Source organism: Diospyros lotus, chromosome 1, assembly GCF_014633365.1.
Source record: "Diospyros lotus cultivar Yz01 chromosome 1, ASM1463336v1, whole genome shotgun sequence".
Lineage (NCBI taxonomy): Eukaryota > Viridiplantae > Streptophyta > Magnoliopsida > Ericales > Ebenaceae > Diospyros > Diospyros lotus.
In genome coordinates, this window is record NC_068338.1 from 17,425,412 (window position 1) to 17,569,590 (window position 144,179).

Consider the following 144,179-nt stretch of genomic DNA (forward strand, 5'->3'; position numbering starts at 1 on the left):
TATATGTAGATTTTGAGTATTCCCATTGGAACCCAAAGGCCTAGATCCTAGTGTACCCCTACCTAATCCGAATGACCTTTCAATACTGGATTGTTTATGGTGTCGGTGGAAACAGGAGTTTGCTTCTGGATGGGGAGGCGGGCAAGACGAAGAGGAGTACCTAGTGAGTTATATATATCGACTTGATGAGTTGTTCCAAGAGACGATCCACGAGACCTTTTGGGGATTGTCAGAGAGACAAGTCATGTTCGCCCTTGAGCACATGAATGACGTGTGGAGGCGACTGACTGAAGTAATAATGAATGATGTGAGCATTCGTTCCCATTATGATAATTTTGCCAAGGCCGTGAGGCACCAAGTTTGGGAGCCTTACCAAGGGCTAGTATAGGATGTGCCCAGGATTGGAACACTACCTGGCACCCAGTCAGTCCAAGCCACCGTGAAGGTACTGTCACAACCACCAGAGAGACCTGTTGGACCCAACCCCAGCATAGCTAGCGTTGAGGACTTAGCTTACCTAGCAAATTAAGCTATCTCAGTTGCTAGGGGTGATGTTTATTAGGGCGTTGTAATGCAAATGTATGATTGTAAATTATGAGTTTTGTAAAGATGAGAAGTGTGTGAGAAACATCACGAATAATGTGTGAATGTATTATAAAATAAGATGTATTTAGTAAACTTATGAACCTAGCAAGTCATAGATTTGACCTGCAATGGACATTTGGATCGGACACCTGACTGGTGGTGGACTTGTTGGGTCCCTAACTAGTCTCTATCGGATTAGAGATAACACGTACCTCGTCTCAGGGAAGTGAATTAAGGGAACTTTTAAAGCTCCATTTAGGGTGCATGTTGTTCATGATAAGGGCATGTACGACTAGATTCCTTTCCCGATTGTGAATGAGCGCGAGATACCCTTGCCTTCTTGAAGATCTACCAAGGAAGTTGTCTTAGTAAGGGATTGACCTTATAATTGAACCAGGCAGCCTTAGGGCATAAATGTCCTTTCTCCCGAGTAAATGATTTGTCAGGCTAATTTCGAGGTGTTTTCTAATGATTGCTCGTCGTACTCGTACAACCTCTATAAGTTCATGGTCATGTCATTAGGGTTGGCTGACGTCTTCGTAGTCTTTATGGATTGGTCAGGACCGACGATAGGGATAGAGGTATGGAGTTTCCTTAGTCTCGGCAGGCGTCGCTGACGCCCTATAAAGTCTTGCGTCAATTTCATGAGAGATGAGGTCGTGATAGAATGTGAGCTGGAGGTCCATGATTGGATTTTTTCAGGAGTGGTACGGAAAGGTCCCACATGATGGAAATGTGCTATAGGAGCCCGATGGTTAATGGTAGATCTATAGGTACTGAGATGTGTGCCTGGTGTAAATGTATTTATGATAAGCCTAGGGTCGAGCTTATCCTAAGCAAGATCTGTGATGGGAATTCACTAAAGCCATTTGAATGTGAGCTCTCCATCTCTCTCTACCCATGTATATATACATATACGCTGATAGTGCAGCTGCTCAGATAAACCTCCTATACAAACCTCTCTTAATCGCTGCCATCATCCGAATAAACCTCCTGTTTCGGATAGTCCCTCACCGTTTTGAGATTCCCTCATACATATAAACACATATATATTTATATATATATATACATACCTGAATCGGACTAGTGTATAGGCACCCTCTATTTTTAAGTAGTTTATATACATAAATAAATATGTAGACCCACTATTTGAATCAGCCGCATAAACACATACACCCAACTTTAATGCGCCCCTGTACATATTTGGGAGCCCATATATATATACATATATATACATATGTAATTACCTATACCCAGTTCGGTTGCCCCTGTACATATTTGGAAGCCCATATATTATATATATATATAATTACCTATACCCAGTTCGCAAGGCCCCTGTGCATATTTGAACCACCCACATATGTACATATATATATATATATATGTGTGTGTGAGCATAGTGCACATCAGGGGCGGATCCAGGAATTTAGGTTGGGGGCTGAAATTTAAAAAATTAATATAATAAAATTTGTATGTAATCAAAAAGTCAGTACAACATTAAACTTGTGCTCAATGAGGTTTTAAAACAAAAAATTCATTAAACTTATGTTAAATTGATTTTGCTCACTATAAATTGAAATATTTTTACTAGTGTGATCATCTCTTTTTTTGAAAAAAGATAATAATATTTTTCCTTTCTTATTGTTTCATTCTAAATTTTAAGGATACACAAACAAAAAATAACACAATTTAATAATCTAACAATTAAAATATTTAATTCAAAATTTGAGGCAAATGAAAGTCCAATACAACAACTGTATTTCTAGAGTTTAAACAAGAGAAGGCAAAAGTATGGTCGATTCAAATATTCAATAACAGATTCACAATAACAAATTTTAGGCTCCCAATAACAAATTTCAGATTTCTAGCCAAGTCAATTTCTAAGATCCTAACTAAATGTAGTAGTCAAATAGGTAAGCAGACACAAAATTAGCAGAAAATTACTTACTTAAAAATTGAAAAAAGGCAGTGATTTCAACAACAAATCAAGCATAAACAAGAAAAAAAAATGGGCGAAAAATAAAAAAACTATCTACATTTAGCTATCAATCGAGAGAATCTAACAACTGAAAGAATAGAAAACATACTTGGGCACCTGGGCTCGAATGAAGCAAATCTGGAAGCTTGGGGGGGTAAAACGAAGACCTGAATCAGAGGCAGGGCAGCGAGCCGACTGGGGGAAGCCGATTGGCCGAGCGAGCATGGGGGCGAGGGCGAGCGAAAGCAAGAGAGAGGCAATCAGGTAAAGAGCGAGGGCGAGAGGCAGTGAGGGCGAGTGAGAGCGAGAGCGAGAGAAAGGCAGCGAGAGCCGGAGGGCGAGCGAGAGAAAAAAAGGCAGAGAGCGAGGGCGAGAGGCAGCGAGGGCGAGCGAGAGCAAAAGAAAGACAGCGAGAGCCGGAGGGTGAGCGAGAGCAAAAGAGGTAGAGAGCAAGGGCGAAAGGCAGTGAGTGAGGGCGAGCGACAGCAAGAGAGGCGGAGAGCGAGGGTGAGCGAGAGCAAGAGAGAGGCAGAGAGTGAGGGCAAGCACGAGCGGACGAACAAGAGAAAAGGAGGCAGAGAACGAGAGGCAGCGAGGGTGAGCCGTGAGCGAGAGCGAGGTCGAGAGAGGAAGGAGAAGAGAGGTCGAGCGAGGCATGGCTTGCAGGCAAGTGGGTGGGCTGGGCTGATTTTGGGCTGGGCTAATACTAAATAATTAAAAAATTTACTCTACAAATTTTATTTTGGTTGTGGGCTGCCCTGGGCTAAAGCCCAGGGTAGCTCACACATAGATCCGCCCCTGGTGCGCATGCCCTTCTGCATATTTGAACCACCCACATATATATATATATATATAAGCAAGTACGCATGCTCATATAAACTATTGCAGTGCATTTATATATACATATTCATTGCCCACTTATATAAATATTCAAGCCCACTCTTATAATTATTAAAGGCCCATTTATATATATATATATATATTTAAAGCCATTTAAATATATTCATAGCCCATTTGAACGCCCTTGCTTTGCACCTCATTCTTGCCCCCATATTCATATATATATATATATATAATTATAATAAAAAATATCTTATATGATCGATGATGTCCTAAATTTTAATAACTCAAAGTATATGTATAAATATATATATATGCATATATATATAAATACTTGTTACGCACCCAACAAATTGTAAATCTTAGTAATTGATTTAATTAATTATTGAATAAATTATTGTAGCGTGTGCATATTTAATGTGAGTGAAAAGCTACTTAGTATTATGGGATGGGCAGAAATTATTTGTATAAGCATGGCAATAATTTGTGAAATGAAATTTCGTGATATCTATATATATATATATATGGAAAGGAATGCATGATATGTTCCATACACGTTCAACATGTGCATGTTATGATACTTTACATTATTTATCTTTGCACACCTATTATTTTGTGTAGAGGAAAAAAATATACCCTAAAGCACCTAATGCGGGACGAGATGGCCATAGCCCAGCAAATTGACTCCATATTGAATGTAAGTTTTTATTCTCTTGATGCATTTTGGCATATGTTGTTTGATGGCCTACGAGCCTACAAGATTTGATTTTGACACTTAATTTTATATGCATATTTGCATGGTGGTATGATACATTTAACTTGAGATTGATCAAATCATAAATCACGAATCTTGTATAAAACTGTCGAGTTCTTGATTGCTCTTGTAACATCCCGCTTTTTCTTACCGAGCATGTCACTATGTTGGGCCCAAAATATACATAAATTATTATTATTTTTTTTTTCTTAAATACGATACATAACTTAAACCTCAAGTATCGAATTCAAAACAAACCCCCAACATATCATTTACAATTGCGAAAGCAATAATCAAAACCCGATTACAAAATTGAAATTCACTATAGGCATAACATAGAAATCTGTATCATTTTACATTTTCAAATATTTAAATACATGGAGATTCATCATCAAGAGATATCAACTAAATACCTCAATTATACATGATCATTAATATAATATAAACTTCTAAACATGACTAAAAACATCCTAAATTCTCATGAAAAAGCAATACCAAAACAACTCGCCAAACCCATCGGCCACGTCATCATGTGCCGGCACGTCTCAACCATCTGCTTTCCATATTTGCAAGTCCTAATTGGAACGTTTGAATGTTTCAGGAGCATAATCCAATTAGAAGATGAACCTTCTAGTGAGCATTTTAAAAACAGTTACATAAATGTATGATGTAAATACATGAACAAACATTTGCCCTAGTGTAACTCCCCACGCCCAACTCGGCACAGAACCCTAGGTAGAATCCTGACACATTCGATAGAATAATTCTAACGTTATTCCATCAATTGCCCTTGGGGAATTACGGCTACACTATCGAGGGGACATTCCATTCCCATGCACAAGTACAATATGGCAATAATATCATGTCATGTGAAAATCACGTCTTTTGATGCAACAGTATATGTGTAACATCCCGTTCGAGCGATAGGAAGAACCGGAACAACTTACCCTGATGGGCCTACACGAACTTCCCAGGGGGGTCACCCATCATTGGATTACCCCAGGTCAAGCACGCTTAACTTGGGAGTTCTTTGCCAACATTCAGCCCAAAAGGTATCCAGCTGGTGTTGTTTCCTTTCTTACACTATCCTCGATATATTCTAACTTCTCTGGGCTCTCGGGGTATTACATTCTCCCCCCTTGAGCACATGACGTCCTCGTCATGCGACCTTACAACTGGTCCCAGACCTTCTCCCCTTGGGGGCTGCCATCCTAGAAGCCTGCCAGAAGCCGCTCCTTGTACAGGCCCTCAAGCCCCGGCGCCACTCCCCGCCCTCATCGGACCGCCTTCACCAAGGGTCGGCTCTGATACCACCTGTAACATCCCGTTCGAGCGATAGGAAGAACCGGAACAACTTACCCTGATGGGCCTACACGAACTTCCCAGGGGGGTCACCCATCATTGGATTACCCCAGGTCAAGCACGCTTAACTTGGGAGTTCTTTGCCAACATTCAGCCCAAAAGGTATCCAGCTGGTGTTGTTTCCTTTCTTACACTATCCTCGATATATTCTAACTTCTCTGGGCTCTCGGGGTATTACAATATGAACAAGTATGACAAAACGATCATAACTTTGATAAATAACATGCATAACATAAGCAATCGTTTTTGGAAAAAACCACTCACAAAACCAGGTTTAGGGTAAAACTACTCACTTGATGCCCGAATTTAGAACACCTCGAAAACATGCATCGCCTCGATTTACATGTCGAACCTCAAAATTTGCACAAATCACTTAACCTCGAGTATAACAATCCTATAAATCATAGTTATTCTAAAAATCATCAAAACCTATTTTTCCATAATTTCCTTGCATTATTCTCTATTTTTCTCCCATTTTCCTCACAAATATTCTAAAATAAATATCTACTTAAATATTCCATCAAATATTTCTCCATAGAAATCCATAAAATATTTACCTAAGAATATTAAAAATTATAAAACTCACCTAGGCTTAGCTTTTAAAGCCTCCTTGATATGCGTGCATTGACCTCGAAATGCGTACAAATCCTCTATTCTTGCGCATCACCTCGATTTTCATGCACAACCTTGATTCTCGCACACAACCTTGATTCTCGTGCACTATCACAATTTTTCGTGCACCTTCTCAATTTTGGTGCACCGTCTCGATTTTCGTGCCGACCTCAAAATGCATGTCCGGACCATTTTTCTCTCCAAAATCTCCAGAATATTATTAAATATCTAAATCCTATTTTTCCATAATTTTTCTCACATTTTTCCTATTTTCTTTCCCATTTTTCCTTTTCTTTTTCTTTTCTTTCTTATTTTCTTTTCCTCCTCCTCTTCTTCTTCTTCTTCTTCTTCTTTTTCTTCTTCTTCTTTTCCTTCTCTGCAACTGACTTGCGCGCACAGCAACACCACCACCCACTGCCATTTTAGCTCCTCCATGGGCTGTCGCCACCACCAGCCAACACCGCTGGCCGTTGCACCGCCTCCGGCCTTGCCTGTACGCACCGCCGCGAGTTGTGAATCCTAATTAAGCTAACATTTTTTCAAAGTCGGGTCATATGACCAAACTCCTTGGGGTTAGTCCCACCTTATCCATATTACAAGTTAAATCTAACCCAACTCGCTATATTAATGAACCTGATTTTTTTAAAAAAAAAAAATCAACAAAAAATAAGTTAATTTTCAAAAATTAAATGTTTACATTCTAACAAAAAGAGCTTAAATGAAAAGGACTATACTATTCGTACTCCATGAATTACACCATGAGTTATAAAATGCATCATAAATAACAAAAATATCCTTCACACTTCACTGCCCCGTGTCGCCTCACCGTCTTAGGTGTGGAATATTTTAGTTATGTGTCTCACTGTCTCAGTTCATCACCTTAGATGGGGAGTATTTTAAATATTTTAACTATATTATGTAATCCATAATATATCAATAACATTTTCCAAATGAAAATGGCATAACCAGCATGCACATGGACAAAAGGGAGGCCTACCTATCAAAATGGAATAAAGCAGTAAACAAGTTCTAATGGCACTCAAACAAGGCCCCAGAACTTCTCAAAATGTTCAAAGATAAAAGAGATCATAGGTAATAGAAGATTTTAAACTAGTAACAATCCTATGTAAGTACGATCACAAGAGGAATAGTGATAAGCAAGAATCTACCACAACCCATCAGAATTAAGTTATCTTTATCAAAAAGAGGTTGGCCTCATCATCAGGGATAGCTATTTGCCAACTTTACTAGTTATCCATCTTCAGTTGTAAAAAGTAATACGTAACTTTCTAAGCATGTTGTGTTCTTGGGATTTACCACTCTTGCATAGTCTTTTGGGGCTTTTACTCTCGATTTTGGCAGAGAAGGTAAAACATAGGTCGAGGTTTTGCCTTACTGCGCAAGGGCAAAGAGTCGAACTCACGATCTACTGGTGCGAATCTCAACTTATCGCGATCTAACCACTTGATATGTGCCTTGGGGGCAAGCATGGTGTGTTCTTGCATGTATGTTTTGTTGCTTATTGGACTCATTCAGTCTTTTACTCGAGCATTAAATAATAGATCATACATGGAATTAATCACCAATATATTTGTTTAGAAATATGAGAATTAACTTAGATAATTGGCAACATTGAAACTAAATAAATAGATTCAGTAAAAAAAAGAATCATAATAATAGATTCGAGATTTGTAGGAAAACCATTCCAAATTAGTCATAAAACAAAAGAAAAGTGAATGGAATAGTTCTCATTAGAACTGTTTACCTTAAAGAAGAGTTCCTCCCTGTAAGCAACCCCGCCCAGATATCTCAACCAACTGGACTACTCGAATGGGAGCACTTACGGAAAGAGAAAAAATGAAACACAAGACAGGAACTACCCTAGCATGCATACACAATAATTAAAACAACGGAAGCGAGGCTATATACATGCATGCACTACGGGAACACCGCTAACACAACAGTCACAAGATAAATAAATGAATACAGACTCCTATGTCGACATACACGAGACTCGAGAAATGACCTGGCACAGTAAAAATAATAGAGTAAATCCTACCCAACCATCAAAGTTGACAGGGACTGACAGGAGTGCCTGTACACCATATCGACTCTGTCGCTAGAAGCTGACTCCCTTGCCCATGGCCTACGCTGCCACTACCTGGAATGATGGAAAACAAAGTAAGTCGATAGACTTAACAAGCATAAAGAAATAAAGGCTGAAGGCTAAACATATCCAATAAACTCTCTCCAGAACACCAGCCTCCAAGTACACATAAGCCATGAGATGCACAACACAGTATAAAAGCGTAAACAAAGCACGTATCGATCCTTGGGGCCCACACAAGACACACGACACCCAAGTCTCATACCAACATGCTGTTGTTCTGAAAGGTAACATATATCTCCAACAAACCTGTGCGCATTATCCCGGGTCAGTGCTCCCGTCACCCGAATGCTCATGTCAGTTCTCCTAACACCCGAGCCTCTGAATAACTGAGCCATAGTCTCCCTCAAAACGGTCCTCCCGTTCGAGAACTATATACAACCAGTAACCATGTAATGAACATAAAATGCAATGGCGTAATAAGCATGAACGTGATACACTGGCGCCCATACATCCAGGCATCAGGCCATGCTCCGCCCACATAGTAAATCACATGCGATGCATATGCCCGTGCCAAATGCAATCTAACCATGCTAGAATGTCTGTGTCCAAGCATACTCAATAAATGAATATCCCAACATGCAACTCGTACCCATGTGTATATCAAACCATGAACGGTATTACAACATAACGAATCATGCAGTAAAACACATAATGATAGAGCTAATCAGTAGTGTCCGGCACTGGTCAATGGTCAGTGACTAGGAGTGTCCGCCTGACGATCCACTCAGGGTCGCACAATAGTCTACTCCAACGTCACCAACCAGCCGACCCCTGCCCCACTGCTCGATAGCCCTAGCCGACCCACAACCGAGAAATTCATAAATAAACCCGTACCTCTAAAAATCTAGTCCCCAAGTTGGGTTCAACATCATTCCCAAGAGGAGTGAGGGCGGTACAAACTCCCGTAGGCTCATAATAAATAAAGTTCTAGAAGTTTCAGATTTAATTTAAATCATACTAAATGAATAATAACTCAATAAATAATACTAGGCGCCGATTTAGAGTAAGGGATGGAATAAAATACAATAAACCACGAAGACTTATACAGAAAATAAAAAACATGAGGAGAGGGTTAAGAGCTTGCCTTTTTAATAGCAGATTCCCACCTCATTGCTCTATTGCTGCACAAATTAGTAATTTTACTAATCACTCCAAGCTTCGATACAAGGCCTATATGTGCATCTCCAATAATCCGATTAAATCGATATAAAATCGAGACTATTACGGGTATAAGAGATCACTAAAAATTAGAAAGTGAAGAAGACTTACCTTATTTCGTAGATTTTTTGCCCTAAATATCCACGCACTGCAAAATAATAGTAGACTAAAATAAGTTAAAATATAACCTAAAAATAAGATTTAATCCGTAAAAAATATTTAATACAAGCTGATTAATTTACCTCATCCTTTAGATCTTCAATTACACAGAGCAAAATCAATTTTTCTGAATTTTTCCTCTATTTTTCTCCCTTCTTCACGCTATCTTCTTGCCTGCTTCTTCTCCACAATTTTCCTTCTGTTTTCATTGACTGCACACCCTTTTATATTACAAATTGAAGGAAAGATGAAGCTTGGCGGCTAGGCTTTTCAAGCCTTCGATGGGTGACACGTGGCCGCCAGTTAGAAGCCAATTGACTTTCCATTTGGCGCCTGAAACGTCACTTTGATGCCCAAATATTGCTGGAAAAAGTCCAGCTTATTCTTTCTCCATTCCATAAAATATATATTATAGTATCTATATTATATATGTAACTTTATATAACTTTATAATTACTCAACATACATATTTCATATATAAATATACCTATGCATGGCTACACTCGTCCAGCTGCCATTTCCCTTTCCTTCTTTATTATTAATATAATATTTAATATGTTACCATTATAATGTATCATGTATAGATATACACACAATTACGCACAACCACCCCATTCCAAATTGTTGTCACTTTCTTATTTTATTATTATTTATTTTTAAAATATATCCCATATAAAGCATCAACTATTCAATCCCAATAAATCAAAAATTATCCCAATTGTAGGATTAAATAATTATTAACTCTTCCCAAATAAAATAATTAATTACTTTATTTACCCATTTTCTCAAAATAATATAAATAAATATTTTTCCTTAATTCCTCAAATATTTCATAATGACTTCAAACACCAAAATTAATAATCATTATTTATCTCTCAAATTTCCAGATGCTACACTCCCTCTGCTACAATTTGGTCTCGGTCATTGTTATTAATTAAGCTAGGCTAAATTTGAGAAGATTTTTCTTTATCACGAATAATTATCTGTAATTCTCTATATTTTAAGGTAGCGTTTATTAAAATAAGTAGGATAAACTTGTATTAAGATGAAGTTTGAATACTTTATGGACCAAAATATGATATATAATCAAGATAAGACTGTAAAGTATTTCAAAATTTTTATCAAACTGTTTATTAATTTTTTTAAAATACACTGGAGGACATATGATTCATTTTTTTATTTTATCTATAAAGGCTAAGATGTTCTTATTTTGAAAGGGAGATATAAGTATATCTAAAAAATATCATATAAGAAATCACGTAATATCTTTTTTAAAGTTTGCCAGATCAGTTTAATAAACACACTAAAAATAATAAAAGTTCAAATTATTTTTTATATTTTGTCTTTTTTAATTTATATATTAATTAACAAATATTATTTTAAAAAAATATTAGCTTTGAGATAAAAAAGATGAATCTTGAGGAAGTATGGTCTTGTCATAAATAAATCATTTAAGGACTTTACTAATTAATAAGGCCAAATGAACCGTCCTGTACGGAAAAGCATGAACGGTAGGTTGTCTTCCCACTCCATGACTTATAATCAATACTATTCAAGTCAACACTTTAATTTGTAGTTAGAAAATTTCTACAATCATATTGTTTTTGGATTTCTTTGTAAAAAGAGTATATTGGAATTTAATTTTCCTAAATAAACCCTTATCCACTAAATTATCTTTGCAAATTCTTATATTAAAGCATCGTATTTTACCTAAAATTTGTGATATTATCAAGATACGATAATAAATTTATAATTGTGAGAGACTGTTTATCTTAAGTCTCTAGTATTTGAGAGATTTATAAAACAAAAGATAGTCAAGGGTACAAGGTGTCACTTGTGCGAACCCTCTAATAATTAAGTCATACTCACTCAAAAAATAAAAAAGTATTCAAATAATTTGTGTAGAAGTATTTACATACCTCAATCAGAAGAATTACTTTTTATTTATAGAGATTAAGACTATTAAACGACAGGAGAAAGGGGCATCCGAGTTTTTTCAAATTGTCTGTTATGGATTTACATGCGAAAATTTCAAAAATTATTTAATGCATTGTTGTGTAATATCATGAACCCGCGATAGACTTTGGGAGGGTCTCTTGGGTGGTATCTAAGAAAGACCCTCAATTGAGCCTCTAGGAGGGTCTTGGAGGGTGCTTGAGAGAGACTCCCAAGAGAATCTCTTAAAAGACTACTTTGTTAAGAAAATTTTCTAAGTCTCTCTTTAGCTTTCTTCTTATTGAGTCTATCATAGAGTTGAACTCACTTTTCTAGACACAAAAGTTTTAACCCACAATAAATCAAATTAAATGATAAGAAGTGGTACACCTGTCAATTGATTAATTCCCATAATAATTTTAGGACTTGTTTAATTACAAAAGTAATTTTTAATTTTCTAGCTTCAATGTTCTCAATTAATGTAGAAACCATTTTTTTTTTAAAATGGTTATGTAAAATATGTTTTTACTTAACGAGCAAAAAAACAAAAAAAAGAGATCAAATGTGTTTATAATAATAATATTATTATTATTCAAACTTAATACCATCAATGCAATATTTGTAGCACTGAGATGAATGGTCCCATTAACGAGATAACTTTTAGCTTTTGTATTCTATTTAACCTTGGCTCAATAAAAGAAGAGAGGGTGGAGAGGGTGGTCATCTATAGATTCCAAGTCAAACTAATTTTATTTAGATTTAAACTACTCAATTCGATTAAAATTTCTTCAAATTTATTAATGATAATTATTCTTAGTCACTATTTAACAAAGATATCTAATTCTAAGTAAATGAGTATTTTTAAATTACTTTAAATAGAAGAAAATCTCTCTTAATTACAATCTCTGCATTGTTGTTCTATTTTTACTCTTTATTCTACATCTAATTTAGATATCGAAATGATTTTCTTAATTACAATCTCTTTTAGACAACCTTTACTATCCTTGTTTTATATGTTCATTAATCTGAAGTTTTACCAGTCTTGGCTAGCTCTCATACTTTTCCAACGCTCAATTTTTTGCATCATTTTTATATAGAACTCAAATAGGCATATAAAGAATTATATATAAAATTTCAATTCACTAAGAAATAATTAAAAAATTCTAAGAAATCTCACAGAGAAGAAATCAATAAATTAAAAAAAAAATAAAGAACTTAAAAAGAAAAATCACAAGAGTTGAAGATAGAAAATGAAAGGTAAATGATCAATTAATCAAACTTCAAGAAGAAAACAAATTTCTAGGAACTCAAAACAATAAATTATCACTAGAAAAGATTGCCATTGAAAAAACCTTAGCCACATTAATTTCAAAGAAAAATTCTAGACCGAAACTAAAGTATAAGACAAAATGGAAACAACTTAGATGGAAATCCCAAACTAGGAAGGTTTACTTCTAACGGCCTCGCCTTTCTACCTAAACTTTTATATTCAATCTAGTTTATCAAGACGAGATTTTTGTGTATGTACTCATTTTTGCAAATCAAACCTAGTTTAATGCATAACTCATATTAAGAAGTTGAAATATACAATTCATTACAAAATACCAAGGTTTAAAAAAAAAAAGACCTTTGGACTTTTCGACCAAAGGTCTTTAGAAACCCTAAGAATAAATTTTTAAATCACTATGATTGAAAATATAAATGTAAAAAAGTTATTTATTTTTGTCAAAACTAAATTCGTACAACAGGTTTAGCATGTTTAATATATTTGATATCAGTAAAGTAAAACCTACACATACTTCTAGTGCGTTACATAAAATCACGTATAACATCTACAAAACGTGTCATGTTATACAATTTCAAATTTGTGCTTATTTCAAAAGAATTATCTTATAAGAATGATGTCATTTTTTATAAGTAGAGTGATAAATAAGTCAATCTATATATATTTTGTCTTGTGAGTTAAAATTGTCAATATATTTTAAAAAGAGTTAAAAAAAGACATTGTATTTTAGATTTAGAGACATTAATTTTATATAGTCTAATAATATTTTAATATTATTAACAATGTTAACGTTATCCTTAATCAAACCCAAATTCAAAAATTAAACTGAAAATCAAAGTCCAAATGACCAAATAGTTTGTGATCACCATCTGGAATTCTTGCATTACGAGGCAACTGTGACACCATGAGGTTCTTCAAAGCTCAATTTAAGATTCAATTTGACTGTTTGCGGCTTTGTGACATTCTTTGAATCTTGAATTTGGAATTCGATTATGAGATTTGTGAGTTTTGATTGAAAATGGAAATATTTTAAAAATCCTACGCTACTTTGTTCTCTATTTGGATCATTTCAAACACAAGCATTCGAATCATTTTTTAATAATTTCTTTTTAATTTTTTATTTTAATAATTTCGAAATCCACTTTTGGTAAAAAAAAATTTAAAATCGAAAGAAGTATATTTTTTTATTCCTTTTTAAAATTGTAGAACTAAATGGTCTTTCTTCAAATTCAATTGATTATGAAACTTAAATCAATGATAGCCTGAGAAGTGTCAAAGCTGTGTCGTGGGACAAGAGATTATTTAATGGAGAGGGAGAGACGTAAAAAAGTAAAGAGTCAAAACAACATTCAAGACTTTGATTTGTGTCCACTGGAGGATTGAGTCAAAACGTCTAATTGAAGCACCCAAAAAGTGGGTTTGAATGGGGAGACTAGTAGTGTCGCCGTTGAGGATAATTTTATTGAATATGAAATTGGTTAAATGCAGCAAGATGGCCACTTTTCGTCACTCTTCAAGAGGTGAAATCTTTCATCTTTAAAGTCCATTTCTATTAGGTTCACATATAGAGAAAGGAGATTAATCACGGAACTCAGCGATCAAGGATTGAACATGAAATTTCTCACCAGCTATATTGCGACTACAGTCCACCCATCTTCAAGACGTGCTCGTCCTTAATCGCTGGGCTATGTCCGTAGGGACACCTATTTTCGTCACTCTTCCTTGAACCATGATTTGCAAAAGGAGAAAACAGATTGAGAAGGGGAAAAAAGTGTGGTCTTAGCTTAATCTCGGTATAATAGGGATGCAATGCCTATTGTTGTGATCAAATTACAACAATATATTTATAAGGTAGAAAAAAAGATCTTAACATTCACGTGTAAGAATTGTCGGGAGTTCAAAAATAATCAAGTGGTTGAAAAATGATAGGGGGCCTGAGGGATAATGATTTGTTGATGTTGATGAATATGAGCTTGAAATAACTAACTGGCCTGAAATAACTGACTAGCCTAGAGAATTGACTAGCTTGGAGAACTAATTGACCTTGGAAAATGAACAAACAGTGAAAAGCGCGGAAGACCTCCCTGCGCAAACCCTCCAATACTTAAGTTAGTCTAAGCTCGAGAGAAAAATGGAGTTATAACAGATGAGTGAGCGTACATGAGCGAGGAGGCAAGCTTGCTATTTATAGAAAGGGGAGAGGGGGACACGTGGTAGCCATCTCGGATTTTTTGGATGGCATATTCTGGGTATATTCTTGGCATATTTCGCAGTGTATTCAGTCGAGGGTTAAAGAAACATAGAATCCAAGGATCAAGATGTTCTTGATGGTGATCATTCGACGGTGACTATGGCATGAACCAAGAGGCTCTCCATTAGAAACCAAGAGGCTCTTGGTGGTGGCCTAGGCATGGCCATAGCTTTCGATGGGGGGGCTTGAACCGAGAGCCTCTTGATGGTGGATCTTGAATCGAGTGCCTCTAGTTGAACTAAGTGGGGCTCTCTCGGCCTCCACTTGCTTCTTTTACTTTGCTCCTTTAGGTAATTTTGTTGGGTGTATTTAACCCATATTAATAAATTGGACCCCTGTCTGTTTTTTGATATTTGTTGGGTATATCAATTGCTCCCTAGTCTTTAGGCCGGGTGCCCTAGGCGAAAGAGTATTATGCCTTGAAATTCAGCGAACTCCTCTGATCCAATTTTTCGACTTCATTGGTATCGCATTTTTGGATTTTTTGTGATTGTGCACGTTCTTTCGTGCTTTTATATTCTCTCACACCCTTATAAATAAAGGATCTTGGAGTTCATTTTTAACATTCAACTTTAACATCTTCTCTTTGCAAGTTTTTTCCCCATTAATTTCTTATGGCTGACTCACTTTAGGGGCCACTCGGTACAACCGAATAGCCACTCAATTTTAAGGGGCCACTTGGTTGTGTGGAGTGGCCTTGTTCTTTTCTACTCGATCATTTGCCACATGTTGGTCCATGCGTCGTTAGCCAAATCAAGTGGCCTTTTTAGGCCAAATCGTGTGGCAGCCACTTAATTCCATCGAGTGAGGGGCCACTCGGTTCAATCGAGTGGTAATCTATAATGCCCCAGAATTTTAGAAATAAATAATAATTATTAATTTTGATATTGGAGGTAGCTATTGAATATCTGGGGGTTTAAGAGAAAATATTAATTTATATTATCTTGGGAAATAGGAAAAATATTTAGTAAATTTGGATATAAGTGAAATTAGTAATCTGGAGTGTATTACCCGATGCACGTTTGCCTAATGCAGACAAACTCAAAGGAGGGCGTGAGCCCTGTATACCTTCCTACATGCTTGCGTCGGGTAACATACGTAAGCAACAGATCAAAGCCCCCACAACCCATCAAAATTAAGTTATCTTTATAGCTATTTGCCAACCTTACTTGTTATCCATCTTCAGTTGCAAAAAGTAACATACATGACAACCACACAAGGTATGCAACTTTCTAAGCATATATGGTGTGTTCTTTCATGTATATTTTGTTTCTTCATGAACTCATTCGATTCTTAACTCGAGCATTAAATAATAGATCATACATGGGATTGATCGCCAATATATTTGTTAAGAAGCATGATAATTAACTTAGATCATTGGCAACCTAGAAACTAAATAAATAGATTTGGCTAAATTTGTAATCTAGGCTAAATTTGAGAAGATTTTTCTTTATCATGAATAGTTATATGTAATTCCCTATGTTTTAAGGTAATACTTGTTAAAATGAGTAATATAAAATTTGAATGATTTCTCAATTAAGATATGAAATATGATCAGGATAAAGTTGGAAAGTATTTTAAAATTTTTATCAAACTGTTTATTAAATTTATTAGAATGGATTAGAGGACATATGTTTTATTTTTTTTATTTATAAAGTTTAAGATATATTTATTTTAAGAGGAGAAATATAAGCATATATAAAAAATGTTAAATAAGAAATCACGTGATATCTTTTTTAAAGATTGTTAAGTAAGCTTAATAAATGTATTGAAATGATAAAAATTTAAAATATTTTTTATATCATATTTTTTAATTTATATTTTAATTAATAAATTCTATGTAAGAAAAAATATTAGCTGCGAGACCCAAAGGATGAATCATGAAGAAGTATGATCTCTTCATCAGTAAATCAGTCAAGGACTTTACTAATTAATAAGACCAAATGAACCATCCAGTACGAAAAAATACCAATGGTAGGCGGTCTTCCCACCCCCCATGACACTTAGAGCATCTTCAACGAATGCGACAATTATTAAGTAAATAAAATGGTGTTGAGTATAATTTTTAATAACTAAATTTAGTGTTGAGTAAATAGTATAATACCAAATTTGGTATTATACTATTCACCAACACCAAATTTTCTTTTCCACAATCAATGCTATTCAGTCAACGCTTTATTGTAGTTAGAAAATTTCTATGATCATATTGTTTTTGAATTTCTTTGTAAAAATAGTACATTGGAATTTAATTTTACTATATAAACCCTAATCTAACTAAATTATCTTTGCAAATTCTTATATTAAAGTATCGTATTCTACTTAATGTTTGTGGTGTTGTTAAAATATGATAATAAATTTATAACTGCGAGATAATTTTTATCTTAAGTCTTTAGTGTTCAAGAGACTTATAAAATAAAAGATAATCAGGGGCACAAGGTATCACTCGCATGAGCTTTCTAATAATTAAGTCAAACTCACTCAAAAATAAAAAAATATTCAAGTAATTTGTGTAAAAATATTTATGTATCTCAATCAAAAGAATTATTCTTTATTTATAAAGATTGAGACTATTAAATGGCTGGAGAGCAAATTAGAAAGAATTATTCGTTTGTGGTGTTGTTATGAATTTACATGCAAAAATTTTAAAAATTATTTAATGCATTCTGATTGTGTAATATCATGATTCACTTGATAGACTTTGGGAGGGTCTTTTGGGTTGTATCCAGAAAAGAGCCTCTAGAAGGGTGATTGAGATAGGCTTCCACGTGATAGACTTTGGGAGTGTCTCTTGGGTTGTATCCTGGAAAGAGCCTCCAGATGGGTAATTGAGATGGACTTCCTAAGTTGTATCCAGGAAAGAGCCTCCAGAAGGGTACTTGAGATAGACTTCCAAGAGAATCTCCTAAAGACTACTTTGTTAAGAAAATTTCCTGAGTCTCTCTTTAGCCTTCTACCTTCAATGTTCTCAATTAATGTAGAAACCATTTTTTTTTAAATGGTTATGTAAAATATGTTTTTACTTAATGAGCAAAAAAAAAAAAAAAATCAATTGTGTTTATAATAATAATATTATTATTATTATTTTTAAATTACGCTCTATCACTCGCGCCTTCGTTGTTCGGCCCCATGATTCCAACAAGAAAAATAAATCAGGGGATCTAATAGACAAATTTCGAACTTTAGCATAACCATAAATGTGAGAACGACAAGTATTTTTTTATTTTCAAGATCGTTTCTTATTTATTGAACTATCTCTTGATCAGGTCTCAAACACAAAATATGAGGCCCAAAAAATAACATCCCAATAAATTTTTCCCTTGTCACTCACGAGGACATAATAATATTATTATTCAAACTTAATACCATCAATGCAATATTTGTAGCACTGAGATGAATGGTCCCATTAACGAGATAACTTTTAGCTTTTGTATTCTATTTAGCCTTGGCTCAATAAAAGAAGAGAAGAGAGGGTGGAGGGTGGTCATCTATAGATTCCAAGTCAAACTAATTTTATTTAGATTTAAATTACTCAATTCGATTAAAATTTCTTCAAATTAATTGATGATAATTATTCTTAGTCACTATTTAACAAAGATATCTAATTCTAAGTAAATGATTATTTTTAAATTACTTTAAATAGAAGAAAATCTCTCTTTTAGAGAAAGCATTCTTAATTACAGTCTCTGCATTGTTGTTCTATTTTTACTCTTTATTCTACATCTAATTTAGATATCGAAATGATTTTTCTTAATTACAATCTCTTTTAGACAACCTTTACTATCCTTGTTTTATATGTTGGTTAATCTGAAGTTTTACCATTCTTGGCTTGCTGGCTGGCTACCTCTCATACTTTTCCAACGCTCAATTTTTTGCATCATTTTTATATATATATGTGTGTGTACACACACACACACACACAAAATGACAATAGGAACAACACAGACTTACAATATATACAAAACCTCAATCAAATGGACGGGACTGACTTTAATGGCCACCAACTTACTTTTTAGAAATAAATTTCTATAGGGACAGAGACAGCACTGACTTTTCTGTAGAGAGAGAGAGTTGACGGTCAATTCTTCGGGTGTGAGATGTTTCTATTTATTCCTCGAAGAGCTTGCCAAAACTTCCATGGCTGCTCCAACCTTCATCTTTCTCATTGTCTCTGCTATATGGAACGTAGCAGCGGCTCAAACAAGAGGAGCAGGAGGAGGAGCTCGCAATATAACAAGAGGATCTTCTCTCACGCCCACTGGCAACTCCTCGTGGATCTCCCCCTCCGGTCACTATGCCTTCGGATTCTACCCCCAAGGCAACGGCGGCTATGCCGTCGGAGTCTTTGTGGCCGGAATTCCTGACAAGACGGTGGTGTGGACTGCAAACAGGGATAATCCGCCACCGGCTACCACCACCAATCTCACCCTTCAGCTCACTGCTGATGGCAGGCTCATACTGCAGTCCCCGCAAGAGGAGAGCAGCCCCATTGATAACGCTTTGCAGAACATTTCTGCGGCTTCCATGCTCGACACCGGCAATTTTGTGCTCTATAACTCCGATCAGGAGAAAGTCTGGGAGAGTTTTGAACACCCAACTGACACAATTCTACCCGGTCAGACCCTCTCAGTAACCCGAGAGCTGGTCTCCGCCGCTTCGGAAACTGATCACGCGTCGGGGATTTTCAGGCTCAAGATGCAAAGTGACAGGAATCTTGTCCAGTACCCAGTGAATACTCCAGACACGGCCCCATTCGCATACTGGTCATCGGGGATATATGGAACAGGGGATCAGGTCACTCTGAATCTCGACAATAGTGGCCGCCTCTATTTGTTCAACTCAAGTATCGTCCTAAGAAACATAACCCAAGGAGAACCTTCAAAGGAACATACGATTATCATGATGAGACTTGATTCAGATGGCATCTTCCGACTGTATTCACACAGCTTGGAGGGGAACGGCATCTGGTCAGTTCTGTGGCAATCTACAACTGATAAGTGTGATCCGAAGGGTATCTGCGGTTTAAATGGATTTTGTGTCCTAAATGACGGCAAAGCCACCTGTAGCTGCCTCCCAGGATTCGATTTTGTTGACCCGAGCAATAGCACTTCTGGGTGTGTGAGGAATTTCATTGCGCAAAGTTGCAAAGACGAGCATCGGAGCACTGAGAATGATATGAAGGATGTGGAGAATGTCGGGTGGGGAGGTGAAGATAATTCCTACTTGGAGCTATCGTCAGTGACAAAGGAAGAGTGTAAAGAAGCCTGCCTCAAGGACTGTAACTGCGAAGCCACCGTGTTTGAGAACGGCAAGTGCAGAAAGCTAAGGCTTCCTTTGAAGTACGGGAGAATGTTGTTGGGAGAGGGCTACACTGCTACTACTTACGTCAAGGTGGGCACATCTGATCGACCAGTGATCCCCATGAAAGATCCTGAGAAAGAAATCAAGAAGGAGACGAGAGTGGGCATTCTAATCACTGGTGTTTCGCTTGCTGGGCTTGCCTTGGTGGTTGTGATAATTTCTGGACTTGTCATTTACAGAAACCGCATTTGGGTGTACAGAATGATCTCTGAGAAAGCGAATTATGAATTGGGTGAAGATGTGTGTCTACGGGCTTTTACTTTCTTTGAAATGGAGCAGATTACGAATGGATTCAAGCATGAGCTGGGTAGAGGATCTTCAGCAACGGTTTTCAAAGGGATCATTCCGTACACCCAAAAGGTTGTGGCTGTGAAGAGACTAGAGAAAATGCTAACGGAGAGTGAACAAGAATTTCATACGGAGGTCAAGGTGATTGGAAGAACTCATCACCGGAACCTTGTTCGTCTGATTGGTTATTGCATTGAAGGAGCAAATAGGCTTCTTGTGTATGACTATATGATCAATGGATCACTTGCAAATCTTCTCTTCACGGCTAGAAACCAGCTAAATTGGGACGAAAGGATTGGGATTGCTCTTGACATTGCTAGAGGCATCCTCTACCTCCACGAAGAGTGCGAGACACAAATAATTCATTGTGACATAAAGCCTCATAACATACTCATGGACGAGAACATGATCGCTAGAATCAGTGACTTTGGATTGGCAAAGCTTTTGAAGCCAGACCAAACTAAAACCTTTACGGGGATAAGAGGGACAAAGGGGTATGTGGCACCAGAGTGGCACCGAAAACTCCCCGTGACAGTCAAAGCGGATGTCTATAGCTTCGGAGTTGTGTTGTTAGAGATCATATGTTGTCGAAGTTGCTTAGATTGGAGCCTCCCGGAGGAAGAGGCGGTGCTTGAGGAATGGGTGTACGATTGTTTTGAGGCCGGGGAGTTGGGAAAACTGATTGGTGACGAAGGGATTGACAAGAGAAAACTGGAGAGAATGGTCAAAGTAGGGCTTTGGTGCATACAGGATGAACCGTCACTGCGTCCTTCAATGAAGAAAGTTGTGTTAATGCTTGAAGGGACTGTGGACATCCCTACACCTCCAAGTCCTACTTCCTTCTTGAGTACCATCTAATATGAACTCCAATTACCACTATATTACCATCTAGTATTAATTGTAATGTTCCTTGTCGTACTAGAGGAAATAAATTGGTCAATGATTGTTTACAAGGTTTAAGGTAGATTGTATTTGTTCATGAATTAATTAATTGTTTTGAGATTGGGGTGAGAATGGTATTGAAATACCTGGACTATCATGCAAAATATGTGATGTAGGGGAAAGTCGTGGATTAATAAAGGCTTGTCACGGGATTAAAATGATATGTCTGAAAAGTTCATGTGGGTTTGATGAGTAATATAGTTTGGGTGAAATCCTTGATAGAAGAACACCTTGGAGTACAAATGTAATATTTGAAAATTTTAAGAATTTTTGGATATTATTTTTTTTTAAATTGATTGAAATTAGACCTAAAAAGTGGTTTAGTGATAATTTTCTAAATAAGACCAAGTATAATTTATTAAAATTGCATAAATCGACCATTTTTAGTGAGGGAACCATCTTTGAGCACAAAATTCTATCCAAACTAAATCAAATTAATTAGGTGAAACTCTATACATATTAGACTTTGTAGATAAGATTAAGATGAAGTCGTGGAGCCCAACTTCAATGAAAAATGTTGAGTGGATTGAAAGTTATTCAAACTCGAAATTAATTGAAACACATAGTTAATCAATTTTAATAAATTGATTAAAATTAGACCTAAAAGGAGGTTTAGTGATAATTTTACTAAATAGGACCGAAGCATAATATTTTAAAATTGCATAAATAAACTTCTTGTTGCAGAGATGTAACAATTAAATTTATTTGTTCGAGAACCTCAACAAATAGTCGATAGGGCTTGGCAAGAAAGAGGAGAAAGGAACCACCAAAGGAGATCAGTAACCAGAGGCTCGACCTGTTGTTTGAGGGAGCAGAAGGATTGAGCATCAAAGAAACATGATGAATGAGCACTAAAGAGGTGGGGGTGCCTCGGATGGGTTTTTGGAGGTGCCTGCAAAGTCCACGAATTAATCTTCCTTAAGGCTTCCAAGATAGAAGACAATCAGAAGACACGCGTGAATTTCTCCCATGTGGGCCCTTCAATACCTAAGTTAGTATAAGTCATGAAAAAATAAAGATGTAGTGTAATGTAGTATACTTGAGTGTATCACATGGATAAGTTTCACGAGTGCACTATGAGGAGGTGCACGGGTGAGCGGTATGAGTGAACTATGTAGGTGGACTTTTCGTGTGAGTGATATAGAAAGGTAGAAAGAGAGATTATTTGGTTGGAATGTCTTGCCTAAAGCCAAGAGCTACAGGTATTTATAAAGGTTAGCCATGATTGGGACACATGGTTAGCACATAACATAAGGATGCAATGACACTACAAAAAAATTGGCATTTAGCGGCGGTTTTGAAAACCGCCGCTGAACCAGCCGTCGTGGAGCATTTAGCGGCGGTTTTGACCAACCGCTGGAATAACCGCCGCTAAATCACTGATTTTGCGGCGGTTTTAAAACCGCAGCAAAATCAGTGATTTAGCGGCGATTTTTTTAATTTTAGCGGCGGTTTTAAAAATCGCCGCTAAAATTAAAAAAAATTAAAATTTTTTATTTTAGCGGCGGTTTTTCAACCGCCGCAAAAATTAAAAAAATTAAAATTTAAAAAAAATAAAAAATTAAAAAAAAATTAAAATTTAAAATTTTAGCGGCGGTTTTAGAAACCGCCGCTAAAATTAAAAAAAATTAAAAATTTTTAATTTTAGCGGCGGTTTTTAAAACCGCCGCTAAAATTAAAATAAAATTAAAAATTTTACTCTCTCACCCGTCCGCGCCCACACGGTTGCCCACCCGCCCAGCCACGTGGCCGCATATCCGCGCGCCACGTGGCGAGGCCCCCATTCCCCAGTTTCGAACCCACAACCTCCCATATGCCATTGCATGCTTGAAACCGCCTGATCTACCAACTTCCCTTGTTATATAATTACATATATAAATTATATACCACTATTTTTCAGAATTATATTTTATATTTTTTAATATAGAAAGAAAAATATTAATTAATTTATCATTTTTTAAAAGAATAAAGGAATAAATTAAAAATAAATTAATTGAATTAAATTAATTTATTAAAAATAAAAAAATTATATATATTTTAAAATTATTAAAATTTTGTTAAATTTATTTTTATTTTTATTTTTTTAAATTAAATTTTTAACTAGTGGTGAACCCGCGTGATATGTGGGAGAGTTTAATTTAAAAATAAAAAAATAAATTTATTATTTTAAATAATTTTAATTAAATTGATAATTATAATTTTTTTAATCTTTAATCATATTGAAAAAATTTAAGTTTACTTAATTATTCACTATTCAATATGCTAATGGAGAACACTTTTAATTCAATATACTTATAATTTTTTTTTATTATATTATATTTATTTATAAATAAATATTATAAAATCTATAATATTTTCACTTAAAGACGTTCGTTATTTTCTATTTATTATATTATAATTATAAATATAAATTAAAACTCTTAAATATGAGTAAGAATAAGTTTTTTCAATAATAACAAAATTTAAAAAAAATGAATTTTGATTTCTTCCATAGTCTTAAAAATGTGATACCTTAAATATTAATTAGTATTGAAAAACTCTAATACTTGACAACCCTACTAATTGACATTTGGAAAAATACTTTATTTCACTATCATATTTTATTATTATATAAATATACATAGAATAAAGATATAAAAATAATATATTAAATAAATAGATACTTTTCTATGACTTAATTAATAGTTTAAGTTGTCTATTAATATTTCTCATAAAATTCATGCAAATTTAATAGAAAACAATTATCATTGAAAAACTTGTATATTTAAAATTTATTATTAATTTTACATAATTAGTATATATTATTTCGAAACAATTGAATGATTTAAATTATTAATGCAAATTACAAAATGTAAATTATTAATGTAATAAGTATTAAATGCAAGTTTTGGGGAAAAATTTTATTACTAGTTATCATTTCAAAGCAATTGAAAGATTTAAATTATTAATGCAAATTACAAAATGCAAATTATTAATTCAATCAGTATTAATTTTAAATCATTAATGCAAGTTTTGGAGGAAAATTTCTTTTTTGAAGACTATCCTATTTTTATATATGTAAAGATGCAAATTACAAAATGTAAATTATTAATGCAATAAGTACTAAACGCAAATCATTAATTTGGGGGAAAATTTTATTACTATTTATTATTTCAAAACAATTGAAAATTTTAAATTATTAATGCATATTACAAAATTCAAATTATTAATGCAATAAGTATTACTTGTAAATCATTAATGCAAGTTTTGGGGGAAAATTTCTTTTTTGAAAACTATCCTTCTTTTATATATATAAAGATGCAAATTACAAAATGTAAATTATTAATACAATAAGTATTATTTGTAAATTATTAATGCAAGTTTTGGGGGGGAAAATTCTTTTTTGAAGACTATCCTACTTTTATATATATAAAGATGCAAATTACAAAATGTAAATTATTAATGCAATAAGTACTAAATGCAAATCATTAATTTGGGAGAAAATTTTATTACTATTTATTATTTCAAAACAATTGAAAATTTTAAATTATTAATGCAAATTACAAAATACAAATTATTAATGCAATAAGTATTATTTGTAAATCATTAATGCAAGTTTTGGAGGAAAATTTCTTTTTTGAAAACTATCCTTCTTTTATATATATAAAGATGCAAATTACAAAATGTAAATTATTAATGCAATAAATATTAAATGTAAATCATTAATGCAAATTTTGGGGGGAAATTTCTTTTTTGAAGACTATCCTACTTTTATATATATAAAGATGCAAATTACAAAATGTAAATTATTAATGCAATAAGTACTAAAGGCAAATCATTAATTTGGGAGAAAATTTTATTACTATTTATTATTTCAAAACAATTGAAAATTTTAAATTATTAATGCAAATTACAAAATACAAATTATTAATGCAATAAGTATTATTTGTAAATCATTAATGCAAGTTTTGGGGGGAAATTTCTTTTTTGAAAACTATCCTTCTTTTATATATATAAAGATGCAAATTATAAAATGTAAATTATTAATGCAATAAGTATTAAATGTAAATCATTAATGCAAATTTTGGGGGGAAATTTCTTTTTTGAAGACTATCCTACTTTTATATATATAAAGATGCAAATTACAAAATGTAAATTATTAATGCAATAAGTACTAAATGCAAATCATTAATTTGGGAGAAAATTTTATTACTATTTATTATTTCAAAACAATTGAAAATTTTAAATTATTAATGCAAATTACAAAATACAAATTATTAATGCAATAAGTATTATTTGTAAATCATTAATGCAAGTTTTGGGGGGAAATTTCTTTTTTGAAAACTATCCTTCTTTTATATATATAAAGATGTAAATTACAAAATGTAAATTATTAATGCAATAAGTATTAAATGTAAATCATTAATGCAAATTTTGGGGGGAAATTTCTTTTTTGAAGACTATCCTACTTTTATATATATAAAGATGCAAATTACAAAATGTAAATTATCAATGCAATAAGTACTAAATGCAAATCATTAATTTGGGAGAAAATTTTATTACTATTTATTATTTCAAAACAATTGAAAATTTTAAATTATTAATGCAAATTACAAAATACAAATTATTAATGCAATAAGTATTATTTGTAAATCATTAATGCAAGTTTTGGGGGGAAATTTCTTTTTTGAAAACTATCATTCTTTTATATATATAAAGATGCAAATTATAAAATGTAAATTATTAATGCAATAAGTATTAAATGTAAATCATTAATGCAAATTTTGGGGGGAAATTTCTTTTTTGAAGACTATCCTACTTTTATATATATAAAGATGCAAATTACAAAATGTAAATTATTAATGCAATAAGTACTAAATGCAAATCATTAATTTGGGAGAAAATTTTATTACTATTTATTATTTCAAAACAATTGAAAATTTTAAATTATTAATGCAAATTACAAAATACAAATTATTAATGCAATAAGTATTATTTGTAAATCATTAATGCAAGTTTTGGGGGGAAATTTCTTTTTTGAAAACTATCCTTCTTTTATATATATAAAGATGTAAATTACAAAATGTAAATTATTAATGCAATAAGTATTAAATGTAAATCATTAATGCAAATTTTGGGGGGAAATTTCTTTTTTGAAGACTATCCTACTTTTATATATATAAAGATGCAAATTACAAAATGTAAATTAACAATGCAATAAGTACTAAATGCAAATCATTAATTTGGGAGAAAATTTTATTACTATTTATTATTTCAAAACAATTGAAAATTTTAAATTATTAATGCAAATTACAAAATACAAATTATTAATGCAATAAGTATTATTTGTAAATCATTAATGCAAGTTTTGGGGGGAAATTTCTTTTTCGAAAACTATCATTCTTTTATATATATAAAGATGCAAATTACAAAATGTAAATTATTAATGCAATAAGTATTAAATGTAAATCATTAATGCAAATTTTGGGGAAAAATTTTATTACTACTTATTATTTCAAAGCAATTGAAAATTTTAAATTATTAATGTAAATTATAAAATATAAATTATTAATACAATAAGTATTAATTGTAAATTATTAATGCAAGTTTTGGGGGGAAATTTCTTTTTTAAAAACTAAATTAAATATTTTAATGAATTTTGCGACGGTTTTGAAAAATCGCCGCAAATATTAATTTAATTTTAATTATAAATTATTTAATTATTTTTAAATTTAGCGGCGGTTTTTCAGAAACCGCCGGTTTTTCAGAAACCGCCGCTAAATTAATTTTTTTAATGAATTTTGCGGCGGTTTTGAAAATCGCCGCAAATATTAATTTAATTTTAATTTTAAATTATTTAATAATTTTTGAATTTAGCGGCGGTTTTTCAGAAACCGCCGCAAAATTAATTTTTTTTAATGAATTTTGCGGCGGTTTTGAAAACCGCCGCAAATATTAATTTAATTTTAATTTTAAATTATTTAATAATTTTTGAATTTAGCGGCGGTTTTTCAGAAACCGCCGCTAAATTTAATTTTTTAATGAATTTTGCGGCGGTTTTGAAAACCGCCGCAAATATTAATTTAATTTTAATTTTAAATTATTTAATAATTTTTGAATTTAGCGGCGGTTTTTCAGAAACCGCCGCTAAATTAAATTTTATTTTTTAATTATTTAATTATTTTCTAAATTTAGTGGCGGTTTTTTGAAAACCGCCGCAAAATGTAAAAAAAACCGCCGCTAAAATAGTATTTTGCGGCGGTTTGCAAACCGCCGCAAAATTTCATTTTTTGCGGCGGTTTTAGAAACCGCCGCTAAAAAACCGCCGCTAAAAATCAAATTTTTTGTAGTGGGATTACATGACTCTCTCGTTACATTCAGTAGTCTTAGGATTAGGCATGCATGGAGAACTTAGGTGAGAAACCCCTTTGAGAGGGGTCCTAGAAGGAAGGAGAGCCTTCGTAGAATGGCCTTATCACTATAAGGCAACAAGGGTTGAGATCTTGGGGGTCTTCAGGTGACCTAGGAACTCACCGAAGACTTGATCAAGTGCTTACGCGGATGCCAGAGAGGGTTATCTACAGGTACTTTGAAGGAAGAGCTAATGGCACGGTGCCGAGTGTGATGAGGCATACAGTATATGGTGTGAGAAGGCACACGAGTGTGTTGGCCGAAAGGTGTGCAACAGATGTGCCAATTCATAATCGATCAATCAGAGTCTCTATTTGAATAATCTAAAAACTAGGAACATTTTAGAAATCCTATTACCAAATAATCTTGTCACATATTTTTAACGTCTTAAGAATAGGAATCTCAAACAAGAAATCTAGGGATTCATTCATAAAATAAACTGGAGAGTAATAAATGATGAAAAATTATATTTATAAAGATATATAAAGATACATCAAATGCATTTATACACACGCTAGATGTTCATCTAAATCTAGCATTAGGGCACATCACTAGTAGATACATGTAACATCCTTGACCTTGGGAAAAATAATAATAAATGATTTGGTGTGTTGAAAGTGATTTATTAATGAATTATGGGATATTTGTGGAGGAAATTAATGAAAAATATTAAATTTAATGTATTTTTTGAATGATAGAAGTAAATTAGAAATTGAAGGTTGATTTTGGTAGAAAAGAAGCTGGAATTTTGCAGCAAAATTAGGCACCAAAATGGTGCCGTTTAAGCCTCAAATTGAAGGGTTAATGGCTACCACAAAGCAGCCACGTGTGAGCAGCAAAAACTGCCCCTGCCAACTGCCAAACTCTCCATTTTGCTATTTGCAAATTCAACTCCTATCCCTTCGTTGTTTAGTCGATTTTTAACCACGTAATGAGAGGGAAACTAATACCATCATTTAACATTGGGCCTTGAAGCTTAAACCATGGATTTGGGGGGGGGGGGGGGGGAACAAGAGGCGACCAAGCCTATAAATAGGCAAGCATGACTATGGAAGATGAAGCATGAAGTGGAGAAGAACTTTGGTCCATGAGTTTGAAGAGGAAGAACTCGGCAGTGAGGTAACAAAATTAATTTCAAAATGTAGTTTACTTGAATGGATGGATAGTTAGCTTAATTAGTTAATTTATTAAGTTAATTAAAGTAGTTAGTTTAATTAATAAATTAAATTGGTAGATAATGTTTGGAATTAGTTAAATTAATAAATTTAATCTATGATTATCTAATGGATTACTTAGCCTTATGGATATATATAATTGTGATAAGGGAATTGCAGGTGCTCTACTGGTTTGTTCAACGAAACATAGTTATTTATCGAGCGATAAACAATTTAAGGTAAGGGTTTAATATGCTTTGTGTATAAATTACTTTTGTCATTCCCTGCATAAGATGTTAAGGAAGTGCCTAGGCATGGGGTGGTGAATTTCTGACTATGAGAGTCTTAAGACAGGATCTTAGAGGAAACCACTAGGGGCCATATAAAGTCTGAGATAGGTGCGGTGGATGAACTTTCATACACACTACACTTCATTTTTATCTATGATGTCATGATCATTAATTTACTGCATTGGATATTGCCTTTACTGAGTCCCCGGACTCACCCCTTTACCCCCATTAACCCAACAGATGGTTCAGGGTTTGAGAAAGGAAAAGTGGTATTGGTGGAAGAGTCGCTAGTTAACAATGATTGTAGAAGATGAGATTGTGGGTCATGTTTCCATGTCGTTTATATAATATATATGTGCTTTGTATTTAACTATGTGAGACGACTTCAGTTTAAATAAAATTTGATTAAGATCAAATTAAGGTTCTCGCTATGAGTAACTCAGTGTGTGTGTTTGTTGGGTGTTTGAATCAGTCAGTTGCGGTCGTGATTGTAAAATATGCTTCACTATTGGAGTATTTTATTGAGCATGCTAGGATTCATTTTTATTTACTTACGAAAATTGGATTTATATTTTAAAGGCTTAATCGAGCATTAGAATCAGGCGAATTTTTGCTGCCTATGTATTTTAAACCAGAATTCTCGACAGTCGAAGGCGGCGAAGTCTGGACCCCACCTAGGATGCCCATATTATTTTAATATTTTTTGTTGGCAAGGCATAGCTATCTTTCGAGATAGGCTAGGCTCATAACCGTGGGTTATAGTAACACCCGGTAGTAGGGCCGAGACATCACAATGCAATTCCTCTTCCAATACTTGGGGATCAACTAGATGCCCCCAAGTCATTCCTTCACTAGTTTTCACCCCTCCAGTGGTTTCAAGTTAGCCAGCCATTCCATTCGTCCCAAGCAATTCAAGTCATCATAACCCAACAAACATGTATGATGATGAGTTCTATAATAACCGTTGATTATTAGATATTGTTGTGTAATATGAATACTTGTGATAATATTTTATTTAATTGATAACTATGTGATTTTGTAGTAATTTGTGTAATTATTGGTGTGATTGGAGTTTGGTATTGTGGATACTTTATTTAACTAGTTAACAGGTTTTGAATCGAATATTTTTGGGTCATTTTTGGGCCCCTTTTGACAAATCTGGGAATCAGAGATGGAAATGGAATTTGTTTCTAAATTCCAGTAAGAGTTTAGAGACGGATTTATTTTTGTCTCTGTAATATTAGTGATGAAACAAAATTCCATCGCTAAAATTAAAGATGGAATTTTGTTTGGTCTCTAAGTTATCTTAGAGTTAGAGACGAAACAAAATTCTATCTCAACTAATAGTAATAGAATTTTGTTCTGTTACTAAAATTAGAGATGAAAATTTTCCATTGTTAGTTTTAACTTAGTGACAGAATTATTTTACGTCGAAAGTGCAATCCATCGCTATATATAGCGATAGGAAATTTTCATCTCTAAAATAAATTTTTTTGCCTCTAAAATCAAAATACGACTGATTTTGTGATCGTTTTACTGACAAAATTTTATGTTTTTGTGAAGGAATTTGAATTTCATCTCTAACTATTTAGCGACACCTTCTAAAGTGACAGATGAAAATTTGTCAATAAGTTTATCACTAAATAATTAGTGACAAAATTATATAGTTTTAGAAATAGATTTTTTTCGTCGCTAAAAACCATTTTTTGTAGTGTTAGTTTATTAAAAGTTTTTAGAAGCTAAGCAACCCTTAGGTAAGATTGTGTGTGTAATAACCCGTCAGTGGGTCTAGATGTTATTGGTAATTTATTTTGGGTATTTGAGTTTTGCTTTAATTAATTGTTGGAAATAATTTATGTGTTGATAAGAGGAAATTAATGAAAATAATAATTTTGTGGGATGATAAATGTAAATGAAATTAAAATCTATAAGCCCAGATAAATGGGGTTTAAAATGTGTGGAAGAGTCCAAAGTTATGGGCTAAATGGGCTTGGGCCCAATATAAGTGGACACTTGATTTGGGCTTAGGGCCATGTGGGTATTAATGTGGGTTGATTAAAGAAATAGGAAAAGAAATGAGAAGTAGTGAGAAATGTCCATAAGGGGCATGGATATTTCAAGTGTGTGTGTGTGTAGTGAAGGGCAAATTGGGAAGAGAAAAAGAAAGGGGTGATCGGAGTTGGATGGCAGCTTACTCCCTGTGACGACCCAAAAATTTTCTCAACTTTTAAATTACAACCAGCTAATATCCCAAATATATGGGCTGGGGTTCTACCCCAAAATAATACAACAACGGAAGCCAAAGTGAACATGGAACAATCACTCAAAGGGTCAATCATACATGGAAATATCACATGAAAATATCACAATTAGACAAATCAAACAGCTATAATATCTGATCCCCTGATCACATCTTGTACCTCACAGATCTTTTAGTCGGGATTGCCCTATACACACATCCACCCAATACTAACACGCCAAATGGTCTAGCCATTGCGTCAGCTTCCACACCTGGAATGATGGTAAAACAAGGTCAGTCATAAGACTCAGCAAGCATAACAAAAGAATACAGGTAAAGCTGAGCATAGATCTCCCACACTAGAGTGCATTCCATTAAAAATAGGTAAGACAAACCAAAACCAAAAATAACCATACTTCAAATATGCCTCACTAGACAAAGTTAATCTAGAAATAAACCACAATCGAGTACACCTAGTAACATAACAATAACAAAGCTGAGAGTACACCTGCACAAAGTGCCATGCTGCATATGAAAATGCTATGTTATACTGTGTAATAGAATAACCACTGCTCAGCATAAATATAACAAAGCACATAACGGTTTTTGGGGCCCACATAAGAAATGCACATCCTAGCACCCAAGTCCCAGCATACAAACCTGCCACAGCCATGAACTGGCTGGCATAAAGCCCATGAGCTTAAGGCTCCCACAACATGATCCACACGAGCCCAAGGCTCCTATCATAATCATATGCTGGAGTTCCTGAGTCATAGCTATCTGGAGCCCAGTTCACACTCATAGCTATTGAGGGTCAACTCCGTACCACAGTCCATATCAAACGGTAACCATGCAATGCAGCAGATAATAAATGCATTGGCTCTTGCAGCATTAACATGATGTCAAAGCCCCCATAAGCCAAGCATCAGGCCATGCTACGCCCACATAAGAACCCATAGAGGCAAAATGCTCTAAATGCACGTGCTCACCTATCGTACCCAATTCGGCACTCAACAGGCCAACTAGGTTATGTCAATGTGCACACTTTCCCATACATACAAAGCATGACCCCCAATAAATGTAAGCCCAATCCCATGCATTGTAATGTCATGCAATATGCCATATAATGGCAGAGCCGATCAATAGTGACCAGGTACCGGTCGACAATCCATGACTAGGAACAACCAATTGACAACCATCTCCAGCTCGACGACGATTCGTCCCAGTGTCACTAAATAGTCAACATGTTACCTTACCGGACGACAGCTCACGTCGCCTGTTATTACCACTCACACCCACATGGAACCACAATCACATCATGACATGTACAACACCAATAGTGGGTGTCTAGCGATACTAGCTTGCCCGACCAGTCCATAATCTATTGTAATAGTTGATAATCGACGCCCATACATCCAGCCATCAACTGCCACGATCCAACGATCGACACTCAGTAGCTTTGTATCCCACACCCTACAACTCACACAAACAAATCCCAAGACTCTCGATTACAACAACTCACCCTAGAGGGTACCCACAACCTCAATTGACTCACTAAGAACCTAGCCCAAACCAGGTTCAACATCATTCCTAAGGAAGTAGGGGCAATACAATACCTCGTAAACACTTATCAAATTAAACCCTGGAAGTCTCCGATTTAATTTAATTTAATTTAATAAAATTCGTGCAATCAACATCCATAATGTATATAAATAATTTCTAGAACCAAATTGGATGAAGGGAAGGAAATGAAATTCATAAATCAAAGAAGACCCACAAGGGAATACAGAGCTTTCCTTAAATTAACTAATTTTGGCATTTTTCTGCCCACACACTGCTAAATTAGTACATGCTGCAAAATAAAATATAATCTCCTAAAATTAACGAAATCGCACCCAAAATTAAATTCCAACCGTACAAATTTATTCACATAAATTACTTAACTTACCTGTATATTCAAACTTTAATTTAACTACATTTTTCCTATTTTTCTTTGAATTTTCCTCTCAATTTCCATGGTTGTGCTAGCTGCTGCTTCTTTAATTTTTTTCCCTTCACTGCTTGTTAAAATTGGCCAATTTCACACCAAAATAGAGTTAAAAAAGAAGCAGGAGAGGGGCCGCTAGAAGCGACCGCATGGCAGCTCAATTTTGCCCACCGCCTTGCCCAAAATGACGTCATTTTGGGCAAGGAATGGCTAGAAAATTCCAGCCAGAATTCTTCCTTGTGCACGCATACCCGCAGGCTTGATCCCGCGACCTCACCTAGCACACATACACTCGCAACCGCCTGAGATAGACATCACCTTCAACCTATAAGCGCACCAATTAAATTTAAAGTAACCTCACCACAATTTCTAGAAATTACATTTAAACCCCACAACTTCCAAGAACTTCCACATACACCTTACTTAATAATAACTCTCATACCCTTAGATTTCCAATAATTAGTTACCCACTTCCTGAACACAAAATAATTTAATATTTTTTTCAAACTCGCGAATAATCAATAATCACCATGAATACAATAATTAATATTTATTAACCGTTCCTAATTTAAATTAATAATTATCAACTGTTCTCGATTAAATTAATAGTTATTCATTATTCCCGAATTACCAGGATGTTACACTCCCACCCCATTATCTCTTGCTTCCTTTACAATCTTCTTTCTTCTCTCTCCTTATTCTCTATTGCTTCCTTTACAATCTTCTTTCTTCTCTCTCCCCATTCTCTCTTGCTCTCCTTCTCGTTCATCTCTTCTTCTTCTTCTTCTTCTTCATTTCATTTCTTGGTTGGAGCTTCAAGTAGAGAATTGTAAATTTTGGGGTGTTCTTCATCATTTTGGAGTAACACCATTTAAGGCAAGTTTCCTTACACTTTCTTTTAATGGTTGTGCAAGCATTTCCTTCCTTTCTTCTCCATTTCATTTCAAAGAGCTTCCATTATAAATTTTGAAAGATTTCCATGAAAATGTATGATTGTTTTCATTATTGTATCTTAGTGGGTCTTTTTGTAGGCATGAAATTGCGTCTTGTTGGTGTTTCGTTGGGGTTTATTTACCCCATTTTTACCTCAAGGAATGACTTTGGTGGGTTAGGAAGCTAATGGTGGTTGTTTTGGGGTATTTTGGGGGTCATTTCGTGCTTTCTGTGTGCTTCGACTCGACTAATCTTGGGGTTTAGTTTACTCAACAGAGGCCTGTTTTCTCATATTTTAGTGCCAACCCTCAGCCCAGTCAACTCATCAATTTGATCAGTTGACTAAGCTTTAATCGACTATTGCTTCCATTAGTCAACTATTCCCTTCTATTAGTTGACTATTCTATTTTTTTCAACATTGCGCATGTTGCACTATTTTGACCGTAACTTTTGATGTAGAAGTTAAAATTGAGATCCATTTGAAGCTTCATAAACTAGAATTCGAGAACTTCAATTTGATATATAATATCATATATTTTGGTGTAGAACTTTTAAACAAATTGAAAACGGTATGTAAAATACTTAGATCGCAGTGGAATAATTGAATATGATTTGTTTAACGACCTCCGTGGAAGAAAACTATAAAAGCTTTCTTATACGTCCACCCCTTGTCTACCCAAGGCTCGAATGGTGATGCCGAAAATAGTATATGAGCCATTAGAAACTGATTCTAACTGTTGTATTATTTTCATTGGATCCTATGCCTATTTATAGGTATCACATAGAATCTAATTCAAATTCCAATTACTTATCCCATTATATTGTTAAAATTCAAATGCTAATGAATTTGAAACAAATTCAAATTCATAACATTTATTTTATCATTAGGGAACTGATCCCAATATAACCGCAATTCTAATAATCTCCCACTCGGGTACGTGGGATAATGCTCAACTCATCTCCTCATACAGGATGTCAAGGGGTGCGACCTTGATAACAATGATAAGAGTACTATATCAAACAATCACCAATGCCAACATAGTACTGCTACAGAAAGAAATAAACGAGGACAATGTCATATATGCCTTAGATAATAAATAACACATCAATTAAATGCTTCCAATCTCTCAAGACTAACTTTGAACAACATTTGATCATCAATCAAAGTTCTTGCACTCATGATCATCACACAAATGATTGTTTGGACTATGAGTTGCAAAACTTACATGATGTGGTATAAATTATCTTTCCCCAAATTTGAATCAATCCATCACTTGGTTCAACCACTTGACCAGTCATGGCCCACCTAGCTGCTTTCTTGCTGGCCAATTAGATGACATGCTAAATTAGTGTAATGGAACCTCAACTTCATGAAACAATTTTAGGTTAGAAGGCATATGTGAATAGGGTAAAATGCAGTGACAGAGAGAGAACAATCTTGTCATTTCCCTATAACGATCGTACAAGCACATGCTGTATGATGTGCATGCTACGGTGGAGCTCTCACTAATCAAGGATGTCACACTCAAAACACCGTACATATGTCTAGCTAGTCACCACATAGGTATTAGCCCGAGTCAATCAACTCATGAGTACTCACATCCTGCTATTCTTAGACTTAATATGGAATTCATAATATATCCATATTTGACTTCTTCAAATAAGTCTCATCTTAGCCATACTAAGGTGATAATAACAACCTTGAATACCCCTCATGTATCAAGGCACTTACACTGACCACATAAGTCCAAGAGTAAGTTGTCTCATCCTACACACCACACAGGTGTCAAGGCGATCGTCCGTATGAGTGGACTAATCCAAGCCTGGTGATATTCATGAACATGTGCAATTATTTCCATGTTTTTCATATTAACAACACAATGTCATATAATGAAAATAAAAAGAAGATAACAAATATCCATTACATAAGATAACAAATATCCATCAGCATAAATCAATATAAATGTTATAACAGTGATCAAATATAGAACTCAAATTCTACGTTATCCCATACACCTCACATGGGATTCAAATACATTCCTACTTAATGGCTTTGTTAATGGGTCAACCAACATTTCAACACTAGGAATATAACTCAAAATCACTTTCTTATCCTTGATCAATCCTCTAATGTAGTGATATCTTCTTCTTATGTGCTTTCCTCTATCATGGAATTTGGGGTCATGTGCGAACTGCATCGCAACCGTGTTGTCAATACGAATTTCGACAGGTTTATCAGCCTAAATTGTTACCTCGAGCTCTAAAAGGAAAGCACTAAGCCAGGATGCATGTCTTCCAGCTTCTGAGTTAGCCACATACTCTACTTCCATAGTCGACTGAACAACACAATCTTACTTCTTGCTTCGCTAAGAAATAGAGACTCCACTAAGAATAAAAACATATGCTGATGTGGAGACACTATCATCTATATCTCTACCAAAATCAGAATCAGTGTAACCACTTACTTTCATATCTTCACCTTGGAAAGCCAGGATATAATCATAAGTACCACGTAGATACCTCATGATTCTCTTGACAACTTTTTAGTGTTTCTCACCTATATTACTTTGGTACCTATTTACTAGCCCAACAATGAAGAAGATATCAAGACGAGTACACTTCATTAGGTACATGAGACTCCCAACAGCACTGGCGTATGGTTTCTTTTTCATTAGTTTCCTTTCTTCCTCTATTTTAGGGCATTGACTAGTACTCAAGTTGTAACCCTTATCAACTGGAGTATCAACAGACTTTGAGTTATTCATATTAAATCATTCAAGGATCTTACGGAGGTAAGTCTCTTGAGACAAACTCAAAAGCCTCCTTGAGCGATCCCCTAAGATCTTAACTCCGAGGATATAACTCGCTTCCCCTAAATCCTTCATCTCAAAGACAGAGGATTGCCATTCCTTAATGGTGTCGATCATCTCCAAGTTGTTTCTAAGCAATAAGATGTCATTTACATATAAGGACAAAATCAAGAACCCATATCTTGTCCATTGGACATACACACAATGGTCTTCCTCCATCATGGTTAAATAATGGAGATGACGGCCTATAAAGCATGGAAACGGCTCAAAGACATTGTTTCGGCATTTTCGAACTGTTTCCCATTTTAAAAATGGGAAAAATGGCCCAATTTTTTTGGGTCGTTTGTGTAATTTTTAAAAAATTATGGGTCATTTCAACATTCTACAAAATTTGTTGGAAACGCGTTTCTAGCCAGAAACGCATTTCTGCCGCTTGAAGAATCCCTAAACTCCTTTATTTTCCCTTTCTTCTTCTTCTTCTTCTTCAATCGCCTTCGCCCTTGCCGCAATCTGCTTCTAGTTCGATTGCTTCATCTCTCTCATCGTCGTCTGGTTCTTTGCACTCGCTACCGTTTGCTTCCAAAGCCTCTCGTTTTGGTGCTCCTCGCCGTCTGCTTCCAACACCTCTTGCTTTGTCACCTTCGTCGTCATCTGCTTCGTCACCCTCGTCGTCGCCTACTTTGTCGCCCTCGTTGCCGTCTACTCTAGTGTTCCCTGGCCGGTTCCCTTTTATAAGTAACTTTCCAGCTTCATTTGTAAAATTTTGTATGTGCTTCTTTGTGGCTGTTGTGTTTTTTGTGCTTCTCAACATGATGTGCTTTTTATCATGATGTATAGTGTTGAATGCAACTTTTCTATTTGGATGAATTAAATAAACAAGATGTTTACAGAATTATAGTGTTGGGGAAATCCTATTCTGTATATTTAATTGAGTTTTGTATGTAATTTTGATGTATGCAGTTAAGAATTGGACCATTTGTTATATGTTGTGAATTTTTGTATGTTAAGAATTGGACCATTTTTATATGTTAATAGCCCATCCTTACAGGAGAAATAGAGTACCTTAAGTAACTCTATAAATGATCATACTCAGTAGTACTAGCAACAGTAGTAGTAGTAGTAGTTGTTGTTGTAGCAGCAGCAGTAGTAGTAGTAGTAGGCAAACAGTTCAAAGACCAAACTCTGCTTGATTTTTGAGAAAGCTAAGGAAAGAAAGGAGCAAAAGACTAAAAACTGGAAGTGCTTTTCAATCTTGTCTTATATTATTCTATTTTCCACTCAAATCATAAACTCAACCAAACCAACTCACAACATTTCATTTTGTTATATGTCCAATTAGAATCCATAATTGTCAGACAACTAATTTAGTTCCTTCCACTTCAATTTCATATCATAGCAAGGAAACAAATCATTAGAACTTTGTATGCTCCTAATGAGAACAACACCTGAAAATCATCCCCCCACATGTTTCAAAACTTTAGCTTCCAGCCTTCTCTACAATCCTCTTTGTTGAAATTTAAAAATTCAAACACAAACTGAAATGTCAGCCAACTAATCCTCTTAAAATGGATAAAAGTAAGGAAAAAAAATAGCAATACATTCTCCAAGGAGAGCTGAGATTAAATTGCCTTGAGACTTTTGTTAAAAATATAAGTCTCTATGAGCAAATGCCTTTTTGATTGAGGTGTCTCATCAAATATTTGAGGCATACATTTCTACGGCCTAAATAATTGGGTTTATATCTAGTGGAGCACCTGCAGTTTAATAGTTCATTGGTGTTTCATATTTAATATAGTTGGTTGATGCTTTAATTAGAAACCTTATAGTAAGAGAAAAAGAATTATAACACCACAATAACATGATTTCAGTGCTTTGAGAGAGATAATTATTTAAATTCTGAAAAATTGATTAGAGATAATGATTATTAGCCAATTTTTGTAGAAAATTTCACTAGGTAAAAATTTGGTAATATAGATGATAAAACATTGTGGATGTGGGAATCAAATTTTGGGTTTTCTCCGAGTTTATAAATGTTAGTTTTGGTAGATAATAAAGATTGGTAATATGTGTATTTTCCTCTATTTGCTTTCTTTTTGGTTAATCTATTTGGTATTTTCTATCTCTAATTCCCTATTTTTCCATGTATAATATGATTTATTATAACAAAGTTTGCTTATTACATGGATTATAAATTTGGTGAAATTTGATCTTATATTATGAACCCTATATTTGATCATCTATTGATTTATTAATTTAACTCATAGGTCATATGGCTTATTCAACTTCAAGTTCAAGATCTAGTAGTGGTATTTCATCAAACAATAAGGATGAGGAAAACAGTCTGTTATGGAAATATGTGACTAGAACGGAGAAAATGGGGAAATGAGGGGGTAGTTGGAAATGGACTTGCAACTTTTGTGGTTTGCAAAAATTTGGGACATACACAAGAGTTAGGGCTCATCTATTAAATATCAGTGGAAAAGGGATTGCTTGTTGTAAAAAGGTAAGTCTTGAAATTATAGTTGAGATGAAAAAAGTTGAAAGAAAAGTTGTAGAAAAAATCTCAAATTTACAACATAAGCAAGTGCCATTACCGACTAGAACTAGTAGTGTTTCTATGGGACCTTCTTTATCTTTACATGAACCAAGAGTTCTAGAACATTTAAAGGAAAGAAAATCCATGGATTCACCTATTACTAGAGCTTTTGACATGCAAACTAAAGCACAATTAGATGTTGAGATTCCTAGAATGTTCTACATTGGAGGTTTGCCTTTTAATCTTGTTAGAAACTCATATTATCTGAGTTCTTATTCATTTGCTGCTAATAATCCACTGGGTGGTTATGTGCGTCCGAGTTATAATAAGTTGAGGACCACATTACTTCAGCTAGGAAAGGCAAATGTTGAAAAATTGTTGGAACCTATTAAAAGCACTTGGTTGGGAAAATGTGTTAGCATTGTTACTGATGGTTGGAGTGACTCACAAAGAAGATCCTTGATTAATTTTTTGGTTGTTTATGAAAATGGTCTAATGTTTATCATATCTATGAATTGTTCAAGTGAAGTAAAGGATAAACATTTTATTCCTAATTTCACTACAAGAAAATCATAATTTAGTGATTGATTTGTGACGGAAATCCGTCACAAAAATATTTTAGCGGCGGCTTACCTGTCACAAAATTTAGTAATGGAATTAGTGACGGAACAGTCTGTCACAGACTCTCAATGATGGAATTTTCGTCACTAATCAGTGACAGGCCTACCATGTCTGTCGTTGATTAGTGACGAGTGTGCCGTGCCCGTTGCTGATCAGTGACGGGACTATCATGCCCATCGCTGATTAGTGACGAGCGTGTCGTGCTCGTCACTGATTAGCGACGGGACTGCCATGCCCGTCACTGATTTAAGTTTAAAACCCTCCATCTCAAATGACCATTCTCCCCCTTCCCATTCTCTAGTTCTCACGCCTTCTCGCCCCCTCTCCTCCTGTTCTCACGCCATTTCTCTATTCCCCCTTTGGTTCTCATGATTTTCTGCGGCTGTTGTCTCCCACCGGTATTGTAACTGTTCCGGTGCCATTGCCGTTACTCTTTCAATCACCGAGGTAATTATTTTGTATTGTTTAGTTTTAATTTTAGTTATTTTGTGTTAGTTTAGTTTAATGGTTATTTTGTGTTAGTTTAGTTGTAGTTATTTTGTTTTAGTTTAGTTATAATTATTTTGTGTTAGTTTAATTTAATGGTTATTTATTTTTTTTATTTTTAATTGAAAATAATTTACTTTTAATAAAAATGTAATATTGTAATTTTAAATAAAATACATAGGAAATATTGATGTAATACTGTAATTTTTAATTAAAAAATATAATATTATAATTTCAAATATAAAGCAGTTTACTTTAATTGTTATAAAATAAAATATACACATTAAAAAATACAAAAAATTCTATTTAACATAAAACATTAAAAATAATAAATAAAATTTCAATTCAAATATTTAAAACTAACATATGAAATAAATTAGATAATTATTTTAATTCAAATATGTAGGTAATTAAATACTAAAAATTTAAATAGTATTTAAGAAAAAATATTATTTTATTTTTATAAAATATGTAGAGCACACTAATAGATTTTAAGATTTTTATCTAAAATAAAACACTAAAAGTAAGAAATAAAATTTTCATTCAAATATTTAGAAGTAACATTATAAATTATATAAATATTTATTTTATTTTTTATTATTTATTATTTAAAATGATTTGTGACGAGTACTCCCGTTGCAAATCACCCATCGCAAATCTGCAACGGGAAAGATACCCCGTCACAAATCTGTGATGGGGTACACTACCTAGTCACAAATATGCGACGAGAGAGTTGTCCGTCACAGATCTGCGATAGGATTGTTTAACCCCGTCACTAAAAATTTAGTGATAGATTTTCTATTTTTAGTGATGAATTTTTTCGTCACTAAAATCGATTTTTCTTGTAGTGTTTGATGAAAGAGGTAATAGATGAAGTTGGTGATCAAAAAGTTGTACAGATCATTACTGATAATGCTACTAATTGCAAGGGAGCTGGGGAAATCATTGAGGGTATGTTTCCACATATTTATTGGACTCCTTGTGTTGTCCATACACTTAATCTTGCTTTAAATAATATATGTGTAGCTAAGAATTTAGAAAGTAATCAAGAGACATATGATAAGTGACACTGGATCACTGAAATGTATGGAGATGATTTGGTCATAAATTTTTTTATAATAAATTATTCAATGAGATTAATCATGTTCAATCGATTTAGTTCTTAGAAATTACTTGTAGTTGCTAACACTCGATTTGCCTCTATTGTTGTTATGCTTAAAAGATTTAAACTTCTTAGACGTGCACTTGAAGCAATGGTTATGAGTGATGAATGGGCGCAATATCGAGATGATGACCAAGAAAAAGCTCGATTTGTTTGTGAATTGGTTGTGAATGAGAATTTTTGGGAAAAAATTAATTATATTCTCGCTTTCACAGCATGTATTTATGATATGATTAGAGTCTGTGATACAAACAAACCATGCCTTCATTTGGTTTATGAGATGTGGGATTCTATGATTTTCAACATGAAGAAGGTTATTTATGATCATGAAAGCAAGCTACCAAGTGATTTTTCATCATTTTTTTCATGTCATTTATCATATTCTTCTTGCTCGTTGAACAAAACATAGCACTCCATTACATTGCCTAGCTCATTCTTTGAACCCGATATAATTTTCAAATTCAATCTCCATTTCTTACTAATTCAATACTCTATGTATTAATTTTTTTTTATTTTTAAATTTTTGTTGATTTTATCTTTTGAAGGTATTATAGTGATAAATGGCTTCAAGAAAAAGAAGGTAGAATGCCTCCACATATGGATGGAGATGTCTCCACACAAAGAATGAAGTGTTTTGGGAGACTTTTTCCTAATCCAAATGAGTGTGCTATTGTTGATGATGAGTTTGTTGATTTTTCTCTCAAAAGTAGGTCATTTGGAGAATCCGATGCTATCTTGAATAGCTATGTCAGGGAACCTAGGAAGTGGTGGGTATGTTATGGTTCACGTGCTCCTTTGCTTCAAAGGTTAGCTTTTAAAGTGCTTGGTCAACCTACTTCTTCATCTTGTTTTGAAAGGAATTGGAGTACTTATTATTTCGTTCATTCATTTAGAAGGAATAAATTAACTTCAAAACGTGCAGAAGATTTAGTCTTTGTTCATAACAATCTTCGTCTTTTATCAAGAAATACCTTTCAATATTATAACGAGAAGACAAAGATGTGGGATGTAAGTAGAGATGAATTTGAGAGTATGGAAGATGTAGGTATTCTCGAGTTTGCTAATCTCTCATTAGATGAACTAGAGTTGAAGTCTGTACTCTTTGGTGAAGATGTTAGCCAGTCTATAGAGATAGGGAGTGATGAACTGAATGAACTTTTATAAATTGTATTATATTTGATTTTATTATTTAAATTCATTGTTTATTTTTAATTACTAAGTCATGTAAGGATAACATAACTTTCTAAATATTGTTGATGGTTGTTTGAATGCATTTTGGACTTTATGTTTATGTTTGTTCGAATACATTATGAAACTTATGTTTATTGTTTATATTTGAATATATTTTTATTTTTTTCTATATTAAAAATTATATTTACAAAAAAAACCCTATATTTTTTAAATTTACAGTTTACCTCGCTTTTCCGTTTCCTACTTTTTTAGAAAAATATCGTTTTTGCGTTTTCATTTCCTATCAGAAATGTCTCTCGTTTCTGTTTCTGTGCAATCTAGGTGACGGTTTCATGAAACCATAGATACCATTGTCTAGACGACTGCTTGAGACCATATATGGATCGTTTGGGATGGCACACTTTACCCTCCTTCCCTTCAGCAACAAAATCGATGGGTCGGTCCATGTATATCTCCTCGTCCAGTTCTCCATTGAGAAATTTTGTCTTGACATCCATCTGGTTTAGCTCAAGATCTAAATGACCGATAATGGCTAGAATCATGCGAATAGAGTTAAATCTCACCATAGGAGAAAATGTCTCTAAGAAATCCACACCTTCTATTTAGGTGGAGCCCTTCGCAACGAACTGGGCTTTATACTTGTCGATCGATCTATCAACTCAACGTTTGATTTTCAAGACCCACTTGTTACCAATCTCCTTTCTATTTGATGGAAGATCAACAAGTTCTCACACCTTGTTCTTATCCATCGAGTCTATTTTCTCTTTCATAACAATCAACCATTGATCTCAGTTTGTGGAGGTTAAGAAGAAGTCAGCCCAGTGTCATCCAATATGGCACACATAAGTACCCTTCCCTTAATATCATCGAAATGATGACGAGTGATAAGCCCACACTGGCTGCGTTGAATTACTTAAGTCTCTGAAGTACTTTCTATGGATTCACTCCTACTAACTGTAGGAATTCTCCCACTGATAAAAGGCACTTCCTCTTGTAACTCATACAATTGAGAGTCCTTATCAACCTCACCAATTCTTGGGAACTCATCCTCAAGAAACTCTGCATCCCAAGATTTTATCTCAGTCAAACCCCCACTAGGATATTCACCATACATGACATATCTTTTTGAACCTGCAGGATAGCAAATGAAGACGTATTTGCTGGCTCTTAGTCCAAATTTTCCATTATTGTGGGATATGCTATAAACATATCCAGCTGATCCCCAAGGCCGCAAGTGATCCAAGTTTGGACTTCTACCAGTCCATAATTCATAAGGGGTAGAAGGCACAAACTTGCTTGGAACACGATTAAGAATGTAGTCAATAACGCATCTCCCCAAAAACTAATCAAGAGATTTGTATGTGTTAACATCGATCTAACCATTTCCAACAAAGTCCTATTCTGGTGTTTTGTAACACCATTTTGTTGTGGCGTGCCAGGAATGGTTAGGTGTCGAATTATACCTTTTTCCTCACATAGACTTCTAAACTGATCAGAAAGATATTCATGGCCTTTATCGGTTCGAAGAGTTTTTAAGATCTTATCCATTTGATTTTCAATCTCATGCACATAGTGTTTGAAGCAATCTAAAGTTTCTAACTTGTGAGAAATCAAATACACGTAACCGAAACACGAATAATCATCTATGAAGGTAATAAAGTATGATGCACCATGACGTGCCCTCACATTCATAGGACCGCATATGTCGGAGTGTACTAACTCCAAAGGACAAGATGCACGGGAAGCCTTACCAAAAGGTTTCCTCTTGGCCTTACCGGCTGAGGCTCACACACAATGAGTCTCACTTTATTGAGAGATCCTAATAGACCTTATCTCGCCAGCCTTGCCAGCCTTTCTTGGCCCACATGGCCAAGTCTTTTGTGTCATAAATCACAATCAATATTTACGATAGAATAAGTAGAAGAAACTAAAGCAGTAGAATGGTTATCAAAAACATGATTCAAATTAAGTTTGAAAAAACCATCCACTAAGAAACCACTATCAAAGAATGTATCATCCAAATAGATGTTCGTGCTAATATCACGAAAAAGAAAAAATAACCTTATCCTAATAAACATGCTATCGATAATAGATTACATTGGACTCTAGAAGCATACATAACGTCCTTCAGGAGTAGAATCTTGTTATTCTTCATCCGGAGCTGGAACGAACCAACTCCAAGAACTTCTTCTTGTGTGCCATTCCCAAGCGTGACGTACTGAGTTCCCGTTAGCACCCGGTGGTAATCCGCAAAACCTTCTTTCTCAACACTTATATGTCGTGTTGCTCTTGTGTCCACAATCCACTCAAGACGTGAGTATGCAACATGAATCAAAGGGGAATAAAAAGAGAAATGTACCTTCTTCGGCACTAGACAATCCCGAGTGAAGTGACCATTCTTCTTACAATTATAGCATTTCAATTTGAACAAATCTTTTTTTCCACGTGCCTCTCTTTTGGCCTTCTTGCTCTTGCCAATCTTAGGTGTAGGCCATGATGCCTTCGATTCTTGTCTCTTACGTTTGGGCCCGAAGCCCTCACATCTGTTGACCTTGGTTATAAAAGCCGCCGCACGGTTCACTTTAATGCGCTCCACCCCAAGCTCCAAGTGATGTGAAATATCATCAAGATTTTTTATATTTTCATTGTGTGTCATAAGTAGCTTCATTTGAGACCACTTAGGGTTAGGCAACGATCTAATTACCCCAATGAGTTGCTGCTTATCAGTAAGTGCTACTCCCACAATTTGAAAATCTCTGATAAGTGAACCCATAACTCTCAAATGCTCAGCCATGCTATGCCTCGGGTGTTTGACATACTATTGAAATTTTAATTGTAAAGCACGAAGCTTTGTTGCATATGTCTGACCAAAAGTGATCTTCAACTTTTACCACATTTCCATGGCTATCTGGCTCGACTCAAACTGGCTCATGAGATCAGCCCGCATGCTAACAAGCATCGCAAGATGAGCATAACTATCCCTCTCAAGCCATTTGTCATAGGCTCGTTGTGTCACCAAGGAAACATTTTTCCCTTGTAGCACAGGATGTGAAATCTCCAAACCGTCCCATACTTTCTCCATCTGAAGTAAATACTAAATCTACTTCTCCCATGTGGAGTAGTTGGACCCATCCAACTTATCTATCTTGGTCATGCTTCCAGCAACTGAACTGGTGCCCATTGATCACTGAATTGGAGATAACAAAAAGGCATTCAATGCACATGTTCAAGGCAAACAATTAAATCAAACATTTAGCTATGCACTTTGGGATTAACAAATCACGAGGCTTCAAAGTCATCACCCTTAATGCACAACTAAAATGTTATGACTCAATTGTTTATGTGGAACTAATCCACAAAATCCAACAATATATTAGGACGCACACAAGGCCCAAGATTGGTATTAAACTGAACTTAATTATCAATAAACAAATAAACTAAATATTTGCAGACAACAGATAATTAATTAAGTTAATTTCTATTGAGAAAAATATGCCACATCACATCTATTTATAATTTTAGACTCAAAATTAAACTTATTAATTTATGGTTTAAAAGAATAATCCAAACAATTATTATGAAAAAATTAAAACACATAATAAATGCCATGAAAACAATATTACTAATTACAAAAATTAGTATTCCATAATTAGATATTCCAAAAATAATTCTGATTTTTTTTATTTTATTAATATGAAAATGGATTTATTATTTAATTTATAATTTTAGACTCAAAATTAAACTAATTAATTCATGGCCCAAAATCATAATTCAAAAAATTAAATAAAAAGCCAACAATATGGCCCAATACAAAATTGAGGCCCAAAACATTTTAAATCAAAAAACTAATCTAATTTTAACACAAGTACCACAAGCCCAGGCCCAATTCAATTGAAACAAATCCACTAACCAGATCTTATCTAGATCTTTAAATGGAGCGGGCCAACCAATTCGGATTTGACCCAGTGGATCGTAGCACTGAAGTGGGTATTCTTCTTCCCCAACACATAGTTAGGGTTTTCTGGGCATCCATACGCCATCATCGCCGTCTTCCTCCACCATCATCGTCGATTTCCCCTTCATTTTCTTCGTTCGACACCGCTGGCCACGAAGACAAACGACCGATCGATTGCTCGCAACGGCCACCATCGGTCATCGAGCATTCCTAAAAACAAAAGAAGACACAACCACGATGAATAGATCAAGCCATGGTCGTCGTCTTCCTTCCATTAATGGCTGCTATAAAGGCAGCCATTCAACAACCCACGTCGAACCCATGATGGAGAATAGAAGACAGAGACATTAGCTATGGCGGAGGATTCACAGTGACGAGCCAAGACCCACTAAAAATCGGCCATCAACCTGCTCCTAGAAGCAACCATGGCGATAGTCGATGAAGGGTAAAAATGACCGACCCTCGGCCATGGCAGAAGGCAAAGGGTCTCGGCCACGGTGTCATTAACCACACCCACGACCACCCATAGCCATGGCCGATTTTAGCCTCCGAAAACAGATCTCCCATTGGTCGTGACATACACTATCACTAGGAATGGCCTCAACCATTGACCGTGATGAACACGATCGTCGTCTACGATGCCTCATCCAACGCGAGGATGACCGAGGAGCAGCAAGCCCAATAGCCATGACAAATATGGCCGCCGGGGACTGCCTCAGTCATGTCTGTATTGCAGGCAACAGACAGAAAGTAATTTTATGCGTAAAAATAATCACGAGTTACAAACAAAATGTGAATGGATCGTAGCAATCCGAGAGACCAAAAATTGTTTCACACAAAAAAATATCACGAGTTATTTCACATAGAAAAATATCACGAGTTACTAAAACTATGATTGCGAATGGTCAACTACAACAGTGTAGACAAATAAACCTAAGCTCTGATACCACTGTAGAACTTTTAAACAAATTGCAAATGGTATGTAAAATACCTGGACCGCAACGGAATAATCGAATATGATTTGTCTAACGATCTCCGTGGAAGAAAACTATAAAACCTTTCTTATATGTCCACCCCTTGTCCGCCCAAGGCTCGAATTGTGATGCCGAAAACAGTATATGAGTGATCAGAAATTGATTCTGACTGTTATATTATTTTCACTGGATCCTATGCCTATTTACAAGTGTCACATAGATATTGATACGCATATCTCTTTAGGAATTTGAATCTAATTCAAATTCCAATTACTTATTTATTGTGCCGCGTGAAAAGAAAGAAAAAACAAAAAATCAAAAAAGAAAAGAGAAGTTGAAGAAAGCTAGTGGCAACAATTGCCGCCAGCTGGCTAAATTTGCGGCTACCTCGCAGCCGCAAGTAGTAGCAACCGCGAGGTGCTGCCTCGCGACTGCACGCTGCGAGGCACAGCAGCCTCGCGGCTGTTTGCCGCGAGGTGCCTCTCGGCTGTCTGTAGCGAGGAGCTGCTGCCTTGCGGCAGTGCAGGCCGCAAGGCTGCCGCGAGGCCCAGTTGCCCGCGGCTAAGTCATAACGAGCTCCCCCACTTTTTTTGGTTTGGCTTTGACCCATTCAGCAACCGCCACGTGTCGATACTAGCCACCCTTGAGAATCGTACCCTATAAATACCTAGCTATAAGACATTAATGAGCTCTCCAACTTCGGTAAATCTTATCACTTTGAATATACTTTGACTATTTTTTTGTGAATATTCATCTGGATTCGGGAGTGACTTTGGCATCGGAGGGCCTTCGCGGGGAAGATTCCCGCGAGCCTTCTAACCTATTTTCTCAGCATTAACAGGGCCGAATCCTTGTGGCGAAGCTAGCGGCAAAGCTTGTGGCGAAGCTAGCGGCGAAGCTTGTGGCGAAGCTAGCGGCGAAGCCTTGTGGCGAAGCCTAGTGGCAAAGCTAGTGGCAAGACCTTGTGGCAAAGCTAGTGGCAAAACCTTGTGGCGAAGCTAGTGGCAAAGCTAGTAGCAAGACCTTGTGGCAAAGCTCGTGGCGAAGCTTGTGGCGAACCTCGTGGCGAAGCTAGTGGCAAAGCTAGCGGCAAGACCTTGTGGCGAAGCTTGTGGCAAAGCTCGTGGTGAAGCTTGTGGCGAACCTCGTGGCGAAGCTAGCGGCAAAGCTTGTGGCGAAGCTAGCGGCAAAGCTTGTGGCGAAGTTTGTGGCGAAGCCTCGTGGCGAAAGCTAGTGACGAGAGCTAGTGGCGAAAGCTAATGGTGAGAACTAGCGGCAAATTCTTGCGACGAGCATCCTAACGGCAACCTCCCTTGAAGCAACATTTTTTACGGCAACCTAACTTCACCCGACACCGAGCTCGAGTGGACCCCACATCACAAAATTTTAATTGTTGTATTTTGGCAACAACATTATTCCATTATATTGTTAAAATTTAAATGCTAATGAATTTGAAACAAATTCAAATTCATAACATTTATCTTATCATTAGGGAACTTATCCCAATATAACCGCAATTCTAACATTTGGTTATGATTTGAGTTGGTTAAGGCTTTTCTCAATCCAAATTTAGTGTGATTGTTGATCTAAGTTGCTATTAATTGCTTCCTCTAGCATCACTCAATCTTCTAAAATAGTAAGATGTGATTGAAGATATATATATATATATGTATATACATGGGCTCATGAATGAATATGTTATTGAAATGTTTTAATGTCCATGATGTGTACATTTCTATAATGGAGCATGTATGTTATACTTATGTAAGACCCCATGAGTGTTGCATGTCATTACTATTTGCTCACCTATTACTATTATTTTGGCACGACGGTTATGTTTCACGGATGAGAAAAGAATATCCTATGGAGTGCTTGATGCAGGTGAGGTGGCTATATAGCCCAGTAAGTGATGCTCAAGCCAATGAGTGGAAAATTGATTTATATATATATATATGTATGCATACATGCATGTGAATAAATGGCTTCGAGGGCTAAGGTGATCCATGAATATGAAAGGCCGTGTAAGCCAATGCGATGTATGGAGGTCTATGTGATTATGGGAAAGGAAATGTTGCATAAATCTATAATAATGATGGTATGGAATGGTATTAATAATGAGAATTGAATGTTGGGTTTTAAATTGTATTTGGGGGTCGAGTGTACTCTATTTCTGTTATCCATCCCTTCATTCTTGTTTCCATTATTATATATATACTTGCTGAGCCTTGTGGTTCACTTTGTTTAATCTTTATCATTCCAAGTAAGGGCAAAGAGATCATTGAGAGCGAATCTAGTGGGGATTGAGCCTAAGTTTAGAAGTGTACAAAGACATTCCCAACAAAAAGATCTGTGTTGGTAGTTTTGTTGAGGGCACATTGTGAGGAGATTTTTATTTTATTAATTCCATTAGTGTTGTTGTATTCATTTTGTATAGGCTATAGTGCCAGGATGATGTAAACTTATATTATGGCTTCCATTGATAATATCAAAAGTTCGAAGTTGTGATTTTGAGATATATTATTCTATATTATTTTTGTAACGACCTCCTTTCGAATGTCCTATCTAACGGGATTATCCTGGAGAGGGCCGCTAAAGTGTGAGAAAATTAAACCCATTAGATGAGTTTGAGCTTCCAACAATTTGTGAAAAGTTTGTCATTCCTAGATTTCATTATTATACTAACACTCCTTTGATTTTAAACATTTAATAACTAACCAAATCTCCATCTTCTCATGTAATCCATACATCATTGGAAAGGGTACTCAAAGTTGACTATGATATATCCAAAAACTCATTCAATTTTGTTAAGGTCTAGACTTTCCAAAATTTAATGATCAATATAATTGTCTTTAAAGGTTATTTTAAGTGACAAATTTTATTACTTTCATAGAAAATAACTCTTTTTATGACAAATATTTTTGTCATCCAAGGGCAATTTTTAGTGGCAAAAATTTAGCACAAATTGTATAGTCATAAAAAATAATTGGTCTAGTGACAAAATTAGTTGTACTAATAAAAATTATTATTTTCACCCAATGCTACATTTTTAGTTTACATTGCAAGAAAAAAAAAAGAAATCTTTAATTATGTGACGAATATTATCGTTGTCAAAATTAGTAACGTTGTCACCAAAATTTACATTTTGGTTAACCAAAAAAAAACCATCAATACTATTGTAACCAAATATTAACATTTTAAACCCTCAGTTAAAACATGTCACATCTAATACATCATTTGTATCTATTAGTAAAGAATAAATAAAATAAAAATTCCTAAAACAATATAGTATTTTACAATCATATCCACATCCAAATATAAACATGTAATCTTCAACTTTATGTAGTTCTTGCAAGTCCCAGTAACCAAGAGTACAAGTCGGCTGTTTGATCATTTTCGAATTCCATAGTATTGATCCTCCAAGACATAATAAATCAATTAATATAAAAACTTAAGTTTAATTACTCTATATCTTTATATATATATATATATATATATGCTAGGATTGAATTGCATAAATCAAGAATGATAAACAAAAATTAAACAAGAAAAATAATGTCACGCGAAAAATTTATGTGTTTCGTTCCAACAACTTGTGTCCATAATTTCACCATAAAGGGGTAATTCACTAGCCAACATAAATTAATCTCATAACTTCAAATAATTGGGCGCATCACATAGAGAGACTTTAGTTATGGAATAAATACAAAATATATAATTATAATAATATGAGTATTTCTTATGTTGCTCGCACGCAAATTAAGGGTGGCATGGTTCTCATAGGGGGTGGTGGGGCCCACACCCCTAGTTTATCTGAGTAAATATTGTTCGAAACAAATAACATAATAGAGTGTATCTCAATGTATTATTATGAGCATTAAATTTGAATTGTCTATTTACAAGCACCACATTACTATCATATTGGAATTAATTTTTTCAAAATTATCCTAACCCCTAATAAAAATCAGAATTTAATAAGTATTATCTAAAATACTTTTTCAATTGAATTAGTCTCGTCAGATAAGATAATAATACTAATTGAATTAGAATTTAAACGATTATCATCTAAATCTTGATCTTTATTATTTCTCCTCATTTTATCTCTTTCTCTCTCCTCTCCCTCTTAACTTTCTCCCCGTCTCTTTGAAACCAAGACCCCTATTTTTTTTCCCCTTCTCAATGGGTTTTCTTCCTTAGCAAATCATAGTTCAAGAAAGAGTGACGAAAAAGGGCAGTGTGAGAGCAATATCTCAAGTGAAGGGCTCCTTATGCACAGTGAGCACTGATCTAGCCGCTGTGATTAGTTGAGTCACCATGATTAATATCCCTCCACATTTTTATTGGACCGGGGTAAGCGACTTCACCATTTGAGACAAGAGTGACGAAAAAGGGCCATCTATATATATATATATATACATTTAACCAATCTCATATTTAATAAAAATCTCCTTAATGGAGATGCTACTAGTCTCCCAGTTCAAAGCCACTTTTCTTGTGCTTGCTTTAGACGTTTTTACTCAGTCCTGCAGCGGACAACAAATCAAAGTCTTGAATCTTCTATTGACTCTTACTTCTATTACGTCTTTCCCTTTCCATTCAACAGTCTCTTGTCCCACCACACGGCTTCGACACTTCTCAAGCCATCACTGATTTTAGTTTCATAATCAATTAAATTTGAGGAAGGACCTTTTAGTTCTACAATTTTAAGAAGGAATAAAAAAATATATTTCTTTCAATTTTAAAAGAAAAAATTAGCAAAAATAGATTTTGAAATTATTGAAATTAAAAATAAAAAAAATTATTTAAAAGTGATTCTAATGCTTGTGTCGAAATGATCGAAATAAAAAAACAAAGTAGACATTGATGTAGGATTTTTGAAATGTTCAATTCTTGTCATTTGGTAGGAATTTTTTCAACTTATTATTAATTTTTTTAAATTTATTTTGATGATTTATGCTTTGATGACACGCTATGATTTATTTTGTGTCGAAAGGTCTATGCAAGAGACACGCTATGCCATTTGACTGTCTACTATTTACAGGTCTCCTAGAAAACCTAAAAGATTTTCTCACAAATATAAATTTATTTTTATATTTTAGCAACAATAATAATATTTAAGAAAATAAATTACTAATTTTTACTATTTTCAAAACATAAAACATACTTCTACCATGACAACAAATTTCAAGAGATAATCCTTATAATTTACTCTTTAATAGCTTCCACCTCTTTGAAAGTTACAAGAGAGAATTCGTATAAATAGTTGTTGGTCCCTTAGGGTATAGCTATTTAAGAGAGGTGAATTGAGTAATTAAAATTTTTTTCCCTCTTAATAAATATTCTTGATTAATGATTTTATTTAAGAATATATATTTAATAAATATAATAAATTATGTTTGAGATTAATAATTAATGTAAACCACAAAATATAATAAAAATAAATAATATGAGGCACAACATAATTTACAGTGGTTCGATATTTTCACACACACCTAATCTACTCTCTCGAGATTTAACCACTCTTAGGGTTTCATTAAACCATTTTTACCAAGATTTTCACACTATCTCATATTAGAAACTAGATACATACTTAGATTATAACGGGTTCTAAGCAACCACTATATCAAGATTTCCACCCTAATTTACCTTGGAAACTAGATTTACCTAGATTTTAACTGTTTTAGGAAACCTATACAATTCACAATGGTAATTTAAATATTACAAATAATTTGTTCACACTTGGACACAAATAAGCAATTAAGAATAAATTATACAAAATAATAATAATTAAAAAAAAATAAATAAATAAACTATTGAGCTTGGAGAAATTCGGAGTAGACTCAAAAATATTTTTCTCCTCTTATCTTGTGGCTCTTCGACTGATGTGCAATAATACTTTGTGAGTCTCGGATTGCTTGGATGCTTCACTTGAGAACGTTTGAGAGCTTTCGAGTGATTTAGATATACAATAGAAACACTTACATACTCAAAAAATGAGTTTGAGGGAATATTTATAGACATTTTAATCACTTTTTTAATAGTAAAAAATCTGATAATTATAACAGAAAAACTTAAAAATATAATTTAAAATTAATATATACACCCATATAGTCAAGGGAGCTTGTAGATCAATTGGAGGTCTTGGGTTCAACCCATGGGCACGCACCTAGTTATTAAAATCTTTTTTGAAATACATATGTTATAAAAATATTATATAAATTAATTTAAAGTATATTTAAAAAATATTTTTAATAAAAAATAATATTTTTGATAATACATATAATACAGAAAAATATTTAATAAATTAATCTTAAAAATATATTTTAAAAAATAGTTTTAATACAAAATAATATTTTTGATAATGCACTATGAAAATATTTTATAAATTAATCTAAAAAATATTTAAAAATATTTTTAACATAAAATAATATTTTTGGTAATACATATGCTATGAAAAAAATTATAAATTAATAAAAAATAATTTAATACTATAATTAATATATTTAAGAAAAATATTCTTTTTATTAATCATCAAAAATATTATAATTTATATATTAATTTTTTTTATTAATTATCAAAATTTAATTAATATTAACAAATTGACTTAATAACAATAATCTGTATGATTTCATCAACAATACTTAGTCAGTAAATGTTGTTGATAAAATAGACCCAGTCAAATACTGAATTTTGTTTTTTAAGAATTATATATATTTTTAATTCTTAATCAATTATAGAATCCAAATATTTTTGTATAATTCTAGCTATTTATTGGTACTGTTTACATATTTCTATATTTTAACATTACTCTTGCTAAATTGTAAAATTCATAATTTTTTTTCTATTTATATATATTGATACTGATATAAATCCAATTAATGTTGATATTGAAGTGTTGTTTTTCATTTAAAAAAAGAAGATGAAAAATACCACTTTTGTGAAGTAAAGAGATCGAGACAATTTATTGATTATTTAATGAAGTCCAAGGGGCCACTTGGCCCAAATTGAATGATTCACATGTACTATTTGAAAGATATTCAAACTTATTAAATGAAAGGATGTGTGGCCTCTGCCATTAATGAATGAATATGGTTCCAACTAGCATGGGTAGGGCCTCTGACACCATCCGTGACCATGCCCTATCACATCCTAAACGAAAATTACGGTTAGACCATCTCCTATACATGTTATAAAAGTCATAAATAGCCCGCATGGGTAGCTCGTCTAGTTGGCAGAGGTAAAATTTAAAATAATCACTAAAAATCGAGTTTTATCAGCAATAGTGCGAGAGGAATCTCTTTAAGTGAGAAAGATTTCTTATATGCAGTGTGTATTGATCTAGTCTTTATTAACTGGGTGAGTCACCAAGTAACTTTACCTTTTAGAACAATAAAAGTCATAAATAGTAGGTGTGGATCAAAGTTTTTTTTTTTTTTTTTCGACTCCACCTCTTTCTTAGATTATGTGTTGTCACTCGCAGTCGCTGCTCGATCCACGATTCCTCCACCTCTTCCTGTCAAATACTAATTTTATCAGTGTCTATATTAAAAAAAATAAAAAATCTTAAATTTGCAGGGAGAGAGAGAGACTTTGTTTGACGAGCCGAGTCTCCTTTAAAGTCTCCTCTAAGGCGTGTTAAAAGAAATATGTATGTATATATATATATATATATATTCCTAATATTTTTCAAGCTGCAGAAACGCTTGCCAAAACAATTCAATGGCTGCAACCACCTTAATCCTTCTCATTGTCTCTGCGATATGGAACGTAGAAGCGGCTCAAACAGCAGGAGGAGGAGGAGCTCGCAATATAACCAGAGGCTCTTCTCTCACGCCCACCGGCAACTCCTCCTGGCTCTCCCCCTCCGGTCTCTATGCCTTCGGATTCTATCGCCAAGGCAAAGGCGGCTATGCCGTCGGAATCTTTATGGACGGAATTCCGGACAAGACGGTGGTGTGGACTGCAAACAGGGATGATCCGCCACCGGCTACCACCAATCTCACCCTTCAGCTCACTGCTGATGGCAGGTTCATGCTGCAGTCCCCGCAAGGGCAGAGCATCCCCATTGTCGAAACTTCGAACATTTCTTCGGCTTCCATGCTCGACACCGGCAATTTCGTGCTCTATAACTTCAACCAGAAGAGGATCTGGCAGAGTTTTGATTACCCAACTGACACAATTCTACCTGGCCAGACCCTCTCAGGAGGTCGAGATCAACAGCTTGTGTCCGCCGCTTCAGAGACGGATCACTCCTCGGGCATTTTCAGGCTTCGTATGCAAAGTGACGGGAACCTTGTCCAGTATCCAGTCGAGAAGGGCTACCCATACGCATACTGGGCCTCGGGCACGTACGGAAAAGGACCTAATGTCACTCTGAATCTCAACAATACCGGCAGTCTCTATATGTTGGATTCAGGTAACGCCGTCATATGGAACGTAGCAGGAGGAGGATTTCCAAAGGAGGACACAATTTTCCTGATGAGAATCGATTCGGATGGCATCTTCAGAGTGTACTCATATGAAATGAAGGGGAGCCGCACTTGGACTAGTCTGTGGCAAGCTCCAGACAATATGTGTGCTCCGAGAGGTCTGTGCGGCTTTAACTCAATCTGTGTCCCAAAAGACAACAAAACCGACTGTAAGTGCCTTCCAGGATACGACTTTATTAACCCAGATAACAGGACTTCTGGCTGTCAAAGGAACTTCTTTATGCAAAGCTGCACAGACAAGGGACGGAGCGTTGAGTACAGCATGACGGTTGTGGAGAACGTGGACTGGTATAGTGTTTCGTACGTGGAGCTCTCGTCGATCACAAGAGATGACTGTAGAAAAGCCTGCCTCAAGGACTGTAATTGCGAGGTTGCCCTGTTTGGCCGCGACGGCAGTTGCAGAAAACAAAAGCTTCCTTTGAAGTGGGCGACAGGATCGGACACCATCGATACTATTGTCAAAGTGGGTACATTTGATCAACCAGTGTCCAACAAAGATCCTGAAAAGGAAATCAAGAAAGAGAAGAGAGTGGGCATCCTAGTCACTGGTGTTTCACTTGCTGGGGTTGCCTTGCTTGTCATGCTAATTGCTGGAGTTGCTATTTACAGAAACCGCATTTGGGCGTACAGGAAGATCTCTGAGAAAGCGAACTTTGAATCGGGCGAGGATGTCTCTCTTCGGGCTTTTACTTACTCTGAGATGGAGCAGATCACAGAGGGATTCAAGCATGAGCTGGGTAGAGGAGCTTCTGCAACAGTTTACAAAGGGACCATTCCGTACAACCAAAAGGTTGTTGCCGTGAAGAGACTAGAGAACTTGTTAATGGAGGGGGAAAGAGAATTCCAGACAGAGGTGAAAGTGATAGGCAGAACTCATCATCGGAACCTTGTCCGGCTGATTGGCTACTGTATCCAAGGATCAAATAGGCTTCTCGTCTATGAACACATGAGCAACGGATCACTTGCAGATTTCCTCTTCGCACATGGAAGCCGACCAAGTTGGAACGAAAGAACTGGGATTGCTCTTGACATTGCTAGAGGCATCCTCTACCTCCACAATGAGTGCGAGACGCAGATCATCCATTGCGACATAAAGCCTCAGAACATACTCATGGATGAGCACAGGCGCGCCAGAATCAGCGACTTTGGATTGGCAAAGCTTTTGAAGCCGGACCAGACCAACACGTTCACGGGGATCAGAGGGACAAGAGGCTATGTGGCACCAGAATGGCATCGAAAACACCCTGTGACAGTCAAAGCAGACGTCTATAGCTTTGGGGTTGTGCTGCTAGAGATCATATGTTGTCGAAGCTGCTTGGATTGGAGCCTTGTGGAGGAAGAGGCTGTGATTGAGGGATGGGTGTACGATTGTTTCAAGGCGGGGGAGCTGAGAAAATTGGTGGGCGAGGAAGAGATAGATAGGAGGCAACTGGAGCGGATGGTTAAAGTGGGGCTGTGGTGCATACAAGATGAGCCATCCATGCGTCCTTCAATGAAGAAGGTTGTGCTAATGCTGGAAGGCACCGTGGACATCCCAACACCTCCCGATCCTACTTCCTTTCTAAGTTCCATCTGATCATAAAGCTTTTTTGCCACTGCATGCAGTTTCAATCACCAAACTACTGTTGAGGCACCCTTATTAATGATAAAGACTTATAGGAAGCAGGTATGTGAAATGGTTGTATTAGTCACTAATCTTCGATGAATTTTTATAAATAAGGTCACATTAGCCATTCATCCATTGTATCCTTGGATGCAATCATGAATTGGCTAATATGCCCCATTTATGAATGTTTCCAATTTGACACTTTGCCCTTTCCTAAAAAAGAAAAATTATTTCTATAATTCCTATTTGCAATGATTGATTTGCAGAAACGCACATGAAAATTGGCTGTCTTTTTTTCCAAAAGACTGGGAAGAAGATTTTGGAAAAGTGCAAAGAGATTCACTTTTATCTGTCTTAAGTTTTTGAATAAATTTTTATGCCAATTAATACATATTTTACTCCAACATCAAAGAAATTTCTTGACCATTTAGCAAAAATATGATAAGACTCCATAGAATTTTACCCACTAAGGATCATGTGATTGGCTACCTAGTGGTTAATTAGTATTTTAAAGTTACTGTCTTGATGTTTTACAAGTATCTATTATCTAGAACTCTTGACTAGTTTTCTTTCTTTTCATTAAATCAAATCTTCTAGTTTACTCTAAACGCCAAATCTAAAAATAAAAAGTGAGAAGCAACCCATACATGAAAATTGGGTAGCCTATTTGGCCCATTTTAAAGCTTTGTTGTTAATTCACCCCCTAAACTAAAGTGCAATGCAGTAACTAATTTGAAACTTTTATTTTTAGAAATTATTTTAAAAAATAATAATTTCTTCTCTTCACTTCATCTTTCTTCTTTTGTTGTCAATTGGGATCTTCTTCTTAGTTCGGAACTTCTAAAAGGAGAATGAATTGCAGTCCCAACATCTTGATTTGTGGCCTCTCTTTTCTTCCTGTTTAACCGTTTTGAAATCATCTAAGGTAAGTTTTCTTCTCTTTCTTTCTTTAAGTGCAAGTTCCTTTCCTTTTTCCTTCTTATGCAAGTTTTTTTTTCTTCTCCTTTGAAGAATAAATCTTGATTTTTCTCTTCGTCTTGGTATCTTTGGATTGTCCCTTTTTGAATTTTAGATTCTAAAAACCCCTATCTTTTTGGTAAAGAGAGTTTCAACCCGATTGCTTGTAACTTGTGTAGTTTTCCTTAAATTCTTAGAAAATTGCTTTAAAGATCCAAATGGAGTTTTGGTTCACTCCATCTTTTCTAAGGAATGACGAGTTTATTGTTAGAGTTAAGTTGCATGTAATAATTTGGTGTATCTTGTATGTATTTTTGCTTCGAATGTATTATTTTCGTTACTGTCGGTCGGTCGGATTTTTCATGTTTGTCAATCGATTGGGGGATTTTGTATTCTATCGATCGACAAATGGCCTTGGCTGTCAATCAATTGGTGAGGTTGGGGGATAATCAAGTGAGTGGCGTTCTGGTTGTCAATCGACCACGCCCAATCTATCGACCATTTAAGAGGAAAGGTCTCTATCGGTCGACAGTTGGGGCGATGTTGTCTAGCGTTTGAGGCCATCAGCCTCTAGTGATCAACAGATACCATCACCCCCTATGGTCACTCGTTTCTTCTTTTGATTATTACAAATCACCCTCAAATCATCATGTAAGATTCTAATAGACTCCTCCATCAACTTATAATCTTGATTGCCATTCTTGGAGGGTGGGAGATATATTATGTAGTTATATGTGCATTTATTGGATTTTATATTGATTGGTTATTATAGATGTGGAGGGTTATGATTTGTGTGATGACATAAATATTTCCAAGTATGTGAAAGGATATTTAATATATGAGCCTGTCCAATTCATGTGTGTGGTGGTGTATGGCATTTGCATGGCATATTCATATATGATAAGTAGCGAACCTATTATTTTGCGCGACAGCTATGACCGTGAATGGAGGAAAGAATATCCTAATAAGTTGGTAGGCACTTGCCTAACTGTGAGAGTTTCGGCTCACAATGCGTACCTGGTATAAAACCAGAGCGTGGGTGGACAAATTATCTCTACAAATTAGGAAACAAACAACCTACTTCCTAGAGAATAAGTCTTCCACAAATATTTGTAGATAAACTCAAGTAAAAACAATAGTAATTCTTAACACACCTACCACTAGGTTATTACATATTAGGTTAATTTATGCTTTTAAATACCCATTTTTAAGGCAAATTGAAAAGGTGTGTTTGATTGCATTACCTAGAAAACAAAAACCATCTCACCCCCTTGAAAAATGAATTCCATGGAAAGAAGTTTTAAATGGTTGTACCATTCATATTTTTCTATGGAAAAATTAAGAGTGTTTGATTGTTTTCCATAGAAAATGTATAATAATTACATATTTTTCATGAAAAATGTGTGCAATCAAACACACTCTAAGTGTCTCAAATAGTTATAGTTTAGAGGCAGATAGTGAAATAATTTTCTAGCATGCATCTAACATAAAGTTTTAGAGCCCCCCGCCCAAAAAAAAAAAAAAAAGTTTAATGCCTCTAAAAATATAATAATTATATTATAGAGACATGTAATATATAAAAGCAATTGTTGAACACGCATCCTATCTAAATTTTTAGTGCCTTTAAAATATTTTTAACACAAATTGAATAAAAAATGTCTCTAAAAATAACATTTGCTGTAGTAGAATGATATGTCATTCATATTGATTTAATTATGAGTTATTTTGGTGAATCTTTATTGTTTATAAATGTAATTAATAGTGATCATTCAAGAAGTTCTACAACCTAGGGTGGCAACTCAGTAAGAGCCACTCTCTCCTTGAGATTTCGAGCTCGAATCTTGTGTCTAATATTGGAATAATCTCACTAAGTAAAAGTGGACTATATGAGTTCTAGTTTTGTTTGACTTGATGAGCTTTTACATTCCTTATCAGCTATGTAATATAACCCCTCCTCTTTCTTCTGCCTTGAGACTCATTGTGAATAAAAATTGATGAGTAGAGTTTAAGTTTCTCTTTATCTAGAAAAACTCAAGAAACATGAGTACACCTGAACTTCTTGAATAAACTGAAGAGTAATTAATGAATGATAAAAAAATTCCTTTTATAAAGATATACAAAGTACATCAAATGTGTTTATACACACATTAAACGTCATCTAAATTTAGTATTAAGGCACATCACTAGTAGATACAATCCCTCTTCCAATACTTGGGGATCAACTAGATGCCCCCAAGTCATTTCTTCATTAGTTTCCACCTCTTCAGTGGTTTCAAGTCAGTGAGCCATTCCATTCGTCTCAGGCAATTCAAGTCATCATTACTCAACAAACATGTATGATGATGGGTTCTATAATGATTGTTGATTATTAGATATTGTTGTGTAATTTGAATACTTGTGATAATATTTTATTTAATTGTTATGTAATTATTGATGTGATTGGAGTTTGGTATTGTGGATAATTTATTTAACTAGTTAACAGGTTTTGAATCAGATATTTTTTGGCCCATTTTGACAAATTTGGGAATCAGAGATGGTAATAGAATTTGTTTCTAAATTTTGATAAAAGTTTAGAGACAGATTTATTTCGTCTTTGTAGTATTAGTGATGAAATAAAATTCTGTCACTAAAATTAAAGAGGGAATTTTGTTTTGTCTATTATCTTAGAGATGAAACAAAACTCCATCTCAACGTATAGCAATAGAATTTTGTTCTATTATTGAAATTAGAGACAAAAAAATTTCATTGCTAGTATAAACTTAGCGACAGAATTATTTTTTGTCGGAAGTGCAATTCATCGCTATATATAGCGACCAAAATTTTTCTCTCTAAAATAATTTTTTTTTGCCTCTAAAATCAAAATACGACTAATTTTGTGATCATTTTAGCGACAAAATTTTATGTTTTTGCAATTGAACTTGAATTCCATCTCTAACTATTTAGCAACACCTTCTAAAGTGACAAATGAAAATTTGTGGATAAGTTCATCACTAAATAATTAGCAACGAAATTATATAGTTTTAGAAATAAATTTTTTTTTTCGCTAAAAATTATTTTCTTGTAATGTCAATTTATTAAAAGTTTTTAAAAGCTAAGCAACCCTTAGATAAGATTGTGTAAGAAAATTAAACCCATTAAATGAGTTTAAGCTTCCAACAATTTGTTAAAAGTTTGTCATTCATAGATTTCATTATTGTACTAACACTCCTTTGATTTTAAACATTTAATAACTAACCAAATCTCCATCTTCTCATGTAATCCATACATCATTGGAAAGGTTACTCAAAGTTGACTATGATATATCCAAATACTCATTCTATTTTATCAAGGTCTAGACTTTCCAAAATTTAATGACCAATATAATTGTCTTTAAAGGTTATTTTAAGTGACAAATTTTATTATTTTCATAGAAAAAATAACTCTTTTAATGACAAATATTTTTGTCATCCAAGGGCAATTTTTAGTGGAAAAAATTTACTACAAATTGTATAGTCATAAAAAATAATTGGTCTAGTGACAAAAATTAGTTGTACAAATAAAAATCATTATTTTCACCCAATGCTACATTTTTAGTTTACATTGCAAAAATAAAAATAAAATTTAATTATGTGACAAATATTATCATCATCCAAATTAGTAACGTCGTCACCAAAATTTACATTTTAGTTAACCAAAAAAAAAAAAAAACCATTAATACTATTGTAACCAAATATTAACATTTTAAACCCTCAGTTAAAACATGTCACATCTAATACATCATTTGAAACATCGTTTGCATCTATTAGCAAAGAATAAATAAAATAAAATAAAATAAAAATTACTAAAGCAATATAGCATTTTACAATCATATCCACATCCAAATATAAACATGTAATCTTCAACTTTATATAGTTCTTGCAAGTCCCAGTAACCAAGAGTACAAGTCGGCTGTTTGATCATTTTCGAATTCCATAGTATTGATTCTCCAAGACATAATAAATCAATTAATATAAAAACTTAAGTTTAATTACTCTATATCTTTATATATATATATATATATGTTAGGATTGAATTGCATAAATCAAGAATGATAAACAAAAATTAAACAAGAAAAATAATGTCACCAGAAAAATTTATTTGTTTAGTCTCAACAACTTGTGTCCATATATAATTTCACCATAAGAGGATAATTCACTAGGAAAAACAAATTAATCTCATGACTTCAAATAGTTGGGCGCATCACATAGGGAGACTCTAGCTAGTTTTCAAGTTTTGAAATAAATACAAAATATATAATTATAATAATCTAAGTATCTCTTATGTTACCTGTATTGGGCAACATAACATTTATCTGATTCAGGCAAATTGAGAGGGGTTGTGGGTCCCATGAGGGGTGATGGGGCTCACACCTCCCTAACTAGCTTGAGTAAATGTTGTCCGACGCAAACAACATAACAGAATGTGTTTCCATATATTATTACTTGGATTGTCCATTTATAAGCACCACATTACTACTATATCGAGATTAAGTTTTTCAAAATTATCTTAACCCCTAATTAAAATTAGAATTTGATAAGCATTACATAAAACACTTTTTCAATCGAATTAGTCTTGTTAAATAAGATAATAATACTAATCAAATTAGAATTTAACCGATTAAATCTCGATCTTTGTTATCTCTCTCCCTTTTTATCTCCTGTTTTCTCTCCTCCCCCTCTACTTTCTCTCCATCTCTATGAAGCCAAGACCCCTCTTTTTTCCCCTTCTCAATATGTTTTCTTCCTTGGCAAATCTTAGTTGAAGAAAGAGTGACGAAAAAGGTCTGCGCGTGGGCCTATTTGGGATTTATTTTGGGTCTTCATGTTTGGTTTTGCACATGCTCGTGGGTCCGGCTCCAATTGGACTCGCTAGCCGGTTGCTGTGTGGCGAATTTAAACATATTTGCAAAGTCATTGCTTCTTTGTATTGTATGTTTTAATTCATTATGTCTCACGGGCTATAGACTTTTGCGTTGGGTCTTTTCATTGTTTCGTCGTCCTGGGTATGCCTAGTGATATCTTGTACACATTTTGATCTATACATATTTACCTTTGATCAGACATATCCAGTGATATCTTGTACACATTTTGATCTATACATATTTACCTTTGATCAGAAAGAGTGACGAAAAAGGGCCATCTAGATACATTTAACACTTCTCATATTTAATAAAAAATCTCCTTAATGGAGACACTACTAGTCTCCCAGTTCAAACCCACTTTTCTTGTGCTTATGTTAGACGTTTTTACTCCGTCCTCCAGTGGACACAAATCAAAGTCTTGAATCTTCTTTTGACTCTTACTTCTATTACGTCTTTCCCTTTCCATTCAACAATCTCCTGTCCCACGACACGGCTTTGACACTTCTCAAGCCATCACTGAATTTTAGTTTCATAATCAATTAAATTTGAGGAAGGACCTTTTAGTTCTACAATTTTAAGAAGGAATAAAACATATATTTCTTTCAATTTTAAAAGAAAACGCTAGCAAAAATGGATTTTGAAATTATTGAAATAGAAAATTAAAAAAAGAAAAAGAAATTATTTAAAAGTGATTCTAATGCTTGTATCCAAATGATCGAAATAGAGAACAAAGTACCCGTCAATGTAGGATTTTTGAAATGTATATAAGTTCAAATCCTGTCATTTGGTAGGATTTTTTTCAACTTATTATTAATTTTTTTTAAATTTATTTTGATGATTCTTTAATTGAATTGACATATAAATTAAAATGGATATTTTTTTTATAGAAGAAATAAAAATAATGTCCAATTTCTTTTTTGGGAACGACAAGAATGCATTCACATAGAGAAGATGAGAGTAGTCACCACAACTCTTTTAAGTAGCCATCACCATAACTCATTCTAGTTTTCACAGTAGCTGTCACGCACCTCACCTCTTCTTCTATAATCAAGATCGCCAAAATCCAAGACAAATTCTCACGAAAAAACTAGTAGAAATCATAATAGGGAATCCAATTTAGATAAAAGTCTGAATGATGGGGAGCTGAAAATTACGCTTTGAGACTATAAAGGAGACTTCAACAGTGGCAGGCTAGCTAGCACTCACGTTCATCCATGCCTCCTTTCTCTTTTGACATCATATTAATAAGGAACCCATGCCTCCAAAGTTTAATTATTCACCATTGAAGGTTTTTGAAGGGATTGAGCATCTTGAAAATGTAAGGCCCGCTTTTGAATATTCGAAAGAAGATCATTACAATGATGATATAGAATAGAACTAAACTCAAATAACAACTCATTTCATTTCTAACAGTGAAAAATTAAATAAGATTTAATTATATTTTTAATATCTTATGATTCTAGACTCGATGACTAGACAAAATAATAAGAGGTTCAAATGCCAATAACATAACAAATCCTTATCACGATAATCCTCACCAAATCACTAGTTAGGATCTTTGAAGTTAGGACGTGTCTCTGTACACCACTGTCCCTGGCTGTAGTCCTATTGGACTCGCCCCCAATAATAGTCCTACCTTTACCTAGAATGGCAAAGAAGATCAACTGAGCCACAAGGCTCAGTAAGTTCGAGAACAAAGAATAATATATAGGATCCAAGAACATGATAACACCAAGAAGAGTAATCAAGGACTCCACAATTATATACAACATTCATAATTCATGAACTTATCAATTCAACTTAATACATCATGTCACTATGTATCAATATGCTAATGTGCATAAAATTTCAATGTCATTATCAAATCTAAAAGACTTGCAAGCCATCAATCAATACATGCAAGAGTGCATCATTTCATTATCAATATCAATTTTTTCGACTCTTAAGCCATAATTCGATGCATGCAAAAGTGCATAAATTCCATAAAACCTCATAAATAAATATGGAGCAAACCTGTTGGGCTATGGCCACCTCGTCCTGCGCCAGGTGCTCTAGGGTACCCTTTCTCCCTCCGCGCAAAATAATAGGTGCGCAAAACATATATATGTAACATGTACATGTATGTATCATGTATGCATTTGCCAACCACATGTATGTAAATTCTTGTTTCTCAATATTCATATTTTCAACACCATTTACCCATACCGGGTATTTTACCATCATCAGATAATTCATCATATCTTACTTCATAACATTTTTCATGTTTAAGATATAAATTATAACCTAGAAGTAATTTTGGGAGATGTTATTTAAGGTTAAAGCTTGATTCAGCATTTGAGGAGTATTAGAGATTTAATATGTTATTTTTCCCTTCTTATAATTTCCTTGAATTCACTTAACTGGTTCTAGTATACAGCTATTTGCATTTAGGCTTATATCTCAATCATAAGAAAGAATGGCAACCCAAAAAATATTTTCTCTCACAAGCTGATTCCATACTTATATATATTTTATGCCCATCTCACAATACTGGATAACTGATCACTCATATCAAATGTTGTTTTGTTCAAATGAAAACCAAACTACCTTCATTCTTATACACATGAGGAGTTTAAAAATATTTAAAAGAATCTTCTAAAGTGAATTTCAAAATTCGCTTTCAAATTTTCGGTCAAAATAAATCTGAACTTTTTCTAACTAGAACATATTTTTATAAATATCTTCGTTTTGAAAAACTAACTCTCGGTATGTTGATAACTAACATTCATTGTTGTAAGAATGATTTTTAATGAATTTTTCAAGAAATGGAAACTATGTATTTCAAGGGTCATGAAATCACAAATTCGTGAATTTGTACTAAAACTAAAATTTTATTTTTTTATTGTTATGGATTTTGATTTTTTTGATACTTTTATTGAATCTAAATGGGGGGTACTTTCTTATTTACATTTATGTATTAAAGTAAATGAAAGGTAAAATATAAATTAAAGAAAATGAAAACATTTACTTTTACATTTAAAGAAAATGTAAATGGATAGGATGTGAGTAGAGAGTTCACATTCAAAGGCTTATGGGAAAAGCTTGGGACGAATTTGATGGCAAAGGCTTACGAAAAGAGCTCGGGATGAGCTTGCGGTCACGACTTATGGGACGAGCTCAAGGTCATGAGGCGAACAAGAGTTTGCTGAACAAGCTCGCGGTCAAAGGGTTGGGCAAGAGCTCGCTGGACAAGCTCGCGCCAAGAGGTTGAGTAATGAGCTCGCTGGAAAGAGCTCACGGAAAGAGCTCAGAACGAGTTCGCTGGAATATCAATGAAGCTGAACGTGTGTATGTATATATATATATATATATAAAATTGGGTTTGCCTAATAGAACAGGGGCATTTGAACGACTGTTTAAGCATGAGTATATGGTGGATTGGCTAGGCAGGGCATAGCTCAAGTAAGCTTTTCAAATCAGCAAGGGGTAATAGCTCGTTAGGTATGTATGTATATGCATATTTATAAGTGGGTCTTATATATGGGCGAACAATATATATATTCAGTTGAGCTTTTGTTATTTGTGCGAGGCCTCCAAATACCTCAATGAAATCATTCAACTGGTGACTTAGCATTTTACATTCAAACACCGCACATATACATATAAGAGGCATTTGGAACAACGAGCTCATTCAGATGTGATACATACGCAAATATATATATATATATGTATATATGTATACATTTAACACTGCTTTTTTGGATGGAGAACGAGCAAAGGTTCTCATCCTCACTTAGCTATATAAAATGCCATTCACGAAGAAAGCTTGGGGTGAAAACAAACCCTATTTCAAGACCGCAATAAGACCCATAAAGAGATACATAAACATAGATTGAACACAGTGAGCTAAATTTAATACAATGACCTATAATGAACACAACAATCGTAATAGAAGCAAGAAGATACAAGTTAGCTCGCACAAGGATATAAAAGGATGTATAAGAGAACTTGCACTAAAAATTAAAAGGGAGTGTAAAAAGAACTTGCTTGATGACTTCGCTATACAGAAAAGTCCTCTCTTCCTGAAGCTCCTCTCGGCCAACACGAAAGTGGGACCAAAAGGCATAAAGGAAATAAGAAAAAGAAGAAGTAGACAGAAAGAGTTGCAAAAAAGGAAAGGTAGGCACACAACAAATAAAGGTCGCCGATTTAGAGGAAGCATAAAAAGGGAAATGCAATAGCTGCAACTGCAACTTGGTCGAAATGACCTGATTGCCCTTCACCTTTACAATGGTCAAAAGGAAGACCAATGGCACTATTGACATTTGATGGCCAATTTATTTTATTATAATTTTCCTTTAAGAATTTGAAATCTCATTTTTCAATTGGGCTCAGCCCATGTCGTGGGCCATTCCATGGCCCAACTCACTAACCCCAATAAATTATCATAATCCAATCCCATTCAATATATAATTAAAATTCCAAACACATCTCAATAGCCCAATCCACTTGGACTTTCCTCACATTTTTTTATTCCATTTAGATGGGCTACCAAATTCTCATTTCCACTTACTCTTCATTTCATAAGCAAAGAAAATTATTTTCAACCCTCAATTAATTAAAGCATTTTTTTTTTTGAACTCGAAATAAAATACTCGAAAACGTCTAGACCTCCTAACGGGTCGTTATAGAAAAACATATCCACAAGTACTGTGATGCGATAGAATCAAGATCCACAACAGAGGCTATGCTATGTTGAGACCTTAAGCTTTGTTGCTATGGCACTTTGGACTAGTTTGATACCTTATACACACAAAGCTCTGGTAAGCGTGATGACATGGTCACTGAATAGAAACTTTCCTTTTCTTTCATAGATATATTTTATATTGTTAAGCTCAACGGTAAGTAAATACGATTTTGATGATAATAAACTTTCATAGATATATTTTATATTGTTAAGCTTAAGGGTAAGTAAATACGATTTTGATGATAATAAAAATATTTTTATGATATAAATGTATTTCTTTCTCATATAAAAATCTCATATAAAAAATAAATTTATTTTGAATTAAAAGTGGATACAAAGAGTGAATTTATTTTAAATTAAATGCGGATTGTCTTTAAACATGTTTCCTTGTTTTGATCATTTATGTCTCAAAAGTTTATGTTTGAATTTTCATTTATTAATAAATGCATTTCTTACTTATGCAAAAAAGTAAATTTATTTTGAATTAAAGGAGAATTACTTTTAGACATGTTTTCTCATTTTTATACAATAAGTAAATTTATTTTGAATTAAAGGAGAATTGCTTTTAGTCATGTTTTCTTATTTTAATCATTTATGTCTCAAAATTTTATATTTGAATTTTCAAATCTTGAATTAAAGGAGAATTATTTTTAGACATATTTTTTCTTACTTATGCGAAAAATAAATTTATTTTGAATTAAAGAATAATTGCTTTTAGATATATTTTCTTGTTTTAATCATTTATGTTTCAAAAGTTTGTATTTGAATTTTCAAATCTTGATTTCTCATGCAAAAAGTAAATTTATTTTGAATTAAAAATGAGATATGTTTTCTTATTGTTTGAGAAAGTCTAAACATTTTTTGAATTTCAAATTTCATATTAACCTTTTCTTTAATGGCTAGTGTGTTTGGAAGATGTATATATATATGGTAAGTATAAAGGCTCAAGGTAGAACAAACTTGATAGAACATTCAAATAAGAGTGAGAAAGTTCGAAGTGCTGGAATTCTTAAGTGTTGGTGACTTGTCTATAATTGCCTCTAGTTGTAAATTTGTTATTTTTACTCACTTGTTGTGTGAGGAGATTGTATTTGCTAGTAGTGTGTTAGTGGTTCTTGCTTAGACAACGAATTGTATGTTGGTTCTAGTTCCAATTAAAAGTTAGTGTTGGTTCTCCCCAGTGGAACCTCAAACTAAATCTTGAAAGCCTCAAGCTAAGTCTTGAGAGAGAGAATTAAGTTTTTTAGAGCCGAATTTTTATAAATTTCTCTTGTTCTGTTTGATTGTGTGATTTTATTGTTATCAATCCTACTACAATCATCACATACTAAGATCACAAATTTAAGAGTTTTTAAAAGAGTTAAAATTATTAATTTTTTAAAAACCCAATTCACCCCCCCTCTTAAGTATTTTTTTGGGCAATATATATAAATATTTTTTTTTTTGGAATTCATTACTCAAAAGATTATCTTCTAACCTAGGTACATCTTTTGGAATATTCAAAAATTTCAAGCAAGGTAAGTGATTCAAAGGGAAATGAAGAACTTCGAAGTGTAGGTTTTGAAAGTTTGTGTGTGTGTGTGTGTTTAGCATGTCATATTTTGTAGATATTATACGTGATTTTATGTGATGTACTAGAAGTATGTATAGGCTTTACTTTGGTGATATTGAGTATATATATAAACATGCTAAACTAGTTGTACAAAATTAATTTTCATTTAAGGCATGTTATTTTATTTTGGTAGAAATAAATGACTTATTTATGTTCATATCTTCGGTCGTAGTAACTTATAAATTTATTCTAAAGTTTCTAAAAACTTTGGTCGAAAAGCACAAAGATCTTTTTTCTTTAAACCTCGATATTTTGGAACAAATCATAAACTTGGACTTCTTAATACGAGTTATGTATTAATCTAGGTTTGATCTGAAAAAATGAGCACACACGCACAAAGACATCACCTTGATAAACTAAACTGAACATAAGAGTTCAGGTGGAAAGACAAGACCACTAGAAGTAAGCCTCCCTAAATATCACTTAAAGAGAATAATTTCTAGTGAATTTTGAAAAAAAAAATAATAATAAAAATGGAAGGTCTAGCAAATAAAAGTTTTGAAAGAAAAATGTATATTGTAAAAGTTGGCGAAGGACCTTTAAGGGAAATATTAAAAGAAAAAGTTTTCAAATTATAATGTGGAAAAACATTTTAAAGAGAAGGGTGTTTCAAGAAAGACCTCTGATAAAGGATCTTGTGTTCTAGTGTTTAATGGGATGCTTTCCTTCGCAACTTGTCTTTCAATTCAAGATTTGGAGAGCATGTTGCTTTTGCAAGTATGAGATAATTGGATCAATCTAGTAAGGATTGTATTTGATTGCTTGAATTTTTTATAGCTCCGTAATGAAAGACTGTGTAAAGATTGATCCAGTTAGGATTGTATTTGATTAGTTGAACTTCTTCTAGCTTCATTATGGAAGATTGTGCTTCTCTAAAAACTTGCTCAAACATGTGAGTCAATGTCCTTTCACAATTAGCTTGTGTTATTGAATTTTGCATACTAATTTCTCATTATTTGAATGCTAAAGGACACATCCTTTTCTATGCAAAAAAATTATGTTTCTCTAATCATATATGTTGATAATATCTACCATTTCAAGCCCTTTCTTCTTTTGATTGAATGTTATACATTTTTGAAATATATATATTGCTTTGGTGTCTACTAAAAACACTCTTTATTTCATTAAATCGTAATAGAGATTTACTAAGAGACTTTAAAAAGAGATATCTGGCTCTATTAAAGACACTTACAAGCCTTCATGTCTTATAATCAAAGGAGTCATCTCAAGTTGTTGGATAATTAAATACATTGAACCTTCTTGTTTTTAACTTGCTTCATTGGGTTTCCTGCTTTTAAATGTTCTATAAGTCATTGTATTTTGTATTTACTTATCAATAGTGTGAGAGGTGGACGAGCTGCAACTTAGTATTCTTTCTACTATAGGGGTGCGTTTGATTGGAGGTTGGAAAGTGGGGGTAGAATTCTAATTCTATGGAATTCCAATTCTTACCCCACCCCCTAGGAATTCCAATTCCTTGATTTCAAGGAAAATCTCTATTTTTTGAACTAAGATGGAATTCAAATTCCATGAAAAATAAAAGCTGTTTGATGAAATTTTCTAGAATTTGAATGGAAAATGAATTCCATCTTTATTTTATATCCCTATCAAATGCACCCTAAGTGATTGTATAGGTTTCTAAGACAAGCCCAAATAGGGGCTCGAGAGACTTTCTCGATATAAGAGGTGCCTAAGAGACCCTCCAACCAGCTTCTTCCAGATTCGAGGAAAGCAATCTCTAAGAGACCTAAAAGTCTCGCGAAGACTCTCCAAACAATGTTCCCACCAAAAATGTGTCAACTTACCTTCAAAATATTCGCTTGAAACAAATAATCCTAAAATATATGGATATTCTCAAATGTGTTAGCTTCAACCTCTATATATAGGGGTAACTCCCCATTCTTCAAGTATGCAAAGATCTATAAAAAAAATATACTTCTACTACGAATATTGCATACGCTTTCAATTTCTGAGTAAATTAATTTAAGTATCGAAAGGTTTGTGCGAGAGACACGCTATGCCATTTGACTGTCTACTATTTACAGGTCTCCTACAAACGCTAAAAGATTCTCCCACAACTATAAATTTATTTTTATATTTTGACAGCAATAATAATATTTAGGGAAATAAATTACTTTACTTTAAAATGACAAAAATAATTTTTACTATTTTCAAAATATAAAACATACTTTCTACCATGATAGCAAATTTCAAGAGAGATAATCCGTACAATTTACTCTTTAGTAGCTTCTACCCCGAAGAAAGCTACAAGAGAAAGTTCATTAAACACTACAACAAAAATGATTTGTTAAGTGTATATTTTTTAAGATGCTTTTTAAAAAATACACTCTAAAATACTATTTTAAAATACAATCTAAAGAAGTGTCCCAATATGGTAACTTAATAAGGCACAACAACACTTAGTCAGTCAATGCTGTTTATATAGTTGACAAAATAGACCCAGTCAAATTAAAATCTTTATAAAATAAAAATATACAATTTTTATATAAAAGAATGTGGTTAATCTCTTTTTTTTTATTTTGAAAAAATGTGATATTTTATTTTTCGATTATGAGTACAAATTTTAATATTTATTTTTAATTACAAAATTACTGTAATCATATTGTTTTGATAATTTTTATAAAGACTATATAGGAATTTAATTTTCCTATTAAAACTATGTTTAAATTTTCTATAGTATTAAAGGAAATAATATTACCAATACAATATTCTTGATATTACTATATATTATACTATTAGTGATATTTTTCTAATTTTAGGATATCGGTATGGTCCTTATTAATATTTTAAATATTATATTAGCCAAATGAAAGGATCTGATGCCTCAACCATTAATGAGCATGGTTCAACTAGCATAGCTCGGCCCTCTGGCACCATCCGTGACCATCTGACACAATATTTCTAACGAAAATCACGGCTAGATCATCTCCTATATACATTATAAAAGTCATCAATTCTCCAATAAATGCGCTATATAAATGTCATCAATTCTCCAATAGTAGGTGTGGATCAACTCTTTTCTTTTTTTTTTTTTGACTCCACCTCTTCCTATCAAATACTAATTTTATCAGTGAGTGTCCATACTAAAAAAATAAAAATCTTAAATTTGCAGGAAGCAACTGGGAGAGAGAGATACTTTGTTTTACGGGCCGAGACTCCTTTAAAGTCCCCTCTAAGGCGTGTTAAAAGAAATATATATGTATATATATATTCCTAATAGTTTTCAAGCTGCAGAAAAGCATGCCAAAACTTCAATGGCTGCAACCACCTTCATCCTTCTCATTGTCTCTGCGATATGGAACGTAGAAGCGGCTCAAACAGGAGGGGGAGGAGGAGCTCGCAATATAACCAGAGGCTATGCAGTCGGAATCTTTCTGGCCGGAATTCCTCCTGGCTCTCCCCCTCCGGTCTCTATGCCTTCGGATTCTACCCCCAAGGCAAAGGAGGCTATGCAGTCGGAATCTTTCTGGCCGGAATTCCTGACAAGACGGTGGTGTGGACTGCAAAGAGGGATGATCCGCCACCGGCTACCACCAATCTCACCCTTCAGCTCACTGCTGATGGCAGGTTCATGCTGCAGTCCCCGCAAGGGCAGAGCATCCCCATTGTCGAAACTTCGAACATTTCTTCGGCTTCCATGCTCGACACCGGCAATTTCGTGCTCTATAACTTCAACCAGAAGAGGATCTGGCAGAGTTTTGATTACCCAACTGACACAATTCTACCTGGCCAGACCCTCTCAGGAGGTCGAGATCAACAGCTTGTGTCCGCCGCTTCAGAGACGGATCACTCCTCGGGCATTTTCAGGCTTCGTATGCAAATTGACGGGAACCTTGTCCAGTATCCAGTCGAGAAGGGCTACCCATACGCATACTGGGCCTCGGGCACGTACGGAAAAGGACCTAATGTCACTCTGAATCTCAACAATAACGGCAGTCTCTATTTGTTGGATTCAGGTAACGCCGTCATATGGAACGTAGCAGGAGGAGGATTTCCAAAGGAGGACACAATTTTCCTGATGAGAATCGATTCGGATGGCATCTTCAGAGTGTACTCATATGAAAAGAAGGGGAGCCGCACTTGGACTAGTCTGTGGCAAGCTCCAGACAATATGTGTGCTCCGAGAGGTCTGTGCGGCTTTAACTCAATCTGTGTCCCTAAAGACAACAAAACCGACTGTAAGTGCCTTCCAGGATACGACTTTATTAACCCAGATAACAGGACATCTGGCTGTCAAAGGAACTTCTTTATGCAAAGCTGCACAGACAAGGGACGGAGCGTTGAGTACAGCATGACGGTTGTGGAGAACGTGGACTGGTATAGTGTTTCGTACGTGGAGCTCTCGTCGATCACAAGAGATGACTGTAGAAAAGCCTGCCTCAAGGACTGTAATTGCGAGGTTGCCCTGTTTGGCCGCGACGGCAGTTGCAGAAAACAAAAGCTTCCTTTGAAGTGGGCGACAGGATCGGACACCATCGATACTATTGTCAAAGTGGGTGCATCTGATCAACCAGTGTCCAACAAAGATCCTGAAAAGGAAATCAAGAAAGAGAAGAGAGTGGGCATCCTAGTCACTGGTGTTTCACTTGCTGGGGTTGCCTTGCTTTTCATCCTAATTGCTGGAGTTGCTATTTACAGAAACCGCATTTGGGCGTACAGGAAGATCTCTGAGAAAGCGAACTTTGAATCGGGCGAGGATGTCTCTCTTCGGGCTTTTACTTACTCTGAGATGGAGCAGATCACAGAGGGATTCAAGCATGAGCTGGGTAGAGGAGCTTCTGCAACAGTTTACAAAGGGACCATTCCGTACAACCAAAAGGTTGTTGCCGTGAAGAGACTAGAGAACTTGTTAATGGAGGGGGAAAGAGAATTCCAGACAGAGGTGAAAGTGATAGGCAGAACTCATCATCGGAACCTTGTCCGGCTGATTGGCTACTGTATCCAAGGATCAAATAGGCTTCTCGTCTATGAACACATGAGCAACGGATCACTTGCAGATTTCCTCTTCGCACATGGAAGCCGACCAAGTTGGAACGAAAGAACTGGGATTGCTCTTGACATTGCTAGAGGCATTCTCTACCTCCACAATGAGTGCGAGACGCAGATCATCCATTGCGATATAAAGCCTCAGAAGATACTCATGGATGAGCACAGGCGCGCCAGAATCAGCGACTTTGGATTGGCAAAGCTTTTGAAGCCCGACCAGACCAACACGTTCACGGGGATCAGAGGGACAAGAGGCTATGTGGCACCAGAATGGCATCGAAAACACCCTGTGACAGTCAAAGCAGACGTCTATAGCTTTGGGGTTGTGCTGCTAGAGATCATATGTTGTCGAAGCTGCTTGGATTGGAGCCTTGTGGAGGAAGAGGCTGTGATTGTGGAATGGGTGTACGATTGTTTCAAGGCGGGGGAACTGAGAAAATTGGTGGGCGAGGAAGAGATAGATAGCAGGCAACTGGAGCGGATGGTTAAAGTGGGGCTGTGGTGCATACAAGATGAGCCATCCATGCGTCCTTCAATGAAGAAGGTTGTGCTAATGCTGGAAGGCACCGTGGACATCCCAACACCTCCCGATCCCACTTCCTTTCTAAGTGCCATCTGATCATAAATCTTCTTTGCCACTGCATGCAGTTTCAATCACCTAACTACTGTTGAGGCACCCTAAATGATAAAAGAGTTATAGGAAGCAGGCATGTGAAATGGTAATAAGCTAACCATGCCAAATTAATTTGTAGGGTGAAGGACGAATTGTTATTATATTTTGATTTAAGGGTTATATTAGTCACTAAGCTTCGATGAATTTTTATAAATAAGATCACATTAGCCATTCATCCATTGTATCCTTGGATGCAATCATGAATTGGCTAATATGCCCCATCTATGAATGTTTCCAATTTGACATTTTGCCCTTTCCTCAAAAAGAAAAAATATTTCTAAAATTCCAATTTGTATGATTGATTTGCCGAAACGCACATGAAAATTGGCAGTCTTTTTTTCCAAAAGACTGGGAAGAAGATTTTGGAAAAGTGCAAAGAGATTCACTTTTATGCTTGAATAAATTTTTATGCCAATTAATACATATTTTTACTCCAACATCAAAGAAATTTCTTGACCATTTAGCAACAATATGATAAAACTCCATAGAATTTTACCCACTAAGGATCATGTGATTCGCTACCCAGTGGTTAATTAGTATTTTAAAGTTACTGTTTTGATGTTTTACAAGTATCTATTATCTAGAACTCTTGACTAGTTTTCTTTCTTTTTATTAAATCAAATCTTCTAGTTTACTCTAAACGCCAAATCTAAAAATAAAAAGTGAGAAGCAACGCATACATGAAAATTGGGTAGCCTATTTGGCCCATTTTAAAGCTTGGTTGTTAATTTAGCCCCTAAACTGAAGTGCAATGCAGTAACTAATTTGAAACTTTTTTTTTTAGAAATTATTTAAAAAAATAAATAAATAAATTGATCACCGTACATTAACTTAACAGTCACATTGGTCATTGAACTTTAAACTAGATCAAATAAGTTATTGAACTTTTATAAATGAAGTTAGATTAGCCAACCATCAATTGGTGACAGCATTAGAAACTTAAATCATTGTCTAACAACATTAAAATGGAAACTCAATAGTTGACTACCAAAATAACCTCATTTATGAAACTTTAGTAACTTATTTTGCTCATTTAAAAAATTTAATGGCTAACTTAGCTCCCGGGCCAAGATATAATGATCAATTTGATATATACATCGTCCCAATTTTTAAATAAGAAAACAAATGCATATATATAATAAGAAACAATATATATAATTCTCGACCTAATACAAGTGATTGACAGATGCACTTTTATGGATATCTAGGTATGATGGGAGATAATATACAAAAAAATTTATTTACTTTGGATCCCTTAACAAACAATGTTTTGAAACCTAAATTGGGATATAAAATGGGAGAGGTTCAAGAGTTGGGGTTGAATTGGAATTTATTTTTATTAAATAATTAAAATTTAAATGAAAAATTTAGTAACTAGTATTATATTACTAAGAAACAACTATTAAATTGATAATACATTCTCTAACGACCCATTATCGGGTCTAAGTTATTTTACCATTATTTTATGTGATATATTTTGACATTACTTGATCTAAATGTTGAAAATATTTAAAAAGATGTTGAGAAGCTTGAAATGAATAAAATTTTGGGCTGAATTCATATTTGACCAAAGTCAAATGTATAAAATTCTTTTTGTATTTTTCACAGAAAAAAAACGTTTTTAACTATTCAAACAAACTAATTATACTCTATAGCCACTTTTACTCTCTTTCTCTCCATTGTCAAACTATTCAAACTCAGTTATTCTTCATACATTCAATTTTTTGTTTGTTGGGTCATTCAATCATCTTTATCAATTGCAGCGACCTCACTGAAGTCCCATTCAACAAGTTTCTTTCTCTCCAACAAATAATTTCACCCAATCTCAAGGTATCTATTCGATTTGTATTTGTTTTATTTTTTTAAAAATTATTTGTGTTCACATTGCTTATTAAGGTTGTGTAGAATGATTGTAGTTGTGAGCACAACATATTTTGATAAATATCATTTCAAATCTGCTCTAATTTGGGTGAAAAAAAAAATTTCAAAACTGCACATCGTTTACGGGTTTTGTGGGCGATAACAGTTGATCGGGCTTAGTGGGGGAACAAAACCCGATTGGGCTTTGTTCACCAACTAAGCCCGATAGGGCTTTGTTACCCCACTAGGCCTGATTATGATTTTTGTTGTCTACAAACCTGATATGGTTTTTATATATATTATTTTTTAAAATAATATGAGTATTTTGTTAAATAATTTAATATTATATATGAGTAAAATAATATATTTAATTTTATCATATTATTTAACAAAATTTGACTTCTTAAGCATTTGTGCCTAAATGCGTTATGTTAAAATCCTCCAATGTTTTTCATAAAATTTTTAAATATTTTTCTTAAACTACATATGAAAAATTATCATGACTTGGTTGTTAGTTTATGAGTCAAAAATCATGTTTAATTGTACAAATCATCTCTTTAGAAAAATTATTTTACTAAAATACAAATCTCAAAAAGCAAATAAACTTACTTACTTATAGTTATGACTTGATTTAATGAGGAAATGAACCCGATTTGGGTGTGTGTGGGTACGTTGCATCCATGGTAATGGTGAGACTAATTTTTTCCTCCTTTTAATCTTGCAGCAATGGATTTAGTGTAGTTGGTCATCGCGTGGAACGGGGAATGGAATGATAATAAGTATATTGGGGGTAATAGGATGTGTGCGGGAATCTACAAAAATACGACTTTTACTCAATTGGTTGAGATTGTGTACATGATGATGGGAATTGATAAAACAAGGTACGACATCACCATTCATTTTGTAACGGAACACTCAAATGAACTTCCAGCTACCAAGTTCCCTATCAAAGACGACTACGGTGTCAGGTTTATTATGTGTGATGACAGAAAATATAAAGTGATGTATGTTGATATGATTTGTAAAGATATTGGAGTTTGTAACCTATGTAGTGGTGGTAATCAAGATTCAGGTGCCGTTCCATTTACATCCGCATGTAGTCCACTGCAAAATGATGATTTTGGTACATATGGTATGGGTGGTTTGTCAGATGACGCTCCACATACGAATGATGATTGTGATAATGAAATTGATGATAATAGTGATGATAGCGATGGTGATAATAGTGATGGTGGTGATGATGAAAGAGGAGTGAGTCCGGAGTATCCAGAAGTAAGATTTTCAGGTTCACAATTTGAGGACAACCATTTATAAAGAAATTGGATCGTTCCTGATGTAGAAAATTATGCAATTGAGGAAACAAGACCTGAAGTGTCTATTCCATACCAGGGTGATCTTTTACACATGGGTGCACTCTTTAAAAGTAAACATGAACTAATTTTGGCATTTGGACAATATTGTGTTGATGTGAAGAAGGACTATCGAGTCAAACGTTCATGCACAATTCGATTTGAGGCTGGTTGCAAGGATGTGAACTGCAAATTTATGCTTCGTGCAAGATGCAGACCTGGTTGTTCGTTTTGGCATGTGGTGAAATTTATGCCGAGTCACACGTGTACTCCAGACGTTTACGATTCACATTTTCGAAGTGTGAAGGCTATTGTCATCAAAAGTTTGTTCTCTGAAAGAGTGGCGAGTAGTGAATATACACCTAGAATGCTAATGGGGGAGTTGCTGGAACAACATGGTGTGCAGATCATGTACACTAAAGCTTTGAGGTCTTTACAACATGCAAAGAGACTTACTTATGGTAATGCGAATGAATCATATCAGCAACTACTCTCATATTTTCACATGTTAAAAGAAACAAATCCTAGCAGTATCAAGGCAATAGTGACTGATGAAAATAATTGTTTTTTATATTCATTTTTTGCACTCGGAGCTTGCCTTCATGGTTTCCGGTCTTACATAAGACCAGTTGTTGCCGTTGATGCCACACATTTGAAAGGTGAACACAAAGGGGTGATATTCATTGCCACTTGCAAAGATGGGGAGGAAATGATTTATCCCATTGCTTTTGGATTTGGAGATGGTGAGTCTGACAGATCATGGATATGGTTTTTGACGAAATTGAGAGAGGCTATCGGAGTGCGAGAAGATTTAGTCATTGTTTCTGATCGTCACCAAAGCATTGCGAATGCGATGAGTCATGTCTTCCCTTCTGTCCCACATGTCTTTTGTTTCTTCCACCTTAAGCAAAACTTGAAGAAACGTTGTAGACAGCGAAAAGATGTGATGACTGCATTCTACCTTGTAGCATACAGTTACACCACAATAGAGTGTGATACATACTTGGCAGAAATACAGTCGATGCATCCTCAGACTCATCTGACATTGATGGAATCAAGACCGGAAAAGTGGTCACGTGCATATTGTCCAAGAAGAAGATATTCCATGATGACCACCAACATTGCCGAGTCTCTCAATAAATGCATGATGAAAGCATGTCGGCTGCCTATAACAAGTGCACATGAATTTTTGAGACATATGCTTCAGAAATGGTTTAGTGATAGGCATGCTACAGCTGCCAGACTCGAAACCATTGTGACCTCCGCTACAGTAGCATATGTCAACTTGGCGCATGCCAAAACATTAGACCGAGAATGTCATGTAGTTCCTATAATACAAGGGAACAAATATCTCGTGCAACATGCAAAGGAAGGCGATGGGATAGTTAACATTGTTGCGAGTACATGCAGTTGTCGCAAGTGGGACATTGATCAAATGCCATGTCTTCATGCAATTACTGCTAGCAGGTATCATGGTTTGACTTTTACTTGCATATTATGTTCGTAATTTAGTGTGATATGTTAACACTATGTGTTTCTTTGCCTTATGCGACAGTTTCATGAGGGAGCACTACCATATGCTTTGACATTCATATTACACTGCAGATTAGGTCAGACGCGCATATGCACTTCCCATCAATCCTCTCCCTAACAAGGCTGCTTGGGTTCTTCCAGCGTACGTCAGACAGATAGTTATATTCCCACCTGTGCAAAGAAGACAACCGAGTAGACCGAGAAATGGTCGGATTCCTTCCATGGGGGAAGCTCGTCGAAGAAAAAAATGTGGAAAATACGATGAACTAGGACACAACAGTTTTGGTTGCCCTAATGAATGGACTTCCTCCATTGGAGAGTCGAGCACAGCCACTACTCCAGAATCCAGGGACGCTGCTAGGGCCTTTTCAAGGGCAAGCCGGAAATGCAGCATTTGCAAAGAGACTGGACACACTCGTCGTCGGTGCCCTATACAGTTGTCAGTTCCAGGTGATGATAATATTGTCAATGATGAAAACAATCAATAGACATTAACTCATTCAGGTATGATATAATGTTATCACATATGTTATCAATAGTAGTTAGATTATTTGTGAAAATATATATATATATATATATTTTACTCGTAAAGTGTTAATGGAATTTTTACTGACCATATATATCCTTTGTGTTTCAGGAATGCTCAAAAATCACTGGCACGATACAAAAAGGATGACAACATCAATCAAATATCTTTTTGTCGGGGGTTCAGAAATGAATATTATTTTTTACATTAGTCTTTGAAATTGGATTTATTCATATTTGTAATCTTTCAGTTTCCTTAATCTAAACTCATAATTAATGATTGACAGCTTGTGTTATACTATGTTGTTGAGCAAAGAACTGAGAAGTATATAATGCAGTTTCAATGGCACCAAGATGATGCAATGATAAACTTGCTCAAAAATTAGAGTGTAATTTCTTAACAATCACTATTATTTGAGACTATACTAGTGGGAAACTTCAAAAAAACTTCAATTGCAAAAAAAAAAAAAAAAAAAAATCGGGCTTTGTGTGCCACCAAAACCCGGCCATCGGGTTTTGTGGGCCACGAAACCCGGCCATCGGGCTTTGTGGCCCACGAAGTCTGAAAATAATTTTTTTTAATTTTCCTTTATTTTTCTTCAAATTAATATGTTTCATTAGCAGTAAAATGATGTCTTTTAATGTTATTTGAGTAAACCCGAATGTATATATCACAATAACGTCATTATTTTTCACTTTGTGTGAGGATGTCCATCCACCATCATCAACACAACCAACACATGATCAATTGCTACTAATAATATTGGATAAATTAAGATAATAACGCTATGATAATAAACTTGCACAAAAATTAGAGTGTAATTTCTTAACAATCACTATTATTTGAGACTATACTAGTGAGAAACTTAAAAAAAAAATCAATTGCAAAGAAAAAAAAAATCGAGCTTTATGGGCCACCAAAACTTGGCCATCAGGTTTAGTGGGCCACCAAAACCCGGCCATCGGGTTTTGTGGCCCACGAAGCCCGAAAATGATATTTTTTAAATTTTTCTTTATTTTTCTTCAAATTAATATGTTCCATTAATACTAAAATGATGTCTTTTAATGTTATTTGGGTAAATCCGAATGTATATATCACAACAACGTCATTATTTTTCACTTTGTGTGAGGACGTCCATCCACCTTCAACACAACCAACACATGATCAATTGTTACTAATAATATTGGACAAATCAAGATAATAACGCTATGATAATAAACTTGCTAAAAAATTAGAGTGTAATTTCTTAAAAATCACTATTATTTGAGAGTATATATACTAGTGGGAAACTTCAAAAACAATTCAATTGCAAAAAAAAAAAAAATCGGGCTTTGTGGGCCACCAAAACTTGACCATCGGGTTTTGTGGGCCACGAAACCTAGCCATCGGGCTTTGTGGCCCACGAAACCCGAAAATGATTTTTTTTTTTAATTTTTCTTTATTTTTCTTCAAATTAATATGTTTCATTAGCACTAAAATGATGTCTTTTAATGTTATTTGAGTAAACCCGAATGTATATATCACAACAACGTCATTATTTTTCACTTTGTGTGAGGATGTCCATCCACCATCATCAACACAACCAACACATGATCAATTGCTACTAATAATATTGGACAAATCAAGATAATAACGCTATGATAATAAACTTGCTCAAAAATTAGAGTGTAATTTCTTAACAATCACTATTATTTGAGACTACACTAGTGGAAAATTTCAAAAAGAATTCAAAAAAAAAAAAATTGAGCTTTGTGGGCCACCAAAACTCGGCCATCGGGTTTTGTGGGCCACGAAACCCGGCCATCGGGCTTTGTGGCCCACGAAGCCCGAAAATGATTTTTTAATTTTTCTTTATTTTTCTTCAAATTAATATGTTCCATTAGTACTAAAATGATATCTTTTAATGTTATTTGAGTAAACTCGAATATATATATCACAATAACGTCATTATTTTTCACTTTGTGTGAGGATGTCCATCCACCATCATCAACACAACCAACACATGATCAATTGCTACTAATAATATTGGACAAATCAAGATAATCACGCTATGATAATAAACTTGCTCAAAAATTAGAGTGTAATTTTTTAACAATCACTATTATTTGAGACTATACTAGTGGAAAATTTCAAAACGAATTCAAAAAAAAAAAAAAATCGGGCTTTGTGGGCCACCAAAACCCGGCCATCGGGTTTTGTGGGCCACGAAACCCGGCCATCGGGCTTTGTGGCCCACGAAGTCCGAAAATAATTTTTTTTAATTTTTCTTTATTTTTCTTCAAATTAATATGTTCTATTAGTACTAAAATGATGTCTTTTAATGTTATTTGAGTAAACCCGAATGTATATATCACAACAACGTCATTATTTTTCACTTTGTGTAAGGATGTCCATCCACCATCATCATCACAACCAACACATGATCAATTGCTACTAATAATATTGGACAAATCAAGATAATAACGCTATGATAATAAACTTGCTAAAAAATTAGAGTGTAATTTCTTAACAATCACTATTATTTGAGACTATACTAGTGAGAAACTTAAAAAAAAAATCAATTGCAAAAAAATAAATAAAAAAAATCAGGCTTTGTGGGCCACCAAAACCCAGCCATCAGATTTTATGGGCCACGAAACCCGACCATCGGGCTTTGTGGCCCACGAAGGCCGAAAATGATTTTTTTAATTTTTCTTTATTTTTATTCAAATTAATATGTTCCATTAGCACTAAAATAATGTCTTTTAATGTTATTTGGGTAAACCCGAATGTATATATCACAACAACGTCATTATTTTTCACTTTGTGTGAGGTTGTCTATCCACCATCAACACAACCAATACATGATCAATTGTTACTAATAATATTGGACAAATCAAGATAATAACGCTATGATAATAAACTTGCTAAAAAATTAGAGTGTAATTTCTTAACAATCACTATTATTTGAGACTATATTAGTGGGAAACTTCAAAAAAAATTCAATTGCAAAAAAAAAAAATCGAGATTTGTGGGCCACCAAAACCCAGCCATCGGGTTTTGTGGGCCACGAAACCCGGCCATCGGGCTTTGTGGCCCACGAAGCCTGAAAATGATTTTTCCATTAGTACTAAAATGATGTCTTTTAACGTTATTTGGGTAAACCCGAATGTATATATCACAAAAACGTATTATTTTTCACTTTGTGTGAGAAACAACTACAAAAAATTTATTTGTCATTTCCAAGTTTTTCATTTTTTCCTCTCAATCTATGGGTTCCATTAACACTAAAATGATCTTTTGTTACGTTGTTCGAGTTAGTTGAAGGTAGAATGCACAACAAATACATGATGAATTGTTCTAACTACTAACATTGGATCAACATGATGTAATGATCTTCAAATTACCCCACAAGTGTAATTTAAAAATTTCAACAGAGTCTCCCTTGTTTCTTGGACATTGAACCTGCATTAGAGACTCAGTCTCTATGTTCAACAACATAATAACATGAAAATATTTACCATCACAACATTAGAGACTCAGTCTCTCTTCCCAACAACATACTGCCACCACAACCACTTATCCCTTACCCTCAACAACACCGCAAACCACATTTCATCGAGTGAGCAATATACAATTTGCTATACCTATACAAAAATATACAACATTTGAACTAGATGAAAATAAAAACACAAAACGAAGAATCTTCTAATCTATTGATCTACAAGTATATTATCGTGATATGTCGATACAAAAATATTCCAATTTGTCTCTGGAGGGTACGGACATCCACAGTTGGGTGCATCTGCCAGTGATCCTCATTATGCCTCAGTATGTCCTCGACGTATTTGATAACGTAGCATCCGCAGCTGGCCCTATATTAGACATAACACACATTGGCAGCATAACCATATTTTCATGAAAATTGACTCTGTAATATAATTTAAATTAATTTACCCATCCGGTTGTTGAGGCAACTTTTGAGGATCAGTATTCTCCACTTCCCAATCTCTGTCTAGCGTCACAGTTGCAGTTACATGTTCATAATATGCAGCTTTCTTTAGTATAATGGGTAACAAGCTCACAAGTGGTTGTATAGATTCGGATTTGCTCCTACGACTGTCTTCATTCATGGCATTGGAGTCATATATGATAATTCTCCTATCTTTCAAGCAAATCTTTAAGAGAAACCAATGAGAATTCGCTACATTACAAGGGAGCAACACCTGTATTTTATTTTAATACGTCAGTCGTACGGATATAAATAAATAAATCATTAAATGGAATGAATTAAGACTTACATAATCGACCATCCACCAAGGGAGACTCCCGTCAGTGCGTCCATCAACGAAATCGGTTCACTCTTCCGGAACAGATGCGATGGAAGGCACAAAAACCCTCATGTTGCCCCCGTACTCTTGTTCCCAAAATCTTACCATGGATGCCTGAAAAATAAAATAAAATAAAATAAAAATATTGGTCATAGACTAAATTAAGATGCAAAAAAAAAAAAAAAAGTAGTGCAAACTCACAAAAAGCGAGGTTGACATGATAGCATAGTTTGTGTCATATTGACGCCGAGACTGTATACGTCTCAGCAACACATGTAACTATCAATATGGTAACCCTCTAACCAGTTGGCCTCATTCTCTATGTTTCAGAGGTCATCCGGTGTTAGGTTAAGAATGAAACCGGTGTGAAGACTACAACAACCAAGAAAAATAAGAGAAAGAATATATTGTTGATGCAAATAGAAAAAATGTAAATATTGTTACTTACCTAATATTTTTGTTGGAACCTATGAACTCAATATAACCCTCAGGGGGCACTGTCTCTATGTCCGGCAGCATTGGGTCTAGTATCGGCGGCATCGGGTCCACGTCCGACCCCTCCAAAGCAGCATCCTTCTTTCTCCTTTTATATTTTGTTGGATCGGTGAAGGGTGGCCGACGAAACTGCGATGGCAATCTATCTCGCATAGGTCGCCTGTCGACCCTAACCACTTCCTCCTCCTGTAGCTGAACAAAACCTAACTATTACAATATTTTAGAATGAAGTAAAATGTATAAAAGTAAATTTGGAACTTACTCAAGATGTAGATGCCTACTCCTCATCGTGATAATCAAGATCTACCTGATCACCACCCTGGGACTGCTCATGAGCATAGATGAGCACATAGTGCTGTCTGCCCCCTCTTTAGTGTTGCTTGCCCCCTCTCTAGTGATTCTTGCGCCCTCTCTAGTCTCAACAATTGTGTCCTCACTTGACTCATTTCCCCATCTATTCTCCGCAACATATCTAGAGTTTGTTTTAACATCTCGGTGATCTACAAAAGGCAAACAAAAAATATATAAATAATTACAAAAAATATAAATTAAAACTATTATTATAATAAAAATCATACCCCTACCTCGTATTGTCCATAGTGTGAACTGTCAGGGAATCTTACCTCCTCCTTATCCTTATCCCCATTTCCCTCCTATAAAAAATATATAAACAATTACAAAAAATATAAATTAAAACTATTATTATAATAAAAATCATACCCCTGCCTCGTATTGTCCGTGGTGTGAACTATCAGGGAATCTTGCCTCTTCCTTATCCTTCTCCCCCTTTCTCTCTTATAAAAAATATATAAATAATTACAAAAAATATAAATTAAAACTATTATTATAATAAAAATCATACCCCTGCCTCGTATTGTCTGTGGTGTGAACTGTCAGGGAATCTTGCCTCCTCCTTATCCTTCTCCTCCTTTCCCTCCTATAAAAAATATATAAACAATTACAAAAAATATAAATCAAAACCATTATTATAATAAAAATCATACCCCTATCTCGTATTGTCCGTAGTGCGAACTATCAAGGAATCTTGCCTCCTCCTTATCCTTCTCCTCCACATTCTTTTCCTTTCCCTCCTCATCTAAATGTATCATACTCGCCTCGTCCTCATCCCCGTCATTCTCTTCCTCTTCTTCACCCCCTCCGCCCCCAAATTTATAGACGTCGACCCCAACTGAGTGTTGAGGGTTAAAAGATCTCCAAAAATTTGTTTCCCGCTCATCATCAGTGGGCTCAAGAGTCGGACTCGATCCTCGTGCCTGCAAAATTGTATTATTTAGATAGATATGATTTAAAAATAAACTAAATTTAGAGATAAGTTGCACACTTACTTCTTTCCTAAGACAGTCGTCGTAATTTTTTATCTGTGGCCTTTTTTTGGATAGCCATTTTCTGCATCTTGGAATGTTTGTGTCGGACAGTCTGACGGCCCATTTATTCTGAATCCATGGGAACGTTTCGATCAACCACCACTGTAGAGAGCAAAAAAAAAATGAAAAAACAAAACAAACATTTAGTTACTATAGACAAATCATATACAATAAAAAGTAAGTACGACAAATCATATACAATAAGAAGAGAGTACCTGAAACGCCCATACAAAACCATAAAGGTTGATTTTCTTCCCACCTTCACCAATTAATTTTCTTTCTTTCGTGGCCAACCGGATGTAATGTTGACTCTTACTGTAAACATATGTACCCCAAGGGAACATCTCAAATGCTTGTAAATCCTCGGTCATAGTCCACAAGAAATCATCCACATGCCCACGCTCATCCTGGCCCAACAAAAACATGTCGACCACATCAATGTAAATCAGTTTTAGGGCATCCTCTGAAACCATGTCCTCTCTGGTACTAATAAGTAATTCAAGGTCGTCTCCAGTCACCCCCTTCTTATGTTGTGGAAATAGTCGAGCACGTAAACTCTCTGGCTCAACAAGTTTCGGTTCAAGGCTTTCCCTATCAATAGCCCCAAATCGGAGTCCACTAATAAGTATAAACTCCTGCCTCCCGTACCTATATGGTGTGCCGCCAATCTCAAACCACATCTCATTGTGGCGGGCACCCGGAAATGTCACCTCCCTAAGTAGAACATGATATATCAACTGTGGTGCAGTCAAATGGAGGGACAAAGGCATCTTCAAGAAATGTCCTAATGGGCCCTGTAGGAATCTATCCAATAAGTTGTATCGATCTAGAGCACGACGCATCGGCTCAAGGTGTTTGATCCCACAATGAGTAGTAACTCGCATTCTGGGCGGTAATATCCGGTGAGCATGAACATAAGTAAATTTTATACTTTTTTGTTCAGCCATCTGTAAGAAAAAAAATACAAAAACAACAATTGTCTTAGCACATGTAAAAGCACAAGTAAAAGAAGAAAAAGCCCAATTGTCGCAGCCCGATCATCGCAACCCAAACCTGATCGGGCTTCGTTGGGTAGCGATAATTCGGCTGCGTCACAGCCCAACGGTCGGGGGAGCCCAATTGGGCATGGGCTTGGTCGCGGTCGATACAGGGAGACGAAGCCCGATAAGGCTTCCTTCCTCACACGAAGCTTGATCGAGCTTCGTTTGCAAACGAAGCTCGATCGAGTAAGTGACGAAGGGGGTTTCATTCGAGAACGAAGCCCGATCGTGGGGCTTTAGTCGCGACGAAGCCCGGTCGATCTCCATGGTCGCCGACCACGAAGCTTCGTCAATGACCATTTCCAGCATCTTTGTTTATTAAAATCAACAAAAAACTCTAACCTTGTTCAGCCAAGATGAGATCGACGTCGGCGGTCAAGTGGCTGTCACAGCGGCGGCGGCGAGTGGCTGTCACGGCGGTGGCAGCAAGTGGCTGTCACGGCGGCAGCGGGCGGTTGCTTTGTGAGAGAGATGAAGTGGGTGGGTGAAATGGGTAATGGGGGGTGAGGGGTATTTTAGTATTTGACTATTGTTGTGTTTATTTTTTATTTCTTTTTAATTTTTTAAATAAATAATGGTCAAATCTGACAAAGTGGCTATTTCATGTAATTAGTTTGTTTGAAAGTATAAATTTTTTTTTTTAAAAAAAAAGGTTAAAAAGGAATTTTATATTTAAATAGTGGTTACTTTTTGCCATTTCCACTAAAATTTTTGTGTATGAAATAGTTAAAGGAAAGTGAATTTATATGATAGTTGATAAGTCAAGGCAATAAAAATTTAAGTTGTTGAAAAGTCAAATAAATTGAGTGAGAAAGAGTCCACGCATGAATATGTGTGTGAGCACGTGGAAAAGTTAAAAATTGTGGGTTTATATTGGAAGAAGAGTGGGCTACCGAATGAGTATATGTATATATATAGATATATATATATATAAATATTTATATGTTTTATATTTTGTTTCAAAGGGATTTTATGTGTGTGTCAATATATGTAGTTATGGGGGTAAAATTGGGAAAGAGAAATATTTAAAAGGAGTATTTTGGCATATTTGGGGAGAGCTTGGCGTACGTGTAAGCGATCTTCTCTTCACTTCATCTTTCTTCTTTTGTTCTCTATTGGGATCTTCTTCTTAGTTCGGAACTTCTAAAAGGAGAATGAATTGCAGTCCCAACAACTTGATTTGTGGCCTCTCTTTTCTTCCGGTTTAACCGTTTTGAAATCATCAAGGTAAGTTTTCTTCTCTTTCTTTCTTTAAGTGCAAGTTCCTTTCCTTTTTCCTTCTTATGCAAGTTTTTTTTTTTCCTTCTCCTTTGGAGAGTAAATCTTGATTTTCTCTTTGTCTTGGTATCTTTGGATTGTCCCTTTTCGAATTTTGGATTCTGAAAACCCTTATCTTTTCGGTAAAGAGGGTTTCAACCCGATTGCTTGTAACTTGTGTAGTTTTCCTTAAATTCTTAGAAAATTGCTTTAAAGATCCAAATGGAGTTTTGGTTCACTCCATCTTTTCTAAGGAATGACGAGTTTATTGTTAGAGTTAAGTTGCATGCAAGAATTTGGTGTATCTTGTATGTATTTTTGCTTCGAATGTATTATTTTCGTTATTGTCGGTCGATCGGATTTTTCATGTTTGTTGATCGATTGGGGGATTTTGTATTCTATCGATCGACAGATGGCCTTGGCTGTCAATCAATTGGTGAGGTTGGGGGGTAATCAGGTGAGTGGCATTATGGCTGTCGACCGACCACGCCCAATCTATCGACCGTTTAAGAGGAAAGGTCTCTATCGGTCGACAATTGGGGCAATGTTGTCTAGCTTTTGAGGCCATCAGCTTCTAGCGATCAACAGATACCATCAGTCTATCGACTAATTTGTCCCTATGGTTTCTTCTTTTGATTCTTACAAATCACCCTCAAATCATCACATAAGCTTCTAATAGACTCCTCCATCAACTTATAATCTTGATTGCCATTCTTGGAGGGTGGGAGATATATTATGTAGTTATATGTGCATTTATTGGATTTTATATTAATTGGATAATATGGATGTGGAGGGTTATGATTTGTGTGATGACATAGATATTCCCAAGTATGTGAAAGGATGTTTAATATATGAGCCTGTTCAATTCATGTGTGGTGGTGTATGGCATCTGTATGGCATATTCATATATGATAAGTAGCGAACCTATTATTTTGCGCGACAACTATGACTGTGAATGGAGGAATAAATATCCTAATAAGCTGGTAGGCACTTGCCTAACTATGAGAGTTTCGGCTCACAATGCACACCTGGTATAAAACCAGAGCATGGGTGGACAAATTATCTCTACAAATTAGGAAACAAACAACCTACTTCCTAGAGAATAGGTCTTCCACAAATATCTGTAGATAAACTCAAGTAAAAACAATAGTAATTCTTAACACACCTACCACTAGGTTATTACATATTAGGTTAATTTATGCTTTTAAATACCCATTTTTAAGACAAATTGAAAATGTAATTGGAGAAAATTCTCTCTAAAGAATTTATTATAAAGGAAAACAAAATTAAGTGTCTCAAATAGTTATATTTTAGAGGCAGATAGTGAAATAATTTTCTAGCATGCATCTAACATAAAGTTTTAGAGCCCCCCCCCCCCCCTTCCCTCGCCCAAAAAAAAAAAAGTTTAATGCCTCTAAAAATATAATAATTATATTATAGAGACAAGTAATGTATAAAAGAAATTGTTGAACATGCATCCTATCTAAATTTTTAGTGCCTTTAAAATATTTTTAACTCAAATTGAATAGAAAAATGTCTCTAAAAATAAAATTTGCTGTAGTAGAATGATATGTCATTCATATTGATTTAATTATGAGTTATTTTGGTGAATCTTTATTGTTTATAAATGTAATTAATAGTGATCATTCAAGAAGTTCTACAACCTAGGGTGGCAACTCAGTAGGAGCCACTCTCTCCTTGAGATTTCGAGCTCGAATCTTGTGTCTAATATTGGAATAATCTCACTAAGTAAAAGTGGACTATATGAGTTCTAGTTTTGTTTGACTCGATGAACTTTTACATTCCTTATCAGGTGTGTAATATAACCCCTCCTCTTTCATCTGCCTTGAGACTCATTGTGAATAAAAATTGATAAGTAGAGTTTGAGTTTCTCTTTATCTAGAAAAACTCAAGAAACATGAGTCCACATGAACTTCTTGAATAAACTGAAGAGCAATTAATGTATGATAAAAAATTACTTTTATAAAGATATACAAAGTACGTCAAATGTGTTTATACACACACTAGACGTCATCTAAATTTAGTATTAGGGCACATCACTAGTAGATACAATCCCTCTTCCAATACTTGGGGATCAACTAGATGCCCCCAAGTCATTTCTTCATTAGTTTCCACCCCTCCAGTGGTTTCAGGTCAACGAGCCACTCCATTCGTCCCAGGCAATTCAAGTCATCATTACTCAACAAACATGTATGATGATGGGTTCTATAATGATTGTTGATTATTAGATATTGTTGTGTAATTTGAATACTTGTGATAATATTTTATTTAATTGTTGTGTAATTATTGGTGTGATTGGAGTTTGGTATTGTGGATACTTTATTTAACTAGTTAACAGGTTTTGAATCAGATATTTTTTGGCCCATTTTGACAAATTTGGGAATCAGAGATGGCAATAGAATCTGTTTCTAAATTTTGATAAAAGTTTAGAGACAGATTTATTTTGTCTTTATAGTATTAGTGATGAAATAAAATTCTGTCACTAAAATTAAAGAGGGAATTTTGTTTTGTCTGTTATCTTAGAGACGAAACAAAACTCCATCTCAACGTATAGCAATAGAATTTTGTTCTATTACTGAAATTAGAGACAAAAAATTTTCATCGCTAGTATAAACTTAGCAACAGAATTATTTTCTGTCAGAAGTGCAATTCATCGCTATATATAGCGACCAAAACTTTTCATCTCTAAAATAATTTTTTTCTGCCTCTAAAATCAAAAATACGACTAATTTTGTGATCATTTTAGCGACAAAATTTTATGTTTTTGCAATTGAACTTGAATTCCATCTCTAACTATTTAGCAACACCTTCTAAAGTGACAAATGAAAATTTGTGGATAAGTTCATCACTAAATAATTAGCAACGAAATTATATAGTTTTAGAAACAAATTTTTTTTTTTGCTAAAAATCATTTTTTGTAATGTCAATTTATTAAAAGTTTTTAAAAGCTAAGCAACCCTTAGATAAGATTGTGTAAGAAAATTAAACCCATTAAATGAGTTTAAGCTTCCAACAATTTGTTAAAAGTTTGTCATTCATAGATTTGATTATCGTATTAACACTCCTTCGATTTTAAACATTTAATAACTAACCAAATCTCCATCTTCTCATGTAATCCATAAATCATTGGAAAGGTTACTCAAAGTTGACTATGATATATCCAAATACTCATTCTATTTTATGAAGGTCTAGACTTCCCAAAATTTAATGACCAATAAATTGTCTTTAAAGGTTATTTTAAGTGACAAATTTTATTATTTTCATAGAAAAAATAACTCTTTTAATGACAAATATTTTTGTCATCCAAGGGCAATTTTTAGTGGCAAAAATTTACTACAAATTTTATAGTCATAAAAAATAATTGGTCTAGTGACAAAATTAGTTGTACTAATAAAAATCATTATTTTCACCCAATGCTACATTTTTACTTTACATTGCAAAAAAAAAAAAAAACTTTAATTATGTGACAAATATTACCGTTGTCCAAATTAGTAATGTCATCACCAAAATTTACATTTTGGTTAACCAAAAAAAAAAAGCATTAATACTATTGTAACCAAATATTAACATTTTAAACCCTCAGTTAAAAGTGGGAGGAATTCATATTTGATCTAATTCAAATGTATAAAATCGTTTCTGTACTTTTTATAGAAAAAAAACGTTTTTGACTATTCAAACAAACTAATTACACCTTATAGCCACTTTTATGCAAGATACCAAAAATACCCTTAATGAGATTTTAAAATAGAAAACCCACATTGTCCTTAGTTTCTTTTACCAAAATACCCTTATCTCTTTCATATAACTTTTCTTCTCTCTCCTCTTTCATCATTCACGTTACTTTCTTTCTCTCCATTATCAAACTATCAAAACTCAGTATTTCTTCATACATTCAATCTTTTTGCTTGTTGAGTCATTCAATCTTCTTCATCAATCGCAGCGACCTTACTGAAGTCCCATTCAATAAGTTTTTTTTCTCTCCAACAAACAATTTCACTCAATCTCAAGATATCAATTTGATTTGTATTTGTTTTATTTTTAAAATAATTTTTGTGTTCACATTGCTTATTAAGGCTGTGTAGAATTATTGTAATTGTGAACAGAACATATTTTGATAGATATTATTCTAAATTTGTACTAATTTGGGTGATAAAAAAAATTTTTGGAACTGCACATCGTTATCGGGTTTTGTGGGCCACAAAGCCCGATCGGGCTTTGTGGCCCACAAAGTCCCCCATCTTCAAATTAGTGTGTTTCATTAGCACTAAAATGATGTCTTTTTACATTTATTGGGTTAATTGAATGTATATATTCCAACAAACATCATTATCTTTCACTTTGTGTGAGAATGTCCATTCATTATCAACACAACTAATACATGATCAATTGTTCTAACTAATATTGGAAAAAACAAATATAATGCTATGATAATAAACTTACTCAAGAATAGAAGTGTAATTTCTTAACAATAATTTATTTTTTGAGACTATTATTGGACAACTTAAAAAAATCCCATTGTAAAAAAAAAAATAAAAAAATCAAGCTTTACGGCCAACAAAGTTTCCCATTGGGCTTTGTGACCCACAAAGTCCCTCATCGGGCCTTGTGGTTCACGAAGCCCGATTGGGCTTTGTCCCATTGGGCTTTGTGGCCCACAAAGTCTCCCATCAGGCTTTGTGGCCCACAAAGCCCGAAATTAATTTTTTTTAATTTTCTTGATTTTTTCTTCAAATTAGTGTGTTCCATTAGCACTAAAATGATATCTTTTTAGGTTTATTGGGTTAATTGAATGTATATATCCCAACAAACATCATTATCTTTCACTTTGTGTGAGAATGTCCATTCATTATCAACACAACTAATACATGATCAATTGTTCTAACTAATATTGCACAAAACAAATATAATGCTATGATAATAAACTTACTCAAGAATAAAAGTATAATTTCTTAACAATAATTTATTTTTTGAGACTACTAGTGGGCAACTTAAAAAAATCCCATTGCAAAAAAAAAAAAAAAAAAAATCAAGCTTTACAGTCAACAAAGTTTCCCATCGGGCCTTGTGGTCCACGAAGCCTGAACAGGCTTTGTCCCATCGGGCTTTGTGGCCCACAAAGCCCGAAATTAATTTTTTTTTAATTTTCTTGATTTTTTTTTCAAATTAGTGTGTTCCATTAGCACTAAAATGATGTCTTTTTACGTTTATTGGGTTAATTGAATGTATATATCCCAACAAACATCATTATCTTTCACTTTGTGTGAGAATGTCCATTAATTATCAACACAACTAATACATGATCAATTGTTCTAATTAATATTTGACAAAACAAATATAATACTATGATAATAAATTTGCTCAAGAATAAAAGTGTAATTTCTTAACAATAATTTATAATTTGAGACTATTATTGGACAACTTAAAAAAATCCCATTGTAAAAAAAAAAAAAAAAAAAATCTAGCTTTATGGCCTACAAAGTCTCCCATCGGGCTTTGTGACCCACAAAATCCCCCATTGGGCCTTGTGGTTCACGAAACCCGATCGGGCTTTGTCCCATCGGGTTTTGTGGCCCACAAAGTTCCCCATCGAGCTTTGTGGCCCACAAAGTCCGAAATTAATTTTTTTTTAATTTTCTTGATTTTTTTTCTTCAAATTAGTGTGTTCTATTAGCACTAAAATGATGTCTTTTTACGTTTATTGGGTTAATTGAATATATATATTCCAACAAATATCATTATCTTTCACTTTGTGTGAGAATGTCCATTCATTATCAACACAACTAATACATGATTAGTTGTTCTAACTAATATTGGATAAAACAAATATAATGCTATGATAATAAACTTACTCAAGAATAAAAGTGTAATTTCTTAACAATAAATTATTTTTTTAGACTACTAGTGGGCAACTTAAAAAAATCCCATTACAAAAAAAAAAAAAAAAAAAATCAAGCTTTACGGCCAACAAAGTTTCCCATCAGGCTTTGTGACCCACAAAGTCCCCCATCGGGCCTTGTGGTCCACGAAGCCCGATCGGGCTTTGTCCTATCGGGTTTTGTGGCCCACAAAGTCCGAAATTAATTTTTTTTAATTTTTTTAATTTTTTTTTCAAATTAGTGTGTTCCATTAGCACTAAAATAATGTCTTTTTATGTTTAATGGGTTAATTGAATGTATATATCACAACAAATATCATTATCTTTCACTTTGTGTAAAAATGTCCATCCACTATCAACACAACCAATACATGATCAATTGTTTTAGATAATATTGGACAAAACAAAGATAATGCTATGGTAATAAATTTACTTAAGAACAAAAGTGTAATTTCTTAACAATAATTTATTTTTTGAGACTATTATTGGGCAACTTTGAAAATATTTCATTGCAAAAAAAAAAAAAAAAATCGGGCTTTGTGGCCCACAAAGTTTGTCATCGGGCTTTGTGGGCCACAAAGTTCGCCATCGGGTTTTGTGGTCCGCAAAGCCCAAAAATGAAATTTTTTAATTTTTTTGATTTTTTTCAAATTAGTGTGTTTCATTAGCATTAAAAATTTAAAAAAATAATAATTATTAAAAAAATGTATTTAGTAGTAAATTATTTTTTTAAGGGGGAACCGAACATGTGTTTGATACCCAACCAGTTATTAAAATATTAAAAAAATAATAATTAAAAAATAATAGTAATTATAAGAAAATAATAATAATTTAATAGTTGAAAATATATTATTATAATTATGATTTGCAATTATTATTACAATTTAAAAATTAAATAATAATCATTGAATAACAATTTTTCAATTATATATTTAATAATACATATATATTTAATTTTTTTTAATTATTATTATTTAATTAATTTTATTTATATGTAATAATACATATATATTTAATAATTAAAAATGGGTGGAGGTTTATCGGGTTTGTTGTGGGGTTAAATAGAAATTTAATCCTTTTATTTTTTTTTGTATTGAGGGTAGTTTGAGAATTCATTATCTTTGTCTTTATTCTTAATTTTTAATAAAAGTGGATTGTTGAAAAGTCAAAGGCTATGGTTCAAAGTGGTAAAGTGGTTATTTTTTGTAACTATTTGTTTGGAGGGGCTAAAAACGTTTTTTTGTAAAAAATGGGATAAAAACAAATTTTGTATTTATGGGGGGGTTATTTTTTACAATTTCCACCAGTTAAAACATGTCACATATAATACATCATTTGAAACATTGTTTGCATCTATTAGCAAAGAATAAATAAAATAAAAATTACTAAAGCAATATAGCATTTTACAATCATATCCACATCCAAATATAAACATGTAATCTTCAACTTTATGTAGTTCTTGCAAGTCCCAGTAACCAAGAGTACAAGTCGTCTGTTTGATCATTTTTGAATTCCGTAGTATTGATCCTCCAAGACATAATAAATCAATCAATATAAAAACTTAAGTTTAATTACTCTATATCTTTATATATATATGTTAGGATTGAATTGCATAAATCAAGAATGATAAATAAAAATTAAACGAGAAAAATAATGTCATGTGAAAAATCTATATATTTCATCTCAATAACTTGCGTTCATAATTTCACCATAAGGGGATAATTCACTAGGAAAAACAAATTAATCTCATGACTTCAAATAGATGAGCGCATCACATAGAGAGACTCTAGTTATCAAGTTACGAAATAAATACAAAACATATAATTATAATAATTTGAGTATCTCTTATGTTGCTTGCGTCCGACAACATAATATTTTTCTGACGCAAGTAAATTGAGAGGGGGCGTGGGTCCTATGGGGGTGGTGGGGCACACATCCCCTGGGTTGTCCTAGTAAATATTGTTCAATGCAAACAACATAAGAGAGTGAGTGTATCTCCATATATTATTATGAGTGGCACATTAATCATTGAACTTTGATTGTCTATTTACAAGCACCACATTACTATTATATTAGGATTAAGTTTTTCAAAATTATCCTAACCCCTAATTAAAATCAAAATTTGATAAATATTATCTAAAACACTTTTTAAATCGAATTAGTCTTGTCAGATAAATAATAATACTAATTAAATTAGAATTGAAGTGATTATCATCTAAATCTCCATCTTTATTATCTCTCCCTCATCTCTATGAAGCCAAGAACCCTCTTTGTTTTTTCCCCTTCTCAATGTGTTTTCTTCCTTAGCAAATCATTGTTCAAGAAAGAGTGACGAAAAATTAAGGGCCATCTAGATATATACGTTTAACCAATATTATATTTAATAAAAATCTCCTTAATGGAGACACTACTAGTCTCCTAGTTCAAACCCACTTTCTTGTGCTTACGTTAGACGTTTTTACTCGGTCCTCCAGTGGACACAAATCAAAGTCTTGAACAATAATCTCTTGTCCCACGGCACGGCTTTGACACTTCTCAAGCTATCGCTGATTTTAGTTTCATATTCAATTAAATTTGAGGAAAGACTGGTGCATTTGATTCTAAATATGAAATTTGTATTAAAAAAAAATATTTTTTTAGGTAATTGAATTGTCTAGAATTAAATTTCAGGAAAAATATCAATTGAAGATATTTGATTGGCTTAATTTTTTATCTAAAAATTATTATACTTTTCTAACTTTTAGTGTTTGATTCCCATTATTTTTCATGAAAATAATTACATTTACACATTCACAATTCAATAATCAAATACATAAAATAATTAAATATACTCATATTCAAAAAATAAATCAACTATACATACATAAAACATTCAAAAAATAAATCAAATATACATACACACTCAGCAAGAGGATGAATAAGCTGTCGTCACTGGCTGTTGCTGTCATCGCTAACCGCCGTCATTGGCCACCGCAATCACAACCACCATCATTGGTTGTCACTGCCATTGCCACTGCTACCATAACTGTTCACTCCTCGCCTGCTTATCGTCGCTCTTGCTTTCTGCATTTCTCTCACTCGCTCGCCTTCTCTCTCGCTCACTCTGTCGTTGCCTCTCGTTTGCTCGCCCTCTCTCTCGCTCAGTCCGTCGCTGCCTCTCTCATTCTCTCACTGCCTTTCTCTCAATGCAGATCTACTTCCAGATCTTGGGGGAAGTTGAAAATCAAAACAAGAGGATGAAGGAGTGGTCGAGAGTTAGAGTGCAATTGCCTAGAAAATTTATTCTCTCCCTTCCTCCCCCCCTCAGGAATTTATTTTCCAACAAAAGTGGGAAAAGAACCTCACAGACCATAACTTGAAAAATATTTTTTATGAAAAATTTGATTAATCAAATGCCTCACAAGCTAGAATTTGGGTGGAAAATGGGTATTTTCCATGCAAGATATGGCCAATCATATAGGCCCTTAGTTCTACAATTTTAAGAAGGAATAAGAAAATATATTTCTTTCAATTTTAAAAGAAAACATTAGCAAAAATGGATTTTGAAATTATTAAAATAGAAAATAAAAAAAAAATTATTTAAAAGTGATTCTAATGCTTGTGTCGAAATAGAGAACAAAGTAGCCATCGATGTAGGATTTTTGAAATGTTTATAAGTTCAATTTGTAACATCTCGAAATTTGGAAATGAAAAATAATTATTAATACTAGTGTTGAAGTCATTAATGAATATTTGGAGATTTAAGAAAAAATAATAATTTATGTTGTTTTGAGAAAATAGGTAATTAGGGTAATTAATTAATTTATTTAAGAGTATTTAATTATTTAAGGAAATAATGAAGGAATTAAATTGGTGGGTTTTTGGAAATTTCAGGTGAAATAAAGGAAAGATGAGTTGAGGGGTGTGTGTGTGTGAATTCTAGAAATTCTGGGGGTGCTGGTGAAATTTTTGAAAGAGGATCGAGGGCCCCCTTAAATATAATCGCATGCAATATATATTTGAGGGCAGCCCAGTTGGTCGCGTGCGCGGGTGCAAAGGTGGGGTCGCGGGTTTGATCCTGCGTGGAGGCCGTTTGCGCGAGGGAAATTGGCTGAATTTTTCAGCCAAATAGGAGGGCTGAAACGACGCCGTTTCGGCCCAAGGCAGTGGCTCCTTCCACGTGGCCCAACAGCTGTCACGTGGCGCGCGCTGGGCCATTCTTTTTGTGACTTGCCGGGCAGTCTTCGTGCATGCAATTTAAGGTGATTTTGATCATTTTTGAAGCAGAAAACATAGAGAAAAATGAGGGGAAATAAAGGAGAAGAAAGAGAAGGTGCACAACAGTTGGAAATGGAAAGAAAAAGGGAATAAAAGTGAGGAAATTGAGGAGTTTTCGACGTTAATCGGTGTTTAAAATGTGCCGGTAAGTGAGTTAAATTAGTGGGAGTGTTATATATTTAAATTATAAGTTTTTCATCTTTAGATTATGCGGATTATATAGTTAGATTTAATTAATTTGAGTTGCAATCTTATTATTTTCTGTAGAACATTTTACTTCGCATCGGGAGTGCAAGAGATGCGAGAATCGGCCGAATAAAGGCAAGCTCCTAACCCTCTTTTCATGTTCTTTATTTTTTGTGAAATCTCTATGGTTTCTTGTATTCTATTCCCTCCCTTACCATGACTTAGTTCCACGTATTAATAATATAAATTCACGTGGCAACCATCCTATGTCTTATATGTGATTAATGGGGCTATTGGTAATGAATTAAGAGAAGTAAGTGATGTCTTGATGTTATTCATTCCGTCCGTCATGGGGCATCATATCGCTCCGCTTTCCTTTGGGAATGATACCGAACCCGTGGGCTAGGTTCTTAGAAGAGTTAGTTATGGTCAAAATTATGAGTCTATGTTAGGAATTTGTTATGTATATGGAGATAGTTTTCTATGAATGAGGGGAGATGAGAACACGAATGGTATGTTGATGGTTATGTTGCAAGTGCATGAGGTATCATGGGAAATGCTTAAGAAATGTTAAGTCGAAAGTGTATAAGGTTGATATTGTCTATGTGGCTATGTACATGAAGAGTTATGGAGGAAAGTTATGAAATGCTAAGTTTAGCAAATATAAATGTAATGTTGTCTATGTGGGTCTAAGGGTATGGGGTACAAAGCCACTCACTATCGACCATGGGTCGTGGCAGTTGATGGCTGGATGTATGGGCACTAGTCAACGGCTGTTATGATAAGCGCTAGATTGGCCAGAAGAGCTAGTACTGTCAGATTCCAGCCCTAACTTTGTGCATATCATAATGTGTGTGCTGCATAGGGTTGGGTTGCATTCACTAGTAAGACATGCTTTGTGTGTGATGGGATGTGTGAGCATTTGCATGACCTGGTTGGTTTGAGAGCCGATTTGGGTTCCCTAGGTGAGCCGGTGCATTTAGAAGTATTTTGCATGTGTGTATTCTTATTTCGGCGTATCATGGCCTGATGCTTGGTTTATGGGGGCCTTGACATCACATTTATGCTACAGATGCCATTGCATTTCTTATGTGTTACATTACATAGTAAGGAGAGTGATTTTAATGATGGTATGGACCCGGTAAGTTAGCTGGGGAATGCAGCACGAACCCGATAGGTTAGCCAGGGAGTGCAAGGCTATGATATGGGTGGTTTGTGAGGCACGAACCCGGTAGATTAGTCGGGGAGTGCGAGTTCCGAGCTTAAGGTTGAATGGTCTCATGCTATACACATGTTATGAAGAATATGAAAAGACAGATCAGGAATGATGACATGGTAGCCTACATAAGGCTGTAATATGTTTGTATGTAGGACTTGAGCACCAATGTGTCTCTTATGTGGGCCCCAATGATTATTTATGTGTAAAGTTACTTTATGTTATGCATTCGAGCTAGAAGCACATATGGTTTGTGGCATGGTATGTTGTTGCATTGGCATGATTTGCATGGGGTGTTATGGGAAGAGTTCTGTCTTTAACCCAATGCCTTTCTTTCTAGAGCTTGTTAAGTTTCGTGACTCACATTTGCTTTTCATCATTCCAGGTAGAGAAGATGCTTGCATTGGCAAGTACGTTCGACGGGGTTAGGTCTAGAGGTTGAGTCATGGTAGCAAGTGTAGAGTTCTCCTGAAACTAAATCCCGAGTGTTGTATGTTTGGTAAGAGTAATGCTTTTATGTTTTTGAGGAATGTGTATGTTATGTAAGCCCAAGTGGGCCCACGTTGTGAATAATTATGTAAAAACGGTTATGGAATGTAATGTGATGTAAAATGTTATGATTTCTAAAAGGGTTGTGTGTGAGTTATAGTTGCGTTATTATTCGGTATCATTTAAATAATGACCCTCTCACGGATCCTCTTTGTATACAGGGGCTTTGGAAGGGGGGCTGTTACACAATTCCTGTCGTTTGGTAGGATTTTTTTCAACTTATTATTAATTTTTTAAAATTTATTTTGATGATTTATGCTTTGATGATTCGTTAATTGAATTGACATGTAAATGATTAATTAATGTTTAAAATATACTTATACCCATAAAAAAAAAATTTAGAAGACAAAGACCCTAAGGATCATTCTATTATTATATTTTTTAATTTTTATTTTTAATTCACCGATAAAAATGGTGATTTTATTTCTCAAAAGATATGAAAATAATGTCTATTTTTTTTTCTTGTTTACGAACGACAAGAATGCGTTCAATGTAGAGAAGATAAGAGTAGAAAATTTTATTTTCTTTCATGTATATATTTTATATAAATATTTTTTTTTTAAAAAAAACTCATCACTTAGAAAGTTCATCTTTTAACCTAGGTACATCTCTTGGAATAAACAAAAATTTCAAGCAAGGTAAGTGGACCGTTCGGGCCCAATCTCGACCCTCTCTTTAGGCCCAATCTCGACCCAACATAATCTCTCTTTTGGACCCAGCTTTAGCCCAGCGCCAGCCTACCACGACATCATTGCAAACCCACTAGATATCTGAGCAGCCATCTCAGATCCCATCCTTATTAATGAGAGTCTCGTCGCCACCATGCTACCACCTGGAAACCTCCACTGGCGCCGAATAGCCAGTCACATCACCTGTAAGCGCACGTCTCATGCATGCAGGAGAACATTTCCTCATCCTATATTAACAATCTCTCTTCAGAGCCAAGGTATGTTCTCACCTCTAATCTACTGATAAATCGCTCCATCCTACTCTCTTACTCACTCGACCGTCGGAGTGCTTGTAGTGTCGCCCCCCGGACAGATCCATCGCCGGAGCCGGTGCCCTACCTTCGATCGTCCCCCTTTTGGTCAGGAATGAACAGTAAGTGATTTAAAGGGAAATGAAGAATTGAAGTGTAGGTTTTAAAAGTTGCACTATGTGTTTTTCTTTTTTTGTGACATGTCATATTTTGTAGATGTTATATGCAATTTTATGTGTGGCACTAGAAGTATGTATAGACTTTACTTTGGTGATATTGAGTATATTAAATATGTTAAACTAGTTGTACGAACTCAATTTTCATTTAAAGGCATGTTATTTTATTTTTGGCAAAAATAAATGATTTATTTATGTTCATATCTTAACTCCTATTAACTTATAAATTTATTTTAAGGTTTCTAAAAACTTTGGTCAAAAAGCACAAAGATCTTCTTTTCTTTAAACTCAATATTTTGGAATGAATCATAAATTTGGACTTCTTAATACGAGTTATGTATTAATTTAGGTTTGATCTGCAAAAATGAGCGCGCGCGCACGCACAGAGATATCACCTTGATAAACTAAACTGAACACAAGAGTTTAGGTGAAAAGATGAGATCACTAGAAGTAAACCTCTCCAAACATCGCTTATGAGACTAATCTCTAGTGAATTTTGAAAAAAAATAGAAGATCTATCAAATGAAAGTTTTGAAAGAAAATGTATATTATAAAAGTTGGCGAAAGGCCTTTAAGGGAAATATTTAAAAAAAAAAGTTTCCAAATTATGATGTGAGAAAACATTTTAAAGAGAAGGTGTTTCAAGAAATATCTCTCGTATCTTGTGTTCTAGTGTTTAATGGGATGCTTTCCTCCACAACTTGTCTTTAAAAAGAGATAGTTGGCCCTATTAAGGACACTTACAAGCCTTCATGTCTTATAATCAAAGGAGTCATCTCAAGTTGTCGGATAATTAAATACATTGAACCTACTTTGTTTTTGACTTGCTTCATTAACCTACTTTGTGTTCAAACTTCTTTTCTTTAAACGTTCTATAAGTCATTGTGTTTTGTATTTACTCATCAATAGTTTGAGAGATTGCCGGCTAGTTGCAAGTTAGTGTTCTTTCTACTATAAGTGATTGTATAGATTTCTAAGACAAGCCCAAATAGAGGTTTAAGAGACTTTCTTAATAGAAGAGGCTCCTAGGAGACCCTTCAGCAAGCTTCTTCCAAATCCAAGGGAAGCAATCTCTAGGAGACCTAAAAGTCTTGTTGTTGTGCCATAGAAAAAAAGGGGGTGGAAAAATTTGAGAAATAAAAGAATTTTTTGGCTCGCCGTGAAGTTACAAGCCGCAAAGCGACTAGATTATAGCTGCAAAGGCTAGCTGCGAGGGCCAGCTGTTGGGCTGCCTAGCGGCAGTCAAAGCTGTCTCGCGGCAACCTTAGCCGCGAGGTCCAATTGCCTCTCGGCAAGCGCTAGCCCGAGGGCAAGCTGCCTCGTGGCAGCATCTGCTCGAAGCCGACCGCGAGGCCGGCCGTAAGGCTGCCTCGTGGCAGGCAGCTGCCAACCTTCTCGAGTTGGCTCCATGGAAACCCCTTCTTTTATTTTTGATCCATTCAGTAGTCGCCACGTGTCGACACCAACCACCCTCAAGAATCGAGCCCTAAAAAATACTTAGCTACAGGACATTAAGGGGAACTTTGGTAAAATCTGGACACCTCGAATATACTTTTACTATTTTTTCGTGAATATTCATTGGGATTTGGGATTGACTTTGGCATAAGAGGGTCTTCGCGGGGAAGATTCCCGCGAGCCTTCTAACCCATTTTCTCAGCATTAACAGGGTCGAATCCTTGCGGCGAAGGAAAAGTATTGCGGCGAACCTAGTGGCGAAGGCCAAGCCTTGTGGCGAAACTTGCGGCAAAGCTAGTGGCGAGACCTCGTGGCGAGAGCTTATGGCAAGAGCTTGTGACAAGAGCTAGCGGCGAGAGCTAACGGCGAGACCTTGTGGCGAGAGCTTGTGGCAAGAGTTAGTGGCAAGAGCTAGTGGCGAGAGCTTGTAGCGAGACCTCGTGGCTAGAGCTAGTGGCGAGACCTTATGGCGAGAGCTTATGGCAAGAGCTAGCAGCGAGAGCTAGTGGTGAGACCTTGTGGCGAGAGCTTGTGGCGAGGCCTCGTGGCGAGACCTTGTGGCGAAAGCTTGTGGCAAGAGCTTGTGGTAAGAGCTAGCGGCGAGAGCTAGTGGTGAGACCTTGTGGCGAGAGCTAATGGCGAGACCTTGTGGCGAGACCTCATGGCGAGACCTCGTGGTGAGAGCTAGTGGCGAGACCTTGTGGCGAAAGCTTGTGGCAAGAGCTAACGGCGAGAGCTAGTGGCAAGAGCTAGCGGCGAGAACTAGTGGCGAAAGCTAGTGGCGAAACCTTGTGGCGAGAGCTAGTGGTGAGAACTAGCGGCCAATCGTTGTGGCGAGCATCCTGACGGCAATCTCTCTTAAAGCAACATCTCTTACGGCAATCTAACTTCACCCGACACCGAACTTGAGTGGACCCCACATCACAAATTTTAATTGTTGTATTTTGGCAACAACATTTGTGGCGACTCTCCGAACAATGTCTCCACTAAGAATGTGCCAACTCACCTCTCAAGTATTCACTTGGAACAATTAATCCTAAAAGATATAGATATTCTCAAATTTGTTATCTTCATCGTCTAGGGAGTAACTGCCCATTCTTCAAGTATGCAAAGAACTCTATAAAAAATATACTTCTACTACAAATATTGCATATTTTTTTAATTTTTGACTAAATTAATTTAAGTATCGAAAGGTTTGCGTGGGAGACACGTTATGTCATTTGACTATCTACTATTTATAGATCTCTTAAAGACCCTAAAAGATTATCCCATAATTATAAATTTATTTTTATATTTTGGCAGCAATAATAATATTTAAGAAAATAAATTAACCTACTTTAAAATGACAAAAATAATTTTTATTATTTTTAAAAGATAAAACATACTTTCTACCATGGCATCAAATTTCAAGGGAAAATCCATATAATTTACTGTTTAGTAGCTTCCACCCCCTTGAAAGCTACAAGAGAGAGTTCATACAAGTAGTCTGTATGGTCTCATCAACAATACTTAGTGAGTCAATGATGTTGACAAAATAGACTCAGTTAAATTAAAATTTTTATAAAATAAAAATATACAATTTTTATATAAAAGAATGTGGTTAATCTATTTTTTTAATTTTTAAATTGAAAAAGGTGATATTTATTTTTTATTATTTTAATTACAAAAAATATTTTATAATATTTTCTGTAATTAAAGTGATATTTTAATTACAAAAAATATTTTTTAATTTTCTACCTTCAATGTTCTCAATTAATATAAAAACCATTTTTTTAAAAATGGTTTTGTAAAATATTTTTTTTAATTAACGAGCAAAAAAGAGATCAATTATGTTTATAATATTATTATTATTCAAACTTAATACTATCTGATGAGGCTGACTTGGTCAACCGAGATTATCTCCATTATTCAGAGGTTATCTTATCTCTTCAGAGTATGTTTTACGTTATCTTTAAATAGCGGTCAACTTTTACAGGTATGGATCATCTGACTACTGTGTGATTTTCCATTTTCGAGTATTCTTCTTCTACTAACTTGAGCGTCGGAGTTCTCCCAGGAGATTAAAGGCCCCGCCCTTGCAGGTACTTACTTCGAGGCAGACCTCGGTGATCGGTCCAGTATCATCATTTGGCGCCCACCGTGGAGCCGATTGCTCTATCTACTCTTGTTCGTTGAGTACCTTAGACGAACTCAAGTTTCCCCCCGTTATGGTGACAAGAAGAAATCCACCGCGAGCTGCTAGTACCCAACCTGTCCCAGATCAGAGTCAACATCAATGCTGCATCACTCACCCTGCATTTGTTACTTTTTGTATTTTTCTTTCACTAATTCAGCTGATTTAGCAACTAATTATGTTCACAGATAGGATGAGGCGTTTAGACTCGCCAGTGCACGAGTGTGATTGTAGCAGAAAATTTATATGTAATTTTTCCGGGCAAGACCGGGTCGACTCACAGGGAGATTACTCATGGAAGGAGATAACCACACCAGTTCTTTTGATTAACGGAATAATGAAATGAGATTAAACTAAATGTGATATAACTGTAATCTGGAAATGGATAGATCTTGGGTCAAGACAAATCTGGTGCCAAACCCAACTGATTCACCATATAGCTTTCTGTGATGTAACTAGCAGCTCAAATAGCTTGGGTTTTCAACCATTAAATGTACTACTGAGATGATGATAACTCTTTGTTCAAGCAACCTCCATACATGACATGGAGACTCTATGGTAAGAAGCTATCATAAATCAGTGTATAAATAATGTTTTGACAAAATAATTGCTCGGGGCTTGGGTATGAGAACGTTTCCAGGTCAAGCAGCCTCCATACATGGCATGGAGACTCTAAGTTAGGCGTACGAACCAATCCAAGCCTGAGGTTTTCGTTAATAATATTTCCCAAACTGCTTTTGCTTTTGTTACTTTGACATATGGAGTTCTGTTATATTGATTCATCAGTGGCTTTGGGCACCATCTTTGCCTTAACCCAAGAATCGAATTAGCCACACATCTTCATAGGAAGTGCACGACTAAAACTAATCTCTACAGATGAATACACGATTCGTAAAGGAAATAACTGAGACAACAGATAAGAACTTGGTAAACTACTGTTGTATTGATTGCTGAAACGAACTACCACATGAAGCAGAAATTAAAATGAACTTGTAATACAGAGCTCAGATTTAGCAAGAACAACTAGTGTAACTGAAGTGCTATTCGCAAAGAAAGAAATACAGACAAGAACAAAAATAGGAGAAACAAACAAAAGGAAAGGAAAAATCTCTGCTTTCAAACTGATCTTCTTCTTTCTTGTATTGTTTTTCTTAGTATCTTCTGCACTCGCCAACCTCTAATTCCAAAGAATGTTGGTCCCTTTTTAAGCTTATGGCGCATGGAAGTGGGGACCATTTGTTGAAAAGTTGTTCAAAAAGTTGGTTGAATTTACCTTAGAGCCACCGCGTGTATTTGCGCATGTCAAAATTTTTGTTCGGTTGTTCATTCGAATGACTAGCAGAGACATTCGAATACTTGCTGAGTTTCTTTTGGCTGATCGGCTCATTCGAATGAATTTTAGTCCCATTCGAATGAATTTCATGCTTTACTGTTCCTTACACGGCGATTTTCTCGGTCATTCGAATGCAACAGTACTTTCATTCGAATGAATTTCTAATTTTTCTCTTGACTTCTTCATTGTATTCGGATGAACTGGAGAGCATTCGAATATGGCGTTCCTTGGGTTGCTTCTTATTCGAATTACTCAGCCTTCATTCGAATAGATTTCCTTTCTTCTTCAACTTCATTCGAATGACTTGGATTTCATTCGAATATGTCTTCACTGCTTCCAAACGATATGCTCATCCGAATTTCTTCTTATGCTTGGCTCATTCGAATGACTTGGATTTCATTCGAATATGCACAATCTGGAGATCTTAATTTTGTTACTTCTTATTCGAATTAGGCCAAGCTCATCTGAATACATACCCGATATCTTGCATATTCGAATGTCTGAATGATTTATTCGAATGTTTGAGCAGCTCTCTCCTGTTTTGCTCCATATTTGAATACCTTTGAAGACTTATTCGAATGGCTTTGACTTTCATTAGGACATCTTTATTTCTTGACTTTTTATTCCTCTTTCAATCATGCTTTTGGAGAGTATGAGTCATTCTTTCATCTCTTTTCCTTCTTTTGGGCTGCAACAAGTAATTCTGGAGATTTTAAGTCGATCAAATGGATTAGGAGGTAATAAAAACATAACAAATATTGCATTTTTTTACATCAATCAATCAACCCCCGGAGAGTGGACCCGTAGGGGGTCATCCCCCAGATCCCTTGCCATCACAAGATCGTGTCGCCAAGTTAGAGGGACAGGTCCAATGCTTGACGGAGTTGCTCAACACCTTTTTGACCCAATAGCAGCCTCCAGAGGTGAGGCAAGAGGAACACTCCAACCACGATAGTCGACACCAAGGGGACCGTCGCTCTAGATTCCAAGAGGGCAGGTCCCCTCATGCTGGGAGGGAGTCCCATCGAGAAGAGAGAAGGAGCGGACCCTCCAGGCGTGACGAGTATAGGAGGCCGAGCTCAGAGGAAGGGGAGTCCTCTGGTCCCGAGTATGCCCGAGCCGGAGGGGCTCAGTGAGAAAGGCGTTTGCAGCATTTGGAGAGGGAGGTTGCAGAGTTGAGACGGAGGGAGGAAGAGCCACATGACATCGTTTCCAATCAGCCATTAAGTCGGGAGATCATGGCGATTATTCCATCCGAGCGCCTCCAAATCCCTGCCATCAAACCCTATGGAGGCACAACCGACCCTACTGACCACTTGAATCTCTTCGCCTCTCATATGATGGTCCAGGCGGCACCTGATGCTATGTGGTGTAGAGTCTTCCCGATCACTTTGGAAGGACATGCACGAGCCTGGTATTCAAGCTTGGCGCACCGATCGATTGCTAATTTCGGACAGCTTCGGAACAAGTTCTTGGCGCATTTCGCTCCCCTTCGGAGACACCGAAGATCAACCATAACCCTTGTGAATCTCAAGCAGAACCAAGGGGAGTCATTAACAGATTTTGTGGCTAGATTTAATATGAAGGCATTGAGCATTGAGAACCTTGATCAAAGTATTACCATGGTGGCCTTTCAGAATGCCTTGAGGGTTGGTCCCTTTACCCAATCACTGGCTAAGAGGCCTCCCCAGACGTTCACGGAGATCTTGAGCCATGCCACCAAGTACATTAATGCTGAGGAGGTAATGCGGACCAAGAGAATTGAATACTCGGACAAGAAAGAGAAGAAAAGTCAGAATATGGAGCCGAAGCCGGAAGATAAACCGGGTCGATGGGGGGAAAGGTCGGGTCCCTGATGGAGTCCAGTCAGGTTCACCTTGCTTAATACTCCTCGGGCAGAGATCCTGGCTACAATTGAGAATAAGGATTACTTGAAAAAACTGAGACCTATGAAGGCCCCGGCTAACAAAAGAAGTAAAGACAAGTATTGTCGATTCCATCGAGATCATGGACATGACATGGAGGAGTGCCATCAGCTGAAAGAGGAGATTCAGGAGCTCATCAATCGAGGTTTCCTAAGGAGATTCGTGGCTAAGGAAACTGAGCCACAAAGGGTTGAACGTCGAAGATCAAGGAGCCCTCCTCGAAGACGTGGTAGATCCCAGGAAAGGCGCAGGACCAGAACTCTGCCTAGGGGAGAGAGTCGCCAGAGGAAGGGGAGTCCTCCACAACATTTAATTTTTCACACTTTAGCCGCTGGGATGGTGCCAGGCAAGGAGTCGGGAGAAAGTTCTAGTCTACATCGACACGTTGGAGTCAAGAGGGCTCGGCCAGGGGACGTTATCTCTTTTACGGATAACGACTTGCCCGGGTATCCGGTTTCTAATGATCCGCTGGTCATCACAGCGAATTTGGGAAAATGGGAGGTTCGGCGGATCCTTGTGGACCCGGGGAGCTCCTTCGAGGTTTTATATCGACAGGCCTTCTTGGGCATGGGATACCAGATGGAACAGTTGAAGCCAGCTCGAGTCCCTTTAATTGGATTCGACGAGGAAGTGGTATATACAGACGGTATGTTTCAGCTCTTGTTAACTCTGGGAGAGGGTTCTCGGTCTGCCCAGGTCATGTTAGACATTTTGGTAGCAGAGGTCCCCTCAGCCTACAATATGATCTTGGGGAGATCGGGGTTAAATGCTCTACGGGCCGTGCCGAGCACTTACCACATGGTGCTTAAGTTCCCTACTACTGCGGGGATTGGCGAAGTCAGAGGAGACCTAAAGTCCGCTCGGGAGTGCTACATGGCATCCATCAACACTACTAGGGGTATTGTGCAGGAGCGGTCAGGGGTTTACCCTAAGGAATTTGGAACTGCGTATTTTTCCTAAACAAAATCTCACTATGTTTTCTTGTTATATGTGCAGATTTTTTATCCTACAGAGTATAAAACAAAAAAGAAGAGTGAAGGGGAAGGAATTGTTTTCCCCTAACCTCAAAAACCTCCAAAGAGATTTCTTGAAGTCCTTTCGTCATCAAAGATAGCGAGGATGCAGAAAGAGCAATGGACCGGATATGGTCCTAGGGGACCACCCCTAAGATAAAAAAAGGAAGAGCAAGGGACCAGATATGGTCCTAGGGGACCACCCCTAAGATAAAAAAAGGAAGAGCAAGGGATCAGATATGGTCCTAGGGGACCACCCCTAAAATAAAAAGAAAGAGCAAGGGACCAGACATGGCCCCAGGGGACCACCCCTAAAATAAAAAGGAAAGAAGGGCTAAGGAGGGTGGAAATGACCCCCAAAGAAGCCGACCTAAGGAGTTCCGGAGGAGACTCCTAAGTCCTCACCTCCATACCGGAAGTAAAAGATGACTAAAAATAAAAGGGGCAGATGTGATCCAGGGGACCACCCCTAATAAAAAGGAACCAAGTATAACGGCATCCATCATCATGAGAATTATAGAAAGAGGTGCAAGAAATTAGATAACAGAGACCACCCAACTCGGACTATTGCAAAAAAGGTATAACTTCGAGGCATTTTATTTAACAAATGATCAAAGGTCTAGTACAACTCAAGATCACGATAAAAAGGTACATATGAACCTAGAACTAATAACTAGTTTTCTTTTTCGGACTCCTCAGATTCAATGGCAAGGGCTTTGGAGGATGATGTCTGGGTGAGCTCTGCGATCACGTCCTCCATAGGTCTAACGGGGGAGAAATCGAGGTCAGGGTAGGCTTATCGTACTTCCTCCTTGCTTCGAATGAAGCCTTTCTTCCAGACACCCTGCAACTCCTGTCTGATAAACCCTTTCACCTCGGGAAGCTGGGTGGGGTTTGCATATCTCTCCTCTAGCTCCCGAACACGCTGTTTAAACTGCCCCAACTCTCCCTCCGTTGCATGGTGGCTAATCTCAAGGCTTTGGAGACGTTCCTCCAGTTCCGCGTATCGTTGATGCTGAGCCCTCAGATCCTCGTCCCGCTGCTCAACGGTCCTATGGCACTCAGCAAGGGCGTTGTCCAACTCAAGCATTTTTCGGGAATTCCTTGCCATTTGCCTCTGAAGCTCGTTCTGAGCGACAATACTCTGCATGCAAATAGCAAAGATTAGAATATAGGGGAACCAAAAGTTCTCCATGATAAAAGACCAAGAGACCAACCTGAACCAAGCCTTGGTAGTAACACGACTCCAAGGTCTCCGAAGTCAAATCTACAGCCCCCTCGATGTCCGCCTGAGTTGGTAGACCCTGAATGAGCTGAGTCGCCACCCAAGCCTCACTGCTATGGTCTGTCTCATGAACATTCCAATCTAGTCGATGGAGAGCCCGGGCGGGAATGGACGCCTCCCCCTCGACCATGTCAGAAAAAGGCTCGGTGCCTTGGGAGCCCCCTACCTCAGCTCGGGGCAAAGAAGAACGAGACCCAGTGGCCTTCGATTTTTTGTGCCGAGGTGGGAGCCGAGAGTCTTTAGTATGTCGCTTGGCATTCTTTCGGGCCCGTTTGGCCTCTTCAGCGGCCTGCTTATCGGTCCCCCACAGCTCCGCGTCGTCAATCATCTTGGCTACAAAAAATGACAAAATAAGATCAAGGGTTAGGGTAAAGAAATACGCATAAATAGGAGACATAAGGCAGAACGAGAGAATTGAAAAAATCAACCTAAGGGAATGTCGGCTGCTGGACAGGGGTATCGACACACACCCCCGAGAGATAAAGTTTGCTCGTTAATCAATCTGGCAGTACTGACGTGCTCCAAACCCATCAACAGCCCAGCATCCCTCCTCTCTAAAGGGGACATTTCACGTGAAAAATTTATATAAGGAGGCCGACGCTAGGCGGTGGGCACACCCATAGTAGCGGAGGAAGATCCCATGAAAAAATACTGACTTTTCCAACCTTTCAAAGATGATGGGGTGTCTACGAGAAACTTACAGCCGGGGTATGCCATGAACAAGTAGCGAAACTCGGATTTATCAACACATACAAGACAAAAAAAATTTAAGAAGAGCTCGGCTTTAGGGACGATACCTCTCCCTCGGCAGCATATAACGAAAGAGACTAAATTCCTCCACCCGTTGGGCACTAGCTAAGAAGGAGATAACCTTACGAGGCAAAAGATCTCAACTAGGGTACCTTCGAATGGGATCCGACACCCGGCTTCAAGAGAGGCTTCATAGATGGTTAAACTCCCATGAGGGGATTGATGGGCTCTAAGGTTGGAGGGTGAAGAGTACCAGTAGCCTTTGGTGGGGAGATGATATTTTTGGGCAAACCCGGAGATCTCACCCTAGGATAAGGAAGAATAAGCAAGGGTTAGGTCATCAGGGAGACCACTATGATAAATCTAACTCTAGGTCAGTATCGTTATCAAAAGAGGACGTATCAGGATGGGGCCGGGAAGTCCCAGCATCTCCTATTTGCATACCGGGCTGAGAAGATGAGCTAGAAGAGTCCGAGCTATTCCCATCCGGGTCGCTAGAGGAGGTCATGGGGATCGACTTACTAAAACGGCGTGGTATGAGGAAGAGAGACAATGAAAAACCACAGAAAAATAAGAGAAGAGAGGCAAAGGAATACTGGCGGATGAAAATAATTCCAAAGATGAAAAGGGAATGCACAAGAGAACCTTTATGAGGGAGCCGGTCCGTCCCCTGTTGAGCTTGAAAGCGCCACTCGGAGTCTCTCGTGCTTTGTGGGAAGCCTACAAAAAAAAAAAAAAAAGTCAGGGAGGCCGAAAAAAAAAAAAAAAAAAGGTAGCAGGACCCGCGAGCGGCCGAGGCGCGCGGCCTCGGCCAGCGTGCGCGACAGGCTGCATTGTCGAGGTGTGTGGCCTCGGCCAGCACGCGCGGCAGGCCGCGCTGCCGAGGTGCGTGGCCTTAGCCAGCGCGTGCAAGCCGCGCGGCCCTGAGGCCACGGCCTCCACAAGCGTGGCCGAGACCGCTGGTCTCAGCCACACCAAAAAGGAATGTGTGTAAAAAAAAATAAAAAAGAAAAAAAAGCAAAAAAAAAAAAAAGGAAGAAGAGAGGGAAAACCTCTTACCTTTTTACTCCACCCCAAGCATGCTCTCACTCCAATAATTCTTAGGAGGAGGGGACCATGCCCACATCCCTTTTTATAGAGTCCTTAGAGGGCCATGTGAAGGGTGATGGAACCTTGAGTTGGGAAGCAAACCAATAATGGAGATCATTAATCTTATTTATTTATTTATTTTGCAGAACTCCTTTTTACAGGAAAGTAGAAAAGTTTAGAGGATTACTCCTTCAGCTGCCCGAGCTCCTCATCCTCACAGCTTAAGGAGTTGGGGGGGCAAGTGATGAGGAGATATTTTAAGGGCAAAATTACTATACTACCCTCGGAGTATATCAACCTGGTGCTGCCACGTGGCACTCTCAGGAAGCGCCACGTGTCATCTAGATCTTCAACCCATATTTGATTTTGAACGAGACTGACTAGGTCAACCAAGATTATCTCCATTATTCAGAGGTTATCTTATCTCTTCAGAGTATGCTTTACGCTATCTTTAAATAGCGGTCAACTTTTACAGGTATGGATCATCTGACTACTGTGTGATTTTTCATTTTCGAGTATTCTTCTTCTACTAACTTGAGTGTCGGAGTTCTCCCGGGAGATTAAAGGCCCCGCCCTTGCAGGTACTTACTTCGAGGCAGACCTCGGTGATCGATCCAGTATCATCACTATCAATGCAATATTTGTAGCACTGAATTTGTCAGCAACATAACTACACTAAAATTATGTTGAAATATTCAAATATTTTAACGCAAAATTCTACGCAAACCTTTAAAAGCATAATTCAAATGGACGACATAAAAATACATTTATAACAATTAAAAAAGGTCCATGATATTTGAGATTTAACTCATTTAATGCATGCACATTTTATTTAAGTTATATTTGATTTTAGTCCCATTAACTAGATGATAATTTTTAGCTTAGCTTTTGTATTTTATTTAGCTTTGGCTCCACCTAAGAAGAAGGGGGTCTTCCAAAGACTCAGAGAGCAAATTAATCTTATTTAGAATTAAACTACCCAATTCGATTAAAATTTTTACAAGTTCTTTTTTTTTTTTTAGTTAAAGTACCATCACGAACGTCCCACTATTCAGCCCCACAATATTAGTAAGAGATATAAATTAGAAAATTTAACAGCCAGTTTCAATCCCTAACACGACCATAAATATGATTACGACAAACAATTTTTAATTCTTTAGAATCGCTCCTCATCGCTGAGCTTCTCCCTTTAATTAGAGTTGAACACAGAACTCAGAGGGCTAAAGAAAATCACTCTAAGAGGTTCTGCCTTTGCTAGCATATCTACGCCATGGGGTCACAAATCCTTTCTTCTAAATCTTACAATGGTGGTCTTTAAAAACAAGAGTGAAAATTAATCTGTTCAAATTTGTTTACAATAATTATTTTTAGATATTATATAAAAAAAACTTAATTCTAACTAAATAATTATTTTAAATAAAAAAATCTCCCTCTTCAAATAAATATTTTTAATTATAATCTTTAAATTTCTTACTCTAATTTTATTCTTATTTTATATTTTACTTTACTGATAAGACTTGAGAAAATCTTTAGGACGCTTATTTTATATGTTTTATAGGTACGTTAACTCAAAATTTTACCGATAGTCTTAGCTAGATGTCATACTTTTCAAACGGTCAATTTTTTACCGATAGTCGAGTGGATGGGAACGACTTTATTGGCCACCTACTCCTTAGAAAGAAAGAAATTCATAGAGAGGGAGAGGGAGACGGAGACAGGGACAGAGACATCGCTGACTTTTCTGTAGAGAGAGAGAGAGGGAGAGAGAGAATTTTCTGAGAAATTGTTGGCAAACAGCGGGAGACTTGGCCATGCATTGACGGTCAATTCATGGGGTGCGAGATGTTTCTATTTATTCCTCCAAAAACTTGCCAAAACTTCCATGGCTGCACCCACCTTCATCCTTCTCATTGTCTCTGCGATATGGAACATAGCAGCGGCTCAAACAGGGGGAGGAGGAGGAGCTCCCAATATAAACATAGGCTCTTCTCTCACGCCCACCGGCAGATTCTCCTCGTGGCTCTCCTCCTCCGGTGTTTATGCCTTCAGATTCTACCACCAAGGCAACGGCGGCTTTGCCGTTGGAGTCTTTGTGGCCGGAATTCCGGAGAAGACGGTGGTGTGGACTGCAAACAGGGATAATCCGCCACCGGCTACCACCAATCTCACCCTTCAGCTCACTGCTGATGGCAGGCTCATACTGCAGTCCCCGCAGGGTCAGAGCATCTCCATTGTTGAAACTTTGGAGAAAATTTCTTCAGCTTCTATGCTCGACACCGACAATTTTGTGCTCTATAACTCCGAGCAGAGGAAAATCTGGGAGAGTTTTGACTCCCCAACTGACACAATTCTACCCGGTCAGACTCTCTCAGGAGATCAACAGCTTGTGTCCGCCGCTTCAGAGACGGATCACTCCCCGGGCATTTTCAGGCTTGTTATGCAAAGGGACGGGGACCTTGTCCTGTATCCAGTGGACAAGGGCTTCCCATACGCATACTGGGACACGCGCACGGACGGACAAGGAGATAACATCACTCTGAATCTCGACAATAGTGGCCACCTCTATTTGTTGAACTCAGGTGTCATCCTAGTGAACATAACCGAAGGAGAACCTTCAAAGGATACGATTTTCATGATGAGAGTTGATTCAGATGGCATCTTAAAAGTGTATTCACACAAATTGGAGGGGAACGGTAACTGGTCAGTTCTGTGGCAATCTAGCAATGATAAGTGTACTCCGAAGGGTATTTGCGGTGTAAATGGATTTTGTGTCCTAAATGACGACAAAGCCGGCTGTATATGCCTTCCAGGATTCGAATTTGTTGACCCGGGCAATAGCACTTCTGGGTGTGTGAGGAATTTCATTCCGCAAAGCTGCGAAGACAAGCATCGGAGCACTGAGAATGATATGAAGGTTGTGGAGAATGTCAGGTGGGACGGTGAAGATGTTTCCTACTTGGAGCTATCATCAGCGACAAAGGAAGAGTGTAAAGAAGCCTGCCTCAAGGACTGTAACTGCGAAGCCGCCGTGTTTGACAATGGCACGTGCAGAAAGCTAAGGCTTCCCTTGGAGTACGGGAGAAGAATGTTGAGAAGTGGCTACACTGCTACTTACATCAAGGTGGGCATATCTGATCGACCAGTGATCCCCAGTAAATATCCTAAGAAAGAAATCAAGAAAGAGATTAGAGTGGGCATTCTAATCACTGACGTTTCGCTTGCTTGGCTTGCGTTGGTGGTTGTGATAATTTCTGGAGTTGTCATTTACAGAAACCGCACCTGGGTGTATAGAATGATCTCTGAGAAAGCGAATTATGAATTGGGTGAAGATGTGTGTCTACGGGCTTTTACTTTCTTTGAAATGGTGTAGATTACGAATGGATTCAAGCATGAGCTGGGTAGAGGATCTTCAGCCACGGTTTTCAAAGGGATCATTCCGTACACCCAAAAGGTTGTGGCTGTGAAGAGACTAGAGAACATGCTAACAGAGGGTGAACGAGAATTTCATACGGAGGTCAAGGTGATTGGCAAAACTCATCACCGGAACCTTGTTCGTCTGATTGGTTATTGTATTGAAGGAGCAAATAGGCTTCTTGTGTATGACTATATGATCAATGGATCACTTGCAAATCTTCTCTTCACGGCTAGAAACCAGCTAAATTGGGATGAAAGGATTGGGATTGCTCTTGACATTGCCAGAGGCATCCTCTACCTTCACGAAGAGTGCGAGACACAAATAATCCATTATGACATAAAGCCTCATAACATACTCATGGACGAGAACATGATCGCTAGAATCATCGACTTTGGATTGGCAAAGCTTTTGAAGCCAGACCAAACTAAAACCTTTACCGGGATAAGAGGGACAAAGGGGTATGTGGCACCAGAATGGCACCGAAAACTCCCTGTGACAGTCAAAGCAGATGTCTATAGCTTCGGAATTGTGTTGTTAGAGATCATATGTTGTCGAAGTTGCTTAGATTGGAGCCTCCCGGAGGAAGAGGCGGTGCTTGAGGAATGGGTGTACGACTGTTTTGAGGCAGGGGAGTTGGGAAAACTGATTGGTGATGAAGAGATTGACAAGAGAAAACTGGAGAGAATGGTCAAAGTAGGGCTTTGGTGCATACAAGATGAACCGTCACTGCGTCCTTCAATGAAGAAAGTTGTGTTAATGCTTGAAGGGACTGTGGACATCCCTACACCTCCAAGTCCTACTTCCTTCTTGAGTACCATCTAATATGAAATCCAATTACCACTATATTACCATCCAGTATTAATTGTAATGTTCCTTGTCGTACTTAGGAAATTTATTGGTCAATGATTGTTTTCAGGGTTTAAGGTAGATTGCATTTGTTGATGAATTAATTGGTCCAAAAGGTGAAATCGGTTATCTCGGGTGCCCCACACCCGATCTGACAAGACGTGGGGAGGTTAATTATGGTGATCCAGCCGGACGCAGAGGCTAGACCCGGGCTCACCGCGCACAAGGAGCCCCCATCACTTTGGAGAAAGGTACCCCCACACTGCCGCTTGCGAGACTCGATCCTCGGTCTTGATCCAAGATTCACCACGAAAGGCACTTTGTGCCCCCTTTCTTGACCAACTGGGCTGCTCATTCGGGCTTCATGAATTAATTGTTTTTAGATTGGGATGAGAATGGTATTGAAATGCCTGGAGTCATTAAGAAAAATGTGTGATGTGGGGGAAAGTTGTGGATTAATAAAGGATTGTCACGCGATTAAAATGATATGTTTGACAAGTTCACGTGGGCTTGATGGGTAATAGATTGGGTGAAATCCTTGAGAATTCAAATGTAATATTTGAAAATTTTAAAAATTTTGGATATTAAAAATTATTTTTAAATTTATTGAAATTAGACTTAAAGGAGGTTTAGTAATAATTTTACTAAATAGGACCTAAGCATAATTTATTAAAATTGCATAAATAGACCATTAAGTTAAGGAACAATATTAGAGCACAAAATTCTATTAAATTAAATCACATTAGGTCAAACTCGATATTATACTTTATAGATGAGATTAAGATGAAGTCATGGAGCCCAATTTCAATGGAAAATGTTGAGTGGATTGAAAGTTATTCAAACTCGAAATTAGTTAAAACACAGATCAATTTCAATAAATTGATTAAAATTAGACCTCAAATGAGGTCTAGTGATAATTTTACTAAATAGGACCTAAGCGTAATTTATTAAAATTGCATAAATAGACTTGTTGCAAGGATACATCAATTAAATTTATTTGTTTAGGATGCTCAGCAAATAGTTAGTAGGGCCAAGTAAGAAAGAAGAAGAAGGAACCAATAGGAGGAGATCGGCAGCCAAGGGCTTGACCGGCTGTCAAGAGACGAAGAATGATGGATGATAGGATTGTCTAGCAATGACACCACAACCCAAGAAACGGGATAAATTGGTTGTTTAAAAACTTTGGTTTAATTTTGAAAATTTTATGTCTTAATTAAAGGCAAAGAAATCTAAACACACAAACAATTTTTGAGTGATTCAGTTAAATGCCCTAATCCACTACCTTAACTTCTCACTAAGGATTTTAAAACTTTCACTGAATCCTCCTGCTTGATCACAAGTAATGTAATACCCTATATTGACATGAGATTGACACGTAATTTAGATGAGTTTAAAATACTGAAAAGTTAGTTTGATAGTAAAATAAATTGTCGAATCAATGGCAGGGAAGGTCTTGGAATTTAGATGTCTAAAGAAAATTGTATGATATTGACGAGTGTCTCGAGACAAGATTTATGATGTCAAAAAAAATCAGATCAAAAACGATTTTCGGTACAGTTATGACTTAGGCTGAGAAACCGAATGATCATAAGAGACATTCGAGAAGTCAACGGGACCCTGAGTAGGCTCATATTTATTGTAAGTAGCAACCTTTAAATGGTTTCAAGAAGAAACAAAAGTAATTTTGGTTGAAACACGATCCGACGTATATTCGAGCCTAAGTGTGATTTATTAATTTTGACCAAGAGAGGTTGAAATGATGGTCTTTCTAAATCTTCAGGGGTGAGATGAAAGGTTTAGAACTTGTGGGACTTAATGAAATTGTTGGATAACTCAGGGGCTTCAAGGAGATGGCCAAAATGCAAAAGAAATTTTCAAGAGGGCTGAAGTATAATTTTTGGAATTTCTGCACAAGGCATGGCAGAATCTGATCATGCATAGGCCAGAAATTTCGGTGATGGGATGGCCATACCTCATCAGGGCATGGCCAAGTGTAATACCAGAGAAATTTGGGTTAATTAAAAATAAGCAATTTATTAGAGAAAATTAGTATCTGAATAGTCCAAAAAATTGACCAAATTGACTGTCGGGAGTGTCCTGGAGCCGAGATGCCAAAGAAAAATGATGTGCCAAAAGAAATTGGATCGGGAACAATTTTCGGTATAGCAAAAATACAACTGCCAATTAGGTTGTAATATCGAATTGTTACAGACAACTTCCGGGAAGTTAACGGAAGCTTGAGGGGGCTTCGATTTTTCATAAGAAATAACCCTTCAATGGTTTTAGGAAGAAACGAAAGGGTTTGAGGCCAAAACGAAGATTCGGGCCTAAGTGTAGTTTTTGGAAATTGCTAAAGGGAGGCCGAATCGGTATTTTTTCAGAATCTTCGGGGGTCAAAATGATGTTTTAGGACTTGAGGGTCTTAAATGCAATTATGGAAAGTTAAGGGGTTAAGTGAAAGGGGTCAAAGTGAGATAGCCCAAAAGTTAAGGGGTTAAACTACAATTTTTCAAAGTTGGCCAATGACCAGCACATGGCCGGTCGCCCATGGCCGAAATGGACCACGGGGTTGCACGAGGCACTGTCGGGGGAGCATCTTTTGTAAAGGAGGATCCGACAATGGCCATTGGGTTGGCTAGAAAAGCAAGAAAATCCGACCAAAGGTTGGTCGCTTGGTCGCGGCACCTGCAAGTCGATTTCTTGGTCGGCAAGGGCTACCTCGAGGTCAATCTGGGGGAGGTTTAGCCTCTAAGGGTGATGGGTTAAGCGTCCAAGAGCATTTGGATGCTCGGTTTTGCCTATAAATAGGCGTTCTTGCGACCGAAAGTTGGAAAGAAATTGAGCTTGAAATCAGCCGTTGTTTTGAACGAATTGGAGGCCAAAACCATAGGGCTTTTGAAGCCCATGAGGTGTAGGTGGATTCTGGAGAGTTTGATGCATTTTGGTCGAGGTTTGAAGGGGTTTTGGGCTTCGCTGGAGTTTGGAGGTGGGTGGCCCATCCGAGACTTCAAAGGCCCGATGGGAGGTCTTCCGGTGCTCCTTTGAAGCTCAAACTTGGCCACGAGGATCGAATGGAAAAGGGCTTGAAGATGGCATGGTTTTCTCCGATCACCGGCACGGCCATCGCCAGAGAAGACATCCGGTCACGCGTAGTGCTTCACGTGCGCCTAGTCGCCCTAGCAAGTGCAGGCGCGTGGGGCTCGGGAAAATTCTGAAAAAAATGTATAAAAATCCAAAAAATTGTTTTATGGAGGTTTGTGCAAAAATATTAGTATTTGGGATTCCCGATGTCTCAATTTTCGCACCAAAGAACCTCGTTTTACATGAAAACGCAATATCTTGGTAATTTTAGTATTTTTCCTTTGATGTTCATAGCATATTATGAATTGTTGTGAAGATAGATTTGAGAAAATGGTCCCGATGTATTTATTGAGATTTTTAGAAGGAAAAATGAAGGAAAAAAGGAAATAAATGGAATATTGAGATATTTAGTGATAAAATATCATTTTTATGTTTGAGGTAATCGAGATGATGTGATTGGTGCAACTTTTGAGAGTTGGTACCAAAATCAAGGTGGGGCACGCATATCGAGGCGATGCATGCTTTTCAAGAAGATGCAAGTTTTTCTCAAAATGTGAGTAATTTTATCCTAAACATGGTTTTGTGAGTTTTCCTATCTTACATGATATTTATGAAAGATATGATTGCTTATATATGCATAATATTTACGAAAGATATGATTCATTTTGTCATATTGCATTGAAAGTCGTGATAATTGCATGGCATGATACTATTATCACATTGATATTTGTGTATGGGAATGGGATGTTGCCCCCAGAGTGTAGCCGTAATTCCCCAAGGGCGTTGAGGGAATAACGTTAGGCTTATCCTGTAGAGGTTTGAGATTTGCCTAGGATTCCTAGCCGGGCTTGCGGGCCAGGGAAGTTACACTAAGGGTAAATGTTGTTCATATTATTGCATCATGCATTCGTATATATGTTTTGGACCCTCACTAGAAGTTTCATCTTCTAATGGGTTATGCCCCTGGAACATTCCACGTTCCAGTTTAGACTTGCAGCTCAGGCAAGAAGCAAGTTGAGATATGATGGCACGTGATGGCGTGGCCGATGGATTTAGCGAGCTAACTCAGATATGTTTTAGCTGATGCTTTATTGATGTTTAGCCTTGTTAGAATATTATGGAATTTTCATGTATTTATGTATTTCAATATTGAGGATATGATGTTAATTATGGTACGGATTCTTATGTTATAAATAAAGTGAATTGATTATGTACCATATCAGGTTTCGATTATCACTTCCGCATTTTTAATGATTTGCTAGGGGTTTTGTTTGGAATTCGGTACTTAAGGTTAAGTTATGTACCGAGAAAGAAAGAAAAAAATAATTTATGTATAAATTGGGCCCCAGCATAGTGACACGCTCGGTAAGAGAAAAGCGGGGTGTTACACCAAGGATGGTCTAGGAGGTGCATGGGTGAAGCTATAGCCGGTGATTCACCACGAGGTGGCCAAATTTTGTCTATAAATAGGCGAGGATTTCGGCCAAAAATAGGGCACCTATTTGCTCGAGTTTTGGTGAGTTTTTGAGAGATTTGATAAAGATTTTTTGCTAGTCAAATATTTTGAGAGATGGTTGATACTAGGCATTTTTCTATACAAGATTAAGATAAGTCTATACACATTTTCTATCCTATTATCTATTCTTTTTGTTTCATTTATTTTGTGACAAGATACTTCACATGGATTAACATTTAAGCATATTTTATATCTTTTGTCACTTGATCGGCGTATGCTAGTTAGGTTGTGCTTAAGATCATTTATCAAGACAACATTTCTTAGCACATATCAACAAATTTTATTCTCCTTCTTACTCAATGCATATATCCAAACACTATAACTCTCCCTTAATCAATAAAAATTTCCAACAAAAACATAAAGGCATACTTATAATTCATTATCATCAAAAACTCATAAACATGGAAAGTTTAGGAATAGAAATGTACCACCAAAATTTTAATTAATAAAATCTTTCTTACACTTGGTTGGTAAATGAGTAGTGATATTCTACTTCACTCTCGTCTTCTCTTCATGCTTGATACATCCACACAAATTTCCCTTTGAGTTCTATTTGGATGTCAAGCAACTTACAAAATAGCTATCCACAAAATTTTGGTGACCAAACCACTTTGGGTTCACCATTGTTAGCATGGAGAGTTCCTTTAGGAACCCATACTTGTTTGAAAAACTTTGGATAGTTTCTTATAAAACCTTTATGTTTAAAATGATACCAATATCCTTATGCACATTTTTATGAAAGTGAGATATTTTTGGTATCGAAACATGCTTGGATCCTTGGGGTTTAGTATGTGAAATACTAGATACCTTAGTTCCCTTAGGAATCCATTTCAAATTAGGACCACCAATTGATTTCCTTTTAAAAGGATAACAAAATGCAATATGGCCTAATTTGTGACAATGAAAACATCTAATATTATGAGAGGTATGTGAAAATGAGCTTTTGATATTAGCTCTTTGACTATAAGAATTTTAAACACCTTTGTCATGATCACATGAATTTGAAATCTTCCTATTTAAAATAGGTTTTTCATTCAAGACACTATTAGGAGATTTCAATTTAGTTTCTTTTAAATAATTTTTCATTGAAAATTCTTTATTAGAAACAAGCAAGAATTCATTCTTTAATTTTAAAGCTTCCAACTCATTAGATAGCAAATCCAACTATTTTGAAGAGTTTTGTTTTTCAAACATTGTTTTTCAAACTTAACACATAATTTATCAAAAGCATGTAATAACTCTTCTTTTGAAAAATCATCATCACAATCATCATTATCATCACTAAAATAAGTAGAAGTAGAGGTTACCTCTTCTTCTTGAGCTATGAAGCACATATTTGATGTTGGGCTTTCTTCTTCCTCTATTTGTTGATGATTCAAAAGATTTTCACCCTGCACATTTTCATCATCATGCTCACCACATTTGTTAGATAGATAGATTGAATCAAGAGTATTTAATATATCTTTAGCATTAGTGCACTTAGAAACTTTAATATAAACATCATTACTTAAGGCATGTAGTAAAATATGCATAGCTCTAATATTTGAAGAAAAATTCTTTTTGTCATGATCATCCCATTGCAACTTTGGTTTTGAAACAAAACCTTTTTTCACAATATTCCACAAATAGCAATCAATTGATGTTATGAAAACACAAATTCTTATTTTCCAATGTTCATAGTATGAGCCATCAAAATAAGGTGTCACATTAGTAGGATAACCTTCCTCAAGAGCGATGGATCTCTCCTTAGGTTATTAGACCTTAAAACAAGGAGTTAGGTTCTAATACCAATTGTTAGGTTTATATAGCAATGGCACTAATACCCAAGAAGGGGGTGAATTGGGTTGTTTTAAAAAATTGATTGAACTTGAAATCCTTTTGATGAAAAATGTGATTTTAGTGCAAGTGATGATTATTGAAATGCTTGAAATAATAAATGAAAGAAAATGCACAAGCAAAGAAGATACACAATAATATATAGTGATTCGGCTTAAACCAAATCTAATCCATTACCTTAACTCCTCACTAATGATTTTTCAACCAATCCACTAAAACCTTTTATCTCTTTGAATAGGCCCTCTAGTAACAAGGTAGGAATTTACAACCTTTTGACAAGTAAGCCCTCTAGCACCAAGCTAGGTATCACAACCTCTTGCTTAAACAAGCAAACTCTCTAGCAACACGGTAGGAAAACTAAGAATAATAAAAGGAGAGGATCCAAGAGTAAACACTCTTAGTTACAAGATCTCTCAATATAAATACAAGTCTTGAACAAGATAATACAAATGATAATCAAAGCCCTTAGAGAGAAAAATGAAGAACAAATGAAATAATGAAGCACTTGAAGTATAAATGCTTGTAAGCCTGTAATGATCTCTCTTGGTTGATTTGAATCATCCATTTGACTTGTATTTATAGTGCCTTAATAGCCCATTCATGAATCTTGCCGTTGGTAGTGGAAAAACTAGTCGTTGGGGGTTTCTACGACACAAACAGTCGATAGATGAGTAAAAATTCAAAATTCGGTCGATAATGAAGAAAATGGTCGATAGATGCAAAACTTGCATTCTGCCAGTCGACATATAGTTTTGGTCGGTCGACAAATGCATAAACATCGGTCGACAGCTTGGGAAAAAAATTTGATTTGCTTGATGATACAATCCATAGCATATATACATTCTAACATATTTACATTTTTTTTATACAATCTATAGCATGTATACAATCCACATTTTCTTTTATTTATATTTTACCTTCCATTTTTTTAATAAATAAATATAAATAAGAAAGTACCCCCCTATTTGAATTCAATAAAAACATCTAAAAAATCAAAATCCATAATAATAAGAAAGTAGAATTTTGGTTTTAGTACAAATTTAAGATTTAGCAATTTTACCATTCTCAAAATACATATCTTTTATTTATTAAAAAAATTATTAAAAATTATTTTAAGAACAATAAATACTAGCTATCAAAATACCGGGAAATAGTTTTTTAAAATAAAAATATTTTCTTATATGTCTTCTTATAATGTGCTAATCTTCCAGACTTAAAGAAAATTATAGATCATTTTGAAAAACTATAATGTGTTAAAAACTGTAAACTTAACTCATGACTTAGGGATCAAAAACCAAATGTTGTTTGTCATCATCAAAACTAAACACAAGTGTATAACTTCAATAATCCTTTATCAACTCCAACTAATGGCACTATCTCATGTTCAGTTCTTTTTAGAAGAATAAGTACTTCAAACTCTTATGATCAGTGAATATCTGTACCTTTTCTCCATAAAGATAGTGACACCAAATCTTCAAAGCAAATACTACCACAGTAAGCTCCAAATCATGAGTAGGATAATTCGCCTCATGTTTCTTCAACTGCCTAGAGGTATAAGCATTAACTCACTCACCTTGTAATGCCCCGTTTTTGAGTATTTTGATGTTTTAGAATTTGTTTGGTTTAAATGGTTTAAACTATTTGTTGCCAGGAGCCAAAGATAGGTGACGATCACTCGGGAAAAATCATAAACCGATCGTGGACATGCCAGGTATGTAGAATCCTCGCTAAACTTGTATCCTGTAGCTGACGTAAATTGTCCAAGTGATAGGAGGCGAGAAACGTCAAGAAAATATAGGAATCTAGAAGTATTAGTAATGTATAATGCATGAAATGTTGAAAAGTCAAAGGTAAATGTCTATGTGGCCTTGGAAAAGTCAAAATTCAACTAAGGGAAGGATTGGAATTCAGCATTCTCAGGTACCAATTTTAAGAGAAGAGAAGACCTTCTAGAAGCTAAGTTAAGTGTAATTTAGGTGTAAAGCATGCATGGTTAAGAGAGGTGTGAGCAAATTGTGTGGTGGAAATTAAAAGGAAATTGGGGGAAGTATATAAGCATAGAAAATCTGAAAATTTAAGAGAAAAAGGGAAGCAAAATGTGAAGCCTTCTCGTGGGTCTCTTCCTTCTCCATCTTCAAAATTCTCTCTTTAATTTGCAAGCCAAATCTCATCTTCCAAAGGTTTCAAGTCATCCAATCATCAACTAGGGAAGCTAGTAAAGGCAAGTTCCTCTTCCCATATCTTCTCTATGGTCATTTAAATTCTCTCTTGGGGTTAGATTTGGGGGTTTTTAAGTTATGGTTAAATCCCCTAATTTGAAGCCTTGAAGTGAGAGATTGAAAGTGTGTAAAGGTTGTAAAGTATGGTGTTTTTGTATTGGTAGTGGTTTTGGGGAAGAGAAATCAAGTTTTGGGTGAAGTAGGATTTTGGTTTTATATTGGGGGAAATTCTTGAATTTGAGGGCTTCTAAGTTTTGTGCATGTTGTTATGAGCTTAAGTGGGGTTTGTATTCTCCCACAATTCCTAAGGAATGGTGTGTTATTGAAATTAAGCATGGTAGAGAATTGGTCTTCTCCCATGCCTTGTGTTTGTGTATTCTTGTCATGGTTGGTCCCAAATGATCAAAAATGTGTTGAATCAATGCTAGGGTGCATATCTTTATAATTCTAAAGGCCTAAAGTTCTAATGAAGTTTTAAAGAAAGCATGGCAATGATGATGGTATGTAGATGTCTTTAATTTTATGAACGTTAAGCTTTGGCATGACATGATTTGGAAAGAGTGGTAATTGTGCATCATGGACATGATTTGTATGAGCTTACCACATTTCATACATGAGTGAGCATGGAGCATATATTTTATCTATTGCACGAGCATTTGAATATGGCCACTAAAATTGTTACATTGCATGAGCATTATAGTGCATGGTGCGGAGAATCTCCGCTGGGATATCCCCCAAAACTAGTGGGCATTAGCCGGACTGGGGTTTACACTCTTTCGGTGACGACTGGGGAGTGCGTCCATTGGTGACAACCATGGGTGAAGGTTTATATATGTATAAGTATTCGACTATAGCCAAGCACCAATGGTCCCCAGAGTTATTACAGTTTCTGTGGATGCAGGTTTCAGTCACGAGCCCGGTATGTATTATGATTATTATGTGGGCCGGGAGACCGTGTATGTGTTACAAGCTTTAATGTGCACGTTGCATGGCATAACTTGCATTGGGTGTGTGTGTGATAATGTATTGGCTTGGCATTTCAAAATCTAAGCAGAATGTTTCGAAATAGCTAAAACAGGGTCATATATTTCGAAACATGTCATGTAGGTTTCGAAATATAACATTCTGTTTACCAAGTTTCGAAACATGTTATGTAAGTTTCAAAACATGTTTGTTTACCAGCCTGTGCACCCTGTACGGTTTTTGCCATAACTTTTTATATAAATATCTAATTAATGAACCGTTTGAAGCATTGTAAACTAGACTCAGTAGGCTTCGAATGGGTATAAAATTAAAATCATTTGGACAAGAATTATATGGTTTCCTTTGGTTTCAAAATGAGTTAAAACCTGTATATCTTGGATTCTGAAACATAACAAAACAACATTGTATATTCCGAAACCTATGTCCTATTTTCAACTTTATCATTATATTATGCTTATTAATTGCTGAGCCTTGTGGCTCACTCTTGTATTCCTCACCATTCCAAGTAAGGGCAAGGATGTAGCGGACGCTGGTCCAAGTAAGGTGGTTGGGTAGTACCATGTGTGTCGGGGTGCCCTCAACAAAGGTCCTGGGAGTGTTTTGGGAGACTAGTATCTTAGGATTTTCCTCCCAAAGGAAATGTATTATTTTGTGAATGTATATTTGTAAAGTGATGAAGTCTCTGTGCATGTTTTGGTTTATATAATGAAGAATGCTATGTAAAGTCTAAGGTTTGTTTTAGTTTCTCTCATGCATATTATGATGTGTAAATTTAGGTTTCTACTCTCCTGTGTGACGCTCCCTACTCGGGGCTCTCTAGGTGTTGAGGATGTTCAGGGGAGGGGGTGTTACACACCTTGCATCAAAACATAGCCCAGACCTGTATACGAGGCATCATTATAAACTATGAACAACTTACTACTCTTGGGTATGGTTAACACAGGTGTTGAAGTCAATCGCCATTTCAATTCCTGAAAACAACTCTCACAGGCATTATCCCAAATAAAATTAACTCATTTATGTGTCAACTTATGTAACAACCCGCTCCCACCTATGGGTGTCACCGATGAATAATCAACCAGATTGCTCACACGATAAACAAACAATTGAAGGGTTGGACTATGTTTCAACAGGAAACGTCCTAGGTAGGTACTAGGCTTCGTCCTTCCCTTCATTCCACTCAAGGAATCAGTCCTAAACACAAACAAGAAAACATAGCAGATCGGGACCCGAAACCCCAGTGAGCTTCACCTTCTTCAGCTCGCCTCACAGCAAGCCAAAGGTGATCTAGGCACAAAACTAGCACATCAAACATCCATTAAGTACTGAGAATTTATGGGAACATACCTTTTCGATCCTTACCTGATCCGAAACTTGGCTCCACCAACTAAAGCCATATACATCAAGCAATCTCACAATCTCTATCACACTATGATGATTACAACAACTAGGTACATCTCGCGCTCAACAACATATACATTCACGTGAATACATACAGGAGATAATACAATTCACAAGATCGGGCAACAATGCTAGTTGCCACTTCAACCTCCCGACATCATCATCGCTGGCATTCAGACTTGCAACATCTACAACATAAGGTAAAACCTCATGAGTCATAAAGACTCACTAAGGGTGCAGTGCATGTAAATATTAATATAAACATGATTATATATGCCAAGTACATGCAACTGAGGATAGGTCATTTCATCCTCACAACCCATCGAAGTTTGAGGCATCAACCTACCCCTTCCCATAACATTAGTCCTCCATATGTCCATAGGTACACTAGAACTCATATCATACAAGTGTTAACCACTACATGCAAATGCTACATAAGAAGCTTATAAACCATATTTACCAACTTGTAAGGCCACCTCCACATGGGGCCATCCCTTACTTAGCTCGAAGCCTCTCCTACCAAGAGCGAGAATGCTCACCTAAACTCCGAGCTCCTCTAGGATCATTGCCTCGCAGGTCAAACCTAGATGCAAACACACACAAACCCACCACATCAGACATTAATCCAAGGCTTATATTTTTGCCACACACCGCAAAAACCACCCATCGACAATTACTTCCAAACAACATTAACCACGGTATAAACCAGGCATCACTTCACATTACATTATCTCCCATAATGAAAATAACTAGAAAAGAATTTGATTTAATTTACCTCAGCCATCTGGAGGAGAAATCTGAAAAATGCCCATACCAGTGCTGCTTGCTGAGCTGCCACCTCACTCCTGAATTCCCATTTTCGAGCCTTTAGCATGCTCCTCGAGCCCTAAATTAGTTTTCAAAATTTTTCTCCATTTTTCTAGAATTTTTTGACATTTTTTCTCATTTTCTAGATTTTCTTCCATTTTCTATTTTCTTTTCTTATTTCTTTTTCTCCTTCATTCTTCTTCCTCCATTCTCCCGTGCACTGTGCACGCACCCTGCGCACGGCCATCGCACACCAGCACCTCCAGCCACTGTGTTTGGCCTCTTCCGCCGCCTCTGTTGCCGCACGACCGCCATTGATGGTCGCCTCCCTTGCAGCCACCCGTAGTCGACAGCTCCCAAGCGCACCGCTGCTGCAGCTGTTGCTTCTTCTTCCAGCCCTTGGCCGCCTTGCGGCAACCACTACTAGCCACCTCCATCGCGCTGACACATGTCACTGGACCTGCTGGTCCACCACGACCACCATTGCGGCTACTTCAAGCTACGGTTGTTGCTGCCATCACCGTTGCTTGTGGTTACTTCAGTCCCGTCAGCTATGGTCGCCTTCGATCGGCCATCTTCCAGCCGCCGGCCATCACCGCATCTCTCTCTCACGATCTCTTTCTTTCCCTCGGCTGCTCTCTGCTCTCCCATTTCAAATTTTAGAGGCAAAGGAAGCTTCCTCCCCAAGCTCACGCACACACACACACACACACATATATATATATATATATACATATGTAAATTACACATTTGCCCCTCCAACCTTCCATTAATTTCACTTGGGAACTTTTATAAATACACTTAGACCCTCCAATGCTTTAATTTAATAACCCTTAAGCCACTCAAAATATCGATTTCTCCAAAATTAATAACCGGCATTTACTCGAAAATATCGATTTCATCCCTACGCTTGGTCGGGACCTTTAATCCACTCACAAATGCTTCAGGTTGCCTTACTCGCAAAACCAGACCACCCCTAGGGTCCCCTTAGCTTCCCGAAGGTCCTTTACGACCATTTGATATCGGTACCCATTCGGGCTTATATAGAAATTATTCTGAAAATTATTCTCAGTCTAACTGCTTCCAGCGTCATTAACCTTACGTCGGGATGCTCACCAATCTCATGCCTTCTTCCCTGGACATCCAAGTCCTAGGGCATTCCGTACTATCAATTCGATAATTTTATTAATTAATTTCTCGAAATTCACTTCTTAGGCTCTCCGAACCACCCAAGGTCCTTTAAATAAGTGAAAATTATTCTTTTCTAACACCATGTAATATGAGGTATTACAACTTAGTTATAGGAGAAGCCAAACGAGCAAAACCTTCAATGATGTGTCGATAATATCCAGCAAAACCTAGAAAACTCTGAAGCTCTATCATAGTAATAGGTCTCAGCCAATCTAGCACAACTTTAATCTTCTTAGGATGCACAACTATGCCCTCGCCAAAAACTACGTGACCTATAAATACTACCTGAGTCTGCCAAAATTCACATTTAGAAAACTTGACATACAATAGCTCTTCCCAGAGTCTCTATAACACTAACTTCAATTGGACCTCATGACACAATTGGCTAGGTGAATAAAGTTGGATATCATCAATGAAGATGATGACGAAGCTATCCAAATATTCCTTGAATACCCGGTTCATCAAGTCTATGAATGTTGTTGGCCATTAGTCAGCCCAAATAGCATGACTATAAACTCATAATGCTCGTATCTCGTGCAAAAAGTTATCTTTGAGATATTCTCGTCTCTCACATGCACCTAATGGTACCCCGGATGCAAGTCAATCTTGGAGAACACCGAGACTTCTCAAAGTTGGTCTAACAAATTGTAACGCCCCGCTCCCACCTACGGGTGTTACTCACGAATAGCCAACTTACTATTCACGCGCTAGGGCAAAGATGAAGAGATGACTACATTTCAACGGGAAACGACCTAGGTGGGAACTAGGCTTTGCCCTCTCTTCGCTCCTCTCAAGGGTCCGGAAATTATCAAAACGACCCCGCGAAAATAAAACCCGAAACCTCACAAGTGTCACCCCTTCTCAAGCTCTTTAATGAAGAGTTAAGGATGACTTCCCAAGATCGAAAGAAATAAGATAACTCACTAGGTTCAAATAAATTATGGCATAACGCCTTAATTATAAGAAAATGATTTTTCTCTTCTTTGCCCCAACCATTAACCCATTTATCTCACTTCCAATTCCTTTGGAAAATATTTGGATTAATATTTCTTTGGAAAAATTTAAATAAATTCTCCTCATTAAATCCTCATTGATTTTCCCTTTAATTATTTCAAAATACCATAATTTTCCAACCATTGGGAAATTAATTTTTGAAATGCAAACCTCAAGGCATCCTCATCCATTTCAAAATTTAAGGAAAATACTCAATTATTTAATTTCCAAAATATAGAAAATTTCCCCCAATTTCCTCAAATTTATATTAATTTAATAATTAATTTGGAGGCTAAAATACTTCTTTATTTATTTATTTAAACATAAATTATTTCAGAATTTTCAAAATAACATAATATATTTAAATAAAATAAAATTAAAAAAAAAATCCAAACAGCAACAGGGGGGTGCGGCAGCCCCAGCCGCGCCCCCAGTGCGCGGCCCCCGCGCTGGCCACCTGCCGCGCGCGCACGCGGCCGCCCCCTTCGTGCCCCAGCCGCGCATCCTCCGTGCCCCAGCCGTGCGCCATGCGCGCCCCAGCCTCTCCAGTCCGACCTGCCACCAAAGAAAATTAAAAAAAAATATTTTTTTTCTTTTTAAAAACCAAAATTTCCAGAATGCTTTTACACCTCAAATGGCTTCCAAAACATCCAAGTTTGCCACTAATCACTCACATTAAGAATTCATTACATATTTAACAAATAAATATTACATTACTCACTAAACCCACAAAATACATACAACTACACATGCACTTTCCTTGCTCCATTACCTTCAACCTTGCAAAACTCCTTTTCCCTTAGATGATTCTCCACCTACATAGAGGTCAAAGGACCTTATGAGCCAATGCTCAGTAAGGGTGCTATGCAAATGTAAATGTAACATGAGAATATAAACATGTAATGCAAATGCAATGCATATAATGGGTAGTCCTCCATGCCCTCATAACCACTTAGGTTAAGGCACCAACCAACCCCTCTCTCATCACTAGTCCTCCATATGGCCATAGGTCCACTAGAACACAAAACATGCAATAAGACCATTACATGCAAACTCATTAAAAACATGTACATATGCAAGCAAAACCCCTACCACTTGGGGTTATCCCTATCTCTTTTCATTATTTGAAGCTTCAAGAACCTCCTAGATTCAATACCATCTCTTCTCCTCAAGACACCTTTAAAGAAATTTTTTTAAGGAGACTTAGCTACCATTTAAGAGAAATAAAAGATCACTAGATTAGGAAGAACCCTTACCTTAGCACTTTTTCATTTTCTTTCTTCCTTCTCTTCCCTTTTCTTCTCCTTTCCTCTCATTAGAAAGCCTCTCACTTTCTCTTACTTTCTTTCTCTCAAATGGCAAAATTTGAGACAATTGCTCTCTTTCCCCTTATATACTTCTTCCATTTCCTTTCCTTTCTTTTTGAATTAATTTCCTAGTCTTGATATTTTAAATGCAAGACTTCATCTCCACCCTCCATTCTCTTCTCTTTTGGAGAGGAAATCCTAGCTTTCCATAACAAGCACAATCCATGTGCTTTGGAGGCTTTTAATCTCATCCATTAGATTTTTTACTTACCTTTCAAGAGAAGATGTCACCCTTGGAACAAGCACAATCCAAGTGCTTTGCTAGGATTTAATCCTAGCCTTTGATTTCCTTAAACCAAACAATCTCTACCATTCCTTCATTTTCCTTTGGATTCTTGAATCCCATTTGGCAATCCTTGCCCACTTCCAAGACTTATTATTAGCCATTGGATCCATTTCCAATTTTAAGAATCAATCTCATCATTCCAATTTTTCATTTCTTTCCCATTTAAATTAATGGGACTATTTTCACCCCATCACATTTGAGAGACATAAAACATTTATTTCCCATTTAATAAATCCCACAATTTTCCATCATTAATGGGAGACTAATTTCCCATTTTCCTTTGGATTTACTTAATTCTCCATAATCATACTCTACATTTAATGCTTGAAAGACTAAACTAATTTCTTTTGCATTTAATTTAATCTCTCCATTTATACTTGAACAAGACTTTGCCAAGTGTCACTCTAAGACACAAACTTGGCTTCCAAGCTTCCATCTCCACCATCCATGTGGCATCACCACAATTATCCACCAATTTAGGGAAAAAAATATAATTATGTTCATAAATAATAGAATATCCACCATTTTCCTAATATTCCATAATTAAATTCCTCTATGGAATTAAATTCCAAAATTTTCAAAATATCTTTTGTGAATTTATTAATCCCATATATCTCCACATAAATACCAAGTTGGGATTTTATTCACTTACACACCTAATTCTACATAGGAATTATTTTTAATTTATCAAAATACCCTTTATTGGACTTCTTTATCCAAATTACCAAAATACCCTTCTCATGGGCATTCTCAATCTCAAGGATCCGTCACCTTCTCAAGGGTATTTTTGGAAGTTTTCTTACTTCCTTTGCTATTCTCTTAACATCGATTACACCGGGTGTCATACAAATCATCCACACGAGGAAAATGATACTTGTTCTTCACCGTCACCTGGTTAAGTTGCCTGTAGTCAATACATAGTCGCATGGAACCATCCTTCTTATGCACGAATAGCACCGATGCTCCCTATAGCGACGTACTAGGCCATATGAAACCCTTATCTAGAAGTTCATGCACCTACACCTTCAATTCCTTTAATTCATTAACATCCATAAGGTAGGGAGTCTTGGACACAGGTTGAGTGCTTGGCAACAACTAAATAGTGAAGTCAATCTCCCTACGAGGTGGTAAGCTCAGTAACTCCTCTGGAAACACATAAGGGAAATCTCGGACAATAGAAAGATCAACCAACTCCTTCTTCTTGCCAAAAGTAACTATCACAAAGGCAAGGTATGCCTCACACCCCTGTCGTGTCAACTTCTCCGCTTGTATCATCGAAATCATAGGTGTCGCCACCACTAGCTTAACTCCTTAATATACAATAACTACTGATGTGGATGCTCAAAAGTGATTATCTTCCATCGGCGGTCTACCTTGGCATAGTGCTAAGATAACCAGTCCATACCCAACAAAAGATCAAAATCCTGGATGGCTAGCACCACAAGATCCCCCAATAAAACCCGGTTATGAACCAGAATCTCACAGTCCCACACCACTTCACTTTGTAGCAACCTACTACTGCCCGGTGTCGTGATAGAAAAGATATATGGCAAAGGACTACGAGTAACAAGAACTAAATGCAAAACACGTGGTGCCATAAAGGAATGCGTAGAACTTATATCAAATAGAACACAGACCTTGGAGCTATATAAGGAAAGTATACATTGTACTGTCTCATTCCCTCCTTCTGCTTCAACTGTTGATGGTACAAACACCTTGCCTAGAACATGAGGTCGTGCTGCTAGTGAAGATAGTGATGTGGCTGTTGTTCCTTCCTGACCTAAGGGAGTGGTCAAAGACGGGATCGCAACGATAGGGAGCGGGCTCCGGCGACGGGTTTGTCCGGGGAGCGACTGGCACCTGCAAGCACTCCGACACTCGAGTAAGTTAGCGAGTAAAGAAATGATAGTGTATTGATAGGTCAGAGAGCAGAACATACCTTAGCTCTGAAAAGAGCTAGTTGATATAGGAGGATGAGACGTCCTCCTGCATTCATGCATCATGCATTTGCAGGTAATGGGATTGAGTATCCAACACCGGTAGGGGTTCTTAGGTGATAGCATGGTGTCGACGGGACCCTCATTAATGTGGATGGGATCTGTGGCGGACGCGGGGATACCCAATAAAGGATGCAATGATGTTACTGCAGCCTCGCACAAGGCCAGGATGGGGCCAAGATTGGGCCATGAGGGATGGGCCGGGACATGGGCCAGATTGGGCCCAGACGGTCCAACTGCACCCTGTACTTTGGGAACAAATGATCTTTGGGTTTGCCTTGGGCCTGATCTTCCAATCTTGGGTCCACCTCCTTGAACTGGCTAAGTGCACATGTTGGCCTTGTGACCCTACTGGCCACAACGATAACAGACGATCCCCTGACTAGGCACTGTATCGGGTCCACGTGGACAATATCTCCGCACATGGCCTGACAGGCCACAATGGTAACACATATTCCCATGCGTTACACGACAATGCCCTTGATGCCTCTTGCCACAAGTCTTACACTCTAGAACAGCTCCTGGTCCCTAATTGGATCCCATATCCCAACCTTTCTTCTTACCACTGTTCCCTGTGGTCTTCACAGTAGTAGCCCGTTCCATCTTGGCCTCCTGTAGATTTCGTTCAACAGCGTGGGCTCGCCTCACTACATTAGGAAAATCCTCAGCTTGAACTCTAGCCATAGCATGTCGAATCTCTGCACGTAGGCTCATTTCGAACTTGCTGACCTTCCATGAGTCTGGAGTCACCATCTCTGGAGTATAACGTGCCAATGCAACAAACTCTGCCTTATATTGGGCGACAGTCATGCTCCCCTGTTACAACTTTATGAACTCATAGACCCTCTACTCTTGAACCCATTCAAGAATATAGGTCTCACGGAACAGAGCCTCGAACTCAGCCCACAAAGGCACCCTATCTTCGAACTGTTGTCTGGTAGTCTCCCACCAGTGACCTATGTTACCCTTTAGAAGAAAAGTTCCCAAATGAACCTTCTAGTCCTCTGCGTAACCCATGGATTGCATATGCTTCTCCATCTCCAGGAGTCAATTCTCAGCCTCAACTACATCTGCACCCCCAGAGTTACCCTCAAAACTCAGTGCTCCTGAATGAGATACCAGATCCCGATCATGATCGTGTTTAGCCACGCTGCAGCCAATACATCCATTGCTCGTAGAATGGCTGCTAGGGTATCCTACATGTCTGGAGTCCCCTACGATCGCTCTCCATCTGCATCTCTTGGCACCTCAGGTGGGGGAATATCCTCCTACCCATGGCCTGGCGTAGGCGGTCATCCTCGCCCTCGACCACTGCAAGTATTCATATCTCCTACAAAATTAGCAATAAAAGTTAGAATGAATTCAAACCTCGAAGGCTAATTAGCCCTTCTAGATAACTTGACTCTACTTGACAACCTAGGTGTATAGGGATATCTTATCCTAAATAACTCCAAACATGCTTTGATATGATACCAAGAGATGTGAAACCCTTACCAGGATACCCAACAAAGAAGAAGAACCCGAGAAAGAGCCCCAAAATTGTAATGAAACAGAAGAGGAACCACCCGGACCTACCATGCATGCTCAACTAGGATCACTTATACTCATACAGAAGAAACAACAACGGAAGCATAACTCACATCCTAGGCATGCATACAAAAGATATCCGACCCATAGGGATACATGGTATATACATATACATATACAAAACTGTGCCAAGCACTCAAAGCTAAACAACCATGGCACAACATCACCAGATACACATCAAAATAGGATACGTCACAAGACCTAGTTTTACCCTTACTTGGAATGAAGAGAAGCAAGAGGGAGTCACAGGACTCAACAAGCATATAAGAAAGGAAAGACTGATAATAGTATGGAAGCTAAAGAGTAATCCGCACCCCACGTGCAACAACCATACACCCCATGTTCATGAATCACATGACATATATATATAAAATGTCGCATAATAAAATGTGCACATACCGGTCCTTGGGGCACACATAAGACAGACAACACCCAAGTCCCTATCACAAACTTGTCACTACCGTGAAAGGCAATATGAGTAACTCCCAAAGTTAAAGCTCCCTTGGGCTAGCGTTACCAAAACCCAAAAAATCCAGCACGCTAACCGCGTTTGTAAACCCAGCACGGAATAACCATCCATAAAACTCGACACGTTAACTGCATTTGTAAACCCGGCATGACATAGCCATATGTAAAGTAGCTACAACACACCTACACGATGCTAGAAACGATGTAATGCACAAATATAATGCAGTGGCATATGAGCATCAATGTGATACATAGCCCCCATAAACCATGCATCAAGCTCTACGCGCCCATATAGGAAGTCACACTCAATGCAACGCTTGTGTCCAACTAACCTAGGTATGAAAATAACCTAGTATGCCCGTGGCTAAGCACACAAGTCACATGGATCCCCCAAATGCATATTACCCAAGCCCTTGCATGCATTTGAAATGACAAAATATGGAAATTACCACAACCACATGCACAATACTCTCGACCACAATAACAATCCTGCACTACCCAACGAGATCTAACCCACACAACAACCTAGCTTTATTTTAGCAATAAATGGAAGGGGAAACCGAGCCCTTCAAAGCTCACAAGAAAAGACCCACCATCTAGCAAGGATCTAACCAAGATGGAGAAAACTAACAAGAAACATGCCTATAATCCTTAAATAAAACCATCTATAACTCAATAGTGAGGAAAATAAACTGAAGATTGGAGGTTATAGAGGTAGAAAGGAGTAAGAGTTTACTTGAAATGAAGAAGAAAACAACCCTAAAAGCTTGGTCAAACCCCTCATTCTTCTTCTTCTTCTTCTTCTTCTTCTTCTTCTCTTGCTTTCTCTTCTTCTTCTTCTTGCTCTCAGTTTAACTCTCTATTAATCTTATATTCTTCCAACAATCATTTGGTTTATATAGCAAAAGACAGAGGAGAGTGGGTTTAGACAAGTGGGAATATCAGAGGAAAAACGTCCACCACCGCCTAAAAATCAGGGTTTAGGTCGAGCAAGTGACCCTGAAAGTCCTTTTTAGAAAAAGCTTATCCAAATACACTAGGGCCTATCCGAATACAGGAAAGCAAAATCTAGAGAGATATCCGGATATACAAACCTCCTATCCGAATACAAGACACAACCATAGCCTAGGGGTATCCGAATACATACACAAGAATGCAATGAGGGTATTCGAATACATACACCAAAAATCTTAAGCGTATTCGAATACCATGCTTGTATTCGGATACCTTTCCATGATAAGGGGATATTCGAATACCCCAAGCCACTTATCCAAATACATGACCCAAGGATATTCGAATGCCAAGCCAATTATCCAAATATATGACACAAAATAGCAAAAGGGGTATCTGAATACCATGCTTGGTATTCGGATATCATGTAATTTCCAAGGGGGGTATCCGAATAACCCTTTAGGTATTCAGATACATCTCCATATCCCTTGCATATTTGAATGCATCAAGCCATATTCGAATATGCCAAGGCCCAAAACACCCCATATCCAAATACACCAAGCTATATTCGGATACATCATGCCTAAAACCAAGCATGCATTCGGATACCATGATTTAGCCCTTGAGTCCAAAACAAAAACACTCACATGCTCTTGCTAATGATTAGCATAATCTGCTAATTAAATCCCGACCCCAACAATGGGTCATTACAATTTATTTCAAAAATCTCTCATATTCTCAAGACACCCTAAAGATCTTGAGTTATATCTAGCAACATATCAAGATAATATAAATAACAATCAAGTCAATTCCGAGTGAAACTATTTCGTTGACAATTACCATATAATTCAATCTTTCTCTTATTAATATCTCGATCGAGTGAGAGTTATGGGTTGATTAAACTCACAAACTCGATTCTATGAGATAAATCTTATTTGATGTGATGTGCGATGACACATTGAAAACTTCTTTTCAATCATTTATGCCTTGGACAAACACTTCTTCTATCACAATCCAACATAATATAGCATAGGACAGTCGCCTCATGCCGAAACTAATAGATCCTATCGGGCAAACTTCATATACCAATCAAAGAAAACCACCAGAGAACATTCCCACCCATGATTATGGTAAGTCTACATACTTTAGCAAATCTCAAACACCAATATACAAAACAACCATGTGGCTTCAAGTCCAAGAATAACTTACACAATCACAACTAATAACAAATCATTAATCCTCTTAGCCATGTGATTTTTTTTATTAATGTCACACTTAGTGCATTGTTTAACTAATAATCACCCACATGTTTAATATATGCATCTCATGCATTACAGTATGTGACTCACAATCCTTTATCATAAGTATCTTATACTAATCAAAGATAGAAACCTGATGTGCTAATCCACACTCGATTAATTTAAGTCTTTATTTAAGGAATCTGAGGACTAGAAACTATTTAAGAATTTTTGTACTAAAAAATCTTGTCCACATATTCTTAACAATTTAAAAATGAGATTTTTAACAAGAAATCTAGGAACTCATTCCCATGTTATAAATTATCATATGTAAGAGTATATCAAGATATCTTTTTAGATGTCATCTAAATCTAGCATTAGGGCATATCAATAACATAAACTATATTTTCCTCAAAAACTATAACTTGTTATCAAGCTTTTGATGGATTGTTGTGAGTGGTAGATAATATATTAAATTGTCAGAACATTCAATGTGATAGGAGGGAAGGACTAGTTTCTAGAAAAAATTATTTCAAATTTGTTTTATTTTAATAAAATGATATGCCCAATTTTGGAAAGTCTAGACCTTAATAAAATTGAATGAGTTTTTTTATATATCATAGTCAACTTTGAGTAACCTTTTCGATGATGTATGGATTACATGAGAAGATGGAGATTTGGTTAGTTAAATGTTTAAAATCAAAGGAGTGTTAGTACAATAATGAAATTTACGAATGATAAACTTTTCACAAATTGTTGGAAGATCAAACTCATCTAATGGGTTTAATTTTCTCACACAATCTTACCTAAGGGCTATTTAGCTTCTAAAAAATTTTAATAAACTGACACTACAAAAAATGGTTTTTAGCGATGAGACAAATTCGTTACTAAAATTATATAATTTCGTCACTAATTATTTAGTGATGAACTTATCGACGGATTTTCATTTGTCGCTTTAGAAGGTGTCGCTAAATAGTTAGAGATGGAATTCAAGTTCCATCGCAAAAACAAAAAAATCTGTTGTTAAAACGATCATAGAATCAGTCGCATTTTGATTTTAGAGGTGGAAACAAATTATTTTGAGACGAAAAATTTTCGTTGCTATATATAGCGATGGATTTCACTTCTACGGGAAAATAATTTTATCCCTTGGGTGTATGGTTTAGCGGGATCGATGAGCCTCTAACATTATCCTCATCACCCAGCACACAAATCCGATCACGGAATAACAAAAAACCATCTTCCCTCAGGTTGTACCCCAAAGGTCCAAACTTGCCCATATCATCCATAATCTAAGCCAACTTCTCATCATATTGTTGTTGGTCCCATATCTATTCCACCAAATCTAAATGGATGCTCATATAGGCACAGTAAATACCTGTGACATCCCTCAACTCAGAAATGATAAGCTTGCTCATCTGCTCCAATAGAGACCATCCTTGAATCAGCATCGCTGCCACTAAAGCTCTTCAACGACTCAAGGCCTCAGCTATCACATTCGCCTTACCTGGATAATATAGAATCTCATAGTCATAATTGTTAGGTTTGTATAACAATGACACTAATACCTAAGAGGGGGGTGAATTGGGTTGTTTTAAAATATTGATTGAACTTGAAAATCCTTTTGATGAAAAATGTGATTTTATTGCAAGTGAGGATTATTGAAATGCTTGGAACAATAAATGAAAGGAAAAATACAAGCAAAGAAGATACACAACGATATATAGTGGTTCGGCTTAAACCAAACCTAATCCACTACCTTAGCTCATCACTAAGTATTTTTCAACCAATCCACTAAAACCTCCTATCTCTTTGGATAGGCCCTCTAGCAACAAGGTAGGAATTTACAACCTCTTGCTTAGACAAGCAAGCCCTTTAGCACCAAGCTAGGTATCACAATCTCTTGCTTAAACAAGCAAGCCCTCTAGCAACATGCACTACAACAAATTTTGGATTAAGAGGCATTTAAAAATGCCTTAATAGATAGTTTATTAGGGAATTTTAACTATTAGGGTACTAATAATAATGCCTCATATAACTATGCCCCAAAAACGTATTGAGGCACTTACAAATGCCTCAAAAACAACTATAAATTTAAGTTTGTTGCGACACTTAAAAATGCCTCAAAAATCACTATAAATTTATTTTTCATATCCCCCACAAGGCCATCTCTTAACTCTAACTTACTTCTCCTTCAGCTCGAACCCTGAACCTTTCCTTCTTCTTGCACATGCATGACCACCTAATCTACACATTATCTTATTAATATATGTGCATATGTTTATTTTATAGTATATCTAAGTTTCATTAGCATTATTCTATTGGGGCACTTAAGATTTGTCTATTAGGGCACTTTATTAGAGTGTCTTGTTAGAATTATTTTAATGGGGCATTTCAAAAAATTTTCCCTATTAGATTTATTTATTAAGACACTTATATTTGTCTATTAGGGCATTTCATTATCGTGCCTCATTAGAGTTGTTTTATTGGGGAACTTCTTTAAATTGTGCCTTAAAATGATATTTTATAGGGCACTTAATTATTGTGCCTCATTAAAGTTATTGTATTGGGGCACTTTTTTAGATTATGCTTTAAAATGGTATTTTAGAGGACACTTTCTAAAAAATGTCCTAAAAAATATGCCTCAACAAATCATTTTTGTTGTAGTGATGCTAGGAAAACCAAGAATAATAATAGGAGAGGATCTAAGAGTAAACACTCTTAGTTACAAGATCTCTCAATATAAATACAAGGCTTGAATAAGATAATACAAATGATAATCAAAGCCTTTAGATAGAAAATTGAAGAACAAATGAAATAATGAAGCACTTGAAGAATAAACACTTGTAAGCCTATAATGATCTCTCTTGGTTGATTTGAATCATCCATTTGACTTGTATTTATAGTACCTTGATAGCCTATTCACGAATCTTGCCATTGGTAGTGGAAAAACCACTTTGGGTGAGTGGAAAAACTAGCCGTTGGAGGTTTCTACAACACAAACGGTCGATAGATGCAAGGCATCGGTCGACAGATGAAGAAAACGGTTGACAGATGCAAAACTTGCATTCTGTCGATCGACAAATAGTTTTAGTCGGTCGATAGATGAGAGTAGGTCGGTTGACAGATGGATGGATATCGATCTACAGATGCATAAGCATCGGTCGACAACTTGGGAAAAAAAATTGATTTGCTTGATGATACAATCCATAGCATGTATACATTACAACATATTTACATTTTCTTTTGATACAATCAATAGCATGTATACAATCCACATTTCCTTTTATTTATATTTTACCTTCCATTTACTTTAATACATAAATATAAATAAGAAAATACCCCCCATTTGAATTCAATAAAAATATCTAAAAATCAAAATCCATAACAATAAGAAAGTAGAATTTTGGTTTTAGTACAAATTCAAGATTTAACAATTTAACCATTCTCAAAATACATATATTCTATGTAAGGCCCCCACCCTAGTCCCCAAAGAACCAGAGTGGGTGCCCTATGAAAGCAAAGACAACCTGGATCCTGGACAAACCTGTCATGCATGCCACTGATAAATACCAAGGGAAAACTGATAGAGAAAACCCGCCATCCCG

General features: G+C 36.0%; 3 protein-coding genes across 4 annotated transcripts; all 3 read left to right on the forward strand.

The window, feature by feature from the left end:
* The first annotated feature begins 19,178 nt into the window (after positions 1–19,178).
* LOC127802490 (G-type lectin S-receptor-like serine/threonine-protein kinase LECRK3) lies at positions 19,179–118,645 on the forward strand. 2 transcript variants are annotated; one of them, XM_052338336.1, is made up of 2 exons: positions 19,179–20,807; positions 117,840–118,645. In XM_052338336.1, the coding sequence occupies exons 1-2, from the start codon at positions 19,224–19,226 to the stop codon at positions 118,623–118,625; spliced, it is 2,370 nt and encodes a 789-aa protein (XP_052194296.1). In that variant the 5' UTR covers positions 19,179–19,223; the 3' UTR covers positions 118,626–118,645. The 2 variants fall into 2 exon arrangements, with proteins under 2 accessions (XP_052194296.1, XP_052194288.1); XM_052338328.1 differs by lacking the exon at positions 117,840–118,645 and having other exon boundaries at positions 19,201–21,726.
* On the forward strand, positions 55,965–61,014 carry LOC127802504 (G-type lectin S-receptor-like serine/threonine-protein kinase LECRK3). The gene is made up of 2 exons (XM_052338341.1): positions 55,965–58,557; positions 59,328–61,014. Exon 1 carries the CDS (start codon positions 56,122–56,124, stop codon positions 58,465–58,467), a length of 2,346 nt encoding a protein of 781 aa, XP_052194301.1. The 5' UTR covers positions 55,965–56,121; the 3' UTR covers positions 58,468–58,557; positions 59,328–61,014.
* LOC127802521 (G-type lectin S-receptor-like serine/threonine-protein kinase LECRK1) lies at positions 73,806–76,595 on the forward strand. Its single transcript, XM_052338366.1, has one exon. The coding sequence runs from the start codon at positions 73,988–73,990 to the stop codon at positions 76,295–76,297; it is 2,310 nt and encodes a 769-aa protein (XP_052194326.1). The 5' UTR covers positions 73,806–73,987; the 3' UTR covers positions 76,298–76,595.
* Positions 118,646–144,179: the final 25,534 nt, after the last annotated feature.

What these genes read in the sequence shown, in the direction of transcription:
- LOC127802521 (XM_052338366.1), top strand. Translation starts at nt 73,988, where the DNA reads ATGGAACGTAGAAGCGGCTCAAACAGGAGGGGGAGGAGGAGCTCGCAA.
- LOC127802490 (XM_052338336.1), top strand. Translation starts at nt 19,224, where the DNA reads ATGGCTGCTCCAACCTTCATCTTTCTCATTGTCTCTGCTATATGGAAC. An exon ending in TCATTCCGTACACCCAAAAG is followed by an intron (nt 20,808 to 117,839) that starts GTTGTGGCTGTG and finishes TACACCCAAAAG; the next exon opens with GTTGTGGCTGTGAAGAGACT.
- LOC127802504 (XM_052338341.1), top strand. Translation starts at nt 56,122, where the DNA reads ATGGCTGCAACCACCTTAATCCTTCTCATTGTCTCTGCGATATGGAAC.